Source organism: Pseudorasbora parva, chromosome 20 (assembly GCF_024679245.1).
Source record: "Pseudorasbora parva isolate DD20220531a chromosome 20, ASM2467924v1, whole genome shotgun sequence".
Lineage (NCBI taxonomy): Eukaryota > Metazoa > Chordata > Actinopteri > Cypriniformes > Gobionidae > Pseudorasbora > Pseudorasbora parva.
In genome coordinates, this window is record NC_090191.1 from 32555778 (window position 1) to 32685958 (window position 130181).

The following is a 130181-nucleotide window of genomic DNA, read 5'->3' on the forward strand; positions in this document are numbered from 1 at the left end:
CAGCAATAGGTCTGAGGGGAAAAGTTCCTGGGACAAATTGTTCTGGGTAATTTTAGTGGAAACAGGGCTATACACACACATATACAAGTCAGCATTGAAGTGTCACAGGTCATTCTAGGGCAGGAAAGTGACACGTTCAGAAACACAGAGCCTATGCATTTAGCTTCAAGGTACACAATGTTACGGGGTTTAGACGACTGCTTTTTTTCACCCTCCCTGCTCCCCTCCCTCCCTCCACTCTTCTTCTTCCACAGACTCTCCCCCTCTTCCCAATTCCAAAACATCTCTTTAACTCCCGTTCTTTGGTGTACTCACAGGGACACGTAGCCCACCCTGGAGCCCCTGACCTCTGCTCCGCAGCAAACTCTGTGAATGGGACGGCGGCCCCCACTTCAAAGACCCGCCATTCTGTGCACTCTGACAGGGCGCCTCACTCACACCCCTCCTTTGTGCAACCCCCCAACTCACCTCGGCTATATGCGCCCCAACCCACCGGAGTGCTGAGGATTTGGTTATTAGTGCCAGCTCTCATCGTCAAGCTGCTCAGTAATTCCGCCAGATTGACCCACGTAGAGGGAGGGAGGATTGGGTCGAGAGGGAGTTCACTGCTACCACAACCACGTTCAGAGGTGGTCTTGCCACCTCTTCCTCTTTTCCGCGTAAAAAGGGTCTGCCTTTGTGTGAAAGTGTTTCCCTCCTCTTTCCTGCTCTCTCATTAACAATCATCCAGCTGTTCAGGGACAAGGCCTCGGACAAAAATCTGCTTTACTTACACTTAATTTATTAGGCAACATCTAGATTTACCACATGTCTAAAGACCTTGCAACTCAATAATAATCAACTAAATTTTTCAAATTGCCACATGGGTAGTAAAAGACAGTCGTCCTGAAATGCAAGTTGTGATAGTTTTAAAACTTTACTATTCTGTAGTTACATCGTGTACTAAGACCAACAGAAAATGAAAAGTTTCGATTTTTAGGCCGATTATAGATAGGAACTAATCTCTCATTTCTGCGTAATAAACAGGGAACTTTGTCCGGCCTACCATGGGTGAAGCAGCACAGTGATATTACACAGAAAATTGATCCTAGCTATATCGGTCTTAAAAAAAATTGCAACTTTTCATTTTCCGTTGGTCTTAGTACACTATGTAACTACAGAAGAGTCAAGTTTTAAATAGGAAAATATAGTGAAAGTCTTTGGTCATTTTTGAGCGCGATGCTAATGGTCTAATCCGATTCAATGATGTATGCTAAGCTATGCTAAAAGTGCTACCGCCAGATAAAGAGATCGGCTGAATGGATTCAAAAACGGTAAAACTCAACTGTTTAACTCTAAGGGACTTGGAAAATGAGCCTATTTTTTAAAAAAAGTGGAGTGTTCCCTTAATGATGATATAACATATGAATGATATTAATTTACATGCGAAAACACATTAGTGCATAATAAGATGAACATAATTTCTTAAACGTGATTAACTGGCAATTAATAAATAATAATATTAATAGCCTATTAAGTGAATAATTTAACATTATTAATTAGTTTTATTTAACTGAAGTTTTTGGGCATTTAACACTTAATTTAACACATAATTACATTATTAAAGATGATTGGGAATATATAGGGTAAGTGCAAATGTGTGTATAAACTAAGCTATCAGACTAATTGCTTATCTGTATGCTATGCTAGTACATAAGCTAACTAATACAGACATAAATGGTCATTATAGCATAGTTGAAACAGCATTTATCATAACATGATTTTTGTAGGAATTGTAATAAGGCTGTAAATAGAGTACCTATTTAAAGCAATTGGGGTGAGCTTGGGGTCCAAAAAGAGACCTAATGGCCCTGTCCCAAATGGCACACTTCATGTGCACTTTCGGTCTTGTGGACTTACAATGGCCATTGCGTGCGCGTGTCCACAACTGTAGGGTGTCCCATTCCCATTCATTTAATAGCTTAAAGAAGGGTGCTCGTGAGCGGCTGCTATGCTCCCTCGATGCACACTTCAGCTGAGCCCGCAAGTTTGCGAGCTATGCAGAGGACTTCTACCCGGCAGTCAAACGGCATTACGTCGTGAAAGTGTTGACTCAGAGGAAGACCATGAGGGTTTAGGGTGCCATTCCCATGTTGTCATTATCATGTGACCTACAGCATCAGTTGCGTTACTTCACTGCCATTCATAAATCCTTCCCGTGGCCTCATGGGATAGTTAACTGTCCATACACACTCGCCGGAAGAAGTAAGTCATCCAGGTACTTTTTGCGTACTCTTTTATGAGTACTGTGAATTCGTAGCCTGACAAACCAGACCCACATCAAGATGTTTGGTCTGGAAACTCACCATTGACAGGGCTCAATCCGAGGGGCGGGATAAACGGTTGTCTTTCAAACTCCCTCTGCACGCGATAGGATAGCGCTACAACCAACCAGAGCAACGAAGAAGGTGACGTGGAGGTAGTAGGCCTTGTTAAAAGATTAAACTTTCGCCGTATCCGGTCGGCTAAACTCAGAACACATCTTCCTTTCATAAGAATGACTTCAGTGCCGTTCTTTGTTCTTTTCTCAGAGAAAAGCTTAACTCCAAGTCTTCCAGAGTTGCGGTCAAAGCTGATTCAAAAGTCCGCCGTTCGCCAGCTTCTGTGTTTACAAGGCTAGCACTCAAGACAAGAGCAACTCTGCCGTCATAATGTTCCGACTATACACGACATGAATGTCCTGACCAGAGTTTGGTTTGTCCAGCTCACGCTGCAAATTAGATTTGCTGCCACTAGGGTGCGTCTAGATTTCTAGGCTAGTGAATTCGGACATACTTCTTTTGTCAGACGTATGCAATTTCGGATGCAGCCTCTCTCTTTTCCTCTCTCTCTCTCTCTCTCTCTCTCTCTCTCTCTCTCTCTCTCTCTCTCTCTCTATACGAGGTGAGTGGCACATAATTGTTCGTTTCTTGTATCTTCCACACTAAAGGATGTCCGTCCACTCTGCTGAGCAAATAAAACACACTTCCTGTTCTCTCGTGTGTCTGAGTGCAGCTGTTGTAGCCCTGGCGCAGACTCAGCTATCCGCCTCAGATCCTTATAAATCCCATTTCATGCTTTTCCGTGTAATCCTTATCACATTATAATCACACATAAGCTTTTTCAAATATTAGCATTTTTTCCATATGTCTTGTAATTATGTACAATTGTAAACAAGTAGTTGTTTTTTAAAACATGTCTTAATTTTAAAGATGAATTTGCACTGCAGGACCATTTAAAATCAGCCCTTACAGTCTTGACTATAGGCCATATTGAAACATTTTATATAATTATAAAAAGGGTTAAATAAGTAGTGACGGACGGACGGACGGACGGACGGACGGACAGATAGATAGATAGATAGATAGATAGATAGATAGATAGATAGATAGATAGATAGATAGATAGATAGATAGATAAATTCAAATGGTTTATTGATAGTGCATGAAGTCTTCATATCAGATTCATCCCTCTGATCCCAGCACGTGTGGACCACCTTGGCCTCATTCAAGCCTTCAAAAACCAAAACAGTTCAAATCGAGGTGAGTCAGCAACACATGTACACTAAATTCTACAGTGGTGAGATGTCTGTAGACTTTGAATGGCCCTCTAACACACAATCCTCCTCCAGAAGTGTCTGTGTGGCAAGGGGGGCGTGGTTCAGCGAGGTCTGCAGCGGGAGAGAGGGCCGCGGGACGAGCGGTAAGTGAGTGGGTTGGACGCAGATCAATAACACCTGTCTCTTGTTCCAGTAATGAGCGCGGAGACGGGATAAAACACCAGCGGAACCGGAGACCAGGGAGAGAGAGAGTCGGACTGTTGGTGCGAGAACACAGAGACTGAGTTTACCCGGAAGCCGGAAGTGCCGCGAACCGGAAGTTATTGTTGCTTATGAGTTTGACTGAGAACACACGAAGAAGTGTGTTATTGACATTGAGAAAGAGAAAATAAAAGATACGCATCAACAGTCCAGCCGACCCCTGTGTCCTCTTCCTTCCTTACTATATCGAACTTGTTACACTGGTGCCGAAACCCGGGAAGGAAGCAGGACAGCGCCGCCGCCATGACAACGCCCTCCGCCTCGCCATTTGCGGATATCATCAACTCCCTCGCGGTCCTCCACCAGGAACACCATCAGGCATTGCTGGACCTTCGGACCGAGCAGGAGCGCCGCTTCGAGGCGATCGTCCAAGGCCAGCAAGAGGACCGCGAGCGGTTCCGGAGCTGGATGGACCGGGAGGTTCGCGCCGAGGCCGCTGGGCGGGCCAGCGCACCGGTGCACGTGCCCCTACAGAAGATGGGGCCGGAAGACGACCCCGAGGCCTTCGTGGATCTGTTCCAAAAAGCCGCGGAGGCCTGCGGGTGGCCCCGGGCACAGTGGCCGGTGCGCCTCATCCCCCTTCTATCCGGCGAAGCCCAGGCGGCCGCGCAACATCTACCGGTCGCGAACCTCCTGGACTACGACGACCTGAAGCGGGCCATACTTCAGCGGGTCGGCCGGACCCCAGAACAACACCGCCAGCGTTTCCGCTCCCTGGAGTGGGGCGAGTCCGGTCGACCCTTCGCATTGGCCCAACAGCTCCGGGACGAGTGCCGCAGATGGCTGCTGGCCGGCGGCAGCGACGTGGACCATGTTGTCGATCTGGTGGTGCTGGAGCAGTTCATCACTCGGCTCCCCAGGAAGACCGCCGAGTGGGTCCAGTGCCACCGGCCCACGTCGCTGGAGACGGCCATCCACCTGGCGGAGGACCACCTGGTGGCGTGCCCGGGGGTCGGCGAACCCCCACTAACTTCTCCCTCTCTCTCTCCCCCCTCTCTCTTTCTCTCTCGACCTGTCCCTCTCCCCAGGTCCCGCCCTCCAGGCCCTCCTCGCGTCCCCCCCAGAGGCCGGGGTGGGATGGGCCTTGGACCGTCTGGGAGTTCGCGGGTCCCGCCCAGGGGGGCGGGGCCACTGGGGGCTGGTGGTGACAATGGCTCTGGTTCCGCCCCCTTTCCGCGCTCATCCTCCAACCCACTCCCCGCCGCAGGGGTGGCGGGTAAGCCTGGGCTGGCCTGCTGGCGGTGCGGTGATCCGGATCATTTTGTGGACCGATGTCCGAGGATGGACATCGGGACAATGATCCGGATCCCGGACGTCCAGCGGACCACCCCCGATCAAGCAGGAGAGTACCAAATTCCTGTAAGTATCAAGGGGGGTACATATCAGGCCTTGGTGGATTCAGGATGTAACCAAACCTCGATCCATCAAAGCCTGATGCAGCCTGGGGCATTGGATACAAGCCGCATGGTTAAGGTGCGGTGTGTGCACGGGGATGTGGTGGAATATCCGGTTGTCCCAGTCACGATACAGTTTAGGGGGAAAAAGCATAATGTTGAGGTGGCGGTTAGTCCCCACCTCCGGCATCCGCTAATTCTGGGGACGAATTGGCCCGCCTTTTCGGCGTTATTGGGGTCGTTATGCGCGGATGCCGCTTGGGGAAAAAAGGCTAGGAACGGGGCGGTGCGAGTGCAGGTTGGCGAGACTGATACGGGACCCTTGGGAACAGCTTCAGGGGAACCGAGCGGGGTTGAGAGACTGATTCTCTCGGACCGCGATGACTTCCCGCTGGAGCAGTCCCAAGATGAGACTCTAAAACATGCTTTCCAACAGGTCCGCACTATCGACGGTCAGTCCCTCCAACCCGCATTGCCCGTCACGTATCCTTATTTTGCCATAATTAAGGATCGGTTGTATCGAGTGACCCAAGACACTCAGACAAAGCTAGATACAACCCAGTTGTTAGTACCAAAGAGCCGCCGGGAAATGCTTTTCCAGGCGGCTCACTCTAACCCGATGGCGGGCCACCTGGGACAGGCGGCCACGCTGAATCGTTTAATGACCCGTTTTTTTTGGCCAGGCATTCATGACAATGTGCGCAGGTGGTGCGCGTCTTGTCCTGAATGTCAGTTGGTGAACCCACTGGCCGCCCCAAAAGCGCCATTGCGCCCCCTACCATTAATGCAGGTCCCCTTCGAGAGAATTGCGATGGACCTCATCGGGCCATTAGAGCGATCCGCACGCGGACATCGTTTTGCGCTAGTTATCGTGGACTACGCAACACGATATCCGGAAGCAGTGGCTCTCCGCAACATCTCGGCGAAGAGTGTTGCGGACGCACTGTTTCGTTTAATCTCCCGGGTGGGGATTCCGAAAGAAATCCTCACTGATCAAGGCACGGCGTTTATGTCACGCACGTTAAGCGAATTGTACGGATTATTGGGCATTAAATCCATTCGAACCAGCGTCTATCACCCACAAACAGACGGCTTGGTCGAACGATTTAATCGCACTCTTAAATCCATGATCCGTAAATTCGTACAGGAAGACGCCAAAAATTGGGATCGGTGGTTAGAACCCCTCTTATTTGCTGTGCGCGAGGTCCCGCAAGCCTCCACGGGGTTTTCCCCCTTCGAGCTTCTCTACGGTCGACAGCCACGGGGGGTGCTGGACGTCCTACGAGAAACTTGGGAGGAGGGGCCTTCGTTGGCCAAAAACGAAATTCAGTACGTCATGGACTTGCGAACAAAACTCCACACATTGGGGCGGCTATCTAGGGAGAATTTGTTGCAAGCCCAGGACCGCCAGAGCCGGTCATATAACAGGGGTACTAAACTACGCAAATTCACACCGGGAGAGAAAGTGCTCGTTCTACTCCCAACGTCGAGCTCAAAATTAATGTCAAAGTGGCAGGGGCCGTTTGAGGTCGCACGGCAGATAGGAGAGCTCGATTATGAAGTGATACGATCCGATAGGAACGGGGCACGTCAAATATACCACCTCAATCTGCTAAAAAAATGGAATGAGGTGGAATCGGTGTTGTTGGCAACGGTGATCGGGGGAGAGGATGATCTCGGGCCAGAGGCGAGCATTAAAGCACAATCAGTCGCGTTGGCCCCTGGGGGAGATCACCTCTCACCGTTACAACTCGCTGACTTATCGAAATTGCAGGCGGAATTCGCTGACGTGTTCTCGCCCCTACCGGGACGTACCGACTTGATTCAGCACCATATCGAGACCGAGCCGGGCGTGGTAGTTCGCAGCCGGCCGTATCGCTTGCCTGAGCACAAGAAAAAAGTAGTTCAGGACGAATTAGGCGCAATGCTCGACATGGGAGTAATCGAGGAGTCCAACAGTGACTGGGCGAGCCCGATAGTTTTGGTCCCCAAAACAGACGGCTCGGTCAGGTTCTGTGTGGACTACCGCAAGGTGAACGCTGTGTCGAAGTTCGACGCGTATCCAATGCCGCGGGTTGACGAGTTGCTTGATCGGTTAGGTACGGCTCGATTTTATTCGACACTGGACTTAACAAAGGGCTATTGGCAGATCCCCTTGTCTCCATTGTCCAAAGAAAAAACAGCTTTCACCACGCCGTTTGGATTACACCAATTTGTCACGCTTCCTTTCGGCTTGTTCGGGGCGCCCGCAACCTTCCAGCGACTCATGGATAGGATTTTGCGTCCCCATGCTGCATATGCTGCTGCGTACCTGGATGACATAGTGATTTATAGTCACGATTGGCAGCGGCATATGCAGCATGTGAGGGCGGTCCTGAGGTCGCTGAGGAGAGCGGGGCTCACGGCCAATCCGAAGAAGTGTGCGATTGGGCGGGTGGAAGTAAGGTATCTGGGCTTCCACTTGGGTCATGGGCAGGTGCGTCCCCAAATTGATAAGACTGCCGCAATTGCAACCTGTCCGAGGCCCAAGACCAAAAAGGAGGTAAGACAGTTCTTGGGGCTGGCGGGATATTATAGACGGTTTATACCAAATTATTCGGACCTCACCAGCCCTTTGACTGATCTTACTAGAAAGGGGCTACCAGATACGGTCCAGTGGACGGAGCCGTGTCAACAGGCTTTTACCCAAGTAAAGGCTGCTCTATGTGGCGGGCGACTCTCACACTCCCCTGACTTTTCTCTCCCTTTCTTGTTGCAGACTGACGCGTCGGACAGGGGGCTGGGCGCAGTCCTGGCCCAGGAGGTGGAGGGGGGGGAGCGGCCGGTGCTGTACATTAGCCGTAAGCTCTCCAAGAGGGAAGCTAAGTACAGCACCATAGAAAAGGAGTGTTTGGCCATCAGATGGGCCGTTCTCACTCTCCGCTATTACCTCCTGGGGCGGGAGTTCACTCTCTGTTCGGACCACGCTCCTCTCCAATGGCTCCACCGCATGAAGGATACCAACGCGCGGATCACCCGTTGGTATCTGGCTCTTCAGCCGTTTAAGTTCAAGGTGGTCCACAGGCCGGGTGCTCAGATGGCTGTGGCCGATTTCCTCTCCAGAAATGGGGGGGGGGGGCTGCAGGCCGGACGGCTCCCCGGCCTGAGTCGGGCGGTGGGGGTATGTGGCAAGGGGGGCGTGGTTCAGCGAGGTCTGCAGCGGGAGAGAGGGCCGCGGGACGAGCGGTAAGTGAGTGGGTTGGACGCAGATCAATAACACCTGTCTCTTGTTCCAGTAATGAGCGCGGAGACGGGATAAAACACCAGCGGAACCGGAGACCAGGGAGAGAGAGAGTCGGACTGTTGGTGCGAGAACACAGAGACTGAGTTTACCCGGAAGCCGGAAGTGCCGCGAACCGGAAGTTATTGTTGCTTATGAGTTTGACTGAGAACACACGAAGAAGTGTGTTATTGACATTGAGAAAGAGAAAATAAAAGATACGCATCAACAGTCCAGCCGACCCCTGTGTCCTCTTCCTTCCTTACTATATCGAACTTGTTACAGTCTGTTTATAGGAATGAGTCACACTGGACATCAAAACTTCAGGGTGTGTAATCCTGCTTGCGGATGTGACCGTGTCTGGTTTCCCCCAGCCTGTGTGTGTCAGAGGCCGGCCCTCACCGAATCCGTGCCGGAGCTCATCACGGGCTCCGTTTAAGGTGGGCGTGTGTTCGTGTGGAGAGGTGGAAGCGTGGACGGGATGAATGGAACGAGTGGGTGGCTGTGGGTTTATGTGTGTGGGTGTCATTCCAAGTGAGGCGACTGTCTGTTTGTGTTGGTGACCTGTTTAAACTGAGTATGTTTGGGAACTTAAGTGTGTGTGTGTGAGAATACAGGCTAGATGCTATAAGCTGCCAGTGTGTGTGTGTGTCCTTGTTTATGTTATATTGTGGAGACCAAATGTCCCCATAAGGATAGTAAAAACTGAGATCACCTACATTGCACTTTTCAAAAGGCTTATAAATCATACAGGATGATTTTTTTGGAGAAAATAAAATGCAGAATGTTTGCTATGATGGGTAGGTTTAGGGGCAGGGGCAGTGCAAGGGGATAAATGTACAGTTTGTACCATAACACAACATACCATTACCATAACATACCATTATGTCTATGGACTACGTCAATATATATATGATATATATATAGTGTATTTTACATTAAATATATATATATATATATATATATATATATATATATATATATATATATATATATATATATATATATATATATAATTTTTTTTTTTTTTTTTTTTTTTTTTTTGCTGCAGATGGGGTTTATGTAAGGGATAATCACATTACCAATAAATAAATAAATGTATACAAAATATTGGGTAACACTTTATTTGACAGTGTCCTTGTTACATATGTTACATGTACTTATTACATTTACATAACAGTAAATTATTCATAATTGCATGCAACTAACCCCCACCTAAACACTAATCATATAGTAACATGTAGGCCTAGTTAATTCACTCAGTGTAACCACCTTTATTTTAAAGTGTCCTTGTTACAGTATAACACAATTAAGGAATAGTAATTCATCACATTTATGTACTTAATATATAATTATGGTTATGGTTTGGTTTAGGGGTAGTTGCATAATTTACGCATAATTGACTGTTATTACTAATAACTGCATGTAAAATGTATAACATGGACACTATAAAATAAAGTATTACCAAATGTTAATTTAAGTTTAAATTATTGTGGGCCAAAGAAAGCATGATCATATAAGAGACATTAAAACGGAGATCGGTTGCTGGTTAAATATGCAGTTGCTTGCAAAACTATACACTGTAAAAAAATATTTAGCAAAAAAGTTACCTGGTTGCATTAATTTTGAGTTAATACAATGAACATTTTTTTGAGATTCGACAACCTTTATTAAAATATTATTAAAAGATTTTGTAAGCATATTGGGTAATTGTGTGTTTTATTTTTGATGACGCAGTGAAACATGCCAAATAGTGCTATTTTCATGATTTATCACATTTTTGATGTGGTTCAGATACAATAATATTTTGAGTTTCTATTTATTAAACAAATTTCTTTCATTGTATCAACTCAAAATTTGATTTCAATAAACTCAAAATTTTAAGGCATCCAGGTTACTTACTTTTTTTTAAGTAAAACCAAAAAAAACCAACATTTTTTTTTCCCGTGTAGAAAAATACACACTTTTGATTCACCAATCAGAATCAAGATTTTCGAAACATTTATATAATTATTTGAAAGAGAGCACAGAACCAAAGAGTGAAACCTCAGTGTGTCATTTAGGCGTGTATAAGACCATTAAACTGTTTTTAACTGCTACATAAATATGAGTATGATTTTCCATGTTAGTGTAGCTATTTATGAATGGTTTTCAAGCAGTTGGCTACTTAGTGCATCCGGCTGCATGAATATGTGTTTGTTTACTCTGTATGACTGATCAGTGTTTGTTCGCTTCTGTTCGAGGGTGTGTCTGACCCGAGTGTAACTGACTCACGCCGGCGGTCCTGACTCATCCCGCCGTCACCCGCACCGTGAGCTCGCGTGCCGCTCCGCACAATCCGGCCGCACTCGCACAGTCATCGAGGAACGATTTCCCTTTCCTCCTCTCCCTCTTTCTTTCTTTCTTTCTTTCTTTCTTTCTTGTTCTTGGTCTCTGTGACTCATCTTGGTTTCATTTTGCCAGTCCCCCTCCACCCGCCACCCAACTCGCCTCCATTAGGCTACCGCCTCCTCCCTCAATGGGTCTATCTCTCTTTTCACTCGCCTGTCTCATTCCTTCGCTCCCTCTCTTTCCCTTTCCTTCCTGGCTCTGTAAATGACCTCATTTTAATGAAGCACAGTCTTGGCGGGGAGACCAAACCGCATGGCTGGAACCTCCCTCCCTCCATCTCTCTAAACCACCCTGCACTACAGAATCTGGCTTTCATTCCCTGCGCTAATAGAACCGACCAGGAAGTCTGGGAATTCTAGAATAACTCCAAGAATTCCGCGACAAATGTTTGATTGCATTCCATCACTTATAGCAACAACAAAACCATGTAATAAAACTACTTTCCGTGGCTTTAGCTGCAACATTGTCCCATAAACTAGAAGACGATGTACACAGTGCCGTCCAACAATCTGACAATTCAATTCTGGGATTCAAAATCTGATTCAAACTTGGAAATAAACAGAAAGTTCTAGGATTTTTTTAACCTTTAAAACAAGGAAATGCCATGGTGTAAAATGAAGAAGAGATATTTAAGATTTCTCTCATAACACCTGCTCGACTTATAGTTGGAGCCCCAACTAAGTATTGAGTGCTGTACATGCTCATACTTTTCATGTTCATACTTTTCAGTTGGCCAAGATTTCTAAAAATCCTTTCTTTATATTGGTCTTAAGTAATATTCTAATTTTCTGAGATACTAAATTTAGGATTTTCCTTAGTTGTCAGTTATAATCATCAAAAATAAAATAAAAAATGTGAAGTATACCAGTCTGTGTGTAATGAATGGATATAATATACAACTTTTTGAATGGAATTAATTAAATAAATCAACTTTTTGATGATATTCTAATTATATGGCCAGCACCTGTATGTACAGGCTTATGAATATTTACATATTTAATAACCTATATTTTAATTAAAGATATGTCATAATAGCAACACAAATGCAAATTGAATGATGTCAAGGCAAAGATGTTTGAAATGTAATTTGTGGAAATTGAGTAATAACCTTATTAATTACAGTCATTAATACATAAAAAATAATAACACTTGTAACACCATGCTACTTTGGCCCATGTGGGGGCTTCTCAAACTGAAGGCCTTTTTAAAATGATCCCCAAACTTCTTAGTAGTTAATAAAACTTAAGAGGGTGCATTCATGTCCAATTTTCCAATTACGATAATTCCGACAGCACGTGAAGGCAGAAATGGTTATTTGGGAACCCAAAATGTTTCTGTTATGGCATCGCCCCTTCTGGAATGTTTATTTGTAAGACACTAAACAGGTTTGTGACCGCTATGTGCTAGAAGTCTAGACTTCTTTTTTCTTTTCTTCCTTTTTTTCTTCTGCAGTGAAAAGAACTGTATTTATGTACAGACAGACTAAAAGTGCGCCTCTATTGTCATTGCAGACAGTAAAATCCCTCCTATAAAGGCTGATGGTTTTGTTATGGTCTCTGTCTGCAGCCTTTATGAGGTTGTGAACGCTACCACATGCTTGAACCACAATCCCAGTTGGCTACACCGCAAACTCACAAGATTTGTGGTGCACTCTAGATAGAGACATGAAAAATGAGACAGGTGCAAAAGAGTCGAAACAAGGTGGTGTTACGTTTGAGTGAACGTCTATCTGAGCAGAGAAGCATGGCTTCCTCTGTTTTACATTAACTAAAGGCTGCTAATTGATCTTCAGTTACAGTTTAAGTTGTGTTGGACTTGTGTTGGAGAGGAACATTAAAGGGATAGTTCACTTTAAAATGAAAATTCTGTCATCCTTTACTCCCCCTCAAGTTGTTTCAAACCTGTATGAATTTCTTTCTTCAGCTAAACACAAGGGAAGATATTTTGAAGAATGTCAGTAACCAAACAGTTAACTGGAGCCATTGACTTCTATAGTAGGAAAAAATACTATAGAAGTCAATGACTCCAGTTACCTGTTTGGTTACTGACATTCTTCAAAATATCTTCCCTTGTGTTCAGCTTAAGAGAGAAATTCAAACAGGTTTGAAACAACTTGAGGGGGAGTAAAGGATGACAGAATTTTCATTTTAAAGTGAACTATCTCTTTAAAAAAAAATTGGATAGACTTTGATGGGGAAATTATGTATATATAGTCAATCATTAGATTGTATTGCTTATGATGAGCTTGTTTTATATAAAGGTTTGTGACACAATGAAATAAACCCTTCTAAATCTGAGGTATGTTTCAATGACTCCAGATTTCATTCTGTGCATGTTTTCAGTTTCACCCCAAATGCTGGTACAATGCTGACAGCTAGTGGGGAAAAACGTGCAATTGCAAGCTGCCTTATATTTTGAGATCTACAAAAGCACCAGTTTGAGCCCAAAACAACAACAACAACAACAACAACAACAACAACAACAACAACAACAACAACAACAAAAAATCCACTCGATTATCAAATAATGTTCATTTACAATTTTCATTTTCGATTTTGATATAGAGCCAATATTGGGCAATAGTTATTGTTCTCTAGATTTACTTCCGTATATGTGACATAACGTAGACTACAATGAAAAAAAAAAAAAAAAAAACCTTTATCACATGATTTCTGGGAATCTACTTTCACTTTTTGTTTATACAGTGGCTCCACATTTGTATTTGGACAGTTTTGGATGTATTTGGACAGCACTCAAATAAATTTAATAAAAAAATATATAAAAAAAAAAAAAACAAGTGTCAAGTTCACACAGGTGTCATATAATAGATTCATATAAACAAAAATAACAACTAAAATACAATGAACTTGGATGTTTAATTAATTTCAACTTAAATTACATAAAACAAACTTAAAATGAATCTATCCACTGTAAAATTCATTGAAGTTCATTGAGAGAACTTCATTGAAATTAAAAATGTGACAACTTTTATTCAAATATTATTAAAAGATTTTTTAAGCATATTGGCTAATTGTGTGTTTTATTTGTGAAGATAAAACAGTGAAAAAACAGTGAAACGTGTTAAATTGTGCTATCTATCTATCTATCTATCTATCTATCTATCTATCTATCTATCTATCTATCTATCTATCTATCTATCTATCTATCTATCTATCTATCTATCTATCTATCTATCTATCTATCTATCTATCTATCTATCTATCTATCGACTCATTGTATTCTAATTATATCAGAAGGCAAACTATTATTAGCAAAGAAGGCAAATCTGAAATGTGCTCAAGGTAAATCTGCTTTGGTTTCATTCAATTGCCCAAACAAACCAATGCACAAGGAAACATCCTTCATGTTAGAACTAAAAGTGAAAGCACTTCCAAAGCAGACAGCACAAAAAGCGCATAAAGTAGAGTTTTAGACATTTTTTCCCAGCAGTTTAATACATTGGATTACAGATCGACACAAAGCACAGTGTCATAATATTGTGCTTAGTATCCATAGAGACTGAGATGAAGAATGTTGTGGCAGGGAATCTGGCATCAAAGCCAAACCACAATTCATATGCGTTTCTTTATTGCTCTGGCTCACCACTATATTCCATACAACCCCAAAGCTAGAGGAACAGGGATAACTTCAACATCCCTATGGCTGATGCTTTATTTAGCTATGCATATTTTTACCGGTCTTAGATTTACAGATTAAGGCATTTGCTTTCCACTCTACCCCAAAAAGAAACGTTTATTAATTGCTTTTTCTGAACTGTGATGTTCTCACAGTGTTCTTTTCCCCAGTAATAGACATACAGAAATGTTAGGGAATCAAGAACAATATTACATTAGAATCTGCTTTGCTGCATATAGGGCTTGACATAAACTCACAGTTTCGTTATACACAAAATACACTCACATAAAGGATTATTATGAACACCACACTAACACTGTGTTTGACCCCCTTTTGCTTTCATAACGGCCTTAATTTTATATGGTATTTATTTAACAAGGTGCTGAAAGCATTCTTTAGAAATGTTGGCCTATATTGATAGGATAGCATCTTGCAGTTGATGGAGATTTGTGGGATGCACATTCAGGGCACGAAGCTCCCGTTCCACCACATCCCAAAGATGCTCTATTGGGTTGAGATCTGATGACTGTGGGGGCCATTTTAGTACAGTGTATTATTGTCATGTTCAAGAAAATAATTTGAAATGATTCGAGCTTTGTGACATGGTGCATTATCCCATTGGAAGTAGCCCTCAGAGGATGGGTACATGGTGGTCATAAAGGGATGGACATGGTCAGAAACAATGCTCAGGTAGGCCGTGGCATTTAAACAATGCCCAATTGGCACTAAGGGTCCTAAAGTAGGCCAAGAAAACATCCCCCACACCATTACACCAACACCACCAGCCTGCACAGTGGTAACAAGGCATGATGATCCATGTTCTCATTCTGTTTACGCCAAATTCTGACTCTACCATCTAAATGTCTCAACAGAAATCGAGACTCATCAGACCAGGCAACTTTTTTCCAGTCTTCTTGGTGAGCTCGTGCAAATTGTAGCCTCTTAGTGGAGATGAGTGGTACCCGGTGGGGTCTTCTGTTGTTGTAGCCCATCCGCCTCAAGGTTGTGTGTGTTGTGGCTTCACAAATGCTTTGCTGCATACCTCGGTTGTAGCAAGTGGTTATTTCAGTCAAAGTTGCTCTTCTATCAGCTTAAACCAGTCGTCCCATTCTCCTCTGACCTCTAGCATTAACAAAGCATTTTCGCCCACAGGAGTGCCGCATACTGGATGTTTTTCCCTTTTCTCACCATTTCTTGAAAACCATAGAAATGGTTGTGTGTGAAAATCCCAGTAACTGAGTAGATTGTGAAATACTCAGACCGGCCCGTCTGGCACCAACAATGATGCCACACTGAAAATTGCTTAAATCACCTTTTTTCCCCATTCTGACATTCAGTTTGGAGTTCAGGAGATTGTCTTGACCAGGACCACACCCCTAAATGCTTTGAAGCAGCTGCCATGTGATTGGTTGATTAGATAATTGCATTAATGAGAAATTGAACAGGTGTCCCTAATAATCCTTATTATATATTATAACATATAACATATATTCGTCTCTCAGTTTATAATTTAAAATGTATTGCAATTTAATGTATTGCAATTTTGAAATGCTTTAAATCATTTTAGAATAGTTTTTGCAATTTAACTAATTTCACTACCATTTTCTGTTTTAAATCATATAACGACTTCATATTTGCCAGATGACTTTACCTAACATTTAACGTTTTAAATATGTTTATTGAATTGTTTTGGCTCATGGCGTTTACATAATGTCGGATCGGTTTTGTTGATGAAGAAGAGGGAGGTGTCTTATTATTGTTTAGGTAAGTTAGGGTATTTCCAAAGGGACTGTTTTCCGCCAGACTAGTGGCACAGTCTGTATAACCTCATCAGATCAAAACCACCCAGCAACAGCTTGTATGAATTTTGCTATTGGCTTCCCTGTTGTCTCGGAGGCTGTGCTTGTGTTCGTGGTGACAGTGCATTTAAGGTTACTGGTGTTTTACTTTCAATATTAACTGGTTTAGACCTGTGAGGTAAAGGATACATTTGGGTTCTCTCGGAAAAATCGGCAAAAATGCGAGCACTCGTCTCTTTTGCCCTGTTTTGTGTCCTGTACGTTACCGTACAAGGGAAAGTCTGTAAGTAATTCATATGTGAATTCTATATTTGTTTATCGTACTGTATTTGTTGATTCTTTCTGCTGACTTGCAACTGAATTTCCCCTCCAAGTATATTTGTTAGCTATAATATGTATATGTCTATAGGAGTGATTTAATTAATATTTCTTTATTGCCTTCATTTAGAATACAAAACAATGTATCTTGTCACTTAAATGAAAATCATTTTTATATATTACTAAAGCTACATTTTACTGTGCTCTGTAAAAAAATAAAAACGGAAAATGTACTGGTAATTTTCTGCCAGTACATTTTCCAGTAATTTTAAGGACCTTTCTGTTAACCCTTAAATCACAAACTAATGCAATGTGTAGCTAATTCAAAATACAGGTAAAACACCTGTAAAAAAAAAAAAACAATACGGAAAATTCATTCATATTTATACAGTAGGCCTATATTGTGCCACTTTTTTATGGATTCAAACAAATCCATCTATGAATATCACTGTAAAAAATGATATGATTGATGAGGTAACGACATGTTTTACATTGCTTTAACTCGTTAAAGTTAAACAGTTTTACAGTTCCTTATATTATAAGTTAGATTCAACTAATTTCAAGTTTAATTTAATGTAATGTTTAATGTACTTGAAGGGGAAATTGTTTAAACATCCTAGTCGATTGTACTTAAAAATTAAAGGTAGAATATTTTTTTACAGTGTCAGTGTTGTTTTATAACAACAACTAAGTAAAACGGATTGTAGGCCTGTAAAGCATTTTTCTTTTTTTGTCTGCAATGTGAATGATGAATTCTGATGTCATTTGTTGTTTCTTGGAGTCAGGAATTTTGAATTTTATTTTTATTCAGCTTTATGTATGTCATGTTTGCATCCAGAATTCTATTTCAAATGAACAGTCTTCTCGTTTCACGACAATACTCGTTTAATTTATTTTACTTGCATGTTATATTTGTAAGCTAATATTTTAAATTCCATTTTCAGCCAGTCCCAAGATTCAGCTGTATAGCCATAATCCAGGAGAGTATGGAAAAGCGAACACCCTGATCTGCTATGTGAGTGCCTTCCACCCTCCTGATATCTCCATTGAACTGCTGAAAAATGGAGAGCCTATCCCTAATGCCCAACAGACCGACCTGGCCTTCGAAAAGGGCTGGCAGTTTCACCTCACCAAGAGCGTCTCTTTCACACCACAGAGAGATGAAGAGTACTCCTGCAGCGTTCGGCACATGGGTACTACAAAGAAAATTGTTTGGGGTGAGTGTTATATTTCTAAGATGGGGCATACCTTGTAGTTTACATGACATATAGCACGTGTATTGAACATCTTATGCTTTTCTGCAGAGTCCAACATGTAAAGCTAACAATCAAAGGCAAACAAAGGGTGGTAAGTCTTACCATTGTTTATCAATGAATTATAGCAACTTTTAAAAATAAAATAAAAACATTACATTCAAAAATGTAAAGATGAATAAACATATGTGTTTTTTCGTTCTTTTTCTTAGGATCATTTTTTGGCCATTTTTCTTCATCTACTGAGAGCATATTATCATTCTGTTCCATATCACAATCCTCAAGATGCACTCTTCCTACAAATAACATCGTAACTTCTGTGATTTTAGTTTTCCTTGAGTTCTTTTTCTTCACAAGCGTATGGATAATTTAAAGCGAAGCTGCTACGTTTTTTTTTCTTTTTTTTTATTGGTTTTGATTAGTTTCTGGGGTTTTTTTCCACTGTTTTTTCCCTCTTTGTGTAAATTATGTTTATATGCAGTAGGAGAATATTAACATATTGTTAAAATGAGGCGATTCCTGGCTATTTTTGGCTTTATTTTGAAATGAGTCCGATTACAAATATTACAACCAATTCTTTATTTTAAATCAGTTGTTATTTCCTCTTGTTAATATATTTTTTCACAACAGCTTATTGGAATTTTTCTGAATATGAAGAATTAAAGTTGACAAATTAGGCTACTGAAAATGTCATTTTTTTTAAGAGAGGAAAATAAAGTTTAAAAAACCTAAAACAACTGTGTTTATTTGCTTCAAATTTTCTGTACTGTCTTATTGCCTGTACTTTTAAGTTAAATCAACATTATAGTGATTACAGTGAATTTCAGGTATTTGCATAAACCTAAAATATAAATGTCTGCCTAGCAACTTAGTGATCAAGACGGTGATTGGATTTTAAAAATAGACGACATAGTCTATGCTAATTTCGCTTTATATTATAAGAGCAAAATCCTTGAAGTTTACGCTTTTTTCGTATTATTATTATTATTTTATTTTTATTTATGTATTTATTTTTATCATATTGGTTTTAATGGACTGAAATGCGTTTGGCAGGAAAAAGTATAAGCAACATTTTGTATCTCGCGCCATTTCCTAGTCTGCCGCGCGCTGAGAATAAGTCACATGACTTCCCGAAAACCCCGTGATGGTGTAAAGACAAGCCTCCCTCTGGCCTCTGGCACAAGTTGCAGTTGACATCATCATTAAGTCATATAATAACAATGATTACGTAACTGTAAAGCTGAAATGCGTTGAAAATCACTAGCTTTTGTAATTTGAGACATTTTGTAAATAAAATGTTAATATATAAAATAATATATATAAGAATGGAACTTTAATGAGGTACGCTGCATGTTGTGTGAATGCAGTATAAAAAATGGCAGACAGACATATATGCCTACGTCCCCCCCCCCCCCAGCTAAAACATTAGTTCAATGAATGCACAATATCTTATGCAATGTCTAAAAATCTTATTTAGACTGATAATTGACATTTATGATTTATAACTTTTGTCCTTATTTTTATTATTATTTACTGTGTGTGTGTGTGTGTGTGTGTTTGTGCATTTTTTTTCTATCCTGGTAGGGAACCTGAATGCCATGGGTTCCCATGAGCTTATAAATCATACAGATGATTTTATTATTATTTTGTTGTTCTTGAAAATGTAAAAATGCAGCAGAAAGTTGTGTGTGATGTGTAGGTTTAGGGGTAGGGTTAGTGTAAGAGGACATAATATACAGTTTGTACAGCATAAAATCCATTATATGGAGAGTCCCCACAAAGGTAAACCAGATACGTGTGTGTGTGTGTGTGTGTGTGTGTGTGTGTATGTGTGTAGGCCAATATGTTTCATAGATTTAGATTTTGTATTGATGGTAATACAATCAAGTGATTGTATTACCACTTGATCGTTTTCATACACTACTAGGCTACTTATTGTTTTCACTACTTCGTTGCATTTACTAGGCCCTAACTCTTTTGTATGAAAAAGTATGAATTAACTTTATCTCTGATTATTGTGAGAAAAACTGTCTGACTCAAAACATCTTTCTTTTTTTCTTTTTTTTAATTATTATTCTTTTTTTTCTTCTCTTTTTTTTTTTTTTTTTTTTTTTTTTTTTTTTTTTACAAATTATGAACAGAAGTATACACCTACTGATGATACTTTCCACATCATTTTTGGTGGATTTTCTCCCCCCTCTTCATTTTATGTGTAGCTACCTTGTATACATGTATCTGCCATTCAATTATTGCTTCTTCTTTTTCTTTTTTCTTTTTTTACTGTCGTTATATATTAAATTAGTAGGCTAATCAAATTATTGTATACAAAGATAGTAAATGATAAAGGATATTAATAATAATAATCTAACAATTATTATTATTATTATTATTATTTGTTGTTGTTGTCATAATAAAGTATATAGATAATGTACTAATTATCATGGTAAACGATACAATATCTGATATTAATAATAGTATTATATAATTATTTATTAATATTACATAATGTATAATGTGCTAATTATTTGCTAAATTAATTTACAATTAAAATGATGTATTTTGTTTTGTTTTGTATGGGTTGCCATCTTTACGATTTGTGAAACTATTTAGAGGAAGTAGGAGGGGTTAGGGAATTTCCGTTTTGAAGCAAGAGTTATCATCAACACAAGAGAGCACTCTAGAGTCAGTCCGAGAGACATGGAACATCTAACCAAACTTCACACACCTGTATATGGTATCGACTAGAGAAAGATGTCAGGTAAAATAGACCCGTCGACGTTCCTCTTCGACGTCCCACCGGTTCTCATGGCGACTTTCTGTAGACTAATGGACAGCGGGGTCGAAAGTCTGGGATGGAGAGCTTTAGGTAAATACGCACTTTGCCATGACAGTGTAACATTATTCGGTCGTACCGTTACCTGTAATAAGTATGAGGTTCAGCAAACAATCGTCTTATTAATTTCCCTATAATTTCTATTTTTTTGGGCAGTTGTTTATGTTTATTTGTGTTGATTTATAGCCGCTGGAATATAGGCCAAGCCTTTTTTTTCTGTTCAAGACTTTTTGTAACATGCTAATTAACTTAGCTGGTCAAAACTGGTCAGTAATGGTCCTAGCACAAGATGTTCATTAGTTGGTCCAGACTAGTCAATAACTGGTCCAAGATGACCTACCATCACCAATTCTGCTTTGTTGTCCACATAAACGGTGGTCAAGTTGGTTTTTTGAACATTGTTCAACAGAATAAAGATAAGCTTGAACCAGCTAGAAACACAAAACACAACTCCCAAATCTTCCAACAGTGAGGTTCTTTAAATCAGCTGGATTGTGTGAGAAGCATTTTCTGATATTCATCACTGACACCTTCCAGCTGCTCGCATCCTTCCCAGTCTGCTGGAGGTGAGATGCACCGAAATGTACGTGGCTGCTGGGAAAAGTCCAACCCAAGAGCTCATGTGGTCGTGGGCCCAGCAGAATAAAAGAGTGGGGGATCTGCTGAAGGTTCTGGACGAGATGGGTCATGCTCGAGCCACGAGTCTGTTTCAGTCACAAGGTAACATCTGCATTGTAATTTAAAAAAAATTGTAATTCTGGTTGTGATGTTTCCCTTTGTGATAATGCACCATGGTGACTAGTTTATGTTAAAATTGTTGCTATAGTAACTGTACAAAACAACTAACTACAGTAAACATAACACTTAAAATCAGAAAAATTAAAGAATGAGTCTGAATGCTTTTAAGATGTTTATTATTATTATTATTTTAGTAGTAGCAATAACTGTTAGTAACTCATTTTAGGGGGAATTATTGTAAAGGTTGTTTACTTTTTACAGCCTCTTAAGCTTCCTCTTATAAGTCACAAAAGCGTCTATATCAGCTAGTGTTGCTATAGATTTACAACATATATCTCTTACTTTAAAAAAGGAACTTGACAGACCTAATTATGTTAGGAACTGGAGGCAAAGACATGTTGTGCATGTAACCCACAGTTCTAACAAATTGTATCCACAAAACCACACGCCATTGGAAAGATAACGTAACGAAACTACCACTGTATAACAAACAGTAACCTTTTGATTCTTTTCTAGACTTGTGCATGCAGAAGTCATCCTCGCCTCCTCTTTTCGCCACGGTAATATTTTTTTCTTCCTTTTTGATGCTGTAAGTTGTGCAGATTTTTAAAGAAGATGCTGGTCAGATGCTTGACTTTGTTGTGGTTAAGGATTCTTAGAAAAGTAAAAAAGAATGAATGCTCGCAATCTCTAGATGGTCAACTGAGTCTAAGAATTTAGTCACATTATGAATACATGTTTTTACATTCAGCCTAGCTCTTTATATATTTTTTTCCTTTTTCAATCAGCATCTGTCAAATACTGAGAAGTCCTGTCAAACTGCGGCAGCTTTTCATCCAGAGTCTATTTCTGTTCAAGGTAATTTGCTCTTAAAGTACAAGCACATTTGTATTTGACTGTTGTTTTTGCTTAAGTTAGCATTATAGTACATGCAGCGGAAATACAAGTACAAATACGTATTTCATTCTAGATATTAGGTAAAAAGTTTCATTTCTGTTTTGAGTGGTTTCATGAGGATATGAGATGAAACCTTATTTGTCCATCTTATAGGTGAAAAACAGAAGTCTTTCATCACATATTCAGACGTCATAGAGGGAACGAGACATTTCCACCAGGACCTTAAAATCGGAGAAAGCGTGTTCGCCGAAGTCTTCCGTGGAAGATGGGGAAACAGATCTTTTGCTGTTAAAGTTTTCAAACAGGTCCTAACCTTTTCAAATCTATAGATGTTTGTTTTCACCATGGACTATTCAACGCAAAATAAATATTTCTCACAATTGTGATTTATATATATATATTATATATATATATATATATATATATATATATATATATATAACATAATGGTAATAATAACAATGTAAGTATAGTGTACAAATGATTTACTGAATTAACTGATTGAAATCATTTTACTGTGATATTTTGCTGTTTTCAAACAGGTTCTATACATTTTTTTTTTATAAAACACTGATCAAATCTTTTATTATATAAACAGGAAAATAAAGCTAATTGGAAGATGTTGTGGGAAAAATTCACCAAAGAAATTGAAGTTCTACAACTGTAGGTTCATTATAAATAATATAGTCTACAATATACTTGATCATATTCAAATAGTGTGTTTGTCATATTGTCAATTGTTCTCATTCTTATCTGCTTAGTTATCAGCATCCTAATATCTTGGAGTTATGGGGCAGCTTTTCAGAGACGGATCGCTTCTGTTTAGTTTATCCATACCTTCATAACGGTTCATTGTTCCACAGGCTTCATGAGGTAAATCATCTGCCAGTATTACATTATAGTAAAGTATAGATTACGTCATGGTAACATAAAAAGGTTTTTTAATTCGGTTTAAATTCTCATAGCCTCTACTCTTGTCTTTGCTACAGGAAGTTAAGAGTCCTCTATCATGGCAGGAAAGGTTGAACATCATAAAAGGCACCGCAAAGGCAGTCCACCATCTACACACTGCACAACCGTGCATGGTTATTTGTGGAAACATTACGAGGTGCTAGTTTGAAGCCATAGCTACCAATTTGCAGTTGCCCAGTGAAAGTGATGCATTGAAATGAGCTTGTTCTGTGCTCTGTTCACAGTTCAAACATACTCTTGGACGGGCACCTGCAGCCCAAATTATCGGATTTTGGATTAGCTCGTCTGAGGCCCCACTCTGTCAACCAGAGCTGCACCATCGTCATTGATACCGGGTCACATAGCAACCTTGGCTATCTCCCAGAGGAGTACATCCGTGATGGAAAGCTGTCAGTCAAACTTGACGTTTACAGCCTTGGCATGGTGAGTTCAGCATCCCATTACAAGAATTATATTTCAGAACTAGATTCAATTTGTATAAATAAAGATTTACGCCAGAATTTTAATGATAAAAATTCAGTTCCATCTGCAGAATACTGGCTATTAATATTTCTTTCTCATTTATTACTTACCAGTCATGACAGCCACAACATTATTCAGCTCTTATTTTTGTTTCTTTACATGTTTTTTATGCTTGTAGGTTATTTTAGAGACATGTACAGGACAGAAGGTGAAACAGGAGACAGCAAAGAACGTCTTCTTGGTAAGAATCAGTTTAAGGAACAAAACATGAAATATGTGTATATACTGTATATACACACACACACACACACACACACACACACACACACACACACACACACACACTGTTCAAAAGTTCAGGGTCTGTAAGATTTTTGTTAAAATGTTTTTTGAGCACAAAATCAGGGAAAAAAATAAAAACATTATTTTGAATATTTGACATATCACTATGATATACAGTATATAATATTTTGATTTCATTATATTAATGGGATAGATCACCCAAAAATGAAAATTCTGTAATCATGATTTACTCATCCTCAACAATCTTCAAAATATAGTCTTTTGTGTTCAGCAGGTTTTGGCCTTTTGTTTACAGTATGCTTTAACTTTTCAATGATCTCTTATCTCAAATATTTGAAGAAAATTGTGATTCCTCATGATATTAATCCATTTATATAATATATATATAATATATATTTTACATTAATAGAATTGATGACAACACAACTGTGCCTTCACTTACTTGTGCCATTGTATTTCGTTAGAGAGATGTACTGCATGCAGAGTTTGAGGAAAAGGGCTCTGTGGATGCCTGTCTGAGGTTTTTAGATCCCAAAGTTGAGCACTGGCTTCCTGCTGTGGCACTTTCTCTGCTCCGGATCGGACTAGAGTGCACAGTCTGCAGAATTCGAGTCAGGCCGACCATGGAAATGGTTAGTAAATGTCCTCATTTACTCAAATATATACACATATAAACATGTATAATCATTTTATTCCTCTTCAGGTGCTTCAGAGACTAAGCCAACTTCTTCCAATGCCTGCACCCACTGAGGACCAACCACACACCCTAGACGATAGGATCTTTCTTCAGTGGCCATACAACGGTTACAGTCCGGGTCTAAGCCTCCCTATTGAAGATGATGAAATGTACAGCCTGCCGGTGGAACCCAGAGTTCCCAAACTGGCAGAACCCTGCGAGTGCAGCCAGTCGGAAGTCACTTTCCTGAGTTTAAGAGATCCAGACTTGTCACACTCCCTCAGGGAATCTCGCCAGGACAATGATGGTGTAGTTTCAGCATCACAAAATCTCCAGGCAGACTCTGCACCTCGCCTGGACTTATATGGGAGTTGGCCGGTGGAGTGCAGCTGTACCGCTGGAACCGGAGAGCAGGGGTGTGAGGACTGCTGCGCTAATGGCTTCAGTCAGTCTGTTTTATATGCCACTATAGGCAAGTAGAGTCAAGGACACTTGCACAGGGAAATCTGTCTGGAAGTATAAGGTTTCATTGACTAATTTATGACTAGAACTAATATCCAACATTTTTCTGTTCCAGATGATGATGATGATGATGATGCCCTGCACCCTCAGGATGACATCATAAATCCAGCAAAAGAAAAAATGAAGAATAAAATTCACCTGTACAACCAGGGGCTAATAAAAACAGAAGAACTTCTTTCACTTAATACAGAGTGATTCAAGTGGGGGGTTGCTAATATGAATCAGCTGTGGGGGGGTTTTGGTGTACATATATATATATATATAGAGAGAAGAGAGAGAGAGAGAGAGAGAGAGAGAGAGAGAGAGAGAGAGAGAGAGAGAGAGAGAGAGAGAGAGAGAGAGAGTGTATACAGGCCAAAAGTTTGGGCACATTAATATTTGTTATGTTTGTGAAAGAAGTTTCTTCTGCTCATCAAGCCTACATTTATTTGATCAAAAATACAGAAAAAAAATAATATTGTAATATATTATTACAATTTGAAATATTGGGTTTTCAATTTATTATACTTTAAATTATCATTTATTTCTGTGATGCAAAGCTGAATTTTTAGGATCGTTACTCCAGTCTTCAGTGATCATGATCCTTCAGAAATCATTCTAATATTCTGATTTATTATTATTCTGAGTGTTGGAAGCTAATATATTTGATGAATAAAAGGTTCAAAAGAACTGCATTTATTCAAAATAAAAACATTTTCAAATAATATAAATCTCCTTTACTATTATTATTATTATTATTATTATTATTTAATCAATTTAACACATCCTTGCTGAATCCAATTATTGATTTATTAAAAAAAATGACTGACTGACCCTAAATTGACCAGTATATTGTTGTTACAAAAGAATTCTATTTTTAAAACATTTGCTTCTTTTTATTTTATTTTAAATTGAATCTGTGTTACACACAGATTCATTTTTTTTTTAATATTAAGCAGCAGAACTGTTTCCAACTTTGATAATGAATCATCATATTAGAATGATTTCTGAAGGATCATGTGACACTGAAGACTTGAGGAATGATACTGATCATGTTTTAAAAATATTTGTTATATTTATTTACTTTAAATGAAAGTATGGTGCCTAGCTACTTCATAACATATCCTCAAACTATGTTTTTTTTTTTTTTTTTTTTTTTTAAGAAAATAAATATGTGGATATACAACAATTGTTTTTTGAAAATATTATAAATAATATATTTTTATGCGGAAGCTTACAACTAGGACTAATGTAATTTTAGGGAGTGGTGGTCATTTTTAATAGTTGCCTGTTGCTTATTTCTAATTCGTTAAACCAATGTTTTAACGTCAACACACTTCCCGAGACAGAGAAAAAGAGTGTCAAAATTGTAACCTTTTTAGTAGTATTTTTTTACTATCAATGAAGTACTAAAAAAGAAGTAAAAGCGGTACAAAGATGTCATTTTAAGGGTACTGCTCCAATTGTAGGCTACCCTATAGGCTACAATATAGCTTGTTCTCTCTGTTTAGAAATCTATAGCAAAGCTATAGTTCTACTTTGTTTTTGACGACTTTACGTATAATTAAGAAATAACTTTCCATATATATTTTAAATAGATATGCGTAGATATTTCAAGCAATGACAATAATCAACCGTGTTTTTGTCATAATAAAGAGAACGAAATTACAAGGCTACGTGTGGTGTGTAGCTGACTAATGATTTTGGGATTATCTGATTTGCTGTTCAGTGCATTAAGAACCGCGAAATTGCACTTCTGTGTGATGAAGTGAGAATGCCGCTGCAAAATTTATTCGGTGAACAAAAAATTCAGTTGACTGGTTACATTCAATCAGAAAATGACGTGCAGGATGATGATAATGCAGATGCAGTAAAGGAAGATGAAGAAGAGGAAGCACAGCCATCATTTCTGAACATGAAGGAAGATGACTATTTCTCATCTGGAGGGAAAAATTTTGAATCCTCCGTGCCAGCTTTAAAAGAAGGTAAAGTAACAATATTTATTAATTTACAAACTTTAAAGCAACTAAGCAATTATTTGAAAAGGGGAATGATAATCTATACATTTGTTTTCTTATGTTGTTTCCTTCAACTAGTAATAGGCTTCTTTATTAAGTACTTTTTTTATTATTGTTTTTTATATATATTTGTTATTTTTATAATCATTTTTAAGCAGTTATTCGTTCAAAATAACTCAGAGTGGGGGCATTAGAGTCCAGAAGATTAGGATCCTCCTTATACATCCTGGAAAGGGAACAAAGGATGGTAGGCTAAAGATGGCTGAATGGACGAGGGAAAGGGAAGGTTTGAGATAATGAGACGAACAGTAGCCTCTAAGGCAGGGGTTTTCAAACTTTATGATGCCATGGACTACCAAATATGATGAATCTTTTATGAGGGACCCCCTTCCTAAATTCCATCTATATTTATGTCGTATATATGAAAGAAGAAAAAAACGTTAGATAAATAGTAAGTGAGACAGTGAAATTATAAATGTTGTTTTCTATTATAAATAGTCTATACTTAATGTTGGCTGTATAAACCTGAAAAAGACATTTTCAATTAAAAATGATTTGTATAATCAACTTTCACAATAAATGTACGCACTAGCTGAGATCAGTTTTACGCCTCAGGTTAGAAACCGCACCCCTCCAACGGAGAAGCACTGAGGTTAAACCCTGCCCTTTATTATTCCTTTTAACTTGGAAATACGTTACAGCACTGTAAAACTCACTTGTTACTCCCGGTTCACTTGGCCTTTAAGAATACTGCCTTACATTCCCAGTGAGAGAGATAAAGGGGACTATATAGTGAGAAAAATTTACTAAATGAATACAAAGCAAGCATATACAATTCTGGAAAGTATGTATATGGCAAGAAAGAGATAAACATAGAAATTAAACAGAATGCTTGGTAGACTTTGTCCATTTTTACTTTGTCTTTTTATTATCTAAATTTTCTGGGGACCCCAACCTTCTGGAGGACCCCTGGGGGTCCCCGGACCCGGTTTGAAAACCCCTGCTCTAAGGGAAGGCCCAATTTAAGAATGTTTTGAGAAATCTGGCATTTGTTGTATATTTATGTATACAGATTTTAAATAAAAATAACTTAAACTCTTCACTGTCACTTGTTTAAGAGGGACTACCAAGCTGTTGCAATTTCACACTATCATTCTCATCTTTTTACAGTGTCATTTGTGGCTAAAAAGACCTACCAGGTCAAGGGCCATTTTCACCTTTGTGATCCCTGGTGGAAGATAACCTGCACAGTTCACCGTGACAAAAGTGACAAGCGCAAGTTTTTAACCCATCCCTTCAGATATCCCTCCTACAGCCTCTGCACTGATTTTCTGAGATCAGAGAGTGTCTCGCTGGTGTCTCTTTTTCTTAAAAAGTGTAAGGCAAATCCTGTATTCGTTAACATGTTCATGCAGTGGCTGGCCAAAAACAATTGCTGGACGCCTGCCAATGTGCTGGACGCCCTGCAGGAGTTTGAAGTTTCATCACCTGGGAATAAAGCTGTGGCTGAACAGCTCGAGTCAAGTGTCAAAAACTCAGGTTGGATCACCTTTGTATAATCCTTCAAAAAATGTATGGCTTTTATTCAATACTCTCACAGCTGCCCGTTGTGTACTGTTCATCAGTTCTCCTTATTAAAAGGATATTAACCCAAAAATTAAAACTACCCCATGATTTACTCACCCTCAAGTTAATAAAGGCCTTCTGAAGCAATGAAGATATATTTTACTTATAAAGTTTTAAATATGGATATTTTTTCTTACATAAACCCTTCGATTCACTTCAGTAGACCTTTATTAAAGGGTTACTTCAGCGATTAGCATATAGCTTTGTATCAGTAGAAACCCTGGAGTATATTTGAATGATTGTGCTCTCCATCCTCATATCCCCCTGAGACGAGAGATTTATGCATTTTATTTCTGGAAAAATTATAGTCAATTTGTGTCATCGGTAAAAAATTTGGCCAGAGGCTAAAGACTACAGCCAGCAGAGAGAGCTATTTCCGCATGTTTTCAACTCGCATGGGGAGTGGGATCACACTCACAGCTCAGCTCGCAGCTGCAGGCATTCATGGAAACGGAGCGGCCAGCGGAGCAAAGTGAGTGTTTTAAGTACTCAAATTAATTCCTATTAAAAGTTAAGCTTCCAAAGGCATGAACTGAAAACGCGGCAGACTGAACACGCGCTGAGAACTACTACAGCGAGCGCGGAAACGTTTACCTCAGCTCTCATCATGAGAGCTCTTATCTCAGCTTATTCATCACGATGTATAATCTTAGTCCTGCTGTGTTTGTGACTCTCACTCAGCGACTAAATCAAATTATATTGAACAGACACGTTCAGTTTTTAATTGTAGTGTCTGTTCTCTAACTGGACTGATTTTATGAAGATGAATGCGGTGGTGAGAACGTGATCAGTGATTCAGTGTTTTTGGGAATGGCCTCACAGGGCAGCGAAGCATTCTGGATCATTGGATTTAGCCAGGACATGTTTTAATATAACTCCAATTGAATTTATCTGAAAGAAAATATCACATGCACCTTGGATGGCTTGAGGGTGAGTAAATCATGGGGTAGCTTTAATTTTTTTGGGTGAAATATTCCTTTAAACACAGGCTCTTCTCTTTAGCACAATGGTAATCCACAAAACATTAAACACTACCAGATCTCCTATATAATCGGATGCAAAAACACATAAAATAACACTTCAGTTTAGAATTTACTCTTCTGGGGCCTCATTTATAAAACTTCTGTAGATTTCATCCTAAACATGTGCGTACGCACAAAAGCTAAATTCTGCACATACACAAAAGTTTTCAGATTTATAAAACCAATGCATATGCCAGAACCTGCAAAAAACCTAGGCAGTGGAAGATTGTGCATACATGCATCTCCATGCGTCTCCTCCCTGAAATAACCATATATGGTGCTCAAAACGCCTAGTTTTACTATGCTTGTCCTCATCTGCATATGCATAATCATCCATGTGATACCATGGTTTACAGTACAAGACAGGAAAATATGACATACAGATTTGCCGTCACATTACGTTGCTAAAAATCATCCAGTAGCCTATCCTTGCCTCGCATTTGAAGAAATAAATCAAAATAGTATGAAATACATTTTAGTGAAAGTTTTATATTTTTAATGGAAACAGATAGGCCTTGTTGTGCAATGTTAGGGTTAATGCGCAAACAATTATAATTAGAGTTATTAGGGTTTATTAGGGTGATTATTAGTGTCGGCAGTATATTACCAATGCTAAACAAATATTTTGCTAGATTTTGAGAGCTTGACTAAAATATGTTATCATAACATAAAGACGTAGTACTATACGAATTTGAAAGAAAAGTCCAAAACACAGCACTGGTCCTACATATATATATAATACTATTATTATTATATATATTACTAATAATACACATTTGAAATAATTAAAATAGTATTAGCAAATAGCATAATATAACTATATTATCAGTTTATAACATTGTTATAATTAAAATATTGTTAAATTGTTAATATAATAATATTGTTACAATTAATGTTATAAACATTAATTTGCAGAAAATTATTATTTCATCCAGTCATCCAGTCATTAATGATACTAATTTAAACTGTGTATGCTATGTTTGCACAAAACAGTTCTTGGTTTATAAAACACAATTGCTTCATAATGTTACTGTGCTTGTACTTTCATTTTGTACACAGTCGCTTGGACACACGTGAGCGTTGCCAGAATGTACCCTCAAATCATGAAATACTTGCCAACATTGCTGCCAGACCAGTTTATGAGGATAATAAGCAACAGAGAAAACGGAGAAGAAACTCCATGGTGGCAGATTAACTCAAGTTTATTGGATAATCTAGAGGAGTTAATCAAAACCGATGTTTGGAAGTTTGGTTTCAACCATGTAAGCATAAAGCTGTACATTATTTCTCTGTTTTGTGGCTATTGCTGAAACTTTGTTTGGTACCTTTCTGATCCAGTTGTTTCAATATTATCATATTTTTTTGCAGATCATGCTTAAAGAGTTCCATATCAATTGTGAAGCAGAAGTGGAGGCCCTTAGGTGCTCCAAGTACTTGCTCAGCAGAATCCCTGAGGTTCAGCAAAATGCCTTGCGATTGTATGCAGAACTAAAAAAATACTGCCGAAATACTGGCAGCACGTACATTGAACATAAGATGCTGCTGGAGAAGTGGAAAAATACATTTGAGGGGGCCATGTTCCTTCAGGAGCAGGGGGTGCTGATCAAGGAGAACAACAAGGTTGCACTTCGCAACCTCTTCACCTACGAAAAAGGCATTGCAGAATGCTTGAGGGGCCTGGTTGAGGGAGAACCCTGGAAAATCCACTTGGACGTAAGGGAGGTTCTTCGAAGAGCTGAGAGGATGAGATTATGGACGAGGGCTCGTGATGCAAGAACATCAGCCTCTGAACAAAATGACTTGGATCAGGGAGCAGCTGAAGCTCAGCCTGGTTCCTCAAGCATGAGCCGCAATGGAGGGATGGGAACGCATTGCGATTCTCCTCAGTCCTTTGAAGTTTTTGAAACCATTGAAGAGGAAGACCCAGATCCTGACTCAAATAACTCCACCTATTCAGACATAGGTTTCTCTACTGTAGAGTTGGACCCCGATCAGGTGCGAGCAGCAGAAATGATGTGTGCCAACCCGGTGACAGTGATCAGTGGAAAGGGTGGTTGTGGGAAAACCACAGTGGTCTGCCTGGTGTTTAAGGCGGCCATGGAGCAACAGATCAGCAACAGAGCAATTGGCAACAAGACGCCTGTGGAGGTTCTTCTCACTGCCCCTACAGGGAGAGCTGCTTCACTTCTTACTAAAAGAACGGGTTTTACTGCTTATACTATGCACCAGGTATAGCCAAATTATACAGTTACACACAAATGACTGCATTATGTTCCTATTCTAAATTTGTCTTGTTTTAAGATTTTATGGAGTTTCAGGAATGCGGAAAAAGATACCAGTGGAAATACTCAGGATTGGAAGTTCTCAAAGGTGCGGGTGCTGGTGGTCGATGAAGGGAGCCTTGTGTCTGTTCAGATCCTTCACTCCGTTCTCAGCATGCTTACCAAACATGCAGAACTCCAGAAGTTCATCATGTTGGGTAAAGGCATATTGCATGCATAATGGTTTCTCATTTAGGGTGTTCTTTTAATGTATTTATCAGCGACATATTCTGCAGTTTAATTTACTTGTATTTTGGTGTCTGCAGGAGATGTGAGGCAGCTGCCCAGCATTGAACCTGGAAACGCACTGTGCGATCTGTTTGAAGGCCTCAAGAATGTCCGTTGGGCCATTGAGATGAAGACCAACCATCGTGCCGAGTCTGAACTCATAGCCAGAAATGCTGGACTGTGAGCAGATAGCTTGTACTTTGAAATGTTTGATGAGCTTTAGCATATTGTGGATATTGCCTTTTAGCTTTGGTTTCTTAGTGGTTAGGTGTGTGTGTGTGTGTGTGTGTGTGTGTGTGTGTGTGTGTGTGTGTGTGTGTGTTTATGTAATACAGTACAATGCTAATGATATTTCTTGCTCAATCCAAAAATGACAGTTTTTTTTCTCCATACTCTTGTTATTTCCACACATACATATTTTCAGCATCTCAGAGATGGCTAAGAAAAGGTGTTACAGTCCTCTGGAGTTTGATGCCACCATAAATATGACAAGTCCCTCCACAGTGCCATCTGACAAAAAGTTCATTTTTGTCAAAATCAGTGAGAAAAGTGATGGTAACTGAGCAGTTTACAACATATTTTGCATGTAAAATCTTTCATTATGACATGTTATAATTAGAGACCTGAAATGTTTTGTTGATTACTGTTGGAAACTGTTGACATCGCCTCAGCTCTAATGAGAGAAACTGGTATTGAGATATTAGTTTGATGTGCTTTTTAAAGATATTTTTGTTGCCTAGCTCTTCAGGAAGCCATTCAATTCTTACTTAAGGATGCTCCTGGACTCGAAAATCATAAATCATCTCAGATTGTGGCATTTATGAGGTAAGACCTCATTCAAAACTTAATTGAAGAAGTGATATTGAGGTAAGCCACCAAAATGGTAGCTGCCAAAATGATATCTCATAAAAATGAGAAGCTCTTTTATGATTTATTTTAATAATCTTTGCTGCTCAAAAGGAAACCTAAAACTTAGAGACAACCATATTTAAACAACATGTTGCTCCCTGATGAGTATTTTTGACACTGACCAAAACTCTCAATTCGGCCCACATTCACCTACAACTCAAAAATTGCATTGAAACAAATTTAATTGGTGCAACATGAGCTGTATAGTAACAAAGATTATTCCTGTTGCTTACAGGAAGGACTGCAAGTTAATCAATGAGATTTGCTGCAAGCATTATTCAAATCATGTTACAAAGTAAGTAAAAACATTTCACACTCAGTGTCTTTACAGTGCAGTGAGAGCACTTTTCCTATTGATTTCAAAGGATGTTCAGTGCATTTGACGTCACCAGCTTCAACCAATCACTCCGTCCTGATCCCGTCACTCCACCTTGGTCCGTCGACCTTTCGGCTCCACTTTGGCTCCTCTCTCCATCGGCTCCTCCAGAGAGTCTACCGTACGGCTTCACTGGGCTGCTTTAGTGTCCGGGTCCGGTTTATGTACTATATATATATATATATATATATATATATATTATATGGGTAGAGGGTTGACAATACTTTTTTACTTTCATTGGTTCACTTTGTAACAGTTAATATTAATATCTTATTTCTGTTAGGACTCATGACAATAAAATATGCTTTCAAGTGGGGGATAAAGTTTGCTGCACAAAGAATGGCTACATCTCTCGCAAAGATGAGGAGAAGAATCTAAAAGATCATGTCCGTTATACTGCTGGAACTTCCTGTTTTAATGTTGGAGCTTCCCAATATATGCCTAGAAGCCAAAAAAAAAATAAACAGATGACCGTGAAAAAGGATAAAATGTGCAACGGGGAAATTTTCTTCATTACAGAGGTGAAGTTTTACGAATATGTATTTGATTTAATGTTTTGATTTTTCGATGCCAAAAAGCGTATAATCTGAAATATCTGACATTAAAGCAAATTGACATTTGTTACACGAGTAATTACCTGAATTTGATTGCTGAATTTATGTATTTTTACAACCAATTACAGAATGTGACTGAGATGCATATGGGCAAAACTAGATGATGAAAACGGGTGTGTGGTGACTTGTGACTACAGTGAGCTACAGAGAGAGTGTAAATTGCGGCATGCGTGGGCAAGAACCATTCACACCTTTCAGGTATTGAGGTCATACATATACACTAAGTCGTTTATGCTTTTTGTTCACTTGTAACCATTTAACACCTTGAATTAGCATTTGTCTCAATTTCATGCAACTATCACATGTTTTCTCTCCACTTCAGGGCTCAGAGGTTGAAAATATTGTGTATGTTCTCAGAAACAGCTTTCTTGAAAACTGGCAGCATGTATACACTGCAGTGACACGTGGTCAGAAGCGTGTGTATGTGGTGGGTACAGAGCGTGACCTAGAAGGAGCCATCAAGAAATGGATCACCCCTCGAAACACACGATTGTGTGGCCTTCTCAAGGCTGTAGTTGCCCAACAAGGTCCTGAAGCCTCAAAGCGGTTTGCTGATTCAGACTCATGTGCTACACCAAGCAAACTTACAAAGGTAACAGAATAAAACATCTGTAAATGATCAAAAATGATCAAATAAAAATACTTTTAACATTCTATGACATGCTCTTGCTCTGGCAAAGCACTTCAGAAGAGTCTCTATTGGACTGTGCAAACTCAAGCCCCAAATCTCACAGCAATGAGCTTCCCTGAGAAAATTCTTATTAGAGTGATCTAACATGAAAGGTAGAATAGTAACTTACTCCAAAAATGTCTAAAGAAAATGTTAAATATGTTTTATTTTAATGTTTAAAATATTAATCATAATGTGTGTTCTGCATTTTTTTTAAATATACATATACACCAAGAAAATATTACAATATCATGTATTTGTTCTCGGGTCTATGGGGTTTCCTGCATGTGATTTTTGTTCTTCTTTTAAAGTTCAATATATTATGCAATATTTTTTTCTAAAGTTTTAATTATGCATTATTTTCCTTTTATTGTTATATAAATCAAGAAAATACTACAATATAATGTATTTTTTATCACTTTTGCACCCCCCTCTATTCTTTTGTCTGGAAATTATTTTGATGGCCATTTTGTTTTTTAAGCATGGATTCTGTAATTGCATGTGCATGTCTAACATTTTCACGCAATTATCAATTCAGAATGATTAAATAAATAAAGAATTATTCAAATAATTTCTGTTGATTTCTGTATTAATCACATTTTTGATGTGTGCACTCATCTTTTACATTGTGCATATATATTTGATTTTGAGATTGAAAAAAACATCCATTTTTACTTTATTTAAGTTATTTTTATAAAGTATTTAATAATGTGTAACAGTTCTCTTTTCTAGTGATTCCATTGACAGGAAGCAGCCACAGATGTTCAGCACATAAACTGAAAGGACTTTTATTTTGGTGTGTTGTGATGTGATTGGCTGTTGTTGGCCGCCTTTACCGTCACTAGTCCGGTCCGCGAAATGTAGAAATCTTTAAGCGGACTGCATGAGTAAACATGGCGCTGCAAAGTCCAACCGCTGGATTAAAAACCATAATTGGTTACATTTTACCTGACCGTGTGGTTGTCCAGTCAAACGACGATGTTTCACATAGTGAAGATGAAGAAGAGGAAATACAGCCTGAATTTCTTGACATGAAGGAGATGGACTCTGTCTCATCTGGGGCAAACGTATTTAAATCGTCAATGCCAGCGTCAAAAGAAGGTAAAACAACGTTACACATTTGTTATCCTTTGATTATCTTTTGGTTTTATGAACACAAAGTGATCGAGCAGATCAAAAACTGTTTGCAATAACAACAGAATCACTTCAAACACACCCAGCAAGTAAACAGAGATCATGAAAACATTTTCAGTTCACATTGCTACAAGTAACCATATTTACATGTCAGATGTTTGCAAGTAAAAAAGCAAACATGTATATTTTGCATTTTATAAGAAACAAAGTAGCCATTTACATTTTACACCCATTTTAAAGCGTCCCTGAAGTGATTAATTCGTAAATTATTTGTAAAACAATACAAATTAACAGATTTTAAAAAAAGTACACGTCGAAGGTGTTTTATTTATTTATTTATATAACGTATGTAAAGTAATATACATTTATATATTATATTTTTTTGTTATGAACAATGTTGTGCACTTAATATTTTCAATGTAAAATGTATATAGTTTTATGTTTTGAATTAGCTTAGGACACAAATGATCATGGCACAGTACTTACACACAATTAGTGATATATATATATATATATATATATATATATATATATATATATATATATATATATATATATATATAAAATTTACATTGCTACAAAATAAGCCTGTTTACAATGTACACTGTTACATGTAACGTTAAATGTAATCATATTTACGCTTTACATGGGTAGAAGTTAAATTCAGCAAGTTAATAAGTGATTGTTACAAGTAAAAGTAATCATATTTACAGTTTATATATTTGCAAAGTTAGCCAGTTTACACTTACAAGTAAAAGTAATCATATTTACAATTGACATATTTACAAAGCCGTTTTACAGTTTACACTTAAAAGTAAAATTAGTCATATTGCAGTTACAAAAATTGCCTATTTACAGTTTACACTAACAAGTAAAAGTAATCATATTTACAGATTATATTTTTGTTGGTAAAAACAATCATGTAGTTCACACTATTAGTAGATATGCATATTTGTACATTAACTTACTTGTGAAATTTTTGTTTATATACATATACTCTTTTTATGAACCAAACTATTAATGTTTCATGCATGTCTTGTATTATTTTGCAGTGTCATTTATGGCCGGTAATAAGACATTCCGGGTTGAGGGTCGTTTTCTCCTCTGTGATCCATGGTGGGAGATAACCTGCACAGTTCGCCTGGGCCGGCACAAAGCTTTTGTCAAAGGCTGCCCCTCCTACAGGCTCCGCACTGATCTCAGAGAAGAGGGCCGGTCACTTGTGTCTCTTTTCCTTAAAGCATGTAAGGCACAACCTGACTTTGTTCAAATGTTTATGCAGTGGATTCCCAACGACAGACATGTGGAGCCTGTCAATGTGCTGGACGTCCTGCAGGAGTTTGAAGATTCATCACCTGAGAATAAAGCTGTGGCTAAGGAGCTCAAGTCAAAAGTCAATGGCTCAGGTTAGAAAATGCTTACTATACTATAATTATACATGTCTACTTGCATGATTGCATAACACATAAAACATTATCAAAGTTGCTTTTTAAGTGATATTTGGTAGAATATTATATTTTGCAACAATTTGAAAAATGTTTTTCATAAAACAAAGACACAAGCTATGTTTTCATCCAAAGTTGCGAATTTAACTTGTGCACAAAATATTGCATCACACATTTGCAAATAAAGAAGCATTTTCATCACAAAATAAAAAAATATGGTCACTTTCTAGGAAACTGGCGCAAAATATCTGTAATAAAAATGGAAGTTGCTCTAAGTTATTAAAGATTACAAGGGATTCAATTACTAAATGGGTTTTTGTCAGAGTTAAAGGACAACTCCGGCAAATTTTTAAGTTGATCTTGATCGTTATATCTTTGTGAGTACAGTCTAAAGGGAAAAAAAACGAACCGGATTGGTTTTAATCACGATTATACGGCAAAATAAAAATAAATCTACATTGACGTTACCTGTTATAGGCTAACCTGCAATTTAGCAAATTCTCAGTTGTTTAATTCGGCTATTTTCCATATATTCCTGTTAATTCCCAGGGAAATTATTCAGCCTCTAAAATTCCCTGAATTTTGCAACCCTATACTGAAATTATAATCGCAAACCTTTTTCTTGTTAATTGTCTTTAAACACATCAGTGGCTTGGAAACACATGGGAGTTTCCGGCATGTACCCTGGAATCATGAAATACTTGCCAACATTGCTGCCGGGCCAGTTTATGGAGATAATCACCAAAGGAAAAAAGGAACACCTGCCGGAAACTTCAGAAAAAGATGATCCTTCTGCACAAGAGCAGAACAATACAAATGTATTGTCCAGACTTGAGGAGCTCATTAAGACTGATGTATGGAAGTTGGGCTTCAACTATGTAAGATTGCTTCCTGGGACACTGGTTGTTTGGTTTTTAAATATTGAGCTCACATTGGGTCTCATTCAGTAAGCATGTGTACGCACAAATTTGTGCGAGAAATGTGTGTATGAACGATTTTAAGAACAAATCACAACTGACCAAAAATGTCATAATATATATTTTTAAATGTAAGGAAAATATAGGAGCAGCTGAAACCATACGTACACAAAAATAACTTTATAATCGTGTTTAGAAGTTATATTTCATCCTAATATGAATATAATTACATCCAAGTATATTGCATTAATTGTATTATATAATCCATATATAAAATTATATAATTAAATTATTAAATAATATGATTTCTCTGAATAAAGCAGATATACGTGTGTGTACAGCTGGCTAATGAGAGCTCTGTAATCTCGGTCTGCATAAAATTGTATGCCGGTTTTTCAAAAGTAATCCACCAGGATTTTGGATAACAGATTGGATCAAATCTTGAAAATGTTTTTTTCAAAAGAAAAAACGGATTACATAATCAGATTAGGTCACGTAATGCAATCTTGGTTTTGATCCGGATCAAACCTTTAGTTTGGGTTTTTCAGAACTTTTTTGTAGGATTTTGGATCACTTTGATCCAAAAATCTTTGGTTGGAGGTTGGTTCAAGGGCTCCAAGGGGCTCGGGTGTATCATTGTCAGCACAGAGAGGGACATTGCGCTTAGTAGCGATGTTATGCAGGACAATAAAGGCAAGGGTTATGTTGCATGCTTTCTGTGGTTCCACTCTCAGGTAGTTAAGGCATGCAAAGCGCCTCTTAAGAACTCCATTTAAACGCTCAATTTCAGATCTTGCTCTGCATTGAGCAGTGTTGAAGCGTGCCTGCGCCGGTGTATTTGCTGTTAGAAAAGGAGTCATCAGCCATGGTGGGAGTTGGTAAAGGCGTGTTTTATGCAAATGACTAACCTTTGACTAACTAGGTCGTTCATTGAGTATACTACAAATTCACTCTCATCAGAATAAGTTAAGAAAAAAATCCATTTAGTTTTGTGAATCAGGCACAGATTTTCTGTGAGAAGTTCTCCTGTGCGTACAAATACGAAATAATTTACACAATTATTAGTGAATGAGACCCAATATGTCCTCTGCTATCCTTTAATATAAATATTTTTCAATTTTTTTTACAGATCATGTTTAAAGAATTTAATCTGATCCGGTGTGAAGCCAAATTAGAGGCGTTCAAAGACTGTAATTTATTTTGGAGGATCCCGGTGTTGCAGCGTGATGCCTTACTGTTGTATGCACAAGTAAAAAGATACTGCAGAGCCACTGGTAGCACGTATGCCGATCGGGAGATGCTAACGGAGAAGATATTGCCAGAGACAGGAAATCAAGGTGCTTGGGAAGCTTTGCAATTCCTTGTGGAACAGGGGGTGCTGATTAGGGAGGTCAAAAAGGTGGCACTTAGGAACCTCTTTAAATACGAGAAAGGGATTGCAGAATGCTTGAGGGGCCTGGTTGAGGGAGAACCCTGGAAGATCCACTTGGATGTGAGGGAGGTTCTTCGCAAAGCGCAGCTGGACAGATTAAGAGCGAAGGCTTTTGAAAAACACAGTGTGGCTCAGTTGAAGAAATCTACGGCTGATACAAAAATACCTATCTCTGAAGCACAAAATGACATAGGTCAAGGGGCCGGGTATGAGCAGATGGATCTTGATTTTGCCCAGCCTGAGACTTCAAGCACGGCCCTCAATGGAGGAACGCCAACACGCTGCGATTCTCCTCAGTCTTATGAAATTACAAAGCTCACCATTAAAGAGGAAAATCTCACTTCAGACTCTGACGACTCGGATGACTCCACCCACTCGGATATTGATCTGTCTACTGTAGAGTTGGACCCCGATCAGGTGCGAGCAGCAGAAATGATGTGTGCCAACCCGGTGACAGTGATCAGTGGGAAGGGAGGTTGTGGGAAAACCACAGTGGTCAGCTTGGTGTTTAAGGCGGCCATGGAGCAACAGACAAGTGACAAGGAAGAGGTGCGGAAGGCCTGTGAGGTCTTTCAGAATGACTCTCAGGGTTCCATTAATGGGGTGCTGTCAGATGTACACGAGGAGAAAAAAGAAAGCGAGGCGAGTGACAGTGATGAAAAGCCTGTGGAAGTTCTTCTAACCGCTCCTACTGGGAGAGCTGCTTCACTTCTTACTAAGAGAACCGGCTTCACTGCTTATACTATGCACCAGGTATAGTTTACATAAAAATGTTACATTGCATAGCATTTTATAAAGTAACATAACCTAAACATACTTTTACAGTACATAACAACTATATAACATGTCATAACGTTAATTAATTTTACACTTCATAGCATTTCATACGACTTAATACATTTCACAACTTCACACTACATTACATAACATTTCAGAATGTAATATGTCTTAAGCATTGTATAACACTATATAATATTTCATAACTAGCATTACATGGGTTAAACAACAATTACATTTAAAGGGGGGGTGAAACACTCAGTTTCAGTCAATCTCATGTCAATCTTGAGTACCTATAGAGTAGTATTGCATCCTTCATATCTCCGAAAAGTCTTTAGTTTTATCATATTTATAAAAGAAATATGGGCTGTACCGAGTCTTTCCGGAAAAAACCGAGCGCCTGGAGGCGTATCGTGTGGGCGGAGCTAAAGAATGACAAGCGCGCAAAGCGGTGACGTCCTCAAGCGTGGAGAAACCCATCTATCTCAGCTAATACAGATAACGATCCACAATCAAATCTGAGGCTGAAATAAATTGAACAGGAGAAACGGCAACATCAGGATGTCCGTCTCTGTGGTATGTACTGTATTTAGGGGCCTTTGTGTGCAGTTTATGAGGACATGATTCTGTTTACGGACTATTGTATGTGACTAGACCTTAGAGGTAGCAAGCAAAACGGTTTTGCACGTCAGAGTCAGAATAGTGTAACGTTATACAGAACAACAATGGAGTAACCGTTAGCGCATTTGAATGACGAAGCACGCGATCGTATCGTTTACTGATGTTTACTCATGCGACGGTAGCCAATAGCAGAGACATTTGAAGTTGATTTACTCACCGGCATCTTCCAAAGCAGGACTGCTCTGTCAAAAACACACTTCTTTGGTATGATTTGGTGAAGTCCTGTGACAGCAGTGACCGTGGAAATCCACTTTGCGGCGCGACTGAAGCGATGCCTTGAAGCTTCCCGTCATTTCTGCGTTCAAATCGGTTCAAATGCAGCGCTGCCTTCCCGGAATGCTGTGCTGAAGCGTTGAAGTCGCTCGACGTCACCCATAGGAATAAAGTGGAGCGCGGCGCGACATAAGTGTTCACGGACGACTGGATCTGCACCTGAGAGACTGTTTACAGCGTGCATTTCCTCTCTCTCCCTCTAGTCACGCGCGCGCGCACCCTTCCGGGAGAAGAGCCCGTACAGCCCATACAAGGACCTTCCGCTCTATTTAACGTCAAGTAGACCCATACTCGAAAAAAACTCGCCGAAACTTGTGAGAAACCGGAAGGAGTATTTTTAACACAGAAATACTCCATCAAACGTCCAACATTAGTTTTTGAAACTTTGTCTATGTTTAGGATGGGAATCCAAGTCTTTAACAGTGTAAAAAGCTCAGTATGCATGAAACAGCATTTCACCCCCCCTTTAAATAAGTTCACAGTACATTACACTTGATTAACATTAAATTAATCACATTCAATTACAGCTTTGTCAATGTTATTTTGTTTTCCAATATGTCCAATAAATTAGTATTTTGCACAAACTGGAAATTAAAATGTCAGCATATATTGGTTTCTCAGTTGCTTTGTATTAATTTATTACACACGTATTTACATGGTTAACCCCCTAACACACACTTCAGGTTTTATGGAGTTTCATGAATGCAGAAAAAGATCCTAGTGGATATCCTAAGAATTGGAAGTTCTCAAAGGCGCGGGTGCTGGTGGTCGATGAAGGGAGCCTTGTGTCTGTTCAGATCCTTCACTCCGTTCTCAGCATGCTTACAGAACATGCAGAACTCCAGAAGTTCATCATGCTGGGTAAAGGCATATTGCATGCATAATGGTTTCTCATTTAGGGTGTTCTTTTAATGTATTTATCAGCGACATATTCTGCAGTTTAATTTACTTGTAGTATTATTATTTTTTTTTTTAAAACATTTATTTTGGTGTCTGCAGGAGATGTGAGGCAGCTGCCCAGCATTGAGCCTGGAAACACACTGTGCGATCTGTTTGAAGGCCTCAAGAATGTCCGTTGGGCCATTGAGATGAAGACCAATCATCGTGCCGAGTCTGAACTCATCGTCAGAAATGCTGGACTGTGAGCAGATAGCTTTGTATTCTGAAATGTTTGATGAGCTTTGTATAACAACTTAGCTTAGCTTTTGGTATATGTTTTTATGTAATATGTACAAATGTTAATGGTGTTTCTCAATCTTAATTACAGTTTATTAATCATACTGTTCTTATTTCCATAAAATTTCAGCATCTCAGAGATGGGTCAAAAAAGGCTTTACAGTCCTCTGGAGTTTGATGCCACCATAAAAATGAAGAGACCCTCCACAGTGCCATCTGACAAACGGTTCATTTTTGTTGAAATCAGTGGGGAAAACTACTCTTTTGGTAAGTGAGCAGTTATGAAATATTTGAAAAATTGTAATTTACTTATAATAAAACATTGACTTTAAATGCCTTTTTTTCTTTTCACAACATTTATGAAATAATATTGCCACCGGGGCGGCAGTGGCTCAGTGGTTCATGTAGGTTGTCTACAAACCAGAAGGTTGGTGGTTCAATCCCCGGTTCCACCTGACCAAGTGTCGAAGTGTCCATGAGCAAGACACCTAACCCCAGCTGCTCCCGACGAGCTAGATGGCGCCTTACATGGCTGACATCGCCGTCGGTGTATGAATGGGTGAATGTGAGGCAAAAAAATGTAAAGCGCTTTGGATAAAAGCGCTATATAAAAAAATGCAGTGCAGTGCAGTCCATTTACATAATATAAGCCAGGAAGTGAAGAATTATGTGAGGTGTTTACAATGTCACGTTGGGTCAGTAGCACATGCTTTGAATCTGCAGTAAAGCTGTGAACCTGAAGACCAAGGCAATCTGAAAAACAAAAGAAATGCTTTGATCAAAAGGGAAACCAATCACTGGACTGTCCTCAGGACATTTGTTTGGGCTCCTATATATCTATTGTACTGCAGGCTTTCAATGGAGAGTCCCTAAAAATATACTTCCTGTTGTCTGTGACTCATTTGATACTTTCTTTAGGTGGCTACACCGCCACCTTTACTACATTTTACTCCCCCATAAGCACCTTAGTGTAAATTGTTGGCACTGCGATTTACAAATCAAATGCATTGTTGAGGCACAAAATTACTGTCAACAAAATGGTAGATCTAATATTGACCTCCTGCTTAGACCTCCAGAACGCCGTTAAATTCTTACTTAAGGAAGCTCCTGGACTGGAAGGTGATAAATTGTCCCAGTTTGTGGCTTTCAGAAGGTAAGACAGATTTAGCGTTTTCACTCTATGCTGAGATGTCAATCTTTTTAAGAAAATGCTGATTTTGCTGAAGTTGTTGTTTTTTGTTGTTCACAGGAAAGACTGCGAGTTGATCAATGAGCTTTGCTGCACGCATTATTCAAAGCATGTAACAAAGTTAGTTTTCTTGCAAATAAATAAGCATGACACTTTTTTTCACCACTTCCATAGACTGCCTTTTTAGAATTATATTTCTGTTTTAATATTTTGTGTGATTTAATTTCAGGACTCCCAAAAACAAATGGAACTTTCAAATAAAGGATAAAGTTTGCTGCACTAAGAATGGCTATGTCTCAGATCACGAAGATGAGAGAGATGTGTCTTCCAGTGATACTGTCGGAGCTTCACATGATTATGCCAAATCTTCTCACGATAAGGCCGGAAAACGGAGACAAAACGAACAAACGAAGGAGAAGAAAGAGCGCCTGTGCAATGGGGAAATTTTCTTCATTAAAGATGTACTGGAGTTTTATTTATCGATTTTATGTATTTATTGAATTCTGTTTTTCATATGCGTTTAAGTTAAAAATACTTTTTTTAAATACTGAGTTTCTTATTGATTGAGTTCACTTGTCTTGGTTATTGTCCACCAATCACAGGATTTGACGATAAGTGAGGGAGGAAAAAAGATGCGCTATCTGACACTAGATGATGGAACTGGGAGCGTGGTGACTTGTGACTACAAGGAACTACAGAGAGAGTGTAAACTGCGCCATGCTTGGGCAAGAACCATCCACACCTTTCAGGTAATGATACTCTTTGATCATCTTGAGCATTCGCATCAGCTTCATGCAAATTGCTCACTTGTTTTCTCTCTTCAGGGCTCAGAGGCTGAAACTATTGTGTACGTTCTTGGAGACAGCATTGCTCAAAACTGGCAGCATGTATACACTGCAGTGACACGTGGTCAGAAACGTGTCTATGTGGTGGGTACAGAGCGTGACCTAGAAGGAGCCATCAAGAAATGGATCACTCCACGTAACACACGATTGTGCAGCTATGTCAAAGTTCCCAAACAAGGACTAGAAGACTGTTTGTCTCAGTCTGCCTGCAGTCAGAGTCAAGTACAGACCCCTGTGAACCACAGTTTTGGGCCTTTACAGTCCACACCGGTGGCCCAACATTGCCCCAGCCTCCCCGAGCCATTCTCCAGCACAAGGCCTTCATGTGTACGACACCTCTACAAGGACGAAAATGGACAAAGCCATCAAACGTCCAATACCTCTTTACAAGATGACATGGCATTCAGTCAAACCTACTCTTGGTCACCCATGGATGGTGTTGATGAGCCAAGCATGGTGCAGAATGAGCATGTGTCCAAATTATCCAATCATGTTGAAGATGCCACGTTGTTAGAGGCGATCAGCTCTTCTCCGAATGAAAGCAGCAGAGGCTGTAAACGGCTGATTCCTGCGGACACCTGCGGTACACCAAATAAACTACCAAAGGTAACATACGCTAGAACATCTAGAAATGATTGATGAAAAATGTGCCAATTGGTTATCGTGATCACAAAACATTTTACTGCATTTTTTATAATTAAAGGGATAGTTCACCCAAAAATGAAAATTCTGTCATTAATTACTTACCCTAATGTCGTTCGACACCCATAAGACCATTCATTTTCGGAACACAAATGAAGATATTTTTGTTGAAATCCGATGGCTCTGAAAGGCCTTCATTGACACCAATGTCATTTCCTCTCTCAAGACCCATAAAGGCACTAAAGACGTCGCTACAAAGCCCATCTCATTACAGTGGCTCTACAATCATTTCATGAAGCGATGAGATTCATTTTTGTGTGCAACCCCCCCCCCCCCCAAATAACAACTTAAATAGTGATTCATAACGGTTCAAAACTTTGTTTTGAAATTGGCCCGCTATTTAGTCGCTATTTAGTTTTTTTGCACACAAAAACTATTCTCGTCGCTTCATAAAATTATTGTAGAACCACTGTAGTGAGATGGGCTTTGTAACAACATATTTAGTGCCTTGAGAGAGGAAATGACATTTATGATTACTACAAATAACTAATCTTGATTACTACAAATCTGAGCGATTGGATTTCAACAAAAATATCTTCATTTGTGTTACGAAGTTAAACAGAGGTCTCACGGGTGTTGAACGACATAAGGGTAAGTAATTCATGAGAGAATTGTCATTTTTGGGTGAACTAACCCTTTAAGATATCATACCAGAGTTCAAAGCTTTGTATCAAAGCAAAAATATCCTGTTTATGTGCACAAATAAACTGTAAGGCTGGTGTCAAGATGTCTGGACCTACAAATAACTTTTCTGGAAATTAACATTTTGAACTCTTTCTTGCAAAATTAGCATCCTCATTCAAGACAAAATCACACTAAGTAGATCACACCTCAGGTTCTCACGTTGAGATCACCCAAAAATCTACATGATGTTTAATGTGAACAATTACTTAACATTTAATATACAGTACTATGCATGTTTGGTATCATTTGGAAATCTCTCAATGCATGGTCTCATCCCAAGAGATAATATATTTAACTTAAAAAGGAGGGTATTTCCTCTCCTAGCGTCTATCCCAAATGTCCTTCTCTTCCCAATGGGGTGTAAACTCTTTTGGTCTTGGATCTTGATTACTACAAATCCCAATAGTTTGTTCATGTCTTCATTTGGAGGATGTTTCGTCTTAGGCTTAAAGAAAAGTTAGAGAAAAAAGGCTTAGGTGATTCTGCAGCCAGATGAGCCCATTATGTCTTCTATACACTTTTTTTTTTTAATGCCAAGTATGCATATTTTACTCCAAGCATTTGATGTTTTGTATTGATTATCTTTTTAATTGAAGAATTGGCATGATGCATGTTTATCTGACATTTATTTAGACCAATTATGAAATGATTGGCTCTAGTTTAAGTCCATGTTACCATAAATATGCGATCGGGTTAGCAACAGACTAAAATCCAGCTTAGGTGGAGCATTGAGGCACGACAATTGAGGTTTAGAGCTCAGCCTAACAACTTGACATTAATTACTCATTTACTAACCAGATGGGATGCGATAAGATTCCAGTGACAAGCAATTTGTCTTTCCATACCAGATGCAACCGCCTGCAAGTCATGACCATATTCAATCAAATATCACAGCCAATCAGAAGAGCGTGTTGGCAGAGTTTGTACTCGCAACTAAATACATAATCATTCATATTCATAAATATTACACACCATTTTAAAGCTACGCTGTGTAACTTTTTTAGTTTATTCTTAGCTAAAAACACTTAGTTCTTTCAAAAATATATGTGCTCATTAATTTATATTTACTTCTTTCGAGTAATAAAGTATTCTGGTAAGTTTATAATATGCCATTGAAAATACATACGGGTGAGGGGTTCGAATGCTGGTCGCCATGTTGCCCCTCCATCTTGAAAGTACATTAGCCAAAGAGGGACATACCCATAAATTCAAGCTCTGCCTTTCGCGTTTTAACATTCGATGGCACTGTGTCGAATGTGAAGAGGAGGATTGCCATTTTAATCTTGGACTATATCGGCCACCGTAGGAGTTCAAACGAAATCAGAATTGAGAGGAACAGAAACTATTATTCTCTGGATGTCATATACCTTTTCACCGCTAGATGAGGGAAAATATCACACAGTGTAGCTTTAACATTATTAAATACATACTAAGCGGCTAATACAATCTTTGTCATAAAATACCTTGTTTGTTTACATTGAGTTTGAAGGTTCTTGTTTCCTTAAATTTATTTTCAAGATCTGATTTGAATTATCCATTGTTGCTTTCAGTATGGCTATAAAGGTCATGCAAAATTATATTCAAACTCACATTAAATAATTTTAACATTAAAGCACATAATCAGCAACTGCAATTATCATTGTCATACTTTGTATGTTGCTGTCCCAGTCATGATGTCGCAGAATAAATTGAAAATTTTTTTTTTATAGTTTTTTCTAAAAAATGTCACATATCGCAGTCTGATTTAACATGGAAAAGTTACCTTTTTAGTGTACTAATAATGGTAACTTCAATTTAAAATAACAAAATGCTGTTCAACCCATCTAAACAGGGTGAATATTGAAATCATTCAAGCTAAGTATACATGGGAAACCATGACATGATTATACAAAGCTACCATTAGAGAAAGTAATGTTGGTTGGCTTATTTATATTTTTATAGTAGTGGTTTTGACATCTGATTACTTTTAGAAATTACCAAGCATGGGCGGCTATCTAAATAGTAGGCTTTTAGTCAGTTAACCATGTCACATGACCAAGACTTAAGTTTGTGACCGTGAGATCCATGTTCACGGCCAGCATGAGACTCATGAGTTACATTGGACATTGATCCATGTTCACGGCCAGCATCACTCATGAGTCACACTAATAGAATAGAATAATCAAGTGTCTAGATAAATTATTATATAAATGGCTAAAAATAAATTGGCATTCCAACCTAAATTTGAGGTTGTGATAAAATGTGGTCAGATAAGTTTAATGAATGTGCAGGAAACCTTTAGCCAAGCTACTGGATACCGTCTTTATCATTATTAAATAAGATGCTAAATAAACTTTTAGTTTAAAGTTTTATTATAAAAGTTTTTTTCAATTAAATGTGCATGTCAGATATTAAAATGTATGATTATAAATTAATTTAGGATAAAAGTATGGAAAATTGGCACTCCATAGACAGTGATATTATTGGAAATGTATCGTATTCTGAATGTTTTAGGCTGAATGTGCTTAATATTCTGTGATTTCCTCTTGCTCCAGAAAACCACTTCAGAAGAGTCTCCGTTGGGCAGCTCAAGGCTGAAGCTTCTGTCCATTACGAGTCCCAGCTCCAAATCCTACGGCAGGCAGCTCTTCCGAGACGAATCATATTCTCATATGGAGCCAGACCCAACATGTCAAAGCTGGAAAGCTGGAAACTAAATCTGCCAAGATGTGCATGTTATTCTGCTTTTCAGAGATAAACCTGAATTAGCTTTTTACATAATTCTGAATAATTTGCTATTTTCACCCGTGAGAATAACAATATATTGTAATATATTATGGCTCTGTGCAAGAGATATGCGAGTTCTAACTGCTGCTTAAAAAGAATGCCTTTTGATCATACACTGTAAAAAAAGAAAAGACAAAAAAGTCTCCAATTGAAATTTGTAAAAATTTCCAGTTGGCCAAACAGAATTTCTGTGAATTGATGCATTTTGATTCACAGAAATTAAATTTGGCCAATGGAAAAACTAGATGTGATCAGATGTGATAGAACATTTTCAATTGGAGAACTGAAGTTTTTTTTAAAAAGTGTATTCAAGTAACGATTGAGTGAAAGAAGTGTAAAATCGGAAAATTACGTGAAATTTTGACATGTATCCAAGAAAATGTAACATTTGTAATTAGATTTGAATCAAATTTGTAACGGAAGTCATAACTCATCCTTGTTTATTACCATACCATTTTAAAATAAATTTTATGTATTTTATCTTTCCTGTCAAACATGTTATGCAGGAAACAAAAATCCTGCAGCATATGAATCACAGTTGTTTATCTAGAGCTGAAGCAGTTGTTTTACTCTACAGACTTGTTGGCATAATTTCACTGTTTATTCAAAGCCTATAGCATGTGACAGGTTTATTTCAAAAGATCAGTATGATATTTGACTAACATCAGATCATCTAATAAACCAGACTAACCAATAGCAGCCTCAATTTATTATTCAAGCTCAAATGCATGTTTGATCTATGCATATTACACATTCACTCATGTTTCTTATCTAATGCCATCCTGGCAACTTGTTTCTCAAATCTGACGTGCAGCTCTCGTTTCTTTGAATATATTCTATGTAAGTTAGATAAATTAAAAATACCCCTAAAATTAAATACAACCGCACATCGATAGCTTTTTGGTTTTATTTTCTATTTGTCCTTTTTCGGGGTTGTCAAGTAAATTCAGCAACAAATAATATATCTCAGATAGTCTCTTGTCAAAGAGAACCTATATTTTTGTTTAAAATAAGTAGATTTTTTCTGTCCTAGTGTGATTTTCAAGCAGTCAAACGTTTATAAAAAATACAAAAAACGTCATCATTGTACGCCTTGCGTAGCGGTGAAATGATTGGCTTAAAGTGTTCTGCGTCGACGTATCGGTGACGAGCAATCCCGGAAGACGTGCAGTGTCCGTCTATGGCAGTGTCGTGAAAACTGTCAGTGCATGCAGAGCTACTACTTGTCAAAATAAACCTGGTTTTGAAAACTTAATTCCATTCATCGAATTACTTTTTATCATGTCCGCGAGAAATCCAGGAATGCATATAGGTAAGTATAATAAAAAAACCTAATTATAGTGTATTAGCATATCCTCCAAAACAGCAAAGCTTTTACATTAATTAATACAGCTAACGTAATTTTTGCACGTGGGGCAATTAAATTTGACAAGACAGATATTATTTTAATTTTTTTTTCTAACTACTGATGAGCAACAGACATTGGTGTAACTAAAGCTATACTTTTAACATTGAACATGTAAAGTGCAAAGTATATTCTTCGTGTATATAAGTGGTTAATCTTTAACTCTGACTAGTTATGAACTCCCTAATTCAACCTTCATACGGCCTGTGTCGTTAATCTTAAATATTATTCTGTTTTTCTTTCTTCTTTTCCCTGCATACAGTTGACTCCAAACTCGATAATGAATTTCACATGACCCATGTGTCTCATGACACAAGTTGAGCAGAGGGTAATAAACAGACAAAACTGATTTTAAAACTTAATTTATTTATTCTTGCCTTATTTTAGATCTGGAATGGGTGTCAAAAGTCAGAGTCAACACCCAGGCTGTTCTTAAAAGAGCCCAGCAGATCCAGGGATACAAAGTGGCCAAAAAACAGTGGCAGGTAGACTGTTTACAATATCTAGGAACATTTCCATTGCTTGATTGGCATCTGTAATGACTTGCATTGTTATTATAGGCTGCCTGGTTGCTGAAGGCTGTGACATGCATTGATTTGACGACCCTCGCTGGTGACGACACACCTTCCAATGTCCATCGACTCTGTATGAAGGCCACACAGCCGATCCGCCACGATCTGCTGAAGAGCATGGACATGCATGACAAAGGTGCCTCTGTCTTTTGCATATATTTGTCATTTCATCCCTGTTGGTGTACTTATGTATTCCATATTTATCTTCTTTATATTTATCTGCTTTATTCCATATTTATCTTCAATCATATTGCAGTTTGTGTAAAATGAGTTTAAAATAATTTAAACCCATTAAACAAATTACAGTTAGAAGCATTTGGATCCATACTGATTACTAGCATGTTTAATGTCATTAGTACTAGTATGGCTTAATGAAAAGAGAAAAAAAAGAAAGAAAAAAAAATCTTGAAAACTCAAGTTTCAACTTAAGTGCTTGATAGGTTGCAGTTTATTTTTTTCTTCTGTAAATGTATCTTTATTATATATATATCAATATTTATATAATATATTTATATTCTAGGTTTCGCTGACTATATAATAATACAATACTGTTGGAAAGTTTGTGGCCATTAGGATTTTATTAAGCAGCACAACTGTTTTCAACATTGATAATAATAAAACTTCTTGAACACCAAATTACAATTTTAACTGTATTTTTAATCAAATAAATGTATCCTTGGTGAGAACAAGATGCTTATTTAAAAACATTAAAAAGTTTTACTGACCTCAGGGTTTTGAATGATAGTAATTATTATTTTATTTGTATATTATTTTCTAATATTATATTATATATTATATTTTATTTTATTGTATTGATGGTTTTCAGTTTTAGCAACATACTAAAACATACTGTGTCACTGTATATCTGCCCACAAGAGGGAGACAAAGCTCTTTTCAGAGAAATTAACTGGCTGAAGTGATCGGTGACTTTGTACAACATAAAAAATAGACGTTAACAGAACGTTAAGTGTTTTCTTTGTGTCATCGTGTTGTATTTGCTTTTATGTATTTATTAAAATTTAGTCTTTACATTAAATCAATTCCAGGTTTCGCTGACTTTGAACACTCAGAGAGAGTTTGTTCCTTGTTTAGCAAAACTTGTTAGGGCACAAATGTCCTCACTTATATAGTAAAATATGAAAACATCTCACTAGTGAGGACATTTGACTGGTCCTCACTAGTTAAAACGTTTTATAAAACGGCCAAAACAAGTTTTTATTTAAATCTATTGTTTTGCACATGTTTCTGGGGTAGGTAGGTTTAGGGAGAGGGGTTAAGTTAGGGGATAGAAAGTATCATTAACCTGATATAAAATCAGTGGAAGTCAATGTAATGTCCTCACTAATATAGTAAAACGTGTGTGTGTGTGTGTGTGCGTGCGTGCGTGTGCCTGCGCGTGTGCGTGCATGCATGATTCCAGGAATCACAACTGCAGCTGTCTGTGTGTACCCATCACGGGTGGCCGATGCTGTAAAATCTCTGAAGGCGGCCAACTCAAGTCTTCCTGTTGCATCTGGTGAGACATTTGAAACTGCTTATCTTAAAACACATATTAGTTCTTCTTCAGACATTATCTCAGAGAGGGTGCAACTGCATTGTCTCGCCTCACCTCACCTCATTCTCTTTGCTTCAGTGGCCACTGGTTTCCCTGCTGGACAGACGCCATTGAAAACCCGACTCGAGGAGGTCCGGATGGCTGTGGAGGATGGTGCTAAGGAGATCGATATTGTCATAAACCGGACTTTAGCGATCACTGGACAGTGGGCAGGTGTGTATAGCTAGGGTACCAAGGCAATGCAGATACAGTATACAGTAGATACAGCATTTCCGAAACTCACTCTAAATGGTTGACCAATCACAACACACGATCCAGGCAACCAATCATAGCACAATGAGGTGCTTCATAGAGACAGGAACTAAAGTGTTACTGACAGACTGAGAAGATAGGTTCTGCAACAATTTCAAATATGTGAAAAATAAAGTGTTTTTTGAACATTCAAGCATGAAAACCTATTCTAGATTAATCAAGACTTTGTCAAACGGCATAAAAGGTCCTCTTTAAGCTGGTCTCTTCCAAACCAGTCAGCTGACAATGGCCATAACCTTCAAACTTCTTAATATAAAAGTACCGTAATTATGTTTTGTACTTTGATAGCTGGTCAACATACAATGACAGATGACAGTTAATTTCATTGTTGATCTCCTCAGCCCTCTACGATGAGGTCCGGCAGTTCAGAGAGGCCTGTGGAGATGCCCATATGAAGACCATCCTGGCAGTGGGAGAGCTGGGAACCTTCACAAACGTCTACAAGGCCAGCTTGGTATCAATGATGGCAGGTGAGCATAAGCTTAGATGTCAGAGGAAACATTTAAGTCTTGAACTTGAAGTGAAAATAATTTATAATGATTAGATTCAATTGTTTTTCACCCGTTTATCTATTTATAGGACGTTGATAAGTACAAATTGGTCGAATGAGCATCTTTGGCCATCTCTTATCATGAGTGTTTTGCTTCACTGGACTTGATTTGATTAGATAATATTTATATTCCTTATTATAAAATATACATAAAAGTCTAGGGCCATGATTTAATGCAGTTATACAGTTAATTTTACTGTTAATCTTTCTTTCTTTCTATAATGTGTAATATTTCAAGAAAAAATAAATAAAAGATTGATAAGGGTTATTATTTCCAAGAATTTAATTTAGAATTGTCAACAAGAATTTGTCTCTATTATGATGAAACATTTTCATGACTTCTTGTCCTCCGGTAATATCAAAATGAATTTTAATTTTAAAAATTAAAGGTGTCATGAACTGGCTTAAAAAAAAATGATACTGTTGTCTGAGGTCAACTAATGACGTTTGTGTTTACATTTAAAAACATCATAACTAATAAGTAATAGGCTATTTCTACACTGGTTATGAGGCTATCATACTGATCTGGTTTTGAACGCTGGGTTTTGATGGGCTGGAGACTTGGAAGTAAACGCCCACAGCTAGGATTGGATAATATTTGCATATTTAATGAGCTTCAGCTCCCCTGTCAGTTCAGTTCACATGAGGGAGGGAGTGTTTTGAAAGCGGCAACAGGAATAATTATCTCGATGACATGGCTTGTATACGTCTTTATTAACTAAGAAACAAGCACAATTATTTATTTCTCATCCATCTGCGATTGATTGGAATATTATTTTTGTATTACTTGGCCCGCCGAATCGATGGATATACGTGCGAACCACACACACACACACACACACACACACACACACACACACACACAAACACACACACGTACGTACATTTCTTTTCTGGGCTTGGTGTCTATAAAAGCTTTTCTTTGACTAACAAGGAAGTTTTCAGCTCTGAAACTTACATGATATTCTTATATTACCATGACCTTTTATATATCAAAAGCTCAAGGGAAAATTGATTTCTCAAGTCATCACTCTTTTAAATTAATAATAAAAAAAAAGTAATTAGATGAATTTGTATTTTTGTAACAATCTATATTTTTAGAACACATAATTATTAAAATGATCATTATCCATTGTTATCTAATTATTTTTAAATAATTATTGAAATGATTTTGATTTTACCGTATTGTTTGTATTGTTTTCTCCTCTTGTCAGAAGGATGCACTCTTTTCAGTCTCTGTGCAGTAATGCCATCCACTGCTAATGCTAACCCAGCTAAATCTGACCCTTGTATGATCAATACCAACAGAGATGCTTGACTTAAGCAAGTTTGATCTTTTGTCCACAGTGTGGAGCCATTGCTCATCCTTTCCGCTCTCCACATCTAGATGGCCTAACACACACACGCACGCACACACACACACACACACACACACCGACAGAGCAGACCAGTGACTGTATGCTTAAATAGCCATTGCACATTAAGCCGATTACTGTACCCAATTGTCAGCAGCTCTGATAGGGATCGTTATTAAAATGCATTGCTTTTGTCGCCGCGCTCATTCCTTAATCTCCCCTTGTTCCTATGAATTGCGTATGAGGTTTCTGAAATTGAATGATAATTTCACCTATTAATCTGCGACGCCGGAGCTATTTTACTCCCACGCTCTCCGGCAGTGTCCCCCCGCTCCGCCGCAAATGAATAGAGCTTCATTACTGTCGCCCGCGTTTAATAACCGTTATCCATTATCGTGTAATTAAGACTCCCCAGAACGAATCTCAAGGATTATGTCAGTTTGAGGGAGAGGGTGAGCAATAGAGTGAAAGAGTGTCGGAGGAAAGGGGAAGGGGTGGAAAAAAGAGTGGAAAAACACATAGAACGTATTTTTAATGAACTGGAAAATGTTCATCTTGTTCTGTGCGGTAATGAACAGTCATTAGACATGAGGAAGGGCAGGCGGGACTCGGGTGCTGGGGGTTAGAGCTGGTCCACAGTTTGTGGTTCATCCATTAGAAGCGTCATTTTATCTTCTATTTTTATCGGAACGCTGATAAACCGTAATTGGCTATGAAGGAGAGGAAGGGAGAAATGAAAGCTCTTATTGATGAAGGAACGCACACCCTCTGAGCCCTGCCGACGGGACCATATGTTCTTGTCTAGCCTCCCCTGCCCTCGCGACAAATGTCCTGTCGGGGTTCAAAATCTGACGCCTCTCTGAAGTGCCTGAATGGAGGTGCTAAAAATGTGCTGGACTTTCTATTTTCAGAGCTTGTGGAGTGAACTTTGACCTATCAATCTGAGAGCCAAACAAGTGTCGGATGCAAGTTTTTGGCTTTTTCTGACACAGAATTACAACTACTAACCAGTGTGACCTGAAGTATGCAGATGTATTTTGACAATTAAACCCTGTGGACAGTACTCTGTGCTCTCATGTTGGGTTCATATGGTTTTGAAAACCTTGTATGTATAATTTCAAGAACGGTTTTAGCTTGATGACTCATTGAGTAACCATTGAATACAACTGAAAAGCATATTTTCCTTACACCTTGAATACAGTGTACACATCTTAAGGTTCACTTTCAAATGCTTGTGCTCTAGGTTGTCAATGTTTTTATTATTCATCAGCTGGATAAAATCATTCTGAAAGTGATTCCAGCTATATCGTTTCTCTGTGCCATTATGGTTATAATTGTGGTGTTGGCTCTGCTGTTCTTTTATATTTTTATATTTATACTTATATATTTTTAGAACTATATCGCTATCATTATAGTTATCATCCATGGAGTAAATTTCCCTTTAATCATTAGTAAAAAAAAGTAAAACCTCAACAAATATCATGGATTATTCATTAAGAAATACAGGTCCTTCTCAAAAAATTAGCGTATGTGATAAAAGTTCATTATTTTCCATAATGTAATGATAAAAATTAAACTTTCATATATTTTAGATTAATTGCACACCAACTGAAATATTTCAGGTCTTTTATTGTTTTAATACTGATGATTTTGGCATACAGTTCATGAAAACCCCAAATTCCTATCTCAAAAAATTAGCATATCATGAAAAGGTTCTCTAAACGAGCTATTAACCTAATCATCTGAATCAACTAATTCCTGAGGCTTTTAACTCTTTCCCCGCCAAACACGGAAATTTCCATTATTTGTGAGACAACGCTTCCAGGCCAATAACGGAATTTTCCGTGTTTTCACTGTCAGACCCTAGGGGGCGCTATTGCGCATCTTCTGAATGAGAGTACTGAATCTCCTGATCAAAACACACGCGAGTAAGACGCAGTGAAACGAACGATCGCATGTAATCATATGCATATAACAAATAACCTGATCATCATCAATAAACGCCATATGAATCAAAACTGCCTAACGTTACTGAATGAAATGTGGACCCAGGACGAGCTACATGACTGTGCAAGCATTAGGAGTGTTGATGGACTCGATCTCCTCCATCTGCATTCGCTCTGAATCTGATCTGGAAACAGTCTTACACAAAAATGTGATTTTCTCAGCTTTTTGTTCAAAATTTTGCTTTTTTTAATTAAACCTACCCATATTCAAGTGTTGATAAAAAAAGGAATGCATGAAGCTAGAATAAAACGTTCTTTTTTGTTTAAAAGAAGAGGGTCAACTCTTTATTTTTATATATTGCATGCTCAGATATTCATTAAACGAAATATTCTATGGGCTATTACATTTTTGTGAAAATTGTCAAAAACCCTGGCGGTGGCTGGCAACTTTTTTTAAAAACGCTGTTGGGGAAAGAGTTAAAAACTCGTAGCCTGGTTCATTACTCAAAACCGCAATCATGGGTAAGACTGCCGGCCCGACCCTGTCCAGAAGGCCATCATTGACACCCTCAAGCGAGAGGGTAAGACACAGAAAGAAATTTCTGAATGAATAGGCTGTTCCCAGAGTGCTGTCTGTGGGAAGGAAAAAGGTTTGGCAAAAAACGCTGCACAACGAGAAGAGGTGACCAGACCCTGAGGAAGATTGTGGAGAAGGACCGATTCCAGACCTTGGGGGACCTGCAGAAGCAGTGGACTGAGTCTGGAGTAGAAACATCCAGAGCCACCGTGCACAGGCGTGTGCAGGAAATGGGCTACGGGTGCCGCATTCCCCAGGTCAAGCCACTTTTAAACCAGAAACAGCAGTAGAAGAGCCTGACCTGGGCTACAGAGAAGCAGCACAGGAATGTTGCTCAAATTTTGCATGTCATTTGGAAATCAAGGTGCCAGAGTCTGGAGGAAGACTGGGGAGAAGGAAATGCCTGAAGTCCAGTGTCAAGTACCCACAGTCAGTGATGGTCTGGGGTGCCATGTCAGCTGCTGGTGTTGGTCCACTGTGTTTTATCAAGGGCAGGGTCAGTGCAGCTAGCTATCAGGAGATTTTGGAGCACTTCATGCTTCCATCTGCTGAAAAGCTTTATGGAGATGAAGATTTGGTTTTTCAGCACGACCTGCCACCTGCTCACAGTGCCAAAACCACTGGTAAATGGTTTACTGACCATGGTATTACTGTGCTCAATTGGCCTGCCAACTCTCCTGACCTGAACCCCATAGAGAATCTGTGGGATATTGTGAAGAGAGAAAGTTGAGAGACGCAAGACCCAACACTCTGGATGAGCTAAAGGCCGCTATCGGAGCATCCTCAGAAATATGCTAATTTTTTTAGATTGTTTGAGGAATTTTGGATTTTCATGAGCTGTATGCCAAAATCATCAGTATTAAAACAATAAAAGACCTGAAATATTTCAGTTGGTGTGCAATGAATCTAAAATATATGAAACTTTAATTTTTATCATTACATTGTGGAAAATAAAGAACTTTTATCACATTTGCTATTTTTTTGAGAAGGACCTGTATCATAGTTTTCAGGGAGTTGCACCAAATGCCATTTTAGCAAAACAAACTAACTGTATTTTGTTTACTTTAATACAAAATATTTAAAGAGACTTATCGACCTTTTTCTATTTTATTTATCATGTTGGTTGTACCACATTAATTTTTTAATAAATTGGACAAAATATTTTATGATATTAATAATAATAATGTTAAAAAAAGTTTAATTTACAGTTTATTTTTCTAATAATGTTTATGCCAAACTAGTTATGTCACCCAGACATTTATTTTACTTCGACCTCCATTTAAGCATCAATTAAAATTTTACATTTGAAAATTAAAATATTTGCCTAAATTGGCTTTAACTGGCCTGAATGTGTATCAAAGTGGACCAGACTTTATGCAGTAGTCAAAAGGCTTTGTGTCGCTTGTATTTTCTAACCACTAGGATCTGACTTCATCAAAACTTCAACCGGCAAAGAGTCTGTCAATGCCACTTACCCCATTGCAATAGTAATGGTGCGGGCCATCCGTGACTACTACTTGAGGACAGGCCATAAGGTAAAAGACCCGTTGTACCTCTAAATCACCTCCTTTTACATACACCATCCAGCCTTTTTGACTGACGCATTTGATTGCCCACAGGTGGGTTTCAAGCCTGCAGGAGGCATCCGGACGGCGCAGGAGTCTGTGGTGTGGCTGACCCTGATGAAGGAAGAGCTGGGAGACGAGTGGCTCAGTCCTTCCCTTTTCCGACTAGGAGCAAGTAGCCTATTAGCTGACATCGAGCGGCAGGTAATTAAACCAACACAATGTTTCACACTCTCAAAGCTGCTCTATTCTGGCTTCAAATGTGAACTGATAATTACCAGCCATTATGGCTGGAAACAGACACTGTTCAGGGAGTGCGGCATTGTGGCCCAGGTCACCTGTGGTGAATAGGATATAGATTAGCTCTTTTATTTATTTATTAGGCTAAATGTAGCTAAGTTTGACAAAGCTTTGTCATCCTCGTACATAGCTGAACGTTATTTTAATCGAACATTTTTATTATTACAGATTTACCACTACGTGACCGGACGCTATCCTGCCTATCATGAACTTCCTATGGCCTGAGTCTGAAAATCAAATATTTGGGCCAATGAAAGCTGCTCAGTGACACAATGGGAAGTTGTCACACCTGTTTATGAGGTCAATTATAAAGAAAAGCAGTGAAATGAAGTACATTATGTGTCATAATCTAAGAATATATTTTATGATGTTATAAAAACAGATATGGATGTCTTTTTTCTAGTTATCTTGTAGAATAATAGCAAACCCAAGAACATTTCTGGATTTCTGGATGACATGGTGCAACCTGAACCATCTGAAGTAAAAGTGCTCACCTTACGTCAGCGCAAAGGCCTCTTGCATCACTTTCTCATATCTGCGATTCCCAGCAGTAGTTGTTCCTCCGACAAGTGTACAGATCTCGTAAGCTGCACCTGGGGTTGCGCTATCACTGTCCGAGGCTGATGTTATTTGACTTCCGCCAAGCTAATTTCATTAATCAAGCGCTGGATGTCAGAGGTGTGTGTTTGGGATTAATTAAGAGGGGTTAAGAGAGTTTAAATGATCAGATAAAGCTGCGTGCCAGTTAGAGCTTCGTTTGAAGACAGAGAACTTTCTTTTTCTTCTCCCTCTTTCTTCTTTAATTAAGAGATCTCAGGCCGTGCCCTTGACTGGGATGGAGGATAAATGACTGAATTAATTGTGGAATGGGGAATGAGGCTAGAGGTACGAGTGGAGTGAGATTGAAACTTCAGTAAATTCAGTCTGAAAACTGGAGCACAACTAGATTTGTATTCACAGAGAAGCAGTAAAAGCTATTCTCACAAAAGCTTAATAATACTTGCATAAGCACTATTGTAGTATTAGCATTCCTAAGAGATACAAAAGCAGCGGGATCATAGAAAGAGTGAACTAATTAATGCTCAAAAGGAATTATTTAGAACTTGATTAAAGCCCAGATTTGAGAAAAACTTTTAAAAACAACCATCTGTCCATCCATCCATGCTGTCATCCATAAATTCATTTGTCTGTCTGTCTGGCTGGCTATCCTTCTGTTTGTTCATCCATCCACATACATTATCTATTTGTCTATCTGTCTGTCTGTCGTTCTGCCTATTTCACACACATTGATAGGCTGTGCAGCTGATTGTCAGCTGTGTGTTGTGCCTGTGTTTCATTAGCTGTGACTCTAGTAGTTTATGAGGCCACACTGGCAGGGCTGAGTAAGAGTGATGGAGCCCCAGAGCTCCGCCTGCCTCTCCCCACCTCCCTGAGGCCATGACAGATTAGCTTCACTTACATAAAGGCATGTAGATCATCTAAAATCTGGACCCGTGGCCCACGCCACCAAGCCAGATAATGCTGAGGGATTGAGTTAGCCTTCAGATTGATTCTCCCCTCCACAGACAACACTTCCCCTTTTTAGCTTTCTTCCCTGTTTTTCTTCTAGCTCTCGCCTCTCTTTTACTCAATCACCTCTCCTTTAGGCATTGTACCCCCTCCAGTTGTGCTGTGTATTTCATACAAACTCATATAGCTGGCAGATGTAATATGCAAGTTTTATTAATCTGTCCTCTCCACCTGTCTAACACGAAACAGTGCTTTAATCATGTATTTGAAGCCAAAATAAACAAATTTGACTAATACATGTGAAGAATATATTATTATACAACATTTAAGTGCCAGTAAATTGTATCAGGTTGGCACAGTGACCTCACAGCAAGAAGGTCCCCGGTTCGAGTCCCAGCGTTGCATGTTTTCACTGGGTCTGTGTGGTTTTTCTCCGGGTGCTCCGGTTTCCCCCACAATCCAAAAACATGCAGAATAGGTGAATCAGAGATTCTAAATTGTGCGTGTGTGTGTGTGTGTGTGTGTGTGTGTGTGTGTGTGTGTGTTGTGTGCCAAGCCATGTTATGGGTAGGGTTGGGGAAAGATTTGGTGGCTGGTGACCTACCCTGGAATATATACAGTAGATATATATATATATATATATATATATATATATATATATATATATATATATATATATATATATATATATATAAACCCCCAAACAGTTTAATATAAAAATGCCAAATTAAAATATCAATTAAATATTATTTTGTAATATCTGAGTTTAGAGTTTTATTAAAATTATTAAAACTTGTCAATATCTTGCTACTGGGGTTTTTGTCTTATGTATTTTGTATTGCTAACAAAAGTATTGTGAATGTGATCTATCGCCCAGCCCTAGTTAATTTTTAGCATCCGTTTCTGCCCTTTATCACACTTTTTTTTTCTTTCAAATCTTTACGAACACATCCATTTGTTCTAGCAGTCTAATTTGATTATGAGGTCATGCAGTGAATGAAATGTAAATGAACCCAGGAAACAGCTGAAGTGCCAAAGGGAATGACTGAATTACATGTGAATTATTCATTAGAATATGTAGGTCTACTGTTCAAGGCGCTGTTTTGCATTTGAAGTGTTTCATTACATTTGACATACAATCTGATACAATTCTTAACATCCCATGGAAATCTTGTAATGGTAAAACTTTGTGGTTCACAATAGCATTCCCAATGGGATCCAAAATGAACGCTCACCAAGCGTCAAATGCAAGTGAAAACTGTCTATGCAGAGTAAATAAAACATTCGCTAGTTGTCTGGTAACTTTACCAGCTTTGATATAAAAGTCTGACCCTCAGCCATGTGATCGATTTAGATCAATTCGTGCCATGACAATATTCTTCTTTGCAAGAAGCTGCCAAAATTATAATATGAGGACAAAATAAATAAAAATATACAATTATGCTAAATTATTATGGTGTCATTAAACTAGCCTACTTCAGAACTAAAAAATAAACAATACTTCTACAGCCTTTATTCATCTTAGTTGATGTTAATTTCAACATTTATTAATACATTATTAAATGAAAACGGATTTTAGTTTACTTGCCATTGGCATGTGTGGCAGAAAGTATATTTGGACCCTGATTCCCAGTATTACAAGTTCAGATTAATGCAACTATAAACTCGACTTTTGCAACTAAAAGCGGAAGGAGTCAATCTGTCATATATTTTTAATTCAGTATGTGTGGCATAGATTAGGAGGCCGGTGCAAAAGCTCTTCTAACCCTGGCAGTTTCTGAACCAATCTGACTGACTCTGTCAGCTGGTCGCCACTCACTCACTCTCTGACAAATGTCTTTTTTCAGATTGATTGCTTTTCTGCTGTTTTATTCATAAATGTTTTTTCTTTCTCTTTGTTCCTTGAAGCGGTAGTGAAAAATGGTGCGCTCAGGGTGGCGTTTCCAGGCTAAAAAAATAATTTTTAATGACACGTGAGTCACCTGTCAACTACATTCATCACTGGCCAGGATTTTGCGTGTTGTAGAGGTTTGTGCTTTTCACATATTACCCAGCGGCAACACCAGCCTACCTCGTAATCAATTGCCATGGAAACATGTTATTGCGTGTGATTAATAGCATACACACATCTTATGTTTCTCTCATTTTTCTGAGAGTTGTTCAAGGATGGTTAAACAGAAACATCCAGCACTGAGCTGCATTCATTTTGATAGGGTGCCATTGCTTATCATTGGCAAGTCATCTCTCGGCTGCTGTATTTTAACATGCTCGGAGACAAAAGAGAGCAAAACGACGGCAAAAGATCTGTGACAGAATGTCAGAAGTTGTCTTCGAAACGCTGCTGGTGAGATTATGAATAATTGGTAGCATTTATTGAGCTGGCATATGACAGTGAAGCCTGACAGTTTTGTGTCAATTGTATGTTAACATGCTTGTTTTGACATCCTCGATTTTGGGAGTTTTGACAAATCAGATATTGTCCATTTATGCACGTATGGAATATGCACAGTGTTAGGGAACTTTTCAAGCTTATCATAATCTTTTATTTATATATATATATATATATATATATATATATATATATATATATATATATATATATATATATATATATATATATATATATATATATATATATATATATATATATATATGGAAAAAAATAAGAGAACACTGCAAAATTATGCAAAAAAACAGTTTCTCTGGTTTTACTATTTATAGATATGTGTTTGGGTAAAATGAAAATTTTAGTTTTATTCTAAAACTAATGACAAAATTTTTCCCAAATGCCAAATAAAAATATTGTAATTTAGAGCATTTATTTGCCGAAAGCATCAACCGGTCAAAATAACAAAAAAAGATTTCAGATTTGTTCTCAGACCTTGAATAATGGAAAGAAAATAAGTTCATATTAATTTTAAAACAATACAATACTAATGTTTTAACTTTTGAGTTCGGAAATCACTATTTGGTGGAGTAACCCTGATTTTGAGTCACAGCTTTCATGTGTCTTGGCATGCTCTCCACCAGTCTTTCACATTGATGTTGGGTGACTTTATGCCACTCCTGGTGCAAAAATTCACGCAGCTCGGATTTCTTTGATGGCTTGTGACCATCCATCTTCCTCTTGATCACATTCCAGAGGTTTTTAATGGGGTTCAGGTCTGGAGATTGGGCTGGCCATGACAGGGTCTTGATCTGGTGGTCCACCATCCACACCTTGATATACCTGGCTGTGTGGCATGGAGCATTTTGCTACTGGAAAAAAACAGTCCTCAGAGTTGGGGAACATTGTCAGAGGAGAAGGAAGCAAGTTTTCTTCCAGGATAACCTTGTACATGGTTTGATTCATGCGTCCATCTGCCCGATTCCAGCTTTGCTAAAGCACCCCCAGATCATCACCGATCCTCCACCAAATTTCACAGTGTAGGCCTCTCCAGGCCTCTGTCTAACCATTAGACGACCAGGTTTTGGACAAAGTTGAAAATTGGACTCATCAGAGAAGATTACTTTACTCCAGTCCTCTACAGTCCAATCCTTATGGTCTCTTGTAAACCTCAGCCTGGCTCTTCTTTGCTTCTCATTGATGAAGGGCTTTTTTCTAGCTTTGCACGACTTCAGCCCTGCCCCTAGGAGCCTGTTTCGAACCGTCCTCACCATGCACTTCACCACAGCTGCATTTTGCCATTCTATTTTGTAGGTCACTTGATGTCATCCTATGGTTGTTGAGTGACAGTCGAATGAGTTGACAGTCATTCCGTTCAGTGGAGAGTTGTTTTCGCCCTCTGCCGGTCTGTAGCTTTGTTGTCCCTAATGTCGGCTGCTTGACCTTGTTCTTATGAACCGCCATCTTTGAAATTTTAAGGATGGAAGCAACCCGCCGCTCACTGTATCCCTCTGCCAGTAAAGGCAGGATTGAACCTTTCTTTTCCTCACTCAAAGGTTTCCTCAAAACTTTTTTGGCATGGTCAATAGTTATTTTTTGATTCCAATTACTTTTGAGGTACTACTAGCACTGTTTTTGCCATCCAGCTGGTCCTACTGCAAGAGGATAGTGATGACCACAGAAGTATTTTTTTATACTTCTTATTAAATGAGATTTGTTTCAGGTGATCACCTAATCAGCACCAGAATGAGGTGTGCCTGTGTTGGAATTCAACAGACATTGAAATGGAATGGCTTCCATACTTGTAGAGATGCTGATTTAAGAAAAAAATTACAGTGGTGTAATATATATATATATATATATATATATATATATATATATATATATATATATATATATATATATATATATATATATATATATATATATATATATATATATATATATATATATATATATATATATATATATATACACACACACAAACATAGTCAAGTTACTCTTTTGCTGAAATAGCTATCCGTTGTTGCTGTTTATTTTTCTCCTGTGATAAGTTCAATATATTTTCCTGTTTTCTTTCTGTCTGCTTGAAGTTTCACTACCCCCTTTACTTGTTTAATATTGCTTTACATATTTTATTTGTATTTTCATTTTTTTCTGTTTTTATTTTATTTGCATTTGTTATGAGCTTTTTATTTTGTATTATTTTCATTTGTTATTTGGGCATTTTTTTTCTTTAGAATTTTTTCTTTATATATATTTTTTTTGTTACTTTAGCTCTTGTTTTAGCTCTGTTTTGTTTTTATTTGTTTTTTTATGTTTTTGTTATCTGATTTCATTTTTATTAGATTTTTAAAAAAAAATTATTTCAGCTTATTGTGTTTGCCGTTTTATTTTAATTTCAGTTGTATGAGCTTATTTTTATTTGTTTTTTATCTTTTGTTTTTCATTTGTTATTTAAGCTCATTGCTTCTTTTTGTTTTTTGCTCTTTTGTTTTTGTTTATATTATTTCAATTATGAGCTAATTTGTTCTTTTTCTTTTTTAATTTTCTTTTTATTTTAAGTTATTATATGAGCTCATTTGTTGAGTTGTTGTGTTGTGTTGTTGCAAAACTCAGTATTTCCAGGTTTAAATTAAATTTCCAAAATCTCAGACTTGATATTTCCTTCAAAGTGTCAGATCTGCCAGAAAGGGTGAAGGGAGACCTAGAATGAATAATAGTTTGAGAAAATTAATCCTGCCCATAAGAAAACCTGTCCTTCAAGTACACATCAAGAAATTCCATTCAGCCACTAGAGACTGGAGTTTTATTTTATTCACTTTGGGTTGAAGGTCATCTAAACTCGCACTTTGTGCCTCATCAACACAGTAAGAGTTAACCAGGCGGATAAGACATTTAATCCCTAATGATATTAATGATGCAATTAGAACGTATAGTAGATTTTCCTGTGAAGGGGACGGAAACCGGTAGCGATGGTTGCTATCCAGGGACTTCACTAGTGTCAGTCCGCACCCTCTGATGCTGCTGTGATGCGCACAACAAAAGAGAGCCACGGCTCGTGCAGGAGTGTCTCTCGCTGCGTGCAGTTGTCTTTGAATGTTGACCTTGGCACGGAGCTCCCTAGCGACCGAGTAGTGAAGGAATACATGTATATGAGATCAAACCTGCGCTCGGGCCTCACCTGGCACTGATGTCTGACTCTCCGAAGAGCCTTTACTCCAGCCACACTTGTCAAACTCTGCAGCTGAAATTAACGAGGAAAAGTTAATTAGCTTTGATCCCTCTCAGATCGGCAGTGGATAAATTATTTGTCATTGACAGATAAGCCAAGTATTTATAATCCATTAAAATGCTACAGGGCTAATGAAATAGAAGGTGAATGGCTTTTACAAAGACTAATGTTAGTTTAACTGTTGGCATTTACCCAATATCAATAAATCCTCATTCAATTAAAAGGTTATGCAGGCTGACAAACTGTCTGTAAAAGTTGAAAAAGTTTTATTTTTTTAAGCTTTAGCTGTATATTCACAGTGATCTGTCGATTATACTGATGATTAAGTTTAATTTTAATAAAATTAGATTGAACAAATGTCATCGTTTTGCTAGAATAAATTGTACCTAAAAAAAATAATCAATTACTAATTAGTTTTGCATTATAGCTGTTATTATATCATATATTTTAGCATTAGCATCCGTAAGCAGTCTTGTAGTATAATTAGCAGTGTGTTCACACAACAAATAAACTATTTGCACTTCAAAATACACTTATTAACCTGAGGGGGAAAAATGGAGTGTTGCAGCTTTAATTATAATTATACAATAATAAGTGCACAATATAAAGGTAATTTGGGACACGACTATGGTTTCTCATGTGTTCTGCAACTGCATTTGAGATGTAAAATCCCCATTGCAATGCCTGAACACAATACCAGTTGATATCTAGTGTTTGCAATTGCAGTGAACAAATTCAGGTCTCCGGCTTCTTGAAGAGAGAAACTGATTCTCTGCAATCTGATGTACAATAGCAAGGCCATATTTCAGACTGGCTTTGGGGTTTACCAAACAAAAGGCCACAGTTACAGCACAATCGATATGAAAATACTCCAAATTAATGAAAAGCCTGCAAAGGAGGTTCAGCTGGTGAAGATGAGTTTGAGGGAGGGGCACTGAAAGATCAAGCTCCATTCGCAGATTACAACATTTGATGGATACTCCAAAAACGCGGCGGTGATCTTTATTGATCGTCTTGTTTCTAATCAGGGTGTGTAATTATTGACTCCTGTGAGGCTGTATGGGATATTCTATGAATGCTGTTTTTAAATTCTGGTTTGCACATCATGATTTAGGGTCATATTGGACCAGTTTGGCTATTTTGGTATTTAAATCACAACTTTAAGACTCTTGGATAAGCTAATTCTAAAGTTAAGGTTGGGATTATATTGCTAAAAGGGTTTCTCACAGGAGCATCTGTACCTCGTGGAGCTGCATTTCTCAGGGTTTTACCCAAACTTTATAGCCTAGAAATCTAGACGCACCCTAGCGGCAGCACAAATCTAATCTGCCCGCGAGTGTCTTCTAGCAACTCTCAATACCCTTCTGAGCTGTATTCCCCTAACTCTTGCCGGGCCAATCACATCGTGTATAGAGTCGGTGGGCGGGGCCATAATGACGACGGCCGAGTTGCGTTTGCGTGCTTCTATTAAACACAGAAACTGGCAAACGGCGGTCTTTCGAATCAGCTTTGACCCCGACTCTGGAAGACTCTCTGAGAAAAGAACAAAGAATGGCACTGAAGTCATCCTTAAAAAGGGAAGAGGTGTTCGGAGTTTTGCCGACCGGATACAGCGAATGTTTAATCTATCAACAAGCTCTGCCTCACCTTCGTTGCTCTGGTTGGCTGTAGCGCTATCCTATCGCGTGCAGAGGGAGTTTGAAAGACAACCGTTTATCCAACCCGATCACACATAAATGCGTAGAAATAGTACGAGTGTGCTCGTACTATTTATACGCATTTTTGTGAGAATACCCTGGTTTATCCCTCGGATTGAGCCCTGTCAATGGTGAGTTTCCAGACCAAACATCTTGATGTGGGTCTGGCTTGTCAGGCTACAAACTTTAATCAATATGAAATTATTATTTTTTTCAAAAGATGAAAGTCTGTTGTTTGTTTAACAAAACTGTCCCAGGTACAGTCACTGCCCAAATCCTTCCAAAGATAGAGGGAGAGAGTTTGTTCGACCCAAACATGTTCTCCAGGCGTTCTCGTTCTAGAAATCGGCATCTGCACTGCTTGTTTTTATATATTAAACGTATGTGAGCATTAATATATTCAAACTCCTGGCGAGGGGCAAATTTATCAGCACGTCCGCTGAGTTGTTGATGGGTCAAAGGGACCTTTTGATTAGGCGTAATGCTCTGGGAAGAGATCTGCCAACGTGTAGGAGACGGAATAATTGTTTGGAATAGGGATTCTCAGCAGACTCTTCTGCCTGTCAGCTGGTGTTTGAAGTGTGCACTGACATTGGGAAAAACTCAAGGGCAGGGGTTGAGCAGGAAACAGCCTCTCTGATGAGAAACAGAGGGGAGGGAACAAGAACAGGAGAGGAAAAACAAAGACAAAGGCGACTTCACACAACTTGTAAGTGCCATTTGTGTATTAAGTTGCTTTTGTGTTTGTTTGTATGTGTTGAGAGAGTCGCTTCTGAACTTTTTATATTAAATATGAGATGTATTTCCCTCAGAGACCTTGGAGGAACCGGCCGAAAAGACCTTGAGTTTTCCATGACTTTGAGAGTCACCCAACATGAAAAAAGATGTAGAAGGATACCTCACTTAGTCTACACTCAGGTGGGTCTCCCTTCATCTAACTGTAAAGAATAAACTAGGGCACTTTTGGGAACATGATATGAAACGCCACAAGGCTAGCAAACATTCCCTCTGTGGTGGGATTGTGTACAGTTGATTGTCTTGTTGTGTCCATAAAAGTGTGCTGCGGCCAAGAAGTTGCCCTTCAGTTTGAAGATGATGAATTTGTAAGGCTCTTTTGGGTTTCTTTAAGTTGAACTTTTCTACTCTGAGTTTTATCAAGGTATGAAGCTGTATTGTATTGTGAAAACAGTCAAAGGTTGTTTATGCTGTGTCGGAATTAAAATTGGGAGAAGTTCATTTTCAGTGGGAGACAAACAATCTACAAATCGAAGGCAGTTCTAGTTGCGGTGAAGATGGTGTGCTCATACATCCAAAATCACGTCACTTGAGCTTGTACAGATATATTTTCAAAAAGATAAAGGTGCGCTATGTAGTATTTTTGCAGTAAAATATCCAAAAACTACCAGGCCAGAGTTCTATATTTTGTTCAGTTGAGTTCTTACAATATCCCAAATATTTCCAACTATTTGTAAATTGTTCGAAAATTGCTATTTTAACCAAAGAACCGAGACGTCTGAGGGAGTCAGCTGTCAGTTGCGTTATATCTGCTAGTGATGTGTCGTTCATGAACGATTCGTTCATTTTGAACGAATCTTTATTATGACTCGGGACTACCGAGTTGTCTCAGATAGTGATTCGTTCATTTTGTGTTGACCGCGCATGCGCATTACGCAACATATGGCCTCTGAATCAGCTCTGAATCTCCGAATGATTTGTTCTTTTGAGTCTCGGGTTTGAGTCTTTCGTTCTTCCTGTTAGTCCCGTAGAGTCTATGCTGTCAGTAACGGAAACAGAAAAGATTAGTTCTTTTGAGTCTCGAGTTTGAGTCTTTCGTTCTTGCTGTCAGTCCCAAGCTGTGTGTGTGTGTGTGTGTGTGTGTGTGTGTGTGTGTGTGTGTGTGTGTGTGTGTGTGTGTGTGTGTGTGTGTGTGTGTGTGTGTGTGTGTGTGTGTGTGTGTGTGTGTGTGTGTGTGTGTGTGTATGTATGTATGTTTGTATGTATGTATATATATATATATATATATATATATATATATATATATATATATATAATTGAATTTGTGATGTTAGACTTGAATAGTCAATATATTTCCCATATTTGCATAAATCTGATATTAACTGAGAATAGTATATAAAAAATAAATAACTACGTGCTTTTTACTAAAAAGGTTGTGAACTAGTGTTCTATACGGTGACAAGTCACGTGACAAAAGAACGAACGACTCAAACCCGAGACTCGATCAAAAGAACTAATCTTTTCTGTTTCCATTATTGACAGCATAGACTCTATGGGACTAACAGGAAGAACGAAAGACTCAAACCCGAAAGACTCGTAAGAACTAATCTTTTCTGTTTCCGTTATTGAAAGCATAGACTCTATGGGACTAACAGGAAGAACGAAAGACTCAAACCCGAAAGACTTGTAAGAACTAATCATTTTTGTTTCCGGACCTGTGTCACGCACGGTCCGGGCGGCCCAGCCCCCAGATAACGTCTCGAGGAACTCGAAGACACGAGAGGCGGAGAACAAACGTGATAAATATGAAGTTGCAAGAGAAAGAATGTTTTGGATCAGGAGGTGAGGTGAACTAACAGAGTTAGACTGCAATAGCCTGACCCAACAACTAATCAATTAATTAAACATTTCAGTTTCTTATAATTTGGCTTTGGTTGCAGTACCCTATAGTTAATTTTTATGTAGTTTTAAAATGTAATCAACATTTTCATAAGTACTAGATGTGTTGGGCTATTTAACATGTCATTTTGGTGAAATGAACGAAATGACTCAAAATGACTCGAAAAAAGATTCGTTCATTTTGCTGAACAAGACTCAAAGATCCGAGTCAGTTAAATGATCCGAACTTCCCACTACTAATATCTGCGTTACCCTCGGTTTCCTGTTTTATTCTGCAGAAGCGCTTTACTCTTTACAGTGTGAACAAGTGTCACAGCAGCTGCTGAGCGAACACACAGAGTAGCATCGTATCATCATTTTAAACACACTTAAATGTATCTAATATGATAAACAGAGCTGCGTTACCTCATACTCATGACTGGAAAAGTGGAAATGGTGCAATGTCAATACATTGTAAATATGCTTATAGAATATAAACTGAAAGTTTCAGGTTATCAGGTGATACAGATTATATACATACATTTTTTATTTTATTTTATTCTCTTATGAATATTAGAATTCCCTTTCTGTGTAAAGCACTTTGAATTGCCGCTATATAAAATGTGCTATATAAATAAACTTGCCTTGCCTATTGTTCATCAGTTATGTTACTGTCAATCCTGTTACATACTGTCAATATTGTTACTCTACCATGGTAACATAATTGACATATTTTTTTACCTTTTAGCCAAAAACTTAAATACTTAAAAAAAAAAAACACTCAGTAATTAAATTTCCTTTCCATATTGTGGTAACAATTTTGACCCTTTGACCCAAAATAACTGTTGGTCTAAGAATTTTTTTTTGATTCAAATATTACCTTGCCTACGCACATACCTTTCAGTGCTTTAGATCTCATCAGTGAGGGAAAGTGACATCATTTCCTGTATCTTACATTCTGGAAGATAATGCCACCAATTTATAGGCAAAGTATGGTATACAGTAACTGTCAGACACAGACGAGGACACAGATGTATTAGTGCAAGTGCAAAGTTTATTATCAGAGGTAACAGAAACAGGTGATACGTGGGGACACTCAGACGAAGGACGATGAAGGTGAAGACGATGATGTTGGTGATGACGAAGAAGACGATTGTGGCAAGGGGGGCGTGGTTCAGCGAGGTCTGCAGCGGGAGAGAGAGCCGCGGGACGAGCGGTAAGTGAGTGGGTTGGAAGCAGATTAATAACACCTGTCTCTCGTTCCAGTAATGAGCGCGGAGAGGGTACAAAACATCAGTGGAACCGGAGATCAAGGGAGGGAGAGATCGGACGGTTGTTGCTGAAACCCAGAGACTGAGTTGCCGGAAGCCGGAAGTGCCGACCCGGAAGTGAACATTGAGCTTATGAAAAGTCACACCGCAGTGTGTGTTTTGAGTTTTGAGATAAATAAAGGAGAAGCATCAACCGTCAGCCGACCCCCGTGTCCTCTTCCTTCCTTCCATTATCGAACTTTGTTACACTGGTGCCGAAACCCGGGAAGGAAGTAGGACCGCGCCGCCGCCATGACAACACCAACGCCCTCCGCCTCGCCGTTTGCGGACATCATCACCTCTCTCGCGGCCCTCCATCAGGAACAACACCAGTCCATGCTGGACCTGCGGGCGGACCAGGAGCGCCGCTTCGAGGCCATCGTCCGCGGCCAGCAAGAGGACCGCGAGAGGTTCCGGAGCTGGATCGACCGGGAGGTTCGCACCGAAGCCGCCGGGCTCGCCAGCGCACCGGTCCACGTGCCCCTACACAAGATGGGGCCACAGGACGATCCCGAGGCCTTCATAGACCTATTTCAGAAGGCCGCGGAGGCCTGCGGGTGGCCCCCGGGCACAGTGGCCGGTGCACCTCATTCCTCTGCTGACCGGAGAAGCCCAGGCGGCCGCCCAACAACTGCCGGTGGCGAACCTCCTGGAATATGAAGACCTGAAGAGGGCCATCATCCAGCGGGTCGGCCGGACCCCAGAGCAGCACCGCCAGAGGTTCCGCTCGCTGGAGTGGGGCGAGGCCGGCCGACCCTTCGCGATGGCCCAACAGCTCCGGGACGCGTGCCGCAAATGGCTATTGGCCGGTGGAAGCGACGTGGACCACATCGTCGATCTGGTGGTACTGGAGCAGTTTATCGCTCGGCTACCCAAGAAGACCGCCGAGTGGGTCCAGTGCCACCGGTCCACGTCGCTGACGACGGCCATCAACCTGGCGGAGGACCATCTGGTGGCGTGCCCGGGGGTCGGCGAGCCCCTACTAACCTCTCCCTCTCTCTCTCCCCCCTCTGTCTCTCCCTCTCGCCCTGTCCCTCTCCCCAGGTCCCGTCCTCCAGGCCCTCCTCGCGTTCCCCCCAGAGGCCGGGGTGGGATGGGCCCAGGACCGTCCGGGAGTTCGCGGGCTCCGCCCAGGGGGGCGGGGCCGCTGGGGGCGGGTGGCGACAATGGCTCCGGTTTCACACCCTCCCCGCGCTCATTTTCCAACCCACTCCCCGCCGCAGGGGTGGCGGGTAAGCCTGGGCTGGCCTGCTGGCGGTGCGGTGATCCGGATCATTTTGTGGACCGATGTCCGAGGATGGACATCGGGACAATGATCCGGATCCCGGACGTCCAGCGGACCACCCCCGATCAAGCAGGAGAGTACCAAATTCCTGTAAGTATCAAGGGGGGTACATATCAGGCCTTGGTGGATTCAGGATGTAACCAAACCTCGATCCATCAAAGCCTGATGCAGCCTGGGGCATTGGATACAAGCCGCATGGTTAAGGTGCGGTGTGTGCACGGGGATGTGGTGGAATATCCGGTTGTCCCAGTCACGATACAGTTTAGGGGGAAAAAGCATAGTGTTGAGGTGGCGGTTAGTCCCCACCTCCGGCATCCGCTAATTCTGGGGACGAATTGGCCCGCCTTTTCGGCGTTATTGGGGTCGTTATGCGCGGATGCCGCTTGGGAAAACAAGGCTAGGAACGGGGCGGTGCGAGTGCAGGTTGGCGAGACTGATACGGGACCCTTGGGAACAGCTTCAGAGGAACCGAGCGGGGTCGAGAGACTGATTCTCTCGGACCGCGATGACTTCCCTCTGGAGCAGTCTCAAGATGAGACTCTAAAACATGCTTTTCAACAGGTCCGCACTATCGACGGTCAGTCCCTCCAACCCGCATTGCCCGTCACGTATCCTTATTTTGCCATAATTAAGGATAGGTTGTATCGAGTGACCCAAGACGCTCAGACAAAAGTGGATACAACCCAGTTGTTAGTACCAAAGAGCCGCCGGGAAATGCTTTTCCAGGCGGCTCACTCTAACCCGATGGCGGGCCACCTGGGACAGGCGGCCACGCTGAATCGTTTAATGACCCGATTTTTTTGGCCAGGCCTTCATGACAATGTGCGCAGGTGGTGCGCGTCTTGTCCTGAATGTCAGTTGGTGAACCCACTGGCCGCCCCAAAAGCGCCATTGCGCCCCCTACCATTAATGCAGGTCCCCTTCGAGAGAATTGCGATGGACCTCATCGGGCCATTAGAGCGATCCGCACGCGGACATCGTTTTGCGCTAGTTATCGTGGACTACGCAACACGATATCCGGAAGCAGTGGCTCTCCGCAACATCTCTGCGAAGAGTGTTGCGGACGCACTGTTTCGTTTAATCTCCCGAGTGGGGATTCCGAAGGAAATCCTCACTGATCAAGGCACGGCGTTTATGTCACGCACGTTAAGCGAATTGTACGGATTATTGGGCATTAAATCCATTCGAACAAGCGTCTATCACCCACAAACAGACGGCTTGGTCGAACGGTTTAATCGCACTCTTAAATCCATGATCCGTAAATTCGTACAGGAAGACGCCAAAAATTGGGATCGGTGGTTAGAACCCCTCTTATTCGCTGTGCGAGAGGTCCCGCAAGCCTCCACGGGGTTTTCCCCCTTCGAGCTTCTCTACGGACGGCAGCCCCGGGGGGTGCTGGACGTCCTACGAGAAACTTGGGAGGAGGGGCCTTCTTTGGCCAAGAACGAAATTCAATATGTGCTGGACTTGCGAACAAAACTCCACACCTTGGGGCGGCTATCTAGGGAGAATTTGTTGCAAGCCCAGGACCTCCAAAGCCGGTCGTATAACAGGGGTACGAGACTACGCAAATTCACACCGGGAGAGAAAGTGCTCGTATTACTCCCTACATCGAGCTCTAAATTAATGTCGAAGTGGCAGGGGCCGTTTGAGGTCGCACGACAGGTTGGAGACCTCGATTATGAAGTGATACGGTCCGATAGGAACGGGGCACGTCAAATATACCACCTCAATCTCCTTAAGAAATGGAATGAGGTGGAATCAGTGTTGTTGGCGACCGTGATCGGGGGAGAGGATGATCTCGGGCCAGAGGCGAGCATCAAAGCACAATCGGTCGCGCTGGCCCCTGGGGGAGATCACCTCTCACCGTCCCAACTCACTGATCTATCGAAACTACAGGCGGAGTTTGCCGACGTGTTTTCGCCCCTACCGGGACGTACCAACTTAATTCAGCACCATATCGAGACCGAGCCGGGCGTGGTAGTTCGCAGCCGGCCGTATCGCTTACCTGAACACAAGAAAAAAGTAGTTCAGGAAGAATTAGGGGCAATGCTCGATATGGGAGTAATAGAGGAGTCCAACAGTGACTGGGCGAGCCCGATCGTTTTGGTCCCTAAGACCGACGGCTCGGTCAGGTTCTGTGTGGACTACCGCAAGGTGAACGCAGTGTCGAAATTCGACGCGTATCCAATGCCGCGGGTTGACGAGTTGCTTGATCGGCTGGGCACGGCTCGATTTTATTCGACATTGGACTTAACGAAGGGCTATTGGCAGATCCCCCTGTCTCCATTGTCCAAAGAAAAGACAGCTTTCACCACGCCGTTTGGGTTACACCAATTCGTCACGCTTCCCTTCGGCTTGTTCGGGGCACCCGCTACCTTTCAGCGCCTCATGGACAGGATTTTGCGTCCCCATGCCGCATATGCTGCTGCCTACCTGGACGATATCGTGATTTACAGTCACGATTGGCAGCGGCATATGCAGCATGTCAGGGCGGTCTTGAGGTCGCTGAGGGGAGCGGGGCTCACGGCCAATCCGAAGAAGTGTGCAATTGGGCGGGTGGAGGTAAGATATCTGGGCTTCCACTTGGGTCATGGGCAGGTGCGTCCCCAAATTGATAAGACCGCCGCAATTGCAACCTGTCCGAGACCCAAGACCAAAAAGGAGGTAAGGCAGTTCTTGGGGCTGGCGGGATATTATAGACGGTTTATACCAAGTTATTCGGACCTCACCAGCCCTCTAACTGACCTTACTAGAAAGGGGCTACCAGATACGGTCCAATGGACGGAGCCGTGCCAGCAGGCCTTCACCCGAGTTAAGGCTGCTCTATGTGGCGGGCCGCTTTTACACTCCCCTGACTTTTCTCTCCCTTTTCTGTTGCAGACTGACGCGTCGGACAGGGGGCTGGGCGCAGTCCTGGCCCAGGAGGTGGAGGGGGGAGAGCGGCCGGTGCTGTACATTAGCCGTAAGCTCTCAAAGAGAGAGGCTAAGTACAGCACCATCGAAAAGGAGTGCCTGGCCATCAGGTGGGCCGTTCTCACCCTCCGCTACTACCTTCTGGGGCGGGAGTTCACCCTCTGTTCGGACCACGCTCCTCTCCAATGGCTCCACCGCATGAAGGATACCAACGCGCGGATCACCCGTTGGTATCTAGCTCTTCAGCCTTTTAAGTTCCAGGTGGTCCACAGGCCGGGTGCTCAGATGGCTGTGAACATTGAGCTTATGAAAAGTCACACCGCAGTGTGTGTTTTGAGTTTTGAGATAAATAAAGGAGAAGCATCAACCGTCAGCCGACCCCCGTGTCCTCTTCCTTCCTTCCATTATCGAACTTTGTTACAACGATAATGATGATGATGATGATGATGATGATGATGATGGAGACGAAGATGATTACAGGAGAGGGCTTCGAAGAAGGACAGATAGTCAAGGTAGGATCGGTGCAAGACCAGACAGTGAGTGTGAAGGTGAGCCAGGTTGGTGCCCAGGTGATCAGAATTGCGGTGATGGTGAACGAGTGGGCGTGGCAGTGTCTGATGGCCGTGAGGGCGTGACAGTAACAGCATTAACTGAAGGTTTATGGACACACATTTTTATAAGAGAAGTTATTTTTAAACAATTTAATGCTTCTATAAATAAATAAAATATTACCAGAAGTCAAATAAAATATTGGCAACACTTTATTTTAGGGTTCAGTTATTAACTATTAACAAGTTTCTTATTAGCATGCATATTACTAGGATATTGGATGTTTATTAGTACTTATCCACTTAAACTCCGAGGACCCTGAACAGGGTCGGAAATGACATTGTCATGTATTTACTTTCCATTTTAAATGTCTGTGGAGGAGCTATGATGTCATATGTGGTACCATTTGAAAGCTTAGAATCTCTACTTTCTGAGATATGCATCACTTTGGCATTTGTTTTACACAAAGTAATGTATTTACACTAAATTACTCTGATGTCATTTCCGCCTGGATTTGGCCTACCCAAATTGAAAATCCTCCCATACACACATACAGTGGTCTAGGTTCAAAATGTTGGTGTCATTTTACAGGAAACCCTTTGAAGTTACATAAAACACTGCTAAAAGTGATAAATATGTAAGTATATGTTGTGTAAGCTGTTATCACCCCCCCCCCCCCCCCCAAAAAAAATGGCCCTGAGTGTAAGAGGTTATAAAGCACATGATTATTCTTCAACTACCTTACTAATTTAGCAGTAAATTAAGAGTTTATTGAGGCATAAGTCGTAGTTAATAGTCAATATGTGTTCCCCATTCTAAAGTGTTACCAAAGTATTTTTATTACACAAATTTCTGCATCTTATAATGTATTTGTAATGTTTAATTTCAGATATTTTAAAGAATGGTATGTGTATACATGTATGTATAATCTATAATAATGCCTATTTGGAATGTCAAACCTCATGTAATTATTATTATTATTATTATTATTATTAATGCACGTGGGGAGCAAAGGCTGGCTTGTGTGGTCCGATCAAACAGACGAGCTACTGAAGCTCAAATTGCTCAAGAAGTTAATGCTGGTTCTGATAGAAAGGTGTCAGAATACACAGTGCATCACAGTTTGTTTGTGTATGGGGCTGCATAGCTGTGAACCAGTCAGGGAATCCATGCTGACCCCCGTCCACCGCCGAAAGTACCAACAGTGAGACATGAGCATCAGTACTGGACCAGGGTGCAATGGAAGAAGGAGGGCTGGTCTGATGAAACATATTTTCTTTTACATCACGTGGATGGCCGGGTGTGTGTGCATTGCTTACCTGGGAACACATGGCACCAGGATGCACTATGTGAAGAAGGCAAGCCAGTGGAGACAGTGTGATGCTTTGAACAATGTTTTTCTGGGGTCCTGCCATTCATGTGGTTGTTACTTTGACACGTAATACTTACCTAAGCATTGCTGCAGACCATGTACATCCTTTCATGGAAACGGTATTCCCTGGTGGCTGTGGCCTCTTTCAGCAGGATAATGCATCCTGCCACAAAGCAAAAATGGTTCAGGAATGGTTTGAGAAGCACAAGTCTGAGGTGTTGACTTGTCCTCCTAATTCCCCAGATCTCAATCCATTTGAGGATCTGTGGGATGTGCTGAACAAACAAGTCCGATCCATGGGGGCCCTACCTCGCATCTTACAGGACTTAAAGGATCTGCTGCTAACATCTTGGTGCCAGATAGTACACCTACAAGGGTCCAGAGGAGTCCATGCCTTGACAGATCAGGGCTGTTTTGGCAGCAAAAGGGGGACCAGCACAATATTATGGATATTTGGTAATAATGTTATGCCTGATCAGTGTACAGTACAGATCTTTTCTCAGATATGACTTCTTCATTATAGCAATTGATTAACCTACGGGTTCCAAAGTCATTTTTCTGGTGAATATACAGTATGTCACGTCTAAAATACTGTTTCCAACTGTTATTGCATATTGCAACTTTTTAATATCTTAATGTTAAAAAACAACAGCAAAATTAATTGAATATTCAAAATTATATTTAAATAAACAAATGGTTTTCTGTTAGAATAAAGGTGTATCAAAGACTCTTTTTCATTAACTTTGAACTTAATTTATTTCTAAATATCCATCATTTGATGTGCAAACAATAGTGATTTCTTAAGGGAGGTTTGCATATACAGTGTGGTTTGTAAATGTCATTTTAGGCCTCACGCAACACATGCTTGACACCGAAAGTGTGTGCACTCCAACCTGGAACAAGGGGATAAATTATAGCAAACAACAAAAAGTTGCATGAAGTTTCCCTGGGTGTCCTTGTGACAGGCAGTGCATGGCATAAAATGGCACAGTGCGAAAAGGAGGACAACCCACTAGACAACTAGACGAGAAAGGAAACAGTCATGAAGAAAACATGAGACTTGTATTCTCTTCCTCGACACATATTAAAACCGAGCAAGGCTGGAAACGATTAAACAAAATCTACTGTCGAGGGAAAATGTATAAAAAGCTTTTTTTTTCTATCAGTCAAAACTGTGACAGAATTGTCACAGTCTCCTTTGAAGTTAGCGATGGAAGCCAACGAGGGACCTCGCAAGTGGGTAAATAAAAGATGGAGCATTTCTCCCCCTCTTTCCTTCGCTGGTTAATAGGGCAGCCCCTGCTGATCAAAAGAACATTAGCTTTGATTAATCAATCAATGCCCTGGCGACCCACTCCTTCCTGTCAATGATGGGGCCGCCAGCTAGCGCACTGAATGAAGGTTAGCGTATGATCCAGACCCCTCCTTACAGCATGCAAACATCCGGCTGCTGTTCTCACGCTGCGATGCCAGCCGAAATCCCCCACAATCGATCTTTAGTCCCTTTTACTGCTTTAATTTGTGAACCCTTCCCTGCTAATGACTCTGTTTGAGGTGTATTCATTTTTACCACAGACTTCATCCTGTCTGCTCTTCCTCGTTTGAAGTCATTTGAAGTTTTATCGCTGCCACAGAGGGGAAGTTTAGTGCGAATAGCAAGCAACACGGAATATTTGGAGTGAAACTAACTTTTGCAGTTTACAGAAATGTTCCCTTTATTTTATAACAGCTGAGGTCCGTTAATGAGTTCAAATGGTCTGAGTTCATTTAAATGTATACAGTCGTGGTCACAATTACTGGCACCCCTGGTAAATATGATCAAAGATGGCTGTAAAAATAAATCTGCATTATCCTTTTGATCTTTCATTTAAAAAAAAAAAAAAAAAGTAACCTTCCACTAAAGTAAAAGAACTGAAAGTGGGGAGAAAATTACATTATGAAATAAAAGTTTTTCTCCAAAACACGTTGGCCACATTTATGAGCACCACAAGAATTTTTAATGAGTAAAATATATCTGAAGTATATTCCCATTCATATTTACATTCTTAGAATGAAATTGTCCAGTCATGATTTCTGGTTCCACAGGAGTATAAACATGAGGAAACACAAAGGCCATATTCCCTTAATCATCCATCACAATGGAAACCAATTAATATAGTTCTGATGTGCAGCAAAAGATTGTTAAGGCTTCACTAAATAGTAAGTGCCTGTAGGAAAATAGCTGAAGCATTGAAAATCCCCATTTCCATCAGGGCAATAATTGAGAAGTTCCAATCAACTAAAGATGTTACAAATCTTCCAGGAAGAGGTTTGAGGGGCTCTCCCAGGATCACTGCTGGAGAATTGCAGAAATGTGTTAAGTCTTGGGGTGCCTACATCACCACGGCCCCTACATCACTACATGTGGTTTGGAAGGGTTTGAAGACAAATCCTCCTCACTCATCCAAAAACCAAACTCCAGTTGTCAGACACTATTGGACCTGAAGGATCTGGAGACACCTGGGGTGGATCCAGAATGTGACATACCTGGGTATGTTCCGTGTTTTTTTTCTAGGCTTGGTTGTGTTTATGGGGCGCAGTATAACATGTCTTAATACTTTTTTTTTTAAATGCTGTATTTTTATTTTTTAAAAGGTATATTTTAGCTTTATTCCACACCGCTGTCTCCACTCTCCTTTGAACGTCTCGTTTGCTTCCTGCTTCTATGAAGCCCATCCCTCCGAAACACGCAATGGTCTTAGATTGGTTAGATGGACAAACGTAGTTTCCTGTATTTTTATTGGCTGAAGTGCCAAGCACAGGTTGTCCAGAAACGCTACACCCCTTACCATTACGGGCAGAAGTCACATCTGCGGTGACTAGCAAGGTTTTATGATGTCACCAACCCGGGAAGAAGCTCGTTGTAGTCCAAAACGGCTGTTTTTGTAGGCAATAAACTGCCATAACTTTAAAAGACAATATCTCCGTTTGCGTTGAACTTTCAGCGCTGTAACTGCAGATACTGTTTGATGTTTGCTCAACTTGCTCATGTTCAAGGGTTAGTTTGCTTAAATCACTCAGTAACATTCACTCAGTTGACTCAAATCGGAATCAAACACTGTATTATTGCTACTTTGTTTTTTGGTGTATTTTTGTCAGTTTGCAGAACAGTAAATATTGTATCTAAAATATTAGTTACTCAGTATTAACTTCTTAAACTTTCGTATTAAATCAATATCACATTTGCTATTGTGTGTAATATCAGCGCGGATCGCGGCCTGGGGCTGTTGAACATTAATGCTAATGTACTTATATAAGGGAATATCCACTCAAATGTCTGAGTAATTCAAAGACCTGCTAGTCTAGTCTACTCGATGGTCAACCTTAAAGTTTTTCATAGGTTCCACAACACCTTACAGGTCAGTGTAATGTGTTACAGCATTGTGCTACACTAAAAAAAGTAAGTAACGTTACTTAGTTACCTACTTTTTATAGAAATGAATGCAATGTTAATTTTGTGTTACTTTTTCTCACCGGGGATGGACTCGTTTGTTTTTTGAAGTTCTAGTTTTGGCAAATGTCAAGGACCTTATGAAAAAACAAACTAATTTGCATTACTTATTTGAAAAGTAACTCAGATATTTTGTTGTAAATTTAAAATTGCATTACTTTATTAGTTGCTTGAGAGAAATAATCTGATTATGTAACTCGCATTACTTGTAATGCATTACGCCCAACACTGTTACTGGTTTCCCTTTCTGATGGTCTGCTATATGCTCCGCAAATGCGAATGTAATTTCATATGACAGGGAAAGTAAACTTTCTTTCTGGAGTATTGTGTGTGTGTGTGTGTGCGTGTGTGTGTGCAGAGGGGGCTCCCAGTGGGGGACGGAGCGTTGAAGAAGCCCTGTTCCAATTCTGTCATTGTCAAAGTTTGACATAATAAGCGATTGTTCACGCGCCTTTGTTGAGTGATACAACACAAGAGCAGGGTCCCAATTCCTCACTGTTAATTTTTTGTTGTTTAAAGGGAAAAACACAAGATGTCTATTCCTTTAAGGGATGCTTGGCAGTGCTTATGCTAAGTAATATAATAAACCTGTCGTGATGTCTGTTTGAGCACCTTTTATCTCTCCAAATCCACAGGAGGGCTCTACCTTTGCCACGTTGGAGAGAAGCGGCATCTCTGAAATAATTTAAGTAGCCCTTTTTTGAAAGCCCAGACAAGTTAAGAGAATTCACATCTAAGATCAAAGCTGTGCAGTTGCAGTGCCACTGGAGTAAGTGTTGGCTCTCTAGCTTTCTATGTTGTGATCAAGTGCTGTTTTTTGTGGTTTAAAGGCTGTGCTGGCTTTTTCATATCATTAACTATAAAGTTGAGTGTCTACATGTTTACATCCAGTTGTGTGTGTGAACAGCTAATGAAGTGTCAAGATATATATGATGTCCGCCAATGCAAAGCAGACGCTTATTATGTACCAGCCAAAATATTGCTTTATCTCTAACACCAACGTAAATGTAAAGTCAACAATGGTCATTTATTCTGTTGCTTTAAATTATTCAATACTTCAGCAGGCTTTAGATAGATTAAATGAGTAGTGCACTCAAAACATAAAAATTCTGTCATTTACTAACTAATTTTTTTCCAACCTGGAAGTTTTTTTTTTTTTTTTCCTTCTTCTTCTCTTTATGGAACACAAAATGAGAAATATTTATTTTACTGTTTGACATTTTATCTCAAATATGGTCATATTTGTACCCATATATAATAATACTGAGATAATAAGAACATAAGACAGTCACAATCTGAGAAATACATTTCCATTGAGAGATATGTCGTATTAACTATTAACTAATCGGTGCCAGAAATGAACTTCCTTAGTCAAGCTCCAACTTGGACCTAAAAAATCCCAGCATAAAAGTCTGTATGATTTATGCTATATTTTAAGTTTTTAATTTACAGTTATTCGTTTAGCAGATGCTTTATTCCAAAGCCACTTGTGGGATACAATCAGAAACAATAAACCAAGTGTGTGAGACAATATAAATAATGATAGCACATTCTTGTAAGCAAGTACAAACATCAACCCTTTTTTTTTTTTGCATAAAAAAATGATTTAGTAACTACTGCTGTAATTAAGGGATTTTTAATATAAAATGAATCTATTTGTAACATTATAAGTGTCTTTACTGTCACTTTTGATCAATTTAATGCATCCTTGCTGAATAAAAATATACATTTCTTTAACTTCTTTCCAAAAATTATTACTGACCTAAACTTTTGAATGGTAGTGTTACAAAAGCGTTCTATTTCAGAAAAATGCTGTTGTTTTGAACTTTCTATTTATCAAAGAGTCCTGAAAAAAATTACACAACTGTTTTCAACATTTATAATAATAATATTATTATTATTTTTAATAATAATAATAATAATAATACATGTTTTTTTGAGCAGCAAATCAGCATATCAGAATGATTTCTGAAGGATCATTGTGATACTGAAGACTGGAGCAATGATGCTGACAAATCTGTTTTTTTTTTTGTGGTTGTTTTTTTAATAAATAAAAAAATGCAGCCTTGGTGTTCTTAGTGTAATTCCAAAGCTGCCAAAATTAAAAAATAAATAAATACATAAACAAATATACAAAGAAATAACTAAATAAATAAATAAACACAGAAAAGCAAAAAACAAATATAAGTAATTATTTCTACATTTATTTCCTTATTTATGTTTTTTTTCCTACATTTATTTCTACATTTATTTATTTTTACATTTCTTTGTCAGTAGGGTAATGAGGAGGGCGTAATTTTCCTCAGACATAGCAATCGAACTCAGAGTAGGTGAGGGCGAAGCATTGAGACCACAGGGACACTTTGTGGTGTGGCCGAAATACAGTGGGTGCTTCCTAATTCTTATTTGTGCATCCTCGGTTCCTTTCCTAGCTTCCTTTCCTCGCGCCTTAGCTCAACCCCTTCCACCCCGAGGAAAGGCCGCAAGGAAAAGATGCGAGGACGGACGAATTGAATCAAGTGAAGTGAGCGCCGTCGAATAAGGATGACTCTGCACCTCTGGATTTAGTCAGGATTCTTGAACATTAGAGATTACTATTTAAACGTTTGATGGAGTATTTCTGTGTTAAAAATACTCCTTCCGGTTTCTCACAAGTTTCGGAGAGTTTTTTTCGAGTATGGGTCGACTTGACGTTAATAAGAGCAGAAGGTCCTTATATGGGCCGTAGGGGCTCTTCTCCCGGTAGGGTGCGCGCGCGACTAGAGCGAGAGAGTAAATGCACGCCCCATCAACAATGCTCTCAAGCTGCAGATCCAGTCGTCCGTGAACACTTATGTCGGTTATAGTCCGCGCCGCGCTCCACTTCATTCCTCCACTTTGACATTAAGCGACTTCAACGCTTCAGCACAGCATTCCGGGAAGGCAGCGCTGCATTTGAACCGATTTGAACGCAGAAATGATGGGAAGCTTCACAACATCGCTTCAGTCGCATCGCAAAGTGGATTTCCACACTCCAAGAAGTGTGTTTTTGACGAAGGGGTCCCAGCGATAAAGGTTTGGTCCTGCTTTGGAAGCAGCCGGTGAGTAAAACTGCTTCAATTGTCTGTGCTGTTGCTTATCGTCGCGTAAGTAAACATCAGTAAACGACACGATCACGTGCTTCGTCATTCAAATGCGCTAACGGTTACTCCATTGTTGTTCTATGTATAACGTTACACTAGTCTGACGTGCAAAACTGTTTTGCTTGCTACTGCTTAGGTTTAGTCGCATACAATACTCCATAAACCGAATCATGTCCTCATAAACTGCGAGTAAACACACACAAATGTTGACAGGTCACTAAATACAGTACATACCACAGAGACGGACGTCCTGCTGCTGCTGGTTTTCCTGTTCAGTTTATTTCAGCCTCCGGATCTGATTCTGGATCATATATCTTAGCTGAGATCGATAGCAAGGGTTTCTCCACGCTTGAGGACGTCACCGCTTTGCGCTCGTCATTCTTTAGCTCCGCACACACGATACGCCTCCAGGCGCTCGGTTTTTTCCGGAAAGACTCGGTACAGCCCATATTTCTTTTACAAATATAATAAAACTAAAGACTTTTCGGAGATATGAAGGATGCAATACTACTCTATAGGTACTCAAGATTGACATGAGATTGACTGAAACTGAGTGTTTCACCCCCCGTTTAAACAACAAATTATTCCCAGTTATTAACTGCTTTTTTTGTTGTTGTATTGCAGTTTGTTTCTTTAATTTTCTTGTGCTTTGATATAATTCTGCAACTGTCAGTTATTGTTATTTGACATACATTTGTGTCTTGAACAATAATAATAATAATGAATAACGATGTGAAGGGGGAGGAGAATTAATGCATGCGTCATGTTTAGTCGATAAAACACTTTCGCAAGGACTCCAGTCTATCCTCGCTCATGACTCCTCAGGAAGCCTCCTCACTCCTCGATCCTCGCAGTGCAATTAGAGAATTAAGATGTCCTACAAAATGGCGGAGCTCCATCGGTTTCCGGATCATAGGATGAGCGAGGAAACGAGGGATATTGAGAAGCACCCAAGTATAGCCTACTGACCTTGATATTGTCTGTAATGAATGACTTGGACTGGCCTGGCTCCACCCTCCTATGCACTTCTGCTCAATTGTCATTTTCCTCAACAGAGTGAGTGGCTGAGAACAAAGATATTAAAGTTGTGCCCTAGTTTGAGATGACGTATTTTACAACCAAACATTAGCAATTGGTTATGGCAGATCCAGAGTGGCTTTGGGCAGATCCAATAGTTTTAAACTTCAACTGAGTACCCATCTTCAAGGAAGTTAAACCTCGTCAATGGAGAGTGACCAGACTCTCTGTACAAATGAAGTATGGCCTATATCTTATGTCATGGGGTAAATCATATCACCCTAAGGGTACCGTGTGACATGGATAGACTACTCTTTATTCCGGACATAGCTGTAGAACATCGTCTGGTCTGGATTTTTAAAATGACCTTCAACAGATCTGAGAGCAAATATATATTGATAATCCATAATATTAACATGACAAAATTACATAGTTGTTAGGGGCCCACCCCTTGGTTCTGTGACTGGGGCCCAACATTTGGTGCTACACCCCTGATCACAACATCACTTCTCATCTCGATGTCTGAGGTTAACCACGCCCTCCTCATTACCCTGCTGACAAAGAAATGCAGAAATAAAGAAATAAATACATGTGAAAAAATAAATATATACTTAAATAGGGAAATAAATTTATAAATAATAGAATAATTTTTGCTTTTCTGTGTATGGTTATATTTTTATTTTTTGCTTTTTTAAAAATTCTTTGTATATTTATTTGTGTAAAAACCATAAAAAATCTAACTGACCCCAAACTTTACAACGGTAATGTATATGCAGATCATCTTAAAATTGCATCATGTTCCAGGCTTTTGCAACCATTGCCATTTTGCTGCAATGGTGTTGATGTGTCATTGTTGAAACTGCAGCCTGTCTCTCACTCAAAGTCATCGACTTTCCAGACATTCTCTCAACTATATTGTAAGATATACATGACTCTTAAAGATTGTACTTTTGTGTTCCACAGAAAAAGCAAAACATTATATTGGTTTGGAACATAAGGGTGAGTAAATAATGACAGAATTTGAACCGTTTCCTCGAGAACACCCTAATGTTTGTGTAAGATTCATCTGAACACCATTACAAGTAAGGTTGGAGAAAAGAATGTTCTTTCGTTAGTTTCTTTCTTCATCTCTTTTCATTCTTGACAGATAAATCTGCTGGGATTCTCTTTTTTCCTTACACAAGAACATCTCTAATTTCAACAGCTCTCCTGACTGACAAGCATCATTACGGATAAAATTATCTTGGTAATTATCCTGCCGAAAAGAGATTTATTTCCCTTTGTGAGGAGGAGAGCGGATCCATGGGGCCACGCAGTGATCTGCAGCGTGGAGACGCTTCGTTAAAATAAGCATCCTAATGAGACGAGCCCTCCTGCAGAGCACAGAGGCCCAAGCGTTACGCCTAGCAGGAGCACTTGCTTTTGTTCAGATGTGCATTAAGTAAGCGTGAACACGGTATCGTCTGCGTTTGGAGGGCCACTTATCGAGGAATTCACAGTACGTAATTATCTTAATTTGCACCCTGGAGCCATATCCGAAATGAGACCTTCCGCCCATGACTACTCTGACGTAGCTCACTCGTAGGCCCCTGCCACGGAAAGGTGTTAAGCTACTGTTGGGAATGTGAGATGATTATAAGAGAGTTCGTTGACTGAGATACTTGGAGGTATTTCGTTTGCAAAACTTTGTCTGTAGCTACAGTTTTGAACATTTTAATATTAACTTGGCTGAAATCACATTTATCTGTTAACCTGCACTTTCTGAATATAAAACCACAGAGAACAAAAGCAATATGAATTTTCAAATGATGGAATTCTTTCTGTTTCTTAGTAAATCCTCATCATTGTATACTTTTGGCTGAAGCATTTATCCAAAGTGATTTACAGCTATGCATTTTATCAGTTGAAATGAGATTCAAACTCACAACCTAGTGTCACGCCAATTGCATTGTTCATATCTTCCTCCTCTATTTTTCTTTTTCCCCTTCCCCTTTTCTGGTTTTTGCTACTCTGAGTAGTATACAAATATTGGTATTTAGAGCACTTTTTGCATTTTTTTGCCTCTTCTTGACAGATCGCTTCCTGTACTCCTGAGTTGTAAGTCCATTGGATAAAAGCATCTGCTAAATGCATAAATGTAAATGTAAATATCTCAATATAGCGCATTTTGAAATATGTAAAGAAAAAAAAAGTGCATGAGTGGATTTGGGATGGTAATGCTTTCTAAAAATGACTTTTGAGTCTCCACTTAACTGTCATTTGTGTGTTTGATTTTTATAATAGATCATTAGCAGTTGTACAGGTTGACTGATTTTGTCATTAAACTCAAGAGTTTAGGTGAAGCTTATGGGGAAACGAGCTCTTTACGATAATGAGCACCAGTGTTTGCTGTAATTAAGTGCAGAACAAGTAGCCTCTTTTCCTAATGGCACTGCTAGTTAAGGGTCATTGTCGATGGATAGATTATTAAAGACTGAAAGAACTTAACAGACACCTACAGGAGCCGCAGACAACTTTCAAGAATACCCAAGGATGTTTTTAACCAGAAGCCGTCATGCTGTTTCTGTGATATATCTTTTGGTAACCTTATAGATAAAATGTATTAGTTGTTTGCAGTTAAGAGTACTGATGGACTGGGGGGATCTCTAACATTGAGGAAGGTAAAAAGTTTAAAGTGCCCCTATTGTGCTATTTTTAAGGACCCTATGTTTTGGAGGTCTCCTACAATAGGTATACCCGTTTCTCAAAGAGTCTGAAAACAGTTTGTTTGAATATTCAGTCTCTTTAAACTCATCCTTACAGAGAATCCTGCTCTGATTGGTTAAATGGCTCAGTCTATTGTGATTGGTTGACGCTTACATCTCTATCTGAATTTTAGCTCCATAGGCTTCCTCAGCACTTGATACACAGTGATAGTGCTGAGAAAGTGTCAGTTTTTCCCTATCATTCCAAAAAACAGTGTCGTCTCAACATGAGTAAATTATGGGACTTTTCATTTTTTTGGTGAACTGTCCCTTTAAGAGTTCCTTTCACTTGAACTAAGGGGATAAGCCCAACTCCTGAAAAACAACCCCACACCATAATTCCCCCTCCACCAAACTTTACATTTGGCACAATGCATTCAAGGATGTACCGTTCTCTTGGCAACTGCCAAACCTAGACTCGTCTAACAGATTGCCACACAGAGAAGCGTGATTCATCACTCCAGAAAACACATCTCCACTGCTCTAGAGTCCAGTAGCGGCGTGCTTTACACCATGGTATCTGCCGCTTTGCATTGCACTTAGTGATGTAAGGCTTGGATGCAGCTGTTCGGCCATAGGAAAAACCCATTCCATAAAGCTCTCTATGCTTTTGAGCTAATCTTAAAGCCACACAAAGTTGGGAGGTCTGTATCTATCGACTTGTGCGCACTGTGCACCTCAGCATGCGCTGACCCCGCTCTGTGATTTTATGTGGCCAACCACTTTGTGGCTGAGTTGCTGTTGTTCCCATTTGGTTTTACTTTGTTATAAAACCACTAACAGTTGACCGTAGAATATTAGGTACTGAGGATATTTCACAAATGGACTTATTGCGCAGGTGGCAACAAAATCTAATTTGCCGCGAGTGTCATCTAGCAACTCTCAATTCACTTCTGAGCTGTAAACGCCAAACTCTTGTCAGGCCAATCACATCGTGTATAGAGTCGGTGGGCGGGGCTTAATATAATGACGGCCAAGTTGTGCGTGCACATGCTTCTAGTAAACACAGAAACTGGCGAACGGCGGACTTTCGAATCAGCTTTGACCGTGACTCTGGAAGACTTGAGTTAAGCTTTTCTCTGAGAAAAGAACAAAGAACGGCACTGAAGTCATTCTTAAGAAGGTAAGATGTTTTCTGAATTTTGCCGACCGGATACGGCGAATGTTTAATCTATCAATGAGCTTTGTTTCACCTTCGTGGCTCTGGTTGGCTGTAGCGCTATCCTATCGCGTGCAGAGGGAGTTTGAAAGACAACCGTTTATCCCACCCCTCGGATTGAGCCCTGCCAATGGTGAGTTTCCAGACCAAACATCTTGATGTGGGTCTGGCTTACATTTACATTTATGCATTTAGCAGACGCTTTTATCCAAAGCGACTTACAACTCAGGAGAACAGGAAGCGATCCGTCAAGAATTCAGGCTTGTCGGGCTAACCTATCACAGTACCACGCTTGAATTCACAGAGCTCCTGACAGCGACCCATTCCTTCACAAATGTTTGTAAAAGCAGTCTGCATGTCTAGGTACTTAATATTATACACCTTTGGCCATGGAAGTGATTGGAACACCTGAATTCAATTATTTGGAGGGGTGTCCTAATACTTTTGGCAAATATAGTGCATGTGCATCCCATTTACAAACTTGTGCAATATTATATTCCATTTTGTTGTATAAATAGTGAGTAATGTGTTCACACTGAAAATTCCAAAAAAGAAAAGTACACTTCAAACACGCGGATGATGCACTTAATTATCCAGAGCGCCGTGTAGTAAACAGTAATTCAGACATGTTTTTTGGTGACATAAAACTGTCAGTCCTGTCAAAGCGGGTCACCTTCACATGGTGATTGCACGATGTAAATTTATGGCATACACATGCATCCAAGCAAGTATTTGTACATACTCAGCGTTCTGCTTTTGAATGCCCAGGCACAGTGCATGTGACAGTGCAGGAAGAAATGTAGACACCGCCTTGGGTCGATACAAAAATGTATGTGCTTGGAGCCTAGGAGGCATTCAGTAATGAAATCAATAGCTGTGCTTGGCTCCTAGCATTAAGATCATTGGTCTGGCTGTTATTTAGTCATCGTTGTCCTACAACCTGGGTGCAAGTTGGCTACCAGTGAAAAATCAATAAAGTGACACCACAGTCGGCATCCCAATTACTGGTGAGACTGGTGAGAGATCAATTCATGTGTTGGCCATTAACGGGTCCTTTTGGGAAATCATACTGCATTATTTGTGTTCGGTTCTCTCTTACGAGCACTCTCCTTGTCTCGCTCTAAAACGGTGAATTATACAAATCAACAAGAAATTGTGCAGCCAAAAACCTAGTTACCTTGCTTTGCTTTGTGCAACCCTCACATCAGTGATCTCACAATATTAGGCTGTTAGCATTGTGTGGCCTATAAGCCATAAATGTCGCAAAATGGCACTTAGGAAGAAAGACATTAAATTATTGATTTATTTTGAAAGGGAAAAATAGAAAAGGCTAGTTATAAAATGTATTGTTCAGACTCTGAATTGTGATTGGATGAGCCACATTCAAAAGTGTATGAACATGAACACTTGCCCTTTTACCATTGTTTGGGCAAACAGATAGTCAGCTGGCGATGTTGTAGTTCGCATATGAAAAAATATACCTTGTCTACCATTTAATTTGTATACACTTTAAAATATATACCTGTGTGTGTGTGTGTGTGCGTGTGCGTGCGTGCGTGCGTGTGTGTGTGTGTGTGTGTGTGTGTGTGTGTGTGTGTTTAGAAAAAAGTTACCTGGTTGCCTTAAAATTTTGAGTTCATTGAAATTAAATTAATTAATACAATGAAATAATTCTTTTGAGATTTGACGACCTTTATTAAAATATTATTAAAAGATTTTGTAAGCATATTGGGTAATTGTGTGTTTTATTTTGATGACGCAGTGAAAAAATGCCAAATAGTGCTATTTTCATGATTTATCAGTTTTTTTATGTGGTTCCGATACAATAATATTTTGAGTTTCTATTTATTAAACAAATTTCCTTCATTGTATTAACTCAAATTTTTAATTTCAATGAACTCAATTTTAAGGCAACCAGGTTACTTACTTTTTTAAGTCAAACCAACAAAATATTTTTACAGTGTAGTATCTTTAATTTTTTATTTCAAGTATTTGTGCTGCCTTAATTTTAAATTAAGTAAACTTGAAAAGTGAAATTGTACTAAGTGACAACTTGAGTATTTGAGTTGACTAAACTTGTCAGCACAAACACTTTAAGTTGAAACAATATTTTTTTGAATGTATAAGAATATATGATTTTTGGTTGCCTCTTCAAAAATATATATTTATTTTAATTTATATTTCATATGAGCTGCCAAAGGTTCAAGTATAATGTTCATCTGCATTCATCTGATCAAAATACAGTGAAGACAGTAATATCGTTTTCTATTACATTACTCCAGTCTTCAGTGTCACATGATCCTGTTGTTTTGTTGCTCAAGAAACATTTTTACTATTATCAGTTTTGAAAAATGTTAAAAAATAAATTAGGAAACCATGATGCATTCTTTTTTTCAGGATTTTTTAAATGTTTAGAAAGTTCAAAAGAACTTATTTGAAATAGAAATCTTTTGTAACATAGAATAAGTCCCTTTTTTCAATTTAATGCATTCTTGCTTAATGGAAGTATTCATTATTTTTTTTATCTTACTGATCCTCAAATATTGAATGGTAGTGTATTAATGCTAAACTTTGCTATGCATAAAAATTATACTGCAAAATGTTTCAGAAGTGCATATACTTTTAACCGTTTTAAATCAAATAATTTGCATTTTTTCTGAATTCATAATATGTACAGTAGCCCACTGAAAGACTACCCAATTCAATTTGATAAAAATGTCATATAATTGAAATTCATAAGTTCATTTAAACATAGACACCCGTGCAGCATAGTGTTCAGAGTCAATTATTTATTAAATGTGAAAGTCTGAAGGAAAAGCAGTTAGCGTTCTTCAGGTGAGGTGCGAATCAAACACTAAGATATGTGTCTTACAGCATTACTATTCTAATGGTGAAGTTGTTGACACCTGACACAGACCACACTGTTAAATCTCTGACTGCGGCACGACATCTTTAAATCCCTTGTCCCTGCATGTTGATTGACATCTCTCAGGTGCTCCTCTGGCAAAGTAGCACACTCCCACATTTCTCCCTGGAATTGTAAACATGAGGTAAAACATATTAGTTGGAGAAGCCTGCAAACGCGACGTGTCAGTGGGAGAATATCTCATCAGTCCACATTCTTTATCAACTAGTTCTCCGCGCCGCACTTCCTCGTGCAGCTCATCCATATGTAAAGACCAGAATATGTTCCAGCAGCGATAAGGATGTTTCTCGCACCTGCAATGCCTTACAAAAACATGAGCACAATGGCAACAGGACGTGCAGCTCTTTAGCGTGACAGTGGTGTAATTGTAAGGAGGGAGAAGACGTCTTGCTCTTCACTCAGCTTGAGACAAGACTAACTTCTCGCTTCGAGATACTCTGCTGAGGAAGATGACAGGAGCGGAGAATGACTAGATCTCTTTAGTGCCTACAATTACATGGCATGATGCCTTATGTGTGCAGTCAACAGAATAAGGCCTAACGAAGCAGATACCTTAAACGCATACCTTCAAGATGGCAATGCACCATGCAGCGTTCAGCATGACACTGAAAACGCCTGGGAAAAAAAGCTCATTCATGGCTATAGAAGTTGAAGAAAAACACAAAATGTATATTTGTTTAGCTGACAAGCTTTTTATTCCAAGCAAATTTAAAAAACGCTCATGACAACTCGTAATATATATTTTTGAATGAAATGGAAGTCATGGTATTACTTTAATCGTACATCTTATATGCTATGCCAAAAGTAGGCTAAAAGTTGGGTTAGAGGTTGGGCTTTATGGTATACTTTTTCCCCTTTTTCATTTCGTACAAAAGTGTCAAAGTGTGTTTTGGGTTATGTTTCATGTTTTTAAGTTTATCATGTTCACCGTCATGTTCTCTGTCAGGCTTCCAGTGGCCTGTTGCACAAAGCTGGTTTCAGTTGCTACCAAGGTAAGTTCGAGATTAGTTTGAGAAAACTCAGTTTTTTCGGGCTCAAGAAGGTGGATTGTTTTTTTATCAGTGTTCATCACCATGGTATTGCTCTGGAGCAGGTTTTATTCTGGGTTAGAAATCGCAAACCCAAACTGGACCAATCAGCTGCAAGTAAAGATGCAATAAAGCCACACCCCCTGTATCTCTCGTTCCAAATTAAAGCAGTTTTCAGAGAACAAACCATTAGAGACCAACTTGCTCATCCTAAACTTGCTAATTATTTATTATATTTATATTATACAAATTATAATTACTTTTAATTAATATAATATATTCATATAATTATTATATTAATTGACAAGTAGACAAATATGAATATAAATATAAAACATGCATTAATAATTATTTTAAACAACGTGTATTCATTTGAGCTCTTTGAGATAGAGTTTTTAACTAGGTTGTTCAACAAGGTTTAAGAGAGTGAGATGATGCCTGAGGAATGGAGGAGAAGTGTTTTGGTGCCAATTTTTAAGAACAAGGGAGATGTGCAGAGTTGTGGAAACTACAGAGGTATTAAGCGGATCAGCCAAAGTTGTGGGAAAGAGTAATGGAAGCAAGGCTAAGGGGAGAAGTGGACATTTGTGAGCACCAGTATGGTTTCATGCCAAGAAAGAGCACTACAGATGCATTATTTGCTTTGAGAATGCTAATGGATAAGTACAGAGAGGGTCAGAAAGAGCTGCACTGTGTCTTTGTAGATTTAGAGAAAGCATACGACAGAGTGCCAAGAGAAGAGCTGTGGTATTGTATGAGGAGGTCTGGAGTGGCAGAGAAGTATGTTAGAGTAGTCCAGGATATGTATGAGAGCCGTAGGACAGTGGTAAGGTGTGCCGTAGGTGAGACAGAGGACTTCACGGTTGGTGAAGGTGGGACTGCATCAAGGATCGGCTCTGAGCCCCTTCTTGTTTGCGGTGGTGATGGACAGGCTGACAGATGAGGTCAGACAGGAATCTCCATGGACTATAATGTTTGCGGATGACATTGTGATTTGTAGTGAGAGCAGGGAGCAGGTGGAGGAAAGTCTAGAAAGGTGGAGGTTTACTCTGGAGAGAAGAGGAATGAAGGCTATTCGAATACATGTGTGTGAATGAGAGAGAACCAAGTGGAACAGTGACGTTACAGGGAGAAGAGGTAAAGAAGGTGCAGGAGTTGAAGTACTTAGGGTCAACAGTCCAGAGCAATGGGGAGTGTGGAAAAGAGGTGAAGAAGCGTGTGCAGACAGGTCGGAATGGGTGGAGAAAAGTGTCAGGTCTGTTGTGTGATAAAAGAGTACCAGCAAGAATGAAAGGAAAGGTGTACAGTACAGGACAGTAGTGAGACCAGCGATGTCTTATGGTTTGGAGACAGTTGCACTGAGGAAAAGATAGGAGGAAGAGCTAGAGGTAGCAGAGCTGAAGATGTTGAGGTTCTCTTTGGGAGTGACAATGATGGGTAGGATCAGGAATGAGTACATCAGAGGGACAGCACATGTGAGATGTTTTGGAGACAAAGTTAGAGAGACCAGGTTGAGATGGTTTGGACATGTTCAGAGGAGGGAGAGTGAATATATTGGTAAAAGAATGCTGAGGTTAGAGCTGTCGGGCAGGAGGTCAAGAGGAAGACCAAAGAGGAGGTTTATGGATGTAGTGAAGGAAGACATGAAGGTAGTCGGTCTGAGAGAAGAGGATACAGAGGATAGGACTAGATGGAGGCAGATGATTCGCTGTGGCGACCCCTGAAGGGAACAGCCGAAAGAAAAAGATTAATTTTAGCTCTTTGTGAACCTATAATTATCAGGCATTTCTTTGATTCACATCAATTCACATGCAATGATATCAGATATTCTTTAAGCTGCTTCTCAATCTTTCGCTGCAGCAGCAGTGTTTAGCAGATAATTTTCAAAACGATCTCTCAATCTTCAGAAGAGAAGTGAGTCAAAAGGACACTGTGATTGGCTGTTTGGCGCACATCACACTTTCAGGTGCCCACGCTTCAGAGTTGAACAATAATAATAATTCATCCTAACTCTGGATTAAAACTGTTAACAGAGAAAGTTTATGCCAAGCTTTGAGAAACGGTTGAACTTGATCTAAACCAGGTTGGATTTATCTGGATTTGTCAACTCTAAACCTACTCTGAAACTACTTGTCAATTAATATAATAATTATATGAATATATTATATTAATTAAAGGTGATTATAATAAGTATAATATAATAAATAATTAGCACCAAAGGATGAGCAATTTTGTCTCTAACATTATTTTTTTCTTTCATTATAAACTTAAAATTTGGAACGAGAGATACAGGGGGTGTGGCTTTATTGCATCTTTACTTGCAGCTGATTGGTCCAGTTTGGGTTTGCGATCTCTAACCCAGAATAAAACCTGCTCCAGAGCAGGTTAGCCGTGTAGTGTCAGTTACCATGGTGATGAACACAGCTAAAAACCAATCCACCTTCTTGAGCCCGAAAAACCAGAGTTTGCTCAAACTAATCTCGAACTTACCTGGGTAACAACTGAAACCAGCTTTGGGGTTTAGCAGTGTTCATCTCCATAGTCACTTACACTGTAAAAAAATAAATAATAATTGCTCCAAATGAAAATTTTCTAGTGACTGATCACATCTAAAATTTTTAGTTGGCCGAATTTATATTATGTGATTTGAAACATTTTTCAGTTGGCCGAATTGAAATTCTGTGAATTGATGCAGTTTAATTCACAGAAATTCAATTTGGCTAACTGAAAAATGTAGATGTTATCGGTCACTTTTCAATTGGAGACCTGAATTTTTTTTTCGAGTGTACGCACCACGGCTAACCTGCTCCAGGGCAGGTTATGTTCTGGATAAGAGATCTCAGATTAAAATTGGACCAATTGTGAGTAAAGTGACACTTCTGATGCAAAAAAAGTCAAGCCCCCTGTGTCTGCTCCAAATTAAAAGTCACTACATAGCAAATGTTTTTTTAAAGACTAGTTTTAACAATGCTTATTTATAATAATAATAATTTTGAATGATTTAGATATAATTTATGTAATTATTATACCCTTAATCAAATACACATGGTATCATTTTAGTTAATCAATCATTAACAGGCATTTTGTTAAAATTAATATAGATAGCCTATATAAAGTCATACAAATAAGAAAATCAACAAATAAAGCTATTAAAAAAGAAGCTTACTGAGCTTAAATGTTCAATTATCTCTATATATCAACTAAACTAACTTCATAACTTTTACTTGCATTGACGTATTATATATAATATTATATTATATTATATATATATATATATATATATATATATATATATATATATATATATATAATATAATATTATATAATTATATTATACGCAAGTCGATTTACGACAAAAAACAAACGCTGGAATGATGTAGAAGCAGCGTAAGCTTTGATTTGCTGGGCAACAAACTCAAGCTCCTCTTCTCTTACATCTTATTATCCTCTGACATCTTTAAAAATTCTCATTTTAGACTTCTAATTTGTGACCAGTGTTTTGTTTTGCTTTATCCTCTGTGCTTACACATCCGTCACTATGTCATTCATCTGGTCAGGGGGTTACTCTTTTGCCATAAATCAATCTGTGATCTGTTTATTGCCATCTGTCGGAAGCTAGTTATTTTAGTTTATAAAGTTAATATGGCTATTTTTTCGTACACAAATGCAGCACTTTGCTTTAGAAGGCCTTTATTAACCCCATGGAACTGTATAGATATCTTTTATGATGGATGGATGCACTTTTTGGGATATAAAATATCATCCACTATTGACTGCGATTATAAATCTCGGAAGAGATTGGACATTATAGTATGTCAGATTGTATTCGTCTACACCTAGGATGGCTTAAGGGTGAGCTAATCATGGGCTAATTTTCTTTTCTTTTTTTGTTTGTGTGTGTGTGTGGGGGGGGGGGGGGGGGAACTATACCTTTAAAACCAATATCAGTTAATCTGTATAAAAGTGGCCAGAAAAGCTTACGTTTTAATTACATACATAAAATGCCCTATATTGTTCCAATGACTATTCACAGAAGCACAATTGTACTGCCTTGTTAATATAAACTGTGGGTTGAAATCAAAATATTTTGCAACCCTCCGACGTGACAAACAGGCTTAGGGAGTCATCATAAAAATGTGAGCATTCCAACAGCAAAAAGAAAAGACAAAACACAAAAGAAACGGCTATTATTGTGTTTGATTTGGCTGGAAGACCTGTACAGATCAAAATAATCCAGGGTTAGTCATTGATCCACAAGGCTCCAAAGAATTAAACTATCTTGCCGTTACTACAATAAAATCACTCTACAGGAATGCGCTGGCTCTGGTCCAAGTAGGCTGTCCTACGGAACTTGTCTTGCACCATAACTGAGCAAATTCAGATTTCAAAGTGCTGTCTGACAAGCGCTTGTCATCCGCAACAATCTTCGACCAGGTAAGCTTGGAGCATATCCCTTGTTGCCCCAATTTGGTTACATATTGTTGAATTTGATTAAACTCTTAAAACGCGAGCGAATGGACCGAACACGAATAACCCCCTAAATTAGCTAACGACGCTGCACTAGTAGATAGGCTACAAGTTGATTAAAATGGAGGTGATGTTGTTTAGTCGGGTTGAGTGGACACTGCGCAACAGTGTGGATGGGGTGTACAAAATATGTATATTGAACAAAATCGGTATCAAATTAAATTGTGAGAGCTGTTTGTAATGTATAAGGGCTTAGAAATAATATGCATCAGATAGGGGAGAGCAGGGGCGAAAGTACCATTTTTCAGAAAAACGTAATTTTAAAAGAAAATGTTTTAGACAGAGATATTTATTTGCTCTGGTCAATAACTCACAAGTGTGGTCTATCAATAGCAGTTGGTATTTTGTACAAATGCAGAACGACTACAGTATAATATCACTTTGAACATAAGATGCAGATTGTTACTTTTGACCCCAACAGTTGGGACGAAAGTAACACACATAGGCCTGTTGCATAAAGCTAGTTGAACAAACTCTGAGTTTCAGAGTAGGTTTAGAGTTGACAAATCCAGATAAATCCAACCTGGTTTAGATCAAGTTCAACCGTTTCTCAAAGCTTGGTATAAACTTTCTCTGTTAACTCAGTTTTAATCCAGAGTTAGGATGAATTATTATTATTGATCAACTCTGAAGCACGGGCACCTGAAAGTGTGACATGCGCGGCAAACAGCCAATCACAGTGTCCTTTTGACTCACTTCTCTTCTGAAGATTGAGAGATCGTTTTGAAAATGATCATGAAGTTAAATGCATAAACACTGCTGCTGCAGCGAAAGTTTGAGAAGCAACTTAAAGAATATCTCACTATATCAATGCATGATGTGAATCAAAGAAATATGCCTAATAATTATAGGTTCACAAAGAGCTCAAATGAATACACGTTGTTTAAAAGAATTATGAATGCATTATATTTACTATTTGGCTACTTGTCAATCAATATAGTATTTATATGAACATATATTAATCAGAGTGATTATATAATTCATATTATATAAATATAATAAATAATTAGCACCAAAAGATTTTAGAGAATTTAAAGAATTAGCACCACAATTTTAATTCTAAAGTTTTTTCATTATAAACTGCTATAATTTGGAACGAGAGATACAGGGGGTGTGGCTTTATTGCGTCTTTACTTGCAGCTGATTGGTCCAGTTTGGGTTTGCGATCTCTAACCCAGAATAAAACCTGCTCCAGAGCAGGTTAGCCGTGTAGTGTCAGTTACCATGGTGATGAACACTGATAAAAACCAATCCACTTTCTTGAGCCCGAAAAACCAGAGTTTGCTCAAACTAATCTCGAACTTACCTGGGTAGCAACTGAAACCAGCTTTGTGCAACAGGCCACTGGTGGGTCAAAAGTAACACAACAATATAAGCTAGATTGTTTTGTGTTACTCTTGTTTTTATTAAATATACCTGACTATGACCTTGTTAATATGTAACTGCAATCATATTTTGTAGCTACCTTATCTTTGCAAAACAAATATTAAATTACATTTTCATTTTAAATTTTAAGTTTAATCAAATGTTTCAAATATAACCTGACAATACAAACTTGTTAGCCTGACGTGGTCATAGGCTACTCAATTCTAGTCAGAATATGAGTCTGATTCTGCTCCATTGGGCTGTGATTATGGGGCGTGTTTCAACCGAATCAGGAAAGACATCAATTGGATAGACCTACAACCAATCAGAGCAATGGAGCGACGCATTACGCTAGTTGTCAAATGTCAACAGAGCTCAAATGCACTGTGTTGCCAAGTCCGCGTTTTTTTCCGCGGGTTGTTTTTTTATGTCCGCGGGCTGAAGCGACTATTATGTGATATATATAGACCCATGAGTTCGAATTTTAGCAGGCAACCTTGCCAAAAAAAAAACACATTTTACCCCCCAAACACCTTTTTTTCCCTCCGGAGAACTACCCCGAGAAGCTTTTGTTTAGGACTAGTAGTTGGCAGGGTTTTGTTGGCAACTTGGCAACCCTGTCTGCACACGCGCTGGAATAAACCTTTATATAAATCTTTGTCGGTGTTGTAAAAAAAAAGAAAGAATTGATTGATACACAGAGTACTTACCCAACATGATCATCACTTTTGAGAGAAATTGTGAAGGTGAATGCATATACAAACAAGATCGCCGTTTAGGATTTGAACAAATATAATCCAAGCCCCTTTGATGACGTGCATGATTACGTTACTGTTTATCATCTGTCCGTCATCGTCCATCAGGCGCGAAAGCTTCAGTTTCTGAGAGTGATACTGCAGGCTTGTTTGAGATGAGCAAAATCTCCGCAGAACCGATCACCGGTGATCAGCGCGAGATGCATGCTGGTAAGAAATGTGTCCGAGGGCGATCCGCCTTGCTCTGATGTCATGCTGACGTATCTCAAAAATCTCTCGCGATGGCAAGGCGGATGTGTTCGGATTCTGCAGTCGAGCGCAGTTGCTCTCCACCGACTGTCCTGACAAAAAAGCGCGATGGGCAACGACTAGCTGACGACACAGCTTAATGCTCATTGGTTTAAACAACCGTGATGTATGGTTCTTTTTTTTTAAATGTTTGATTTTAAAATTCTGATTTTATGTTTTTATGTGTATACATTTTGTGTGAATATTCTCGGACAGTGCGATCTCTCTGTGGGTTATGTGATTGTTGTCATATTTATAAAAAAATATAAAAACATGTATGTAATTAAAGTAAAAATGCTTGATAAACAGGTATTTTGAATGGAGATAAATAACAAAAGCTTTGGGTGTCTTGTTCATAATATTTATTTTCATATAAAAGCAACAGAACTTAAATTACATCTAGTTTATCAGCAACAAAGCGCACAAGTGTGAATCCCACGATATCCGCAACTGATCTCGCAGGTATCTGATCCACTACGAGAAGAGTGGACTGTCCGGCTTGCCTGCACTTTTTTCACTCCTCCCTTCACTGCAGCCGCCTAGTCTCGCCTTTATTTCAGGCGAGGCAAGGCGCATCTTAAACAAGCCTATTCACTCCTCTATGGATCGAGGCCAGACCAAACCGGAACTGCCCGACCTAAAAATGTTGTGGGCGGGGCTAGGTTTTTGCCATTGAGAAGTGTCCCAATCAACATGAATTCACCCTATAATATAAGCTAAATAAGCTAGATATCTTCCTAAAATCTTGTCATTTCCCATTTTGTTCTCTAATTTTCTAAATGTGGTTCTTTTGAAGGAAATTTTGCAAAATGGTTAACCTGATAAACAGTGATGTGTTCCTGGCCTTCTCCACATATGCCACTATTGTCATCCTCAAAATGATGTTCATGTCTCCTCTGACTGGATACTTCAGAATGACCAGAAAGGTACTCAGTTTGATATAATTTGTAATAAAGAGATAAGTGACTCATAAGTGATTAATGCATTGTTGAAATCAACTTGAACATCGCATCTAATGCGAGAATAGTTTGTTTTATAGCGTTTCTCCTCAGCAATATAATAAATGTCTTTCGGTTCATCATACAGGCCTTTCAAAACTGGGAAGACACTGCAATGACCAAAAAAGATCCAGAGGAGAGAAAGAAGATGCTCCAGACCAATCCTGACGTAGAACGTGTCCGAAGGTATAGTAAAGGACCGTTCTGTCCTCAATCAATCTGTTAATTGAGAATATTCTCAGGGATTTTTGCTCTTTACTCACAGGTGCCATCAGAATGATCTGGAGAACATCATTCCCTTTGTGGTGGTCGGCCTCCTGTATGCACTGACGGGGCCGGATCTCTCAACGGCTCTGTTGCACTTCAGAGTGTTTGTGGGTTCACGTTTCATCCACACAGTATCCTATGTGATGGGTCTACCCCAGCCTAGCAGAGCTCTGTCGTGGATGGTGGGAATGATCACAACGTTCTCAATGGCCTACAGGGTGCTCACCACAGCACTCCTTCTCTAAAGACACTGAGGCCTGATTCATATATTTTAATGCCCCTGGCTTTATTTTTTCTGATACACATGCAATTCATAATAAAAACTTGCATCAGTTCTTCTGTATTTTTGATGAATTTGCAGTTACCAAAATAGGTATTCACATACAAGTCTGTAGGTGATAATTTCACTGATTAACTTCCAAATGTTTGTTAACAGTCAAGTCATCGTGACAGTGACTCAGCACTCAACGGAAGGCTGTTATCAATGAAGACATTAGGATCTTTAGGATGCATTCCAAGTGCTCACGCCAGCATTTCTTCAATATTTGAATGAAACCTTTCTATTTTAGGTTTTAACTTTATAATTTGTAATACATAATATATTATAATTTGTAACATTGCAGGATTCTTTATTGAACATTTTGCAACAAGTCAGTCATATTTGGTCTACCCGGGGGTGCAAAGAACACTTTGGGGGACATTACAAAACCAGTATGGCATGCCAAACAATTCAGTGTGCAACATGTTTGCTGTTTCATAATTTGTTTTGGTTTTATATTTGTTTCCATGTTTAACGGAGCTAAAAATCTATGAAATATAACATGGCACAACTTACTCCATGCAGTGTGGCATGAAACACAATTTGTTATTATTTTAATAACCTTGATGTATGGGCTTATAGAGTAAAAAACAAACCCACCCTTGATAAATATTAATAGAAATAGGAAAACTTGCATTTACGGCAGGCAGGGAATCGAACTCACAATTTTAGCATACCGTCATGCTCCATTAAACGACAGCAACGTGCATGCCTGAGGTCGGAGCTCTAGATTTCTGGGATATACAAATTACGCAAAACAAACAGTTGCATAAATCTAACAGTTGGTCTGAATGTCGTTTAGGTGATTTGAATGCAAAACTTGAACGCCCACCCCCAGCTACCTACTTTAGTTCAGGAAGCGCTGTGAAACTGATCGGCGTCAAAAAGGTGAGAAACGCGTCAAAACGCCAACATTTTAACTTTTTGGGTTTGTACTTTTGTTTATTCTTCTTGTCAGTATTTATGTTTTATAAAGTGGCTATCCGTGCATTTTGACTTTCCAGAGAGACCGCCTTCGGTGTCCTCCTGGTTTATTGCTCTATTGTTTCCATTGATTTAACTAGTAAACAAACTCGTATGAAAACACTAGACTAGACATTTGGATGTTACAATATTAAACGAATATAATATGAAATCCTTTCAGTTGTGCGATATGAACAGTAGGCTAGATAAATTAATATTTTGATATGTAGCCTACATTAAACTACTTTAAAAGGACACAAACGACTCTCTTAAGAAATATGTGAAAATAGGCTAATGTACTAAATATTGCGTTTCTACACCTTTGTTCACTTTATGTACATAAATCTATTAATATTTGAAGCTTGGCTTTGTGATACTGACCATATTAAAGTGGCAGCTGTTTTGGAACATGGTTGCTGGTTTTTACTATAGTCCAAGATGGTAGAAATTGGCCAAATGTGTTAGTTAGAGCATAGGAGTGGTGACATAATAAATGTTTGTATTGCATGTCTGAGAATTTTGCATATGAGTACTAGACTAGTCTCTTTATGTGTGTTTGTTTACTATTTTTTGTTGTTTTGCATATGCACTGCAGCGTGATTTGAATAAAGATGGCAGAAGTTGTGCACATGATTGACAGTGAGGTCTTCCTAGCCTTCTCCACATATGCGACCATAGTCATCCTCAAAATGATGCTTATGAGCCTTGTGACTTCATACTTTCGTTTGACAAAACAGGTGCAGTATTGTGCTCAGTTTACAGATTATACAATCTACGTTATATTTTCTTCAAATTTTTTGAATAGGCCATCAAACACTCAATTTTCATGGATTTAATGACTCCTCTTGTAGGTTTTTGCAAACATTGAGGACACCGTCTTGGTGAAGACCGCAGACGACAGAAAGAAACTGGTCAGGATTGATCCGGATGTGGAAAGAGTGCGACGGTAAATGTATAATATGTTTAATGACAAGATCACTGGGTGAGCGATGAAGGTGCTACTGATGTTGTCTCTTTCTGATGCCATTGTTCTTGAATCACAGATGCCATCAGAATGACCTGGAAAACATTGTTCCCTTTGTGGTTATTGGTCTCCTGTATGCACTCACTGGGCCGGATCTCTCCTCAGCTCTCTTTCACTTCCGGGTGTTTGTGGGGTCGCGCTTCATCCACACAGTGTCCTATGTTATGGCTCTGCCCCAGCCTAGCAGAGCTCTGTCCTTTGGTGTAGGGCTGTTTACAACGTTGTCTATGGCCTACAGGGTGCTCACTACAGCTCTTTTTCTGTAATTGATAGCACTCACTTCATTTAAAATCATTTTGGTCTAATTTACGTGCTTTTTACAGTCTTGTGTAAGTGAATGCAAGTTTTTGTGCCATTTTTCTATTTTAATGCAAATTTTTGTGTGCTTTCTTTTGGTTTTCAGTAACACACCCCCTTAAATGCTGTTTATTATCTAAATGAAAGCTAATTTAAACTGCTGATAATATTTAATCAATGCAATCTTTATCTCTTGGCACACATTCAAGGATAAGTCCTGAATTGTACATTGAGCAGACTTTTGTTTTTTGTTACTTATTAATCATGAGCAACAGACAGCTTTAGATTTGGTCAAATAATTAGGCCTTTTAAGTTTGTGCATGTAGTTTTTTACAACAGTTTCAAAGACAAGCATAGGACAATATTCATTTAGCATTTTATTATGAGCAGGTTTAAAGACATTTTGGGAAACAACATCAAAAAGGTAAAATAAAAATGAATGTTTCTGACAAATGCTTGCGATTTAATCTTTTAAAGTTGCAAGTCGCAAGAAACCAGTGCATGCTTTGTCCACTAGAGGGAGCTATTTGAAAGCTCAAGTTGCACTAATGTTTACGTTCATGTTTGTCTAATGCACGCATGGAGCACCTCTTTATTTGTTTCAAATTCACCTTTGACATGCAAAACACTCATTCATGTGCGCTGTGTGTCTTTTCAGCTGTTTTATACAGCCACACTGCAAATATAGATGATGTATGTTAGCAGACGTTTGTTATAAATAGCACTGCTTAACAGAAAAAGGAATTGTAACTTGTTATTCCTGCTTTATACATTACCTTGATATGTTTTGAATATCATAAACATATTCAATGCAGATATGAAAAATCACGGTTACATAAATAGCCTTAGATACATTTCAATCTAAGCTCACATTATCACGATGACATTTTGTAAAACAAAGGATCTCGGCAGCCACAACCAATCAAATCTTTCGAAAACAGCTAATTAACTTTTAAGTAAAGCAAAGATATCTGAAATTCTGCATGAAAGAAAAGAAAAAGAACCGTTTTTTGGCATTGGAGCAATTTAGTTTTGCACTGACAAACAATTCTGGGATTTAAAATCAACCTGAAACAGGTTGAGACAATCTTTCGTATTGTGATGTATTTCCAGGAGCAATGGCTTGCTGAACAACAACAACAACAACAAAAATGTAAGGCAGGATTTTACCCATTAGTAAACTTTGGATTGTGAAAAGTGTTGAGTGAGTCATAACACAAAGAGCAACTTATGACATTTTGATTAAAAATTACCCCCCTAAAGGTAAATGCACATAAGAATCATTCACATTAAAAGTAGAAGCATTTTGATTTTAAACTGGCAAATTTACCAAGCTGTTTGAAAGGAGATTTATATTAAGGACATAACTAGTTAAAGGGGATCTATTATGCCTAAATCTAGATGTTGCTTTCCGCTAAGAAGAGGTCTTCATGTTTGTTTTGTCAAAAAAAAAACACATTTTTCACATTTCATGTTTTTGCAGCACCTCTTCTGTCTGTCAGTAACACTGTTTAGTTCCTGTCTCTATGAAGCCCCTCCTTCCAAAAAGCATAATGTGCTCTGATTGGTCGGCTGCACCAATATGTTGTAATTAGTCAACTACTTCAAGTGTGTTTTAGAAATGTCACACCCCTTAGCATAACCTCCAGTTTCAAAATGATGCAAACAGGTGTTGCCCAAATTTTTTGCTTTTGCCTTTGTTGGGAATTGTTTAAATGAGGAATAGGGCCTATAGAGGTTATTTAACATCACTTTCCCACCGGAAAACTCCCCCTCAGCTGGACTGAGTGGCAGTAGACCCTGCCGCATGACTGGATTTAATAGGGAAAACTGCGTAAACGTGAGTAAAACGAACGATCGATACAGTGTTCCTTACAACTTACCAAAGATGCAGTGATCCATGGATAACGACATGCAGCCATTATGTTTCTGATTCTGAGCATGTGCCTGATTTTGACTTCGGGAAAATACAGAAAGCTAATTTTCCTGTGAGCGCTTTATATAAATACAATATAGGTATAAATCCAGGTGATCCCTTATATCAATGCTATATATCGTAATGTTGTCCAGCCCTAAAATTTGTCAGTGTGTATTCAAAAACATCAGCAGAATATAAGATGGTAAATATTTATAAGTTGTCAATACAGTTTATAACAATACAATATGGTATGGTTTTACTCCAAAGTTCAGATACTGATACAAAATGATAACTGCAAATCCACGTTTTGCTTCCTGGAGTCCAGTTGTTTTTGTGAACTGCAGCGATCCATTTGCTCCTCTTTTTTTTGTAGCTTTCGACAGTTTGCAAAAATATACCTTAGATTTCTGTCAAATCTTTTTGTACAGTTAATCGGAAAGCTCTTTCCCCTTTTAGATGTGTTTTTTTTCCCGCCGCATTCATGCTTAAAAACCAATGTTGCCAGTCAGGCTTTCTGCCACTAAGGGCAATGGTGACATCACACACATACCCTCTATAGTGGTGTCCCAGAAGAAAACAGAAGAGTTTCAGGGAGTTCAGAAACAGTGCTTTGTAACGTTACAGACCTTTTCCATGCACAAAGAGCAACATTACACACTAAAGAAAGTTGAAAATGTAAAAAAGCATAATAGGATTCTTTTAAACCAACCCATGTCTTGAGTGTTTGAGCATCCTTCGGCTGCTTCGTCCTTCTCTTTAACCAGCCCTCTTCTGGTGACACAGTAAATACTACTACTTAGCCCCAAGGTCGCCACGGCTGGCCATGCATATGCCCCGTAAAGGCTTTTTCTCATTTGTTTTGGGTCTGTGCCCAGCTCCAGGATGTGCAATATTTCAGCCAAGCCAAGCATTTTACAGGCTGGGCAGATGAAGAACAGCTAAACCTTGCTCTGTGATCAATAATGACTGATCCGCCCACAAGGGGCTCTCTCTCCACTTGGGAAGAGCTGGGGTCCGGCCTAAGCGACAAGGCTTTTTTTTTCTTTTGGGTGGAAACTCAAGGCTCTTGGAGCCAACCTTGAAGTTGTTCCTTAGATAGACATTCTATAAACAGAGTAAGACTGACACATCTGTGTGTGTGTGTGTGTGTACATTATATATATATATATATATATATATATATATATATATATATATATATATATATATTTATTTATTGATAGACAGATGCTATAACATTGTATTCCTCCTACACTGTTTCTATATTACAAGAGACATCATATATTTCTCAGATCTTCCCACTGCCTTATTGTAAGGCTCGTTAACTGTACAGATGCTTAATTAGGCAGCACTTCAAAGTCATGGCGTGGGCCAGTATCAAGGTTTAGCAGAGATTTATATCACACAATGGCTCCATGGGTCCTGAAAAATTAATGAACGCTTAGCCAGGATCCGACTTATAGGCGACACGGCGCAATATAAATCAATTTGAGTTTGAGCCTTGCAATTCGGATCCGACTGTATCTGCTGGACTAGGCGTTTTTAGAGTGTTTTTAGAGGTGCATCAGCGCTAATGTGGACGAGATAGGTCAGGGGCGAGATGTGAATGCGTGGCCTCGTGACCTTTCTTCAATGACGGCATGCTTGCTTTCTTACGCACGCACACAAACTAACGACTTGTGAGTTTATGTGAAGTAATTATGGGTGCAGAGATCAGCCATAATCACATTGAGACAGTAGCGAGCGCAGGTCAGGACCATATGTTTGACTCCTTTCTCGGCGCGAGAACAGACTTCAGTGGAATGTGAACATAATAAGGACTAACTAATGCCTTTCGCATTGCTGCTCTCTTCTCTGCCCTTCATCTCTACCGAAGCCCATTACTGAGCTCAGAGAATCGCAGCAAGCTTGCCTTTTTTTTTGGTACACTTGTCAGTGCCATTTATACACAGGAAGTCATATTATCTCATGTGGGGTAAAACTCACCATTGGAATGGCCACTTGAAGGGGCAAATAAATCTACCTTAAATGCTCAGTGAAGCAAATGCCCTGTGTTGACTCAATGATTTCAGCATATTTATCTCAGCGTAACACCTAATAGATGGCCTGTAGGCCGAAAGTCATGAGGAAGAAGTGGTGCTTCATCTAACATTTAGGCATAAGCGTCATTCGAGTGCTTGTGTTAATAGCAGAAACATATAGCTGCAAATGCAACAAGAATTTCAGTGAAAATTCACTGAAAGTGCACTTGTTACCTTTTTCCAGTATAATCTTTTGCAATATAGACTTAGCATTCTTAGTGTCTTTCAGTCTTGTTGCAAGCTCACATTTACTTTCTATTCAGTAAATCTGACTAATAATAACTAATTTAGGGGGTATTTACATGACACCGTTTTCAACTAGCAATGCCACTTTTTGTGCACAACAATAACTTTTTGGGGGCCTGAAAATGCATACTTTAGAAAATCGGTTTTCAAAAGGTATTTTAATTTTCTAATTTGAATGCAATAAACCATATAGTTTATATATATATATATATATATATATATATATATATATATATATATATATATATATATATATATATATATATATATATATATATATATATATATATATATATATAAAATGACAGTTTGTCAAATGTTTCAGAACTTTGAATGTTAGCTTGAGAAATGTTGAAAATTCAATTCTTATAGGCCTTATATAAGTGTGTTTTTAATTAATATTTTATCTTTCTAATTAATAAGCTGACCAAGCTGAAAGACTTAAACTCTCAGAATGCATTTCTTAGAATTTTAATACCTTAAATTGCTCTTCCTGTCATTGCAATTTATATTCCATTTCAGCTATGGGGTGTGCGGCCAAATTAAATTTAAATTCTAAAGTTCTCCGAAAACCTTGCTCAACAGCTCACTCGTGAGAACCATTTTACAATGAATGAATGCTTATTCAAATAAAAAACACTTTAATTCCTGCGACTGGTTTAAAAGCACCATGCAATTCTGCTGTTGTAGTTACTCTGCTGCTAATGCAGTGTGTAGCAGGCCTTATGGAAGAAACAATTTAAACTCACATCTCAAATCCCATAATAACAGTCACTAAGGCAACGCCCTGACCCAATCTACTCCAAGCATTGGAAAGCGTGACCTTTACACATGCGTTTCAGTAGGAGATTTTGAGTGTCGCAGCTAGGGGACTGTTAGACTTGGCTGGGGTCAGCAGATATCCTATGCTGATCTTAGTGATTGGATCGCAGGTGATTACCATAAGCAATTTAAATGATATTGATTTATCCTCTCGCCTGCTGTAATTGAACACCGCGACCAAGCCCCCGCACCCTTTTCACTCTCTCCTTTTCCTCTTTTCACTCTCGCATTAACGAAAATGCATTCAGCAGCCCGAGGAGCGCCCATAAAGAGGAAAGGATCCGGCCTTGAAGGGCCAATCAATTGGCAGTTTGCCACGGCAACAATGGAATTGTTCAATTAATATCCTATCTCTGGTTAATTTAGCTGCTTAGAATCCTGGCCCCCCTCCCTCACATAATACACAGGGAATGTCGAGGTAGCAGTGGGACTTGCTCCAATTTGGATGCAAACGTCCTTCATGTTTCTCATCTGGACAAGAATAATAGAAGAAAATGTTGTTTCCTGAGAGCTTCCTGCCAGATAACCCCCCTAGTGTAATAACCTTGGGAGTTAATCAACTTCTTTTAAATCAAACGCCTAATTTGAACGATAATTATAATTTGGCATTTAGATAACATTGACTAAGCACTTGATTGAGGCAACAGGACAAAAAACAGGCCTAATGGCAATTCTTCCCATGAAAGCACCGTCAAATAAGTTTCGGTATCTACAATATTCCGTTGCGCTCTTATGCAGAGTTATATTTGGCACTGGGATCAATTAATGAATGGAAAAACTCCACCTGGGAGACACGCTCGCGCGTTCTCCATTTTTCACCCACCTTTCCAGCACCTCGAGAGAGAGAGTGCGCAAATTTCTTGTTTTAATATTTTAGCGCTCTGACTTAAGCTTCGGAGTTCTCTGCAGGTAGCGTACTTGATCATCCTGACATTTCAAAGTACTGAAACCTTTGGAATAAAGTGTTTTTTATTTCATTCTATTAACATAATTTATGTTTGTCAGAGAGCCCACCTCTGTGGAAGTCAAGTAGGGAGGGGTCCTGCCATAATTCATCGTCACATGGCTCTCTGTGTGTGCACGTATGTGTGTGTGAGACACATGATAGTGGCTGTGCGTGAGACTTGCAGACATTCGACTTCATTACTCGGGTCTGAAACATTGATGAGGCAGAGAATAGACTCAGCCGTCACCATGTGGAGTCTGTTATCATGAAAAGATCAAGTGCTTTTTCCTGCTCAGAAAGTTGATGTGATGTCACCTCAATTTAAGCCAATCGTAGTCAAAGATAGTCAAGTGGACACTGGATAGTACGTAAGCATCTTTCTGAATTGCCCCTCTTCCTTCAATTTGCAGGCCTACAACATTTGTGTTACTAACAACTAAACACAAACGTCTTTGAATATTGACTTGTCAGTGATTGAAGGTGTTTTGAGAAGTTGCTGTTTGTTTCAAATATCTCCAAATCCAGTCCACAAGATGTTTTTATTGTCCACTTTTTTGATATGTAGTAAAGTAAAGACAGGAAATGAGATTGGGAATTCAAGCTGACCTGAGACTTGAATTACCTGCAAAAGCACCACATGTACCAATTGGACACCGCTTCGACATGTTTTCCTTTTAAGTTATGTCCAGAAATACATTGATGTTTGAGTGTAAACTATTAACCAAAGACGAGCCTGAAGACAAAATTAATACAAAAAGTCTGTCAAAAACTTTAGCAGTTTAAAGGTAATTGTGAATGGACTCGTATAGTCTAAAAATGGGCAATTTGAAGCTACACTGTAAAAAATAAATAAAAAATAAGTTACCTGTTGCCTAAATATTTTGAGTTAATTGAAATTAAAAGTTTAAGTTAATACAATGAACATTTTTGAGAATCAACAACTTACACTGTAAACATTTTTGGTTGTTTTTTGTTGGTTTAACTTAAAAAAGTAAATAACCTGGTTGCCTTAATTTTGAGTTTACTGAAATTAAAAATTTGAGTTGATACAATGAAGGAAATTTGTTTAATAAATAGAAACTCAAAATATTTTTGTATCTGAACCACCTAAAAAATTAGATAAATCATGAAATAGCACTATTTGGCATGTTTCACTGCATCATCAGAAATAAAACACCCAGGTAACTTTTTTTCTAATTAATTTTTTACGGTGTATATTTAAATATTATTAAACGATTTTGTAAGCATATTGGGTAATTGTGTTTTATTTGTGATGATGCAGTGAAACATGCCAAATAGTGCTATTTTCATGATTTATCACATTTTTTTATGTGGTTCAGATACAATACTATTTTGAGTTTCTATATATTAAACCAATTTCCTTCATTGTATCAACTCAAATTTTTAATTTCAATGAACTCAAAATTTTAAGGCAACCAGGTTATTTACTTTTTTAAGTTAAACTAACAACATATATATATATATATACACTCTAAAAAGTGCTGGGTTAAAAACAACCCAATTTGGGTTGAAAATGCACCGACCCAACAATTGGGTTGTTTTAACCCAATGGTTGAGTTGTTCTTACCCAGCAATTGGGTTGTCTTAAGCAACATTTAACCCAACCACTGGGTTAAAACAACTCAACCATTGGGTTAAAACAACTCAATTGTTGGGTCAGTGCATTTTCAACCCAACTTGGGTTGTTTTTAACCCAGCATTTTTTAGAGTGTGTGTATATATATATATATATATATATATATATATATATATATATATATATATATATATATATATATATATATATATATATATATATATTGATCTATGAGATTCAGCCTGCTGTTAGGTAGCTAAAAAAGGTGTTTTGAGTGGTTGCTAGGCCCATAGTCCTGTCCATTCTCCAACTTTTATTGATAGTTGAGAAAAGTTGATGAAATTGAAAATGCAAGCCAAACTCAAACTTGAATTTCCCACATGAGCACCACAGCTCAATGTACCACTTGGCCATGTTTTCCACGCTCCGACGTGTTTTCCTTTTAGAGCTGTCTAATTGAATTCAGCCAACCTACTTGAAAATCTGAAGATGAATGTGACATTGAAGGCTCTGCGTACAAAATATAAGACTTTACCTCAACAGTTTAATCTAGGAAAAGATACATTTGATTTATTTGACAATATTGTTGTATTGATTAGAGCGTATAGATTCTTACTGCAGTTTTCTGTGGATCTATTCAGTTATTTCTCTGTTATACGCAGCAGACCTTCAATATTCTTCTTTCATGACCCCATTGGGCATACACACATCACATCTGAGACCTTGTGCTGTTACAATGGCAAAAGATTCAACTGATTTAGCTTTTCCAATGACTTTAAATGCTTTAATGCGAGAGTTTTGTTATGTATGTCGCTGTGCATGAGTGTTATACAAAAGTTGTTTCTTCTGTGGATGAATCTGGACTTTCTCCAGGGAAACTGTATGTTGTGCGCTGCAGTGAAGGTGCTATGGGATTGTCTCTCAGCATCAGCGCAGCTGCACCTTCATGCGGCCATGATCAGAGACAGAGCTGAAGCCAGTCAGAGGCCCCTGTTTGGAGCTTCGCTGCTTTCTGAAGGAAAATCAATAACCTGGAGGCAAGCTAATTAACTGAAAATCATTTAACCCTGTCTCAGCAATACATAAAAATGTGGCTGCTATGAGGAGCAGAGTTAATAATAGATAAATCTGCCCGGTTTTATGAAAGAAATAAAAGCTCCTTCAGAGGCTGTGAGGGACCTGAGGGAGACTGCTGGCAGCTCAATCACTCTGGAAATATCATTCAAATCCATCCTGTCAAAAACTTCCAATAGGAATACTGGACACAACTGCTCCGAGATGTCATAATAGAAGTGAAATTGATGCTGTCCAGCTCTGTCAATTAGAGGACCATAATAGTCTGCATGTTACAAAGGTGTTGCAGCATTGCATGTGTGTCTTTACAGAAGACACTCAAACCATTCAGTCTGGCGGTAAACCAAGGGAAATCAGTTTGAACTTGTGGTGCAGATGTTTGATTTCTCCCTGACGTTACAAATAATTGTTGGTTTTAGCATCCCCATTACTGTCACAAGACCTGGGAGTCGAAGGCACAGCCTAAAAAGTCCAAACAGAGATTTATTTGGTCTTCGTATACTGCGCTTCTGCTCACCCTGTGGCACTCGCCAATCAATAATTGAACAGACCGAGGATAATAGCTTCTACGCACACCACGCCATTTCTGAACATGCAGGAACACGGGAGAAACTCATCTGGAGGTGAAATAAATGGCTTGAATTCTAAATGCAGCCTTTCTTTAAAGGATATAACATTTCAGAAAGCCTAACGTGTAAATGTTTGGCAACAGTTTTTTTAGCACTAAAGGCAAAAATCCCATGTTTGTTTTTTTTTTTTTTACTTTTAGAACTATTAGATATGTTTGAAACTCCAAATGAACATTAAAACAGCAAGAAAAGTCGGTAGTTTAATCACATCAAATATCTGTACTCCTCTCCCCATAAAGTTTTCACAATGTAAATTCTATGTCTTTATTGAACAGACCCAACAGTTTTATGTACAGATTTAAGTATTTATTCATTTTAATGATCAAAAACGTAATATTTTAATGTTTCGTATTTTGTGTACGACCCTGTTTGGCATAATTTTTCGAATTACAAAATAAGAAGTACATTTCTTAAAATTTGGACCTTAACTGATCTACAATTATTTATATTTTTCTTGGTTTTATTGGGAATAAAAGTTTTTTTCATAGAGAGTGCTGGATTAATATTAACAAAATTTTAAACTTTGTTACTCGTTTTCATTTCTTTCATATATTTTATAAAGTGTCCATTGATGCTTATTTAAAGTTTATTACTAAAAATGTACAATTTAGGTGACACTCTTTAAGACTATTAAGCCCTATTTTAGGTGTAATTTTTCAATTTCCTCGTTTGGGGACAGCATCAGCATTTGTTGTAGTATTAAGAACTTTAGATGTAAAGACAATGACAATAGTTTGTTACATTTATATAGCGCTTTTTCTGGAGCGCTTTACATTTAGAAGGGGGCAATTGGCTATATGTATACATGTATAGTGTAAATGCAAATATCCGATACACTTTTAAAAGATGATGTAAGCGGGTAATCAGATATAGTCACTAAATCGGAATCGTGCATCAAGACCTGCAGTGTAAAGGCTGCTTTTATTTTGATGCTCTCCCAACAGACTTTCTACTAACTGTCACTTTGCAACTACATGTCAACTTTTTCTACCGAACCCTAACACCTAACAGTTTGCTAACAGTCTACTACAGTCTAATAGCCTAGAAATCTAAAGGCACCCTAGTGACAGCAAATCTAATCTGCCGTCAGACTAATCACATCGTGTATAGAGTCGGTGAGTGGGCTTAACACAATGACGGCAGAGTTGCGTGCTACTTGTAAACGAAGAAGCTTGCGAACTTTGCCGAAGACTTGGAGTTAAAGGAAGTGCATGTAAGATTGTGGCCAAAACTGGTACTGCAATCACTATCCTCTCTCCCCCTCCCCCTGACTCAAGGTTGCCAGATAGGCTGCAGGATTCAGCAGGAACATTTGTGGCTGCAGCTGTGGTAACTAGAGCAGATCTGGCAACCCGGATGCTGAAACACTACTGACTTTCTGATTGGTCGATAGGTGGAGAGTGGCGCTTCAGGCCAAAACACAACATGTCAGCATCAGTTGAGGGCTGCGACAACAACTTTTAAATGACAATATCCTGGCTAGACTACTGTTGTCAGTGATATAAATATTTGAAATTAACATGATTTATTAATGTCTAAGGACATATAAGGGTCATTTTATGATTAATTGAAAAACATTTCTTACATACAGTTCCTTTTAGCTGTTCTTTGAGAAAAGAACAAAGAACCTGAGCCCTTGTCAATGGTGAGTTCCAGACCCAGCATCTTGATGTAGTTACTTCGAGTTAGAATGTCCAAGGAGGACCATTAAGTAAAGCGTAACCCTGCTTTGACAGAACCTTTTGTGATTCTAGTTGTAGGACTTGTAAGATCTGAAATTCTCAACGTATCTCAAATTTATGCAGAAATACAGAAAGTCCAGGACCACGACTGTAATGGTGCCTTGAGCTGTTGGGAGTTGTGTTGCGGTTCAGATCTGGCTTAGGAAACTATGATCCAAACAATGGCAGAAATCCTTCTAGACACAAATAGGGATGAACTCCGTGAGCAGGCAGGCAGATGATAACCAAACGCCGTTAAGTGCACGGCCTGCAAAAGCCTCCATGAGCTGTGAAAAAGCTCCATTACTTTAGGGTAAAGAGGGGTGAACGCAGAAAGGCACTTTTCTGCCGAGAACAGGCCTTAATGTGGTGCAAATGGGAAAGAGTGCATTGTCACCTTCAGACTTGATGCACTACCATTCCGGTCTGACAGACGCAGTTCACTTATTGCCCATACATGCCTGCTTTGTTATCACAGACACAGAGCAACACTTCCAAAGAATGGACTGTGTACCACCCATCAATCCTTTCAAAAAATACTAGGGTATGTGCGAGCCATTTTTAACACTTTTTGCTGAGCTAATGGCTCGGTGTGCATGCCAGTAGTTAAACCATAGTGAGCTTTCCACAATTATGACTGTTGAATTATCACATAATTGTTTCTCGAGGGAACGCTGTGGATATATTCTCATTGGTCCAGCCCGTCAGCCATCTGAACCAATTGTCGCAGCAAGGGTACATGGTCTAGATTACTCTGGATGTCTGGACTCTCCAGTTAGAACTTCCCTGCCGAGACCAAGAGCAGATTCCTGGGCAGAAGGAGGAAGAGGAAGGAGAGAGAGAAAGGGAGAGAAAGTTACATGAGTGCTTATTACTTCTCACAAACCTTGGCAGTAAGTCCCAAGCACCGAGAGTCAGATTAATTTTTGATGATGCAATTGATTCCGAGATACTTTTTTTTTTTTTTACCCCAGTACAAATCTAATTCGTTGCTTATCTTACACCGACTTTGAGTATTGTTAAATGTACCTTTTAGCAATTTAATATCACTTGCTGCCTTCCAAACACTTGATATTTTACTGGCATCCCTCAAAAAGGGCGATGGAGAATTGGGAATCAAGACGCCCAGGGTGCGATTGGGATCGTTCTCATCCTAATATGGCCTCCACCTCCTCCTCGGAGTCTCTTTCATGACGGAGGTGCTCGTGTGAAATGCTGATGTGGATTCTTTCCCTCTTCACACCGACTCTCTCCCTAAGGTCTTTCTTCTCCCCGTTCTTCCTCCTGGCAATAGATCCGATCTCCTCAGGGGAAATCATTACATGGCATCATTACCATCCCAACACTTTCATCCACCAGCCCTTGTTTCAAGCCCTCATCATTTTATTAAGTTTAGAGTGGAGAGTGTGGGGAAATATAATGGCCGAATTAATAAATAGCTCCCGGAGGACTCTTTTTAAGATCGGGGTGCTCGTAGGATACAGAGAGTATGGACCATAGGGACGCTCTTTTCTTCCACGTGCTGCTTGTTTATGAGCAAAGAGCTGTGATTGTGGGTGGGGATTCGGCCTAGCAGATGTTCTGCGACTCCTTGGTCCATTTGCAATGGAAATGAGTGTTGTGGGCTGCTTCAGGGAGGTCATTTGTGTCTAATATTTCCAGTTATATGTTTCTATTAAGCACAACAAGAGATTACATTTTCAGATTTTCTTCAGAAAAGTTAGTTGGTCTTTGTTCGAAAATCATCTATGATGCTATGGGAGGGGTTTGCTGGGTGTTGCTATGTGGTTTCTGCTGCTACTTGGTTGCGAAGCGGTTCTAGATGTTTGCTAGGGTGTCTAAGTCAAAAAAAATGTTTACTGCAGGATTTCCATACAAATGTTTCGGAGTACATTTCTAGACATTCAACTAAAGGTAATGCGAAATATTATTTAATATGTTATGGACACAAATAATACAATTGCATTATTATTATTTTGTAAAAACATGACTTTTATTTTGAATTTTACTGTTTGTATCCACCCGGAAATTCTTCTTCTTTGGATTCTTCTTTGATTGTTTGAATGATTCTTCTTTGGCAATGCATGTTACAACATTCTAGGAAAAATTTTAAAACATTTATTCCCTTATAACTTAAACTAAACATCCTTTGTATGTAAAATTCAGTTGAACAAGAAGTATAATGCCTATTTATGAATATATTAGCCTACTGTATCACATATAAGACACATTTCTAGTGCCTATAAATTATCAATATAACAAAAACATTGCTGAAAAGCTTGTTGAAAAATGGCTGGAAACACGTTCCTTCCTTCCATTTTCACATTAGCAAAAAATGTTAGCAGATTTTGTGGAAATGGTACATCAGCGCATATCTCACACATAAGTCACTTTCAAACCAAACAGCTTTCTGTTGCGGCAAATTCACTTGACTAACTAGAACACAAGCTGCGAAGAATATTTTGCAGAGAAATTATAAATGTGACTGCACCTTATGTCACCTAAATCGCTCTAGAATGTCTCTAGAACCAAATATGCGTGACACTGTGTCTACCCCAGACCATTGACGTGTTGCATCGCCACGCAACAGCTGAAGGAAAATATATTTACCAATATATTATTTGAAATATATTATAATATATTGTAATACATGTAATAATATATTGATGTTATTATACAATATATTATACATTCATGTAATATATTGCAAAGTATACAAATGATTGCCGCTTTCAATATATTGCAATATACTGGAACATATAAATATTAAATCCCATATATGTTAATATATTGCCTAAATGTATTACATGATATTTTCCAATATATTGCAATATATTTTTGTTTCTTATAAGGTGCTGTCTACACTTAATGCGACGAGTTGTAGCCAGCCAGTGTAGACAACATCACTGATTATAATGGGTGTCACGCCGTTTTTATACTTTGTTAGTTCTTTTTTTATACTCTGTACAAATTCCTAATCCCAAGTAAAATTAAATTGTCAGAACAATCAAGAAGGATATAAGCTATATTGTGTTGAACATGTGTGGCCGGTTACGATGCAGAAATGTTCTTTTGCACAATCTGCATAAAACTTCTTTTGTTTTGTGCTGTTCAGGTATTCTCTGAATTGTTCTTGTCTATAGTTTTCAAGGAGGTGGTTCTACAGGGTGACGTGGACATGGAGAGACAGGAAATAACTGTGCTATATTTTCCAAAGCCTGCAGTGGGCTGGCAATAGTAAAGCTTTCAGACAACCATCCAAGAACACACACACACACACACACTCTCACACACATACATACTCTCTCCATCTCTCAACTGCTCTCTTTGCCCATCCCACGTATCTGACCCAAGACCAGAAAGCACAGCAGGAGTGTGGGCGTACTTTTCCAGCTTCATCCAGAGGTCACAGGTCACCAGTCGAGGAGGAAAACAGACATATTTTATAACCATTTACTAATATAAACACATTTAGCCAGCAAATAAATAAACAACGGAGTTGGGCGGACGGCAGCGTACTTCATTTTGCACATTTCGTGTGACTGAGGGAATGAGCTCAGAATTCCCTCATTGTATACCTGCTCGAAAATCAAAAAATGTGTTTTTGTTGCGCCTACTTTTTCCTTGATGTTAGCTTACAATCTCTCACCGTCAGTTATGAGATCCAACTCTCAAGTAAGTGTAGAGTAAAACGTCAGGTATTACAGCCGGTGGTGGGCAGTAATCACACAGCTCAGCTGCTCTGAGGTGATTCCTGTGTCAAAACGGACATTGTGAATTGCCAGGGTCCACGGGCCGGGGTCTCTTGGGTGCCTATTAGAAACATAGCTTAGTGGTCTGATTAGCACCTTATACTCTCTCTATCAAGAATGTGCCCTGTGTGAACGGCCACTCAAAATTGCAAGTATGCATTTCTTTTTTTTGCTGTTGTGTGCTGTATTATCTCTATAGGATCAGTATCAGTGCAAGCAGATGGTAGTTTTAGGGCACTTAGCCAGTGACACTGCTATTCGCCCATTGTTGGCTTGCTCCCTTTGCATCTGGGTCACACTTTAGCCTATGCGATTAAGTATAAGAGAAGCTGCACATTTTATATATAGTCTATTGCTACAAATCAAGACATGCCATAAATAAGATAATTCCTGACCTACAGCTCTAGCAACCCACAAAGTTGAGAACCTCTGACCTGTTGTGTTTGTTGGGACAGCCTTTGAGCTTCTACAGTCGAGTCCATGTAAAGCAGTAGCATTTGGTTTACATAACTCAATCCTGCACAGGCTCAAATCACAGCAGTAGTACGCTGAAATCCTTGGGCGCAAACATAACCTTCACAGATGTGGTGGTGCACAAGCACTCCTCCAGTAAATGAGGCCATAAAAGCCAGGAGTCCAATTATGCACCTGAAATAAAGCTCTCATCCACCGAAGGCTTCAGCTTGACGCTCAAGGCCACACGTATGCATCGGCCCGTCTCTTCGAGCGCTAATGCCTATCAGATCAACATTCTTCTCATATCGCTCATCGGGTGCTTGAGAAATCACAAGCCCATCTGCCGCAAATAAGTCTCGCAGGAGGGTTTGCGCTTGTTTCTGAGGTTGCTTGAGATGAGGTAGTGCTGTTCTTATCTCACTGGACTTCAGTTTAACGGGCTTTAGTCGGTTCCCATAGCAGTGCAGCAATGTTTGATTACTCTTAAATCACCCGCTGAGAAAACCCAGAGCTCAGCTCTCCTTGTTGCCGCAGCCATTTCAGCCCAGCAAAATAAGATGTTTCAAGTTGTTACGCCTGTCCCGAGAATGCAAGCTCGAGGTAGGGACTGTAGAAAATTGCCTTGAATAATCTCAAATATTTGCTTTGAAAGGGTTTGTGAGGGTGTTGTCAGGAGCCACGTGTGTCTCGCACCCCCTGCTGAATACAATCATCTCTCCAATTTGGTATAAATTAGGTCAAATGGGAATAGCCCGCCCGTCATAAACGGCTAAAGCTATTCTCAGCTCCAGCTGTGTTGCAGAACTTGAAAGTAGGTGTTAACTAAGACACTGAAATAGCCATTAGCGGTGCTCTGCATGACTGGATCACATATAATCTTCATTTAAATTCCACAAATCTCTATCTTTATAACTCAAGGTCTGCAATAAGATCTGTGCCTGCTGACATGACATGCTGAGACTGAGATGTAGATCCTTGTCTGTGGTTTACTGAGCCGGTTTCTAAACTAGGGGCCACTAAGAGGTCAGTTGAAAAGCAACGAAATGAATGAATCCCCTGGCTTAGTGCACTATACTACCTACTTTTTATGGTAATCTTTGAAACTCTCTGAATGCTTTATTCAACCTTTAAAATGTTGCAGTCAGGTTGTTGTTTAATTTGGGGATTTCATCTTTATCATACTCAAAATAAAAAAAAGTTATTTAGCATTTTAATCAAATTATTTTTGTAAAATAAAAGTCGTCGAACAGCTGTTTGTGGTAATTTAAGGGATATAAAATATCTTGTTGTATTATTTTATCTAATCTATGCACATTTTTAAATTAGTGTGCAATTAATCACACCTAACATAAAATCATAAAATTCTGTGTGTTTGTTTGTGTATACGTGTGTGTGTGTGTGTGTGTGTGTGTGGGTGTTTGTGTATCTACAAACCCCGATACAAAAAAGTGGAAGTTTCACATTTCAATATTTTATTCAGAATACAACATAGATAGCATAAAATGTTTAAACTGAGAAAATGTATCATTTTAAGGGAAAAATAAGCTGAATTAAAATTTAATGGCATCAACCCATCTCAAAAAAGTTGTGGCAAGGTCATGTTTACTGCGTGTCATCCCCTCTTCTTTTTATAACAGTCTGCAAACAACTGGGGATTGAGGAGACAAATTGCTCAAGTTTAGGAATAGTAATGTTGTCCCATTCTTGTCTAATACAGGCTTCTAGTTGCTTAACTGTCTTATATCTTCTTTGTCGCATCTTCCTCTTTATGATGTGCCAAATGTTTTCTATGGGTGAATGATCTGGACTGCAGGCTGGCCATTTCAGTAACCGGATCCTTCTTTTATGCAGCCATGATGTTGTAATTGACCTGGCATTGTCATGTTGGAAATTGCAAGGTCTTTCCTATACGACATTTGGATGGGAGCATATGTTGTTCTAGATCTTGGATATACCTTTCAGCATTGATGGTGCCTTTCCAGATGTGTACGCTGCCCATGCCACACTATGCTTGTTGCGATAGGTGGTGTTGTCGGTGTTACCGGTGTTCAGACTCAACACCGGTTACATCACTTGCACACCTTGGCACCGCCCCCACCATCATTTAAATATGTTTTTATAGTGTAATTAAAATTATTTAGTTCAGTTAGAGAACAGACAATACAAATAAAACTAAACGTGTCTGCTTAATAAAATCTGTTTTCGCAGCACAAACGCAGCTGGAGTCAGATCTCATTCAGAGATTGGAGACAGACAAGATGATCACGGAAGATTTGGTTTCAAAGCTAAATTTAAAAGAGCCTATTCAAGTGAGTTTGTCATTGTACTGTGTTGTTGTTGTGTTTTTTAGGCTAATGAACCCACAAATGTCCTCCACAAAGAACTTCAAATTTTGATTCATCTGACCACAGAACAGTTTTCCACTTTGCCACAGATCATTTTAAATGAGCCTTGGCGCATAGAATACGGCTGTGAATCATGTTTATGTATGGATTCTTTTTTAACCTATAGAGTTTTAGCCGGGAGCGACGAATGGCACGGTGAATTGTGTTCACCGACAAGCTTTTCTGGAAGTATTCCTGAGCCCATGTTGTGATTTACATCACAGTAGTATTCCTGTATGTGATGCAGTGCCATCTAAGGGCCCGAAGATCACGGGCATCCAGTATGGTTTTCCAGACTTGACCCTTACACACAGAGATTGTTCCAGATTCTCTGAATCTTTGGATAGTATTATGCACTGTAGATGATGATAACTTCAAACTCTTTGCATTTTTTCTCTGAGGAACTCCTTTCTGATATTGCTCTACTATTTTTTGCCGCAGCATTGGGGGAATTGGTGATCCTCTGCCCATCTTGAATTCTGAGAGACACTGTCACTTTAAGAGGCTCTTTTTATACCCAATCATGTTGCCAATTGACCAATATAAGTTCTAAATTGTACATTTAACTTTTCCGGCCTCTTATTTCTACCTGTCCCAACTTTTTGGAATGTGTAGCCCTCATGAAATCCAAAATGAGCCAGTATTTGGCATGACATTTTTTTTTTTTTTTCCACTTTCAACATTTGATATGTTATATATATTATATTGTGAATAAAATATAGGTTTATGAGATTTGTAAATTATTGCATTCCTTTTTTATTCACAATTTGTACAGTGTCCCAACTTTTTTTGGGAATCGTGTGTGCGTGTGTGTGTATATGTAAATCAATTTGACAGCATTATAATATAATATAATATAATATATGTAATTGGGTTCGTAGATGGAAGGAAGGAGGCGGGAACCGGCGAACGTTCAACAAACTTTTTAATTTCAAAATAAATAAACAAAACGAAAGTAAAACCGCGGGCAGCCCCTCACGGACAACTGCCCCTACATACACACACATAATAAAACGTGGGCAGCCTCTCACGGACGACTGCCCACACACACATAAAAAAACGTAAACAAAACATAACATTAAATCCAGGCCTGGTCCTCTCTTGTCTTCCGCTGCCTTCGCTCCTCCTTTTATGTTCCCGTCACTTGGCCGCGTGACGAGACCGGTGTTTCGCGCAGCTGGTACTCATTACCACTCGTCACCGGCCCGCTCTCGCGGTCCCTCGCCCGCTGCTTGCCACAATATAATAATATAATATAATATAATATAATATAATATAATATAATATAATATAATATAATATAATATAATAATGTAAGGTGTTGTGTGCAAGTGAAAGTTTCCTAATTTCTCCATTTGTCTGGCATGTGCATTTCATTGTCATTGTTGGGTCTCCCTGGTGGACCAATCCTGGTCCATCTGGAATAGGTTAGTGTGCCACATCAAAAGACAGAACTTCACAGGGTGTGCGAACTTCGAAATCTCCCTCAGTTCGTTTGTCGGCGCTGTGCTATCCAGAACACATTACTGATAATGGCAGGCCGCTTTTGCAGATCCGTCTGTGTCGATAACACGTCTTGCATTCTTTAAATAACAGATCACAGATCAGCTGAATGAGCCGCATGGAATAAATTGGCAGTGACATTTAAGGTGAAATAACTAGCATTCTTCCCGCCTAACAGCGAATGATGAGCCACTTATGTGCATCTGGAGAGCTGAGATTGACGCAAGGATGGAGAAGCATGTCTATATGTGTGTGTGAGCTCGGGCTAGGCTGTTTGTGCTGTGTGCATCTTCATTACGGACCCCTGGAAGGCCTTTGGTCGTGAACCATGTGCACAGATCGTTGTGTTAATGTTGATGGTAATGGTTTAAGCAGTCATAATGGAATCACAAATGACTCCTCTGATGTATGGCTTTCTTCACTTGAACATAAAACTGATTTGTTTTTTAAATCAAACCTATTTGGTTCTAAGAGAAGCAAAAATAAGTTTGTTAGATTGTGTTTGTTCATATAGCTTAATAGAGAACGATGCTTTGATAAATTTGGTTTGTCTGTTCTTTATGGGCATGGGTAAAACATAGTTTTTACAAGATCAGGGCCTAAGGATGTTGTATGAGAAATTAGCTTTTAGCATTGAACAGTAAGCTAACTACAAGCACTAACAGGTTAACTTTACCTGTTTTAATTCAGTTTTGGTCAGCAGAAATAGTTAATAGTAAACTGGCATGACAACATTGGGCTTATGCTAAGCTAAAATGCTTTTTTTTTAGTATTTGCTATATTTGTAGTCTTGTTTTACAGTTGAAATATCGATCCTTTAATGCAAGATATATATTTTTTTAATACTATCCACGTTGTGTCTGAACAGTTAGATCAAAGTTAGTTTTTTTTAAACAACTTTATGTGAGTTTTTGTTGTTCAAACTGCTAATTTGAAAACGGATTTGAGTTGCACGTGCCGAAACTGATTTCTTCAGCTTGAACGAAGAGGCTAGCAAAAGCCATATTTGAAAATGCAAAGTGTTATTCAGAGAGGTGTTTTGTACTTTGAGTACAGTGATTACCATTATCCAGACTCCATTACAATGTCTTTATCAGATTTTTGTTTTAGAAGAAGTAACTATCATTGTATTTCGCCAATACCAGCTTAATGATCTGCTAATCAGGAATGGGAAAAGCGCTCGTTGAGCATCCTTACTAGCCGTTGGCTAATCTATCTGAGGGCTGTTTTCCACTGGGTAGTGTACATTCGAATTGGACCAAAAATTCTTAAGTCCATTATCGGTGCAATAAAGAGCTAATGACCCAATGGCGGGAATATATTTGCTGTGGCACCCATCTCCACGAAGAGGCCGAAGGATAAGGAGTCATTAAGGCAGCGTTATCTGGTCCAGATAGCATTGGCATGTCTACGCAGATCATTATTTTCGCCCCTGGAGCCGTTTGCCAAACGAGAACAGCCGTATGAGCAGAGCGGCCGCTCAGACTCGGCGGTCAGCTGCGGTGTGGAGGGGGGAGCCGCTAACGATACGTGCCCTGGCAGCTAATTCTCTTTCTAAATGCCCCTAATGACTATTTTATGAAAGAATCTTGCATTTTATTATTCGTTTTGCTTTAGTCAGCTTGCTGTTTGCTGGAGGTTTAAGGCGAGATATTTCTATGCTTCACACACAAGTCAAGCGTATATCTTTTATTATTTTGCTGAGCACAGGTCCTAAACAAACGCCCCTGTGAATAGCCTTGATAAAATAATAACAGTGTATTAAATAAGACAGTTTGTGCTGTGTTCCTAAGTCTCTCAGAGTAAAAAGATGTGAAACATCCATATTTATATAAAGAAATACACCACTGCAAGGCAAAGAGTTCAGACAGAGGAACAAAAAATCCAAATGTGGGCACCCAAATGGCTTTGATTAAATAGATAGCAAATAGCTTTTTAGTGATTCTGACTCACATCAGTTTAGTTTTGTTGTCTGACCCAAAACGCATCCAACAATTGAAAACTGGAAAAAAAGTGCAACATGATCCTGGATCAACATCGTTGTGCCTTTCACATTATCGGATGTCCCTTTCACAAGATGTAAAATACGTCTCTGATGTTTCACAAGTGTGTATGTGAAGTTTAGCTCAAAATACACCACAGACCATTTTTATAGCATGTTAAAATTGCTATTTTTTTTAGGGTAAGCAAAAAAACATTTTTGTGTGTACCTTTAAATGCAAATGAGCTGGTGTGCATCACAGAGAGCAGAGCTGCAAGAGCCCTTGCTCAAAGCCACAATCTCTGTCAACAAAACTAAAAAAATCAGTACTGGAATATATTCTGCATGGAGATAGAGCAGGTATATTTTAGTTTAATTACAGTTATAAAATATAGCTGCAAGCAGCAACTCTGGGGTCAAGCGCAAAGAAGAAAATAAGACATGCCAAGATGGCTGGGAGTAACCAGCTGCAACAATAAACCATTAAAGGGATAGTCTGATAAGAATAAGAAAGGGATAAGAATGTCAGTGACCAAACAGTTAACTGGAATCATTGACTTCCATAGTATTTTTTTTTTCCTACTATAGAAGTCAATGGCTCCAGTTAACTGTTTGCTCACTGACATTCTTCAAAATATCTTCCCTTGTGTTTAGCTGAAGAAAGAAATTCTTACAGGTTTGAAACAACTTGAGGGTGAGTAAAGTATGACAGAATTTTCATTTTAAAGTGAACTATTCCTTTAAAGACCTATTTACATAAGCTTAGACAAAATAGATATAAAATTATACATTTGGAAAGGAAAGAAAAAGAGATTGACCAGTTTTTTTTACCAATAGGTGTCGCGGTGACCAAATTGATGTGGTGTGGTCAGAGTGACATGACAATGACACATGCACAGTTTGGTGTCAATATGTCAAAACATCGCAGAGATACAACCTTAAGAGTCATTTTGGCATCATGCTTCAGCTTCGTCGCTGTGGTAAAAAAAAAACAATTTCATCTCTTGATTTGAAATCAATAACTGTTTGGCGAGATGGTCTCAAGATGATAAGATTCAATTTTGGTAAAAATCAGACAAATGGCCTAGGAGGAGTTTGAAAAAGTAGGGTTTTATTTTAACTAATAACAAGATGGAGGAGAGGAAGTTTGACCAGTTATGGCAAAATTGATATCCATGTTGTCAGCAGTAGCCAAGGAATGTATTACAACTCGTATCATTATAATAGGATCATTTATTCTAAAGTTATTTTTCTTTTTGTAAATTTTGTTATACAATTTGGACTATAAGGTGGCGCTGCCTCAACTTTTTGAGTACCTTCAGGGCATGGTGCAAAAGACGCGTAACGAGTTTCGTAATGATATGCTAATGCATTCTTAAAATACAAAATTGTACATGGCCGACACCCAAAATAGCTTTTATGGGACAATTGGATATCTGTCAACCTGGCATGATGTCCCGAATCTAACAAGAATGATTTTATGGTTTTTGGACAAACCCATCAGAAGTTATAAACCAAAATAGCATTTTTTGTATCTCCGGACCAGTAGGTGGCACTGCGCCGAAACGCTGCAGGTCATGCCTGTGATGACATGTACCAAGTTTGGTTTCAATATGATAAAACATTGTAGAGATACAGCCTTAAGTGTATTTTTGCAACCGCTACGTAAGATGTGTTCACGTATTTACCAAAAACGATTTGACGAATCAACTTGAATTCAATAAAAAAAAAATTGGCTAGCCTGAAGATGATCGGAGACAATAGGTGCCTAGGGATCTTTGGTGCTTGGCCCCTAATTTTGTTGTCATCTTGCTTTTATCCACTATTATTATAAGCCTGTTGAGGTGGACTGTAGTGGCCCGAATGATGGCCAAACCTTTACTGATGAGTTCTATTAAGTTTTTTTGTACATCACACAAACAAAGTGTTTATTTACACTCAAGAAAATCACAGGAAGTGCTGAATGAAACAAGGAGTGAAAGGAGTGTGCATTAAAATCTTATCCATAAACATTGATAAGTTACATGAAAATACGCCTTACAACTAACAGTAAACAAATATATACAAATATATCTTTTCTGGGGGTGCTTAATAAACGGGTAAACTTAATATCTGTAAAACAACTCTGATGAACTGTAATAAAGTGCATGCTTTTCCTTTCATTACTGCCATGACCAGTATCGCACCAGAGACTATAAGCTGGATCAAGAACATTTGAAACAGATTCATCCATGAGCAACAACTTTACCGTTTAAAAAAATAAAACCAATCCACTGTGTTTTCAGCATCTCTGATTTCCGGAGTGCAGTACGTGAAGAGTTCACTCTTATATCCAACAACAAATCTTCCTTACGAGACATTATTGCTCAGGGCGGGGTCTATGCTAATATGCCAAAGTCTGTCAGCAGTCGTGGGTATTCAAATAGCTAGCAACCTACGTAGAAACAGCTCACTGGATGACACAGTTTCAGATTCTGACAGCCCATACAAAACTAACTGTTTTCTTTTTAGCTTTCCTGAGCTTTTAAGCCAGAAGCATAAAAAAACGATGTGCATAAATCTTTTATAATAAGCACTGCTACATTCTGTAAAAAACAAAACAAAAATAAATGTTTGTCTTTTTTGATTTCATGGTGACTTTAACTGAACACTCATTTGTTGCTCACCCTTTTCATGTTATATTCACTATGTATTGAATAGTGAACAAATTAGTCAGCGGTTTTGGAGACAGTTTATGCACTCGTGTAAAATGTTGTAAGGTACCTTTTAGATGTTGATTGAGAGTATTTTGGCGCTACTGTATGCTAACATTGCTACTATAAAAAAATGATTAAGATACATCGGAAAGTGACTAATGGGATTGTATTAAGTAAAGAGATTTGATTTTATTACTTACAAACTCATTCATTCTCAAGATATGGTTTGAAACCCAGTTGTATTTGTGAGTTAGACAATTAGTTTTGCTAATTGATTTGAATATATTGATGCATCATTTTAATCTCTGTATTGTAACTGTTCTAAATTATATTATGCATAGTTGTATTGTTACAATACTTATATTGTGTAGGTACTTGAATGTGTTTTACAGTGCTGCAATCAGTAATTGGCATGATGTATATCATACTTTACAGTCACATCATTTTAAGGCCAAGAATGGCCACGGTGTTACCGCTAACAGAAGGGTTTCATTATATTTTTCTTCAAACACTTCACCATATGAGACAATTACCGTAAATTAGCAAAGTAGATCCCCTAGTTTCTTTAGACTGGATTGTTATCTAGTGAGGTTTCAGAGCCGTCTCTGCTTTTTATGGAAGGACTTAACAGCTTGAGTCTAATCAAAGACATTTTTTTCCCTCTGTATTTCAGGCTAAAGAAATTCAATTAGTTTAATTGGTCTGCTTATTATAGGCTGTAATGTGATGTGAGTGCCGCTGTTGTCAAACTTCACAGGCTACTTTAAACAGCCTCCTTAATTAGAAGGATAACTTTAATCTCAGTGTTTCAATTGTACAGTGAAGAGGATCTTCAAGCAATATTCTGGCTTTGCTTGCAAAGCAAACTACAAAAGCTTCTAAATGGCAGTGTAGGCCATACTTATACAATTGTATAGGTTTATAGGCAGACGATATTGCTAGTTTGTATTACATGACTCTGTAATACATCATTCTGATCTTTGTGTATTGGCCATTAATATGTATAAGTTATTATTGTCTCAGGGAACCAATTTAGTTTAATGTCTCATGTAAAAGCAGTATCGTATTTGTAATCATGCAAGAGCAACAGTGCTCTTGCTTGTGTTATATTGCTTAAAGGAATACTATGTAACTTTTGGTCCTCTAGCGGTAAAAAAAAAAAAAAAATGTTTTGGTTGTGCTTTGCCTTTGCATGACTGTGTAGATGAAAATACACTCACCTAAAGGATTATTAGGAACACATGTTCAATTTCTCATTAATGCAATTATCTAATCAACCAATCACATGGCAGTTGCTTCAATGTATTTAGGGGTGTGGTCCTGGACAAGACAATCTCCTGAACTCCAAACTGAATGTCAGAATGGGAAAGAATGGTGATTTAAGCAATTTTTAGTGTGGCGTGCTTGTTGGTGCCAGATGGGCTGGTCTGAATATTTCACAATCTGCTCAGTTACTGGGATTTTCACACACAACCATTTCTAAGGTTTACAAAGAATGGTGTGAAAAGGGAAAAACATCCAGTATGCGACAGTCCTGTGGGCGAAAATGCCTTGTTGATGCTCGAGGTCAGAGGAGAATGGGACGACTGATTTAAGCTGATAGAAGAGCAACTTTGACTGAAATAACCACTCATTACAACCGAGGTATACAGCAAAGCATTTGTGAAGCCACAACACACACAACCTTGGGGCGGATGGGCTACAACAGCAGAAGATCTCAACGGGTACCACTCATCTCCACTACATATAGGAAAAAGAGGCTACAATTTGCACAAGCTCACCAAAATTGGACAGTTGAAGACTGGAAAAATTTTGCCTGGTCTAACGAGTTTCTGTTGAGACATTCAGATGGTAGAGTCAGAATTTGGCGTAAACAGAATGAGAACATGGATCCATCATGTCTTGTTACCACTGTGGAGGCTGATGGTGGTGGTGTAATGGTGTGGGGGATGTTTTCTTGGCGCACTTTAGGCCCCTTAGTGCCAATTGGACATTGTTTAAA

General features: G+C 38.9%; 7 protein-coding genes across 10 annotated transcripts; all 7 read left to right on the forward strand.

Moving 5' to 3' along the window:
- The first annotated feature begins 16433 nt into the window (after positions 1-16433).
- Positions 16434-18625, forward strand: b2m (beta-2-microglobulin). The gene is made up of 4 exons (XM_067427989.1): positions 16434-16600; positions 17580-17852; positions 17940-17982; positions 18101-18625. The coding sequence occupies exons 1-3, from the start codon at positions 16537-16539 to the stop codon at positions 17951-17953; spliced, it is 351 nt and encodes a 116-aa protein (XP_067284090.1). The 5' UTR covers positions 16434-16536; the 3' UTR covers positions 17954-17982; positions 18101-18625.
- Positions 18626-20540: 1915 nt separating this feature from the next.
- irak3 (interleukin-1 receptor-associated kinase 3) lies at positions 20541-25511 on the forward strand. 2 transcript variants are annotated; one of them, XM_067427110.1, is made up of 13 exons: positions 20541-20754; positions 21259-21441; positions 21976-22019; positions 22248-22317; positions 22510-22661; positions 22955-23019; positions 23118-23229; positions 23346-23464; positions 23553-23751; positions 23969-24031; positions 24558-24725; positions 24797-25241; positions 25347-25511. In XM_067427110.1, exons 1-13 carry the CDS (start codon positions 20640-20642, stop codon positions 25484-25486), a joined length of 1875 nt encoding a protein of 624 aa, XP_067283211.1. In that variant the 5' UTR covers positions 20541-20639; the 3' UTR covers positions 25487-25511. The 2 variants fall into 2 exon arrangements, with proteins under 2 accessions (XP_067283211.1, XP_067283212.1); XM_067427111.1 differs by having other exon boundaries at positions 20598-20754; positions 21278-21441.
- A 1145-nt stretch (positions 25512-26656) lies between these two features.
- LOC137049115 (DNA helicase B-like) lies at positions 26657-35834 on the forward strand. Its single transcript, XM_067427500.1, has 13 exons — positions 26657-27255; positions 28459-28827; positions 30996-31198; positions 31305-32165; positions 32238-32415; positions 32524-32665; positions 32910-33040; positions 33226-33310; positions 33630-33689; positions 34054-34260; positions 34465-34582; positions 34707-34976; positions 35802-35834. The coding sequence occupies exons 1-13, from the start codon at positions 27045-27047 to the stop codon at positions 35832-35834; spliced, it is 2868 nt and encodes a 955-aa protein (XP_067283601.1). The 5' UTR covers positions 26657-27044.
- Positions 35835-35881: 47 nt separating this feature from the next.
- LOC137048984 (DNA helicase B-like) lies at positions 35882-49886 on the forward strand. Its single transcript, XM_067427362.1, has 13 exons — positions 35882-36155; positions 37241-37594; positions 38282-38511; positions 39680-40735; positions 42397-42574; positions 42713-42854; positions 43020-43156; positions 43958-44042; positions 44139-44198; positions 44308-44539; positions 44681-44827; positions 44903-45529; positions 48844-49886. Exons 1-13 carry the CDS (start codon positions 35948-35950, stop codon positions 49003-49005), a joined length of 3618 nt encoding a protein of 1205 aa, XP_067283463.1. The 5' UTR covers positions 35882-35947; the 3' UTR covers positions 49006-49886.
- Positions 49887-50221: 335 nt separating this feature from the next.
- On the forward strand, positions 50222-61015 carry dera (deoxyribose-phosphate aldolase (putative)). Its single transcript, XM_067426875.1, has 9 exons — positions 50222-50387; positions 50868-50965; positions 51041-51188; positions 52473-52568; positions 52686-52820; positions 53261-53389; positions 58770-58882; positions 58967-59116; positions 59381-61015. Exons 1-9 carry the CDS (start codon positions 50357-50359, stop codon positions 59435-59437), a joined length of 957 nt encoding a protein of 318 aa, XP_067282976.1. The 5' UTR covers positions 50222-50356; the 3' UTR covers positions 59438-61015.
- A 36854-nt stretch (positions 61016-97869) lies between these two features.
- On the forward strand, positions 97870-102105 carry mgst1.2 (microsomal glutathione S-transferase 1.2). The gene is made up of 4 exons (XM_067427395.1): positions 97870-98004; positions 101302-101431; positions 101592-101689; positions 101769-102105. The coding sequence occupies exons 2-4, from the start codon at positions 101315-101317 to the stop codon at positions 102013-102015; spliced, it is 462 nt and encodes a 153-aa protein (XP_067283496.1). The 5' UTR covers positions 97870-98004; positions 101302-101314; the 3' UTR covers positions 102016-102105.
- A 133-nt stretch (positions 102106-102238) lies between these two features.
- Positions 102239-104826, forward strand: mgst1.1 (microsomal glutathione S-transferase 1.1). 3 transcript variants are annotated; one of them, XM_067427394.1, is made up of 4 exons: positions 102239-103017; positions 103648-103789; positions 103904-103998; positions 104096-104826. In XM_067427394.1, the coding sequence occupies exons 2-4, from the start codon at positions 103664-103666 to the stop codon at positions 104340-104342; spliced, it is 468 nt and encodes a 155-aa protein (XP_067283495.1). In that variant the 5' UTR covers positions 102239-103017; positions 103648-103663; the 3' UTR covers positions 104343-104826. The 3 variants fall into 3 exon arrangements, with proteins under 3 accessions (XP_067283495.1, XP_067283493.1, XP_067283494.1); XM_067427392.1 differs by having other exon boundaries at positions 102239-102977; XM_067427393.1 differs by having other exon boundaries at positions 102239-102974; positions 103646-103789.
- Positions 104827-130181: the final 25355 nt, after the last annotated feature.

Bases quoted from the DNA above. Each gene is read 5' to 3' on its own strand.
- b2m (XM_067427989.1), top strand. From the start codon at position 16,537: ATGCGAGCACTCGTCTCTTTTGCCCTGTTTTGTGTCCTGTACGTTACC. The intron at 16,601-17,579 runs GTAAGTAATTCA...TTCCATTTTCAG, and splicing joins TACCGTACAAGGGAAAGTCT to CCAGTCCCAAGATTCAGCTG.
- irak3 (XM_067427110.1), top strand. From the start codon at position 20,640: ATGTCAGGTAAAATAGACCCGTCGACGTTCCTCTTCGACGTCCCACCG. The intron at 20,755-21,258 runs GTAAATACGCAC...GACACCTTCCAG, and splicing joins TCTGGGATGGAGAGCTTTAG to CTGCTCGCATCCTTCCCAGT. The intron at 23,752-23,968 runs GTGAGTTCAGCA...TTATGCTTGTAG, and splicing joins ACGTTTACAGCCTTGGCATG to GTTATTTTAGAGACATGTAC.
- LOC137049115 (XM_067427500.1), top strand. From the start codon at position 27,045: ATGCCGCTGCAAAATTTATTCGGTGAACAAAAAATTCAGTTGACTGGT. The intron at 27,256-28,458 runs GTAAAGTAACAA...ATCTTTTTACAG, and splicing joins CGTGCCAGCTTTAAAAGAAG to TGTCATTTGTGGCTAAAAAG. The intron at 31,199-31,304 runs GTAAGCATAAAG...ATTTTTTTGCAG, and splicing joins GGAAGTTTGGTTTCAACCAT to ATCATGCTTAAAGAGTTCCA.
- LOC137048984 (XM_067427362.1), top strand. From the start codon at position 35,948: ATGGCGCTGCAAAGTCCAACCGCTGGATTAAAAACCATAATTGGTTAC. The intron at 44,199-44,307 runs GTTAGTTTTCTT...ATTTAATTTCAG, and splicing joins TATTCAAAGCATGTAACAAA to GACTCCCAAAAACAAATGGA. The intron at 44,828-44,902 runs GTAATGATACTC...TTCTCTCTTCAG, and splicing joins GAACCATCCACACCTTTCAG to GGCTCAGAGGCTGAAACTAT.
- dera (XM_067426875.1), top strand. From the start codon at position 50,357: ATGTCCGCGAGAAATCCAGGAATGCATATAG. The intron at 50,388-50,867 runs GTAAGTATAATA...GCCTTATTTTAG, and splicing joins AAATCCAGGAATGCATATAG to ATCTGGAATGGGTGTCAAAA. The intron at 52,569-52,685 runs GTGAGACATTTG...TCTTTGCTTCAG, and splicing joins AAGTCTTCCTGTTGCATCTG to TGGCCACTGGTTTCCCTGCT.
- mgst1.2 (XM_067427395.1), top strand. From the start codon at position 101,315: ATGGTTAACCTGATAAACAGTGATGTGTTCCTGGCCTTCTCCACATAT. The intron at 101,432-101,591 runs GTACTCAGTTTG...TTCATCATACAG, and splicing joins ACTTCAGAATGACCAGAAAG to GCCTTTCAAAACTGGGAAGA. The intron at 101,690-101,768 runs GTATAGTAAAGG...CTTTACTCACAG, and splicing joins GACGTAGAACGTGTCCGAAG to GTGCCATCAGAATGATCTGG.
- mgst1.1 (XM_067427394.1), top strand. From the start codon at position 103,664: ATGGCAGAAGTTGTGCACATGATTGACAGTGAGGTCTTCCTAGCCTTC. The intron at 103,790-103,903 runs GTGCAGTATTGT...CTCCTCTTGTAG, and splicing joins ACTTTCGTTTGACAAAACAG to GTTTTTGCAAACATTGAGGA. The intron at 103,999-104,095 runs GTAAATGTATAA...CTTGAATCACAG, and splicing joins GATGTGGAAAGAGTGCGACG to ATGCCATCAGAATGACCTGG.